Raw genomic sequence first — 144179 nt, forward strand, 5'->3', positions numbered from 1 at the left:
GCGTCCATTAAGTTATGTATTCACTCGGGTATCTACGATTACTACCAGAAAAAAATTCTTTCTTTCAATCAGGCTTTTTGAGGTTTGATCTAGATCTTATCTCTTTGAAGTGCTTGAATTAAAGATTAATTGACAGACATCGGGACTGTCTGTCGGACGCCAGTCTGAGACATTCATTACTATTTCTTAGCATTAATTCATTTTAAATGCATTTTCTTTTTCAAAAATTACTTGTTGAACCAAACCCCCGACATCCAGAATGAAATACGTGATATCCTATTCCTGGAAGGCGTCGGGAAGGTCTTCAAGATGCCATATATACTTGCAGCTCTAAAAGATGTGTGAATTGATATACGGTATATTTTGATAGTGGCTTTAATTAATACAATAACACAATAATTTTCTCCTGGAGCTACAAATAGTCAAATACCAAAATGCAGTGGCAAAAGAGGAATGGATATCTGTGAGAGCTGCAAATATGAAATATGTATGGAATCCGAAAGGACGTTCCGAAACCAGCCAATTAATTTTTAATACAGGCCTTTGCTAAAAAGCAACTGCTATTGAATCAGAAATCCAGGTGGAAAGATTTACTGCTGTAGTATCATGTACATGCGTATACAGCTCCGAGACCGTTTCGGCGCCCATTTGAAATAGACGCACATTTAAAAACAGAAAAGGCTGCCGTAAATCACATGAAAAGACTGACTGACGGACTGTATAATTCTGTTGGCAACGATTTCAAATGCTAGTGAGAACATGTGCCTTACCTCGTAAGAATATTCACATACACCTAACAGCTCACCTAGTGCTTCATATAATACAGGAGCGTTATCTTCTACTACTTACAGATCACCTTGATCCGTAATGGAATACAGGTGCTTTACCTCGAATACTCCTGTATCTTCCAAAACTAACAGCTGACCTACAGCTGTATTTTGGATTCTTGCGGGAATGTACGTGTTTTTTTTTGCAATACTAACAGTTCATCTGGAACCTTTATGTATATATAATGGAAAGATGCTTCATCTACCAACACAAACTGCCCATCTGGAGCCTTCATGGAATGCAGGTTCTTTACCAGCAGCTCGTCCAGATCCTTTATTGCGTTTTATGTACCAATATCAACAGCTCATCTTATCATTATGGAATACAGGAAGTTTATACCGGACATCACACAATCTACTAACAGCTCATGCTTGACCTCAAAACTTCATAATGTGATCTACCTATACTTGCAGCTCATTCTGAGCCCTTATGGAATTTTTGTTCAATTTAAGTCCGCAATGACACAATTATAGGTCATATGGAGACTTTCCTTTCGATGGTGGAGGAAGATCTAAGGTGACCCTCTGTGCATTATTTCATCACGGGCGGCCACCTAGGTTAAACCATACTTTCTGTTAGCTAATTGTATGGCTTCCTCACATGAAGTATACAATGCCCCGAATAGTGAGGATCGAACCCACATCAGTTAGGCTTAAAAATAATTTGTTTCCGGTATCCCGACCTACCCTAAATCTGGCCCGACCCTGAATGTTTTTATGGCCTTGAAGAAATTGTTTTCAACTGTTCATGCTTTAAACATGGTCAGTGATGTTAGTAATCGACTTACTGATGCTGTAAAGGCATAACCCCCTTATATGTATTCATTTTTGACATAGAAATATTTTCAAAAAAAGTCCCACTTAATAAAAACAAGACAGGCCATGATGGCCCGATATCGCTCACCAGTCCGGCCAACTGACCTAACTTTGGACCCCACATGACCCAGTTTCGAATTTGATCTAGTGATCATCAAAACAAACATTCTGACCAAGTTTCATAAAGATTGGGTAGCAACAAGCTTTTCCTTCGATTTGACCAGGTGACCTAGATTTTTACCCTATATGACCCAGTTTCAAATTTGACCTAGAAATCATCAAGAAAAACATTCTAATTAAGTTTCATAAAGACCGAGTCACAACTGTTGCCTTTAAAGTGTTCACATACTTTTCCTTTGATTTGACCATGTGACACAGTTTTTGACCCCACATGACCCAGATTCAAACTTGACCTAGAGATCAAGACAAACTTTCTGACCAAGTTTCATACAGATTAAGTCACAACTGTGGCCTTTAGAGTGTTCACAAGCTTTTCCTTTGATCTGGCCTACTGACCTAGTTTTTGACCCCACATGACCCAGTTTCGAACTGACCTAGACATCATCAAGACAAATATTTTGACCAAGTTTCTTACATATTGGGTCACAACAGTGGCCTACAGTGTTCACAAGCTTTTTATTTTATCTGGCCTACTGACCTAGTTTTTAAACCCACATGACCCAGTGTCAAAACTGACCTAGAAATTATCAAGGCAAACATTCTGACAAAGTTTCATATTGGTTCAAAACTGTGGCCTCTAGAATGTACACAAGCTTTTCCTTTGATTTGGCATACTGACCTAGTTTTTCACCCCACATGACCCAGATTCGAACTTGACCTAGAGATCATAAAGAAAAAATCATGACCAAGTTCCATAAAGACTGAGTCACAAATGTGGCCTCTTGAGTGTTCACAAGCTTTTACTTTGATCTGCCCTACTGACCTAGTTTTTGACATTCTAATTCTCATGAGTTTCAAACATAAATTGTGGTCTCTAGAGTGTTGACAGGATTTTCCTTTGATCTGGCCTAGTGACCTAGTTTTTGATCCTACAGAACCAAGTTTCAAACTTGACCTAGAAATCATCAACACAAACATTCTGACCAAGTTTCATAAAGAGTCACAACAGTGGCCTCTAAGGTGTTCACAAGCTTTTCCTTTGATTTGACCATGTGACATAGCTTTTGACCCCACATGACTAAGATTTAAACTTGACCTAGAAATCATCAAGACAAACATTCTGGCCAAGTTTCATAAATACTGGGTCACAACTGTGGCTTCTAGAGTGTTTAAAAGCTTTTCCTTTGATCTGGCCTACTGGCCTAGTTTTTGACCCCACATAACCCAGTTTTACTTGACCTAGAGATCATCAAGACTAACATTCTGACTAAGTTTCATAAAGATTGGGTCATAAATGTGACCTCTAGAGTGTTCACAAGGCAAATGTTGATGCACGCCGGACGAGGCACTCCAGACAATGACTGGTCACAACAGCTCACCTTGAGCACTTTCAACTTTGTGCTCTGGTGAACAAAAAAGAAGAAAAAAAATACTGACCTAAACACAATTTTTATGCATTAGGGACAAGAGATTTGAAGGCAGTGACCTTAACCATTTGGCCATGGAGGCCCCTGATCCATTACAGAACTTTGGTACTTGAACTCGAACAGTCAACAACTTGGAAAAACAAAGATATCATATATGCAGCAAGTAACACAATATTGTTGACATTTTATTTTGACAGATGACACTTTGGTACAATGTAAATTACTATGAGTAGAATAAAAATTCAAATTAAATCATACACATTTAAAAAAGCCAATAGGTTTGTTGATTAAAAAAAAAAAACTTTCGATTAAAATGTGCCATATTTATTTTTTTTACAGAAGTTAGTCTACCCATTCCTAGCAAAAGCAGAAGCACTTTAAAGTGAATATCTATTATAATAAACTTAATGAAAATGTAAGAAGAAATATCAAAGTCTTTACAAAAATACTATTCGTATCAGGAGCTGGAAGGAGTGGGATGCCAATAAAGTTGTCATTTCTCGTATTAAATGATTTTAGATAGTTTAAAAGAAATATGTCTTTTTCAAACCTCAAACCAAAAATATTTCAGTTTCAGAACTATATTTAACATTGTTTTAACATTGAAACTGCAGGTATAGGCTACTCTATCACCATGAAAAACAACTTTTTATCAAATTACTGCTAACGTTTGTTTCAGTTTTGAAAAACTTGAAATTCTAGTTAAAACATTGAAAAGGGAAAAATCTGAATCAATGCACTTTTTAGCCAAAGACAATTATTTCTTTTTTTTTTATTATATAGCCTGTCAATATCTAAACATCAAAACAGAACATCTAAACAAAATCACAATTTTACCAAAATATTAGCCACCCAATTCAAAGCTTAAAAACAAGAGCTGTCAGTGGACAGCGCGCTCGACTATTCTCAGTGTTTGATAGTATAATATAAGCAATGAGTAAAACTTTAACATTACAATAAGCATATTCTAAGTCAAAAAGGGGCCATAATTCAGTCAAAATGCTTGATAGAGTTGCCTCCTCCTTTTTACAGACTGGGGTCATGATGGTAAGCAAGTATGCAAAAAATGAATGCAATACCTCAATGGACTTTGAAAATATTTGGGGTGCTACGCAAACTTTAACATTTATTCTAAGTCAAAAAGGGGCCATAATTCAGTCAAAATGCTTGATAGAGTTGCCTCCTCTTTTTTACAGACTGGGGTCATGATGGTAAACAAGTACAAATGTATGCAAAATATGAATGCAATATCTCACTGGACTTTGAAAATATTTGGGGTGGTACGCAAACTTTAACATTTGTGTGATGCCCACGCTAACGCTAACGCCGGGACGAGTAGGATAGCTCCCCTATTCTTCGAATAGTCAAGCTAAAAATCAAAGTCAGACAAAGGCAATCAGTGAACATAAACTGTTCACCAACACTGGAGTGACAGTTTAGATTTAGATAAGGTATGCTTGGTAAATATTCATAAAAAATGAACGAGTTAACAGCATACAAAGTAAAAAAAGTCTTGCGCTCACAAGAAAACTTAAAACAGCTGCATCTACAAGCACTCTTGTAGAGAGCAATACTTCAGTACAGCAATATAGACAAGACAAGAAATGCTAAAATGCTAACTTAAAACATAAATGATATAATCCACAGGTGTCAGGGATAGGACAGCTATGAAATCTGCATTTCAAAGAAGATAAAAGAAACATTAAGATGAGAGGAAAAAATGTTACATAAACAAGTCAGTAGAATGTGTATTTACATACAACTGGCAATATACATATAAAATCAGTAAAGTACATACAGCATATTTGAGGTACACAGCAATCAAATATATTTTACTACACACGATTAAGGTGACTTCACACATACATATAATTTACAGGCATAACACATCCATACATATAATCATAAACAGTAAGAGGATTTCCTATACGCATTTAACACACACACTGATATGTATCTATTCTACACATATTAAATGTTTGTAAGTACTATGTTTTGTCATTCTCTGAACATTCTGTTCATATCGTCAGTTAGGAGACACAGGTAACTTAACTGTAGGTTAAAGTTTCAGCTTGTAACAGTTCAACTTGTAAAACTTCAGTTTCAGCATATCGAGCACAGTAAGCTCTTTATTTCAGTGAAATAAAACTTTCCAGTGTAAAACTTCAGTTTCAGCATGTCTAGCAGAGTAAGCTCTCCCTTTCAGTGAAATAAATCATTCCAGCGTAAAACTACAGTCTCAGCATGTGAGCACAGTAAGCTCTTTATTTCAGTGAAACAGAACTTTCCAGTGTAAAACTTCAGTTTCAGCATATCAGCAGAGTAAGCTCTTTATTTCAGTGAAGTAGAACTTTCCAGTGTAAAACTTCAGTTTCAGCATGTCAGCAGAGTAAGCTCTTTATTTCAGTGAAATAAAACTTTCCAGTGTGATGACTTACTTTCTGTTCACTGAAAAATTAAAAAAATCAGTTCATATTGCATTACTAAACACTACTTGTCATCCGTGAATTATATTATTTCATCTTATGATGTCAATACAATTCAAACACTGGATGCAAACAAGCAAATTCGATGAATTGGTATCCCCCGCTGAAAGCGGTTGTGGTGAGGAATGGCAAAAAATGTATTCGGCAAAAAGTTAAGGATGTTACTGAGAAGCAAATAATTTCATAAGTCAAAATTATTTTATCAGAAAAGAATGTTTATAGTGTACATAATAAATGTATGTTACGTGGATCCTGACTAAATATATGAATATTTTGAATGGAATATGTTTACTGTAATAAGCTTAGCTTTTAGAATTAAATGGAGTTATTTGAAATGTGAGCTTGAAGTGTAACTAGAACGAGTAGTTTGGCACCAAGTCTTGCTGTTTAACATGTACATTTGAACTTAAAAAGAACAGAATGTCCTTAAGACAGCACTATCAAGTAAGATACAGTGTTCATTCCAGGATTTTTTTAAGTGGGGTCAAAGGGCCCCATGATGGCAAAAAATTGGGGACATTTGAAAAAAATAGGGGCCATGAAAGAAAAACTGATTTACATGAAAGGAAAGGCTGTATTTTTAACACTTTTCCTTACATGGAGTTCAAGATATTATTTTCGCGGTTTGTAAAACATAATTACAAAGAGAAAAGTGGACACTTCACAGGTCGCTCAACACGACAAAAACGAAACAAGTCATAATATTTTGACCGTTACCGAAACTTAACCACGGAAAGTCCGACAGCCATGAATGCAGATTTACTACGGAATTAATGTTTGTCGCCTGATTTTGGCTAAGCGGTTAGGCTATTGAGTGGTCTAGCGGTCTCAAACATGTCATCTTTCTTTGGAAATTTGTTCTCCATCGTCTGCTTTGTTAGAGAAAAACGTAAAATTGGATTTCTTTTTTCTCCGAATCGCGACTGTTTTTTTTTTTGTCCGCCATTGCATAGCAACATTGAAAGCTGTATGTTGTTAGGCGACCGGAGACTGGCTACTATTTTAACATCGACCAATGAAAATGCGCGTTACGTCATCGGAAGAGTCGTATTCGATTCACAACTTCTGGAAGTCGGCTCATTGAAAACGGACTGTTTTCTGAAAAAGTGTGCGCCCAACGGGCGCTATAGGGCAAACTTTTATGCGCCAATACAGTAAAATACGCGCCTATGGCCCCATGGCGCAGCCTGGAATGAACAGTGAAGATATCTTGATCATGGCTGGCAGCAGGAAGGGTGTGGTTAATTCCGTGTGCCATATGATGTGGGTGATGATGAGGAACAACTATTTTAAGTTTGAAGTAAATCCATCAAGTAATAAGAAAGATATAGAGAAAGTGCATCAAAATTTAACCAAGGTGGGGACGCGGAAGGACGCCGACACCGGGTTGAGTAGGACAGCTCTCCATACTTAGTATAGTCGAGCTAAAAACAAAAAAAAAAAATGTTGGGGGAAGGTGGGGGAACGGTACAACTTTGCATGTTGATAAATTATACTCATGAAAATAAAGAATTTTCATTTTTTTTTTTCTTTTTTTTTCTCGGTTCGGGTGGGGGGGGGGGGGTGACCAAAACAAGGGGGTGACACAACTTCACATGTTTATAATAAATGTTCATGGAAAAGAAGAATCAAAGAAGTTTAATGAAATTCTACCAAATGGTAAGTTGTTACGTACAAATATGAGGATTTTTAAACAATAAAAGGGCAATAACTCTGAAGTTACTAAAGAAATACGATATTGTGTGTGCACAACCACATTATGGTGATCTAAAATCAGTTTAAGTTTCATAGTTCTAGGTCAAATATATAACAAGTTATGAAGCAGAAATTGCCATATTTATAGTACCCTGTATAGTTAACACTAGAAACTTCTAATGGTCATAACTCTGGTGTTACTAAAGGCAATCTCACTGAAACTTGACAGGCCCCATAACCTCGTAGTGGTAAACATGTATATGCAGTTTTATTTAAATATTCCAAACCACTTCTTAGATATGGCTCCGGACGGATGGAAAGATGGACAGACGAACGGAGGGGCAACTCCAAACTATATCCCTCTGACTTTATCGGGGGATAACAACTGGTTTTCTCCATCTGCAACAAGCTAACATGTCAACTTTATTTATAAATACTGAAGAACAGTTTCATTTATCCTTTCATAATAAATAAATGAACTGTAAAATATATTCAGTCACCACAATAAAAATTGTTTGTTATAATTAAAGTATTTCATAGAAACAAGGGTCAGGACGTGAAGTGGTTGCACACTTGGTTCAAGCGAGCAAAACGGTTGCAAACTTACAAAATGGCAGATATTTTCTGAAATCATCGTGCGTTTGCTTGTTTTTTTTATCAGGTAAGAGGGTTTCTATAGTCTTTTGAACTCTATGGATATGTGCATGCATCAGTTCTATGTCTATGCCACACTCGTTTTTGCGTTTCAGCGTCATAGATTTCGAATTCTCGAAGTTATTGAAGTTATAAAATGGCCATGTCCATGTTTTGATATTTGAAGGGCGTCGTTTCTTGCCTTTCTAACATTCTAATGATCAAACTAGCCTGTTCTGGGGCTCTCAAATGAGCCAAAACAACTAATTGTGAAGAATTCTATAAACATTTGTTTCTGCATGTTTTAGGGATAGTGCTGTACCCAAATAAATCTTGTTCAAGCTCTTTTTTTGTTGCAAACTTGTACTTCAAGCAATTTCTGACGCAAACATTTTCTGACAAAATAGTTTCCAACTCTCGGAGAATGTTTACTGTGCAATTTGTGGTACATTTTTTCCTGTTTAGGGTCATACATTTTTACAGCATCAAATGGCCCTTTGATATTTTAATATAACTGGTATGTGATTTTCAGCCATGATCACATTCAGACATGCAATCTTGACTGGTATGTAATTTTCAGCTGTGATCACATTCAGACATGCAATCCTGACTAGTATCTGATTTTCAAATGTGATCACATTCAGACAGGCGATCTTGACTGGTATGTAATTTTCAGCTGTGATCACATTCAGACAGGCAATGTGGCTGGTATGTAATGTCAATATGTGATCACAATCAGACAGGCAATCTTGACTGGTATGTGATGTCCAAATGTGATCACATTTTGAATGACACATTACAATACAGCATTAATCATTAAAATCTTACTTCAAGTTAAAGGACCTTGAAAGATTGACTGTAGTGGCATATAAGACCAATGTATCTATTGTCTAGAAAGTAGAATGTTCCCAGAAAGGGACATACCTTCTTTAAGTGGTGATTTTGTGCTTGTTGTATTAAGATTCTCCTTGGTGTGCTGAAATGCCCTGGAAGCATCAAATCTCTTTGGTGCAGACTTTTCCTCTAACTTCTGTATGTGACGTTTCTGCTTGGCTGTCTGCTCTTTCAACATCTGATTCTCCTGTCAATATAAAACCTTCACCAATTTACATTCATACATATGGTGAATTTCCAGCTTTCATGGTAGTGGAAGACCCTGGGCGGCCCTCTGTGCATTATTTCATCAAGGGCAGGCATCTAGGTAGAACCATCAACCTTCAGTAAGCCAGCTGGGTGACTTTCTTACATGAAGAATTCAATGCCCTGAGTGAGGTTCATCCCACATCAGTGAAGGGCAAGTGATCTGAAAGTCAGCAACCATAACCCTTCGGCCACAGAGGCCTGCAAGCAGCATCTTGTAATTAGGTGAGTATCTATTCCGCTACAAGAAGCCCTAATACTTTATATCTGGCTGTAATCTATCACTAAATAAACTGACATAGCTCAAGAAAGGACAGTGTATTGTACGAGTTTAGTTTCTCACATCTTTATAGTTAAAATTACCCATGAAGCCACTCTCTCTCATCTTTATGGCTAAAAATAAAGTCCTTTCAAAACTTGTTACAACTGATACTGTAAAACCATTAAAAACTGTAGAGGACTGATTTTCATAGAATTCATGAAATTTAATCCCAAGCTAGAAAAAATTCCTGTTCATTTTACGTTCAAAAGTTAAAATGTCCTGAAACAGCCATTTAAGCCAAAACCAGTCCACAAAATTAAATCATTTCTCAATAATAGCCTTTGTTATTAACCACTAAAAAATGATTGTTTTGAAAACTATCCTGGCAAGATAAACAAGGCAGTCTGAAAGACAGCTATATCCTCCACTGCTGTTATGTACAGTGGTTCAAACCTTTGACCTTGACCTTAATCCAACATGACTGACTCATGGGTTCTGCACATTGTCTTGATGAGGCGATTATTTGACCCAAGGTTCATGATTATACTTTAAGGGGTTTAAGAGATACAGAGGGGACACAAAATAGAAGGCTCAAACCTAGGTGGTCTAGTGGTAACACGCTTGACTGTCAATCCTGGAGGTCTGAGGTTTGAATCCCGGCCCAGGCACTGGAAATTTCTGAGATGCTCTTTAGTGTCTTCCACCTAACTTAGAGCCTGTACTGATTCCTCCAAGGAAAGATTACTTTGCGTGTATCGGTGCTATACATCGGGCACATTAAAGAACAAGACTGTCTATTCGCAAAGAGCTAGGCTAAAATAGCCGGACACGTCTGTATCTAAAAGGTATTTCTCTCTATCTGTTCTGGGGGCTTATGTCCCTCTTGTCAGATTGCTCTGTGTCTGTACTAGTAGAGGATGAATTTCGTGCTCTGTGTGGCTGCGTTTGCTATATGTAAAGCGCCTTTGAACGTGTTTATCATGAAAAGGGCGCTATATAAATCTGGTATAATAATAATAAAAACTTTTGACCTTGAGTTGTGACCTTGAACTTGAGCTGACATGATGCCTTCTCCATACTGTCTTGATGAGGTGATCATTTGACCAAAGTTTCATGATTATTCTTCAAGGGGTTTAGGAGATACAGATCAGCCACGAAATTGAAGGCTCAAACAGACATGGCTGACTCATGGGTTGTGGTCATTTGACCGAAGTTTCATGATCATCCTACAAGGGGTTTAGGAGATACATTGGAAGGTTCAAACCTCTGACCTTGAATTTTGACCTTGACCTTGTGCGCCCATTGCCGACTCATGGATTGTGCACATCATCTTGATGTCAAGGTAATCATTTGTCCCAAGTTTCACAAAATCCTTCAAGGGGTCTAGGAGATACAGATCAGACACAAAATGTTACGGGCAGACAGGACGGATGGAGACCATTCCTATATAACCCCCACCACTCGTGACGGGGGATTAAAAAACAACAAAAACATATATATTTTTTCAGTGGAGGTCTTTGGCTATAATAACTGACGCGTGAAAGTCATCATACACACAAAAACAAAATTATACACAACTGAATAAAATAGAAGCTATGCTCACCCTCTTCAATGAACTGTTTTCGTCTTTAATTTTCATTACATGTTTGATTTTTTGTTTCTGATTTTGATGTCCAAGTAGCTGGGCATAGTTACGCCCTAATCGCTCCATTTCTAATTGTGTATCCTTATTCATCCCTGTAAAACATGTAATAGTATTTTATATTGTGTAATGGTTTGGCTTGAATGAATACATACCATAATAGTCCATTCAGATTGTAAATTTAAACTTATGGTATTTTGAAGTCTTACACATTTTAAAGGGACTAACCAACACATTTAAGGTGAAAAATAATTTCTATTAAAATCCATAAAAAGTGAGTATTCTGAAAGTGACTAGAAGTAATTTTTATTTATTTTGTTGGGTTCAACGTCGCACCGACACAATTATTGGTCATACGGCGACTTTCCAGCTTTGATGGTAAAGGAAGACCCAAGGTGCCTCTCTGTGCATGAGCGGGCAACTGGGTAGAACCACCAACCTTCCGTAAGCCAGCCAGATGGCTTCCTCACATGAAAAATTCAACGTCCCGAGTGAGGCTCAAACCCACATCAGTGAGTGTGTGTGTGTGTGTGTGTTCGGGTTTAACGTCTTTTCAAACAATTTTTCAGTCATATAAACGACGGTGTCTACTTGTAGCAGTGAGCACAATGCCAAACTTTATAGTGCTGCCTCACTGGCATATCACGCCGCAGACACATGGCATGATACCCCACCCAGTCACATTATACTGACACCAGGCTGAACAGTCTTAGTACTATCCCCTAAATGCTGAGCGCCAAGCGAGGAAGCTACTAGTACCACATCAGTGAGTAGTGGTAACATACTGACATAAGATTTTTGCTGACATATTATAAACAACCAAAAATATTGTGTAGAAGGTAGTAAACTGTTGCAATTCTTTTGGAATAATACAGAAAATTTACATTCTTCTTGCATTTTTACAAATTTCTAACTTTTTTTCAATTCAGTGTCATTTATACATTCTATGCCAAACTTGGTGGAAATGAACATTTTGAGAAATTTCACCCAAACTGTGGGTAAGTAGCTTTAAAGAAACCTGTCATAAAATGATAATAAGAACCATTTACCAAGGAGAAGTTGTTTTTCTGTTTCAAATGCATCAATCTGTTCAATAAATGGCTCAACCTTGGCCTGGAGGTCCTCGTACAATGTCTTATACCTATATATAACAAAAAGCAGTACCATTGTATTTCAACATATTTCCAACCACCAATTAACAGACAGACAGAAATCCTTCTTGATTCAAATTTCATTACTGTTTTCGTATATATACATGAATTTCCAGATGTTTGTTGAAGAAGCAAACTATCTACTAGACCTCATAGTAACATTGTGAAAAGTGAGAGATTTGATCATATGTAATACAGCTGTAATCAGCTGTAACTAGATTAAATAGAAAAGTAACTTTTTACCACAAGGAATGTTAAAAGGGGAAACATGAGAAACCCATATTACAACATATAATATAATGTTATTATTAATCAAGTGATTTCATACCGGCCTTGTTATTTGTCTACAAGTGGTTGCATTAACCCAAGGCAGCTGCCAGAGAATAATGCCAGTTTGAAACCACTTGATTAACAACCATTTTATTTATATTCAACTATTTATCATTCAACTAAGCAATGCTGGGCACAATATTAAATAAATTATGCATACTGACCCGAGCCAAACTGCCAATACACAAAATCATCAGGGTCAAAATGAAAACTTTCAAGAGAAAAAAGGGCCAATACAGGATTCAAGCATTTTGATATGTTAAATTGAGGGGATCAATACAGAGTTAAATAATAAAATCACGAACCATGTGATTTCATATCTGCCCCATTTGTTCCACAGCAGTGAATCAAAACATTATTCTAAAATTTTATGTGAAAAGGCGGCATAATCAATGACACACTGGTGCCACAGTTATGCAGGGTTCACACCAGATTTTTTGTGCAGGGTTTTTTATACCCCCTGGGTATTCAAACTGGGGATGGAACTTCAAAAGTAGGCAGTTTTGACATTTCAAACTTTATTTTTACTTGTTTTGATAACAGCTTATCCCTTGCCAATGAAGTACATCGCAGTCAGACTCAGAGTGTTGTTTATCTAGATCTAAGACTATATTTGACAAGGCAGTCTGAAAGACAGGTAAATCCCCCGCCACTGCTATGGATAGTGAAAGAGTAAACCTTTGATTTTAGCTGTGACCTTGACCTTGAACTGACATGGCTGACTCATGAATTTTGCACAACGTCTTGATGAGGTGATCATTTGACCCAAGTTTCATGAAAATCCTTCAAGGGGTTTAGGAGATACAGAGCTGAAACCTTTGAGATTCAGTTGTGACCTTGACCTTGAGTTGACATGGCTGACTCATGAGTTCTTGATGAGGTGATCATTTGACCCAAGTTTGATGAAAATCCTTCAAGGGGTTTAGGAGATACAGAGTGGACACCAAATGGAAGGCTCAAACCTTCGACCCTTAGTTGTGACCTTGACCTTGAGCTGGCATGGTTGACTCATAATTTCTGCACATCATTCTGATGAGGTAATCATTTGACCGAAGTTTTATAAAATTTCTTCAAGGGGTTTAGGAGATATAGAGCAGACACGAAATGGAAGGCTCAAACCTTTGACCTTCAGTTGTGGCCTTGACCTTGAGCCGACATGGCTGACTCATAAGTTCTGCACATCGCCTTGATGAGGTGATCGTTTGACCCAAGTTTGATGAAAATCCTTCAAGGGGTTTAGGAGATATAGAGCGGACACAAAATGGAAGGCTCAAACCTTTGACCCTAAGTTGTGACCTTGACCTTGAGCCGGCATGACTGACTCATGGATTCTGCACATCGTCTTGATGAGGTGATCATTTGACCCAAGTTTTATAAAATTCCTTCAAGGGGTTTAAGAGATATAGAGCGGACACAAAATGGAAGGCTCAAACCTTTGACCTTGAGTTGTGACCTTGAACTTGAGCCGGCATGGCTGACTCATGGGTTCTGCACATCGTCTTGATGAGGTGATCATTTGACCCAAGTTTTATAAAATTCCTTCAAGGGGTTTAGGAGATACAGAGCGGACACAAAATGGCAGGCTCAAACCTTTGACCTTGAGTTGTGACCTTGACCTTGAACCGACAAGGCTGACTCATGGGTTCTGCACATCGTCTTGATGAGGTGATCATTTGACCCAAGTTTGATGAAAATCCTTCAAGGGGTTTAGGAGATATGGACCGGACACGATTTTGTTACGGACGGAAGGACGGACGTTCCTACATATGGATACTTATGTGGCTACTCTTTTGTTCTCTCTATTGTTCTTTTAGCCACGTAAGAGAAAAATAGCCACAAAAGCCTTACGGAATGAATGACATCAAAGAAAAAGTACAGTTACCTATTGTTCCTATAGCCACCTAATTATGCAAATGTGAGCTCGGAAGGATGGACGGAAGGACGGACGCAGACCATTCCTATAATCCCTCCGCCACGGCGGGAGATTAAAAATTCAAGGGCTTGGTGCAAAACTAGTTAGATCTAATTTGTCTATACTTACAACAATTTTGCACAAAGACCTCAAACTAAATGTTGACTTGTATTTATAAAATACAATAAAACTAATATCAGAAATATTTTCTTACTTTTATTTCGTGCTTTGATGCTGACTAAATCAGGCTTTGATAAGGATTTAGACGTAACCCTAACACCTTTCGGCCTAGTCCAATCATGAGATATGGAATATCAGAATGTAAAATCAGTCTACCCGAGGTCTCATTATTTATAGACTACTTTCGGTCCATCATCTAGTCCAAGTAACAGGACATTTTGGGACAGCGTGAAAACTTTTGAGGTATGACAACTATAAAATATCAGATCATACTATATGTCATCCCAATAACAAATGAGTAACCTGGATACCCATTGGACACTGCCTACCCTTGCTGTCTACTGAACAAGTCTGTCAGTTTTTGTTTTCTCATGCAGACAGCAATTACTACAAGGCAGTCTGAAAGACAGCTAAATCCTCCGCCACTGCTATGGATAGTGAAAGGGTATACCTTTGATTTTAGCTGTGACCTTGACCTTGAACTGACATGGCTGACTCATGAATTCTGCAAACGTCTTGATGAGGTGATCATTTGACCCAAGTTTCATGAAAATCCTTCAAGGGATTTAGGAGATACAGAGCTGAAACCTTTGACCTTCAGTTGTGACCTTGACCTTGAGTTGACATGGCTGACTCATGAGTTCTTGATGAGGTGATCATTTGACCCAAGTTTGATGAAAATCCTTCAAGGGGTTTAGGAGATACAGAGTGGACACCAAATGGAAGGCTCAAACTTTCGACCCTTAGTTGTGACCTTGACATTTAGCTGGCATGGTTGACTCATAATTTCTGCACATCGTTCTGATGAGGTAATCATTTGACCCAAGTTTTATAAAATTCCTTCAAGGGGTTTAGGAGATATAGAGCGGACACGAAATGGAAGGCTCAAACCTTTGACCTTCAGTTGTGACCTTGACCTTGAGCCGACATGGCTGACTCGTAAGTTCTGCACATCTCCTTGATGAGGTGATTGTTTGACCCAAGTTTGTTGAAAATCCTTCAAGGGGTTTAGGAGATATAGAGCGGACACAAAATGGAAGGCTCAAACCTTTGACCCTAAGTTGTGACCTTGACCTTGAGCCGGCATGACTGACTCATGGGTTCTGCACATCGTCTTGAGGTGATCATTTGACCCAAGTTTTATAAAATTCCTTCAAGGGGTTTAAGAGATATAGAGCGGACACAAAATGGAAGGCTCAAACCTTTGACCCTGAGTTGTGAACTTGACCTTGAGCTGGCATGGCCGACTCATGGGTTCTGCACATCGTCTTGATGAGGTGATCATTTGACCCAAGTTTTATCAAGTTCCTTCAAGGGGTTTAAGAGAAATAGAGCGGACACAAAATGGCAGGCTCAAACCTTTGACCTTGAGTTGTGACCTTGACCTTGAACCGACAAGGCTGACTCATGGGTTCTGCACATCGTCTTGATGAGGTGATCATTTGACCCAAGTTTGATGAAAATCCTTCAAGGGGTTTAGGAGATATGGAACGGACACGAAAGTGTTACGGACGGAAGCAGACCATTCCTATAATCCCTCCGCCACGGCGGGGGATTAAAAACCACTAAAACAAGAGGGCCAAGATGGCCCTAGGTCGCTCACCTAAGAAACACTCCATAACAGTGTAAAACATGTTTGACCTAGTGATTTCATGGAAACAAATATTCTGACCAATTTTCATTAAGATTGGACCAAAAAATTGGTCTCTTGCGATAAAACAAGCATTTTCTTAGATATGACCTAGTTTTTGACCCTAGATGACCCATGTTCAAACTCGACCTAGATTTTATCAAGGCAATCATTCTGACCAAAATTCATGAAGATCAACTGAAAAATACAGCCTCTATCACATACAGAAGTTTTTTCTTTGATTTGACCAAGTGACCTAGTTTTTGACCTCAGATGACCCATATTCAATTTCGACCTAGATTTCATTAAGGCAATCAACCTGACCAAATTTCATGAAGATCAATTGAAAAATACATCCTCTATTGCATACACAATGTTTTTCTTCGATTTGACCTAGTGACCTAGTTTTTGACCCGAGATGACCCATTTTCGAAATCAGCCTAGATTTTATCAAGGGAATCATTCTGGCTAAATTTCATGAAGATCAGTTGAAAAATACAGCCTCTATTGCATACACAAGGTTTTTCTTTGATTTGACCTAGTGACCTAGTTTTTGACCCCAGATGACCCATTTTCGAACTTGGTCTAAATTTCATCAAGGCAATCATTCTGACCAAAATTCATGAAGATCAATTGAAAAATACAGCCTCTATCGCATACACAAGGTTTTTACGTGATATGACCTAGTGACCTAGTTTTTGACCCCAGATGACCCATTTTTGAACTCGGCCTAGATTTCTTCAAGGTCATCATTCTGACTAAAATTCATGAAGATCAATTGAAAAATACCGCCTCTATCGCATACACAAGGTTTTTCTTTGATTTGACCTAGTGACCTAGTTTTTGATCCGAGATGACCCATTTTCGAACTCGGCCTAGATTTCATCAAGGCAATCATTCTGACCAAAATTCATAAAGATCAATTGAAAAATACAGCCTCTATCGCATACACAAGGTTTTTCTTTGATTTGACCTAGTGACCTAGTTTTTGACCCGAGATGACCCATTTTCAAACTCGGCCTAGATTTCATCAAGGTTATCATTCTGACCAATATTCATGAAGAAGAATTAAAAAATACAGCCTCTATCGCATACACAAGGTTTTTCTTTGATTTGACCTAGTGACCTAGTTTTTGACCCGAGATGACCCATTTTCGAACTCGGCTTAGATTTCATCAAGGTTATCATTCTGACCAATATTCATGAAGATTAAATGAAAAATACCACCTCTATCGCATACACAAGGTTTTTCTTTGATTTGACCTAGTGACCTAGTTTTTGACCCGAGATGACCCATTTTCGAACTCGGCCTAGATTTCATCAAAGTTATCATTCTGACCAATATTCATGAAGATTAAATGAAAAATACAGTCTCTATCGCATACACAAGGTTTTTCTTTGATTTGACCTAGTGACCTAGTTTTTGACCCGAGATGACCCATTTTCGAACTCGGCCTAGATTTCATCAAGGTTATCATTCTGACCAATATTCATGAAGATTAATTGAAAAATACAGCCTCTATCGCATACACAAGCTAAATGTTGACAGACGACGGACGACAGACGACGGACGCCGGACATCGAGCGATCAGAAAAACTCACCTGAGCATTGCTCAGGTGAGCTAAAAACCCACGTGTTAGACTGTGTCTATAATTTTCACATTAAATATTTAATCTGAACCAGTCAATCAACATCTGACACATCCAAAAATATACACTGGAATTCATCAAAACTGTTTATTTTTTTTTGGATTGATTGCACTGTCCGGTATGCTCGCAGTTAGTTTGATTTAAAACAATTTAGCAACTTCCTGGTCGGCAATTTTGTTGTGTGAAATTATGAACTGAGGATTTTTCTGTATGTTTCAGGTTGCTATTTATACGTGAAAAACGTATCTATTTACGTGAATGGGAACCCTGTTATAGACCGTGTGTCATATGATGTGGAACAACTACCTTAAGTTTATATCAAAGTGACTTAGTAATAACTGAAAAGCAGTCAAATTCTACATAAAAAGGGTGCATAATTCATAAAATAATTGTGCAGTAGTTATTAACCAAATGTCATATGATTTGGGTAATGATGAGGAACAATTATTTAAAGTCTGAAGCAAATCTATCAAGTAAGAACAAAAACAAGAGCACCGCAATGCAGAGCAATATAGGCTCAAATTATGACCTTGACCCCTAAGTGTGACCTTGAAGCGAGCCATCTGGAACATGAGCTCTGCATGTCGTCTCGATGTGGTGAACATTTGTGGCTTTTGTGCCAAGTTTCTTTTAAATCCTTCAAGCAGTTTGAGTTACACAGCAGACAGGAAACAAAGTCATATGACCTTTGACCCCTAAGTGTGACGACCTTAAAGCAAGCCATCCAAAAAATTCACTCTGCATGTTGTCTTGATGTGGTGAACATTTGTGTCAAGTTTCTTTGAAATCCTTCAAGGGATTAAAGAGTTAGTGTACACGAAATTGCTAACGGACAGACGGACATAGGCATCATAACATAATATGCTCCCTTCGGGTGTATAATAAAGTGATGGCACATCAAAACTAGTACTAAAGTTGTCGACACAGACATAAGAGTGATTATGACAGTTCTCTGCATACTTCATAGAGAAAATGTAGAAAGACAAATGGTAGTTCAAAAGTCCACGAAAAGACCTTTCTTAGGGTAAGCAGAAACGGTCTAGGTCACCACAATCGGACAGAAACCTAAAAGAAATGTTAGGTCATTTTCAAATATAACTCTGATATAGGTTGTATCTAACAGAAACTCTGTGATAACCTACTTCTCCAGTTCAGCTTGCAGCTCGTCATCGTTACTTGCACCTTCCAGCCGAGTTTTCAGTTCATGTATTTCCTCTTCATATTTCTTCACAAGTTCGGACCTTACACTGTCAGCTGCTTCAGCCTCTCTGTAAACAAGTCACAGACACAGATAATTACAAGATTTCTGTTCTGTTTTTTACCATGTTTCAATACTTTACACTGATGTATCCTTTAAGGTATCAACAAAGAATTGTTTACTACTTTCCGAATTACTTAATACCCCAATAAATAAATGGCAACATTTTAGGCTTAAAATAAAGTATAGTTGTTTTCTGAAATGGCAGCCATTTGAAATGTGATTGTGTAACTCTAATTATAGCTTCAACATGAATTCTAGAAAGTAACTGAACACTCAATTTCTTTAGCAGCAATGGCTTTGTCCAAAGCGGACATGGAGTGACTCTACCACATACAGGGTTCAAGATGCCGTCTTGATGCAGATGTAGGCAACAAACAAGCTGAAACTATCTCTGCACCAGCTAGCATCAAAACACAGTAAAAGAAAAAGCTGAAGGCATTTCTACCATCAATATTTTCTGTAAATATTTTTTACATCCTTAAATTGCTTTCATTTTCCTCCTTTAGCATGTTAAGTAAACTTTAATTAGAACAAGAGCTTGACTATCTTTGTTTTAATTGATAATAAACTAATCAAAAAATTTAAATGTAACAAGTCACAACCACTACTGTTGGCCAAGCTTGTTTCCCTAGCAACAAGAAGCAGATGTGTGCTAGAATTACAAAGGTACATAACTAAGGAAATTCTGGGAGATTAATATTGTTACAGTGAAAACAACATTTTAAAATGGGATGTTAGGTGTGCATGCAGCAGTACATTAGATGACAGGGTCCACTCTGGCAGTCTAATGTTAACTAGGTGATAGTAAATCATGCATGTAAGCTAGTCAAACAGTCAAATCATGGTCAGATTGTTTCCCAATGCATTACAGAATATAAAATATAAAAAAAATCAGACACTTTTCTATGGCATAACTTTCACATAAAACAATTTCTGTTTCAGAATTTAACAAAGCCTTTACTTTCAAATTGTTCATTTGTGGAACAAAGTACATGGGAAACATCCTTTATGAAAATATATCACCAAGCTACTATCTGGATTAGCAAAGCAAACAAAACAAAGATGCAATGCAGAATGGGAAACAAGCTAGGTACCAGGTGACATTCTCACCTATATGATGTAGGTTGTTGCTCTGCAATCTGGTACCCAGTGAAGGTTACACAGATCAACTTCTCATACAGATAGGTGTTATACCTGAGGTGCAGCCATTATGTTTATTGCATTATACAATATAATAATGTGTAATATAAATTACTCTTAACATTAACATGTGCATACATAGTGTGACACCAGAATATTCCAGGAATGAAATGCCAGTTTACATTAGGTATGTTACAAAAAGAGCTTTCAAAATATCTGCTATGGTAAACCTATAATTCATTCTCAAATCAAAATCACTGAATTGTAAGTTTACAAAATTTTTCATACAATCTCTATTTTCATTTTCTGTTCCGGTGATAAGTACCATTTCACTGGCCTCGGAAGGACAGCATATCACAGATTCTGATCTTGTTTTGATGCATCACAAGATCATGTTATAGCTATGCAGTTTAGGTAGTGTCCTGTTAAACATTTGCAATGTCATGTTGTTCTAGCATCCACTGTTTTTGGATGTTCACTTTAGTTAAGAGATTTTTTTTCTTGAAAAATATATCATACTAGCTTATGAATGAAAGATTAACAAAACTGGCACACAGACAAATGGGTGAGTGAAAATAGCTCAATCTTTCTTCGACATTCAAGCTAAATGTAAAATCTATTAACAAGTTGCTTACTTTCTAAGAGAGTCCACTCGTTCCTGAAGGTCAACAGTCTCTGTAGCTGACATGGACAGTTCAATATCATAGTCATCACACTTCTGTTGTAGTTCTTCACACTCTTCACACTTCCTGAAATATCAACACAGACTTTCCACTCCAAAAAATAGAAGGAATTCTATTTTTAACAAGCATACACTTCTGAACTCAGTAAAACCTGTTATTACATACACGTTTCTATTCCCTGTTAAGTTACACTGGTACCGGAAACTCCAATATTTTTCCATACACTGATGCCTGAATTTCATATCGGGTGCGTGACGTAATTCAGTGTTTGTTCTTGCACTATTTTTTTCTATTTAGTCCAGTATTGTCAATGCTGTTCAGGATATTGAACAAATTTATAATATTTACGTTATATTTATACGTGTAGATGTGTATGTAATAAAAAGGTTATCATCTTTGCATTGGGAAATATGCACTCGTTCTTCAGCGGAAGAATATTGCGCTCCTAAAGTCACGCAATATTTCCGCTGAGAACTCGTGCATATTTCCCGATACAAAGCTAATAATCTATAATTATTGTTATCCTGGCAGAATCATTAATATGCTGTAAAACTGATATTTTATGTCATGACTCAGTTCGTTTTAAGTTATACTTCAGAGCAATATTTCAGACACATCTGAGGTGTTTATATCAATTTAAATGAAAAATATCGTCTTAAATGAAACATTTTATTAAAAAAAAACACTGCAGCACCACCTGTATATAATCAGCATAAAATACCATCACTGTGATTAATTTAACATTTTAACCTCATATACAAAAGATAATAGGTAAGGGTAGATTTCTCAGAAGCACAGGGCACCAAAAACACAGCCTCAGAGCCACGCATTTGCAAAGTAGGCCCACAACAAAAAGAAGCTGAAAACTTATCTTTAGGTGTTTTCCTCTCACATGTTTCCGAAAATATTTAACAAGTGAGTACCATAATGTCCAGTAAAAGTTCCAATTTTGAACAAGGTGTTAAGACAATTATCATTGCAGGTTAACTCACAGTTGCAAGTGTTCCTTATAGTCCTCTATCTGTTGCTTATAATTAGACACCTGTTGTGAGGACAATGTCAGCTGTTTCTCATGCTCACTATACTTCTCTGCCATCTTGTCAAACTCTGTTGTTTTCCTGCATTAAATAAACACTGATAAATGTTGAGGTATAATATCTGCATTTTAACTTATAATCTGGCAATATTGGCTAACAGGCAAAAGTTCAGCACCAATATTTTGTATAATTTTATTTCACAGTTCTTAGATCCTTCTTCAATTATCAGGTTTAGAAGACAAGAAAACAAAATATGCTAAATACAAATCCAAATTTTCTAAAAGAAAATAAGAAGAAATTTACATAACAGTTCTAATATCATAATACACAAGTTCTGTTATTTTCTACAGATGTAAACTTACTTTTCAAGTGAGAGATTAACGTTTTCTAGTTGTTGTGTAAGTTGTGTAACTTGTTCAGACAACACTGCCAAACTCTTATCCTTCGCTTCATTCTTCTTTACAAGTTCATCTCTCTCATCACATCGCCTAAATACAACAAGCAAAACACTGAGCTATTACTGGCTGCAAAATGACTCACTGGTAATCTGTGTTCAGGGCTCTCACTAACAAGTGTCATTGACAAAACAGATGCTTAAGACCTTCAGACTCTGCTTCAAGCTAACCTCAAAAAGAAATTCAAATGGCTTAAAGTTTTTGCAACCAAACTCAATAATCACCACTAATCAGACTGCTGGCAATTTGTACAGTGTCAAAATGAACCTACTTCCACACAAATTTTATTTTTTAAATTGGCGTGTTAGATGACATGTCGGCTTGAATTTTTGAAAACATTTTTTTTTTTTTCAGAATTTTGACTTGAAACAGTAATTATTGCATAGGAAATGATGTAACTAAGAAAATGAATAGTCACACCAAATGTTCTTTAAGAAACAAAAAATTATAGCCATCGTTCAAATCACTTAACAAACTTGCTTACAGCTGTCCAGTGGATCAGATGTTCTTAGGATGAGGTAAAAAAAAATAAAAATCAATGCAGTCTCCCTTCTTTCCCTAAATCAGCTTGAGGGAGAAGTGATCTCTCACAAAAAATTGGACCTAGCCTGAGCCCTACAACATGAAGGAAAACTTACACAACATAGAGACCCTAACAAATGATTTTGTACTTCAATTTAATTTATGTACGACATTTCGAATCAATTAATTTGATAACAAGGCCATCGCATATGATATGCATAGGTTTCCATCAAATACAAACATTTTCATGACAATTTGTAAAATTATAAATACATTGTGCTTTCATTTTAATTCTTGTCGGTGAATTGAGCACTCAAGAATGAACATGCTTAAGGATGTTTCAGTGAGCGTACATACTTAAGAAAGTCTGCCCGTGTTTGCTGCAGTCTACAGTCTAAATCTTCATTATTATCTTTCTGTGCCCGTAACTCTTCTTCTAACAACTCCTTCTCATTCAACAAATCATCACACTCTTTACACTTCCTGCAAACATAAAATATTTTCTAGCCATCTATAAAGAGCTCATCATGGATTGTAACCTTGTATATGTGAAACTTAATGTCTGTATGTCAACAGGCCACTAAGAAACAGAATGTGCATCACAACAAGTGCATTTTTTTCTTGTTTAAAACAGGATGCTGAAAGATGAACAATACAATCATTTTAGGCAAGCAACACGTGTAAATCTGCAATAAATATTTGTAGGTAAAGCTTATGAACAGCCCCAATAGGCAATCCATTCTGGAAACTCTTTTGTAGACCTTCAAATCCAGAAGCTTCCCTTCTTCTTTAATGTGAAAATGGTGAAAAACACCCGTACACAGGACTCTTATCCTAACAATAGTAATTTTTAGTTGGAGTAGCCAAGACAGTTATGCCCAGACAACCATTTTCCCCTCATTTGCGAGAAATGTGTATGTCATTTGGTATTTAAAAAGGAAATTAAAATGATAATTACAGTTATGAAGCATATGTCATTAAGTTGGAGTTATCATGGGAAGGGCATGTTTGAAGTTTCATTCAGTTGTAATAATTGAGATACAATCTTGCTGGATTTTTTTTAACAAGGTTTCTACAGCTAATGCTGACACAACAGCTCAAGTGACTTTTATTTAGTATTTAGGTCTAATTTAGACTTTTACTTGGTGCAGAAAAGGTACAGTAGTTTCTGAAAACAAATGGGCCATTTCATACATAAATTTCCCGCTAGTTTGAATAAATAAATAAAGTAATCATCCTCTCTTGACAATTTCAAATATCTAAAGAAACAGATACATGGAACAACTAATACAAACCTATCATTTGTAAGCTGTAACTCTTCAAGTTGTGTTTGTTTTTCAGCCAGAACAACATCTTTCTGTCTGAGGTCCTCTTTTAAACTTGTGTTCTCTGTCTGTAACTTTTCACTGTCTACTGTTGCACTATAAGTAATTAAAAAAAACTCTGTATGATTGCACATGCAAAGCTATTACCAGTAAGCTAACAACTACAGTGAAATCTCTCTACAGCGGACCTCACTCACAGTACTAAAACAATTTTGTTGCCCATGGAAAGGTCAACAAGCTAGTAGACAAAAAAGATAAAAATTATCAGTCTTTCTGCAATAGACTGTAGAGAGGTTTCTGCTTGTCAGAAGTGTTGTTAACAGGAGGTTATACTGTACATTCTGGAGAGGTTCCTGCCAAACTTGATGTCTGAAAACTAAGTTGTCCCTCAATACAACATCTAGACACAAGAATGTAAATCTCAAGTTATATCTTAAACAAGTAGCTGCGTTTAATAAATGCTTGATGCCCCCAGCGGCATCCTTGTCGATAGATTTTGCACCAAAGTCCAAAACGAGGTCAAGGTCAAGGTCAAACTGAGGTCAGGTGATGTTTGAAGATGAGGAATGGTCACAGTTTACACCTGTATTAGTATCAATTCATTCTTGTAAGGGGTATTGATGCTAGACGAAACGGTCCCATTTGGTTAACCAAGAGATGGCCCATATAAAGCATCCCAAGTTCAAAATGAGGTCAAGGTCAAGGTCAAACTGAGGTCAGGTGATGTCTGAAGATGAGGAATGGTCACAGGTTACATCTGCATTAGTACCAAGTCATTCTAGTAAGGGGTATTGATGCTAGACAAACGGTCCCATTTGGTTAACCTCGGATGGACGGACGGACAAACGAACGGACAGGACAATCACTATATGCCTCCCGCATCAATAGATGCTGGGGGCATAAAAATTAAAACTTGAACATCTGACAATCCACACAAGTGTATACACAGTTCTTGCCATGTGTATCAATACTAAAGCTTCTTTGTCACACGTACCTATCTAACTTGGACTGTATTGACTGCAGCTGTGCTGCATTACTCAGCAGATCTATACCATACTGTTCCATGTCTTTCTCTATTTGTTGTTTCTCTTTCCTCACTCTCTCTATCTCTCCTTTACAGTCCTCAACTTCCTTCTGTGATTCTTGTTTCACCTGATCATTCTCCATTTCTAAAACTGAATATAAACTGAGTACATAAAATCTCTCCAAAACTTTTAAATTCCACAAGGCACAAAGAAAGGATACAGAAAACAAGAGGACCATGATGGTCCTGAATTGCTCACCTGTCCCCATATGACCCAGTTTTAAACAGTATGATGTCGTTTTTTTCTATTATTTGACATTGTGACCTAGTTTTTGAGCTCATGTGACCCAGTGTTGAATATGACCTACATATCATCAAGATAAAAATTCTAACCAATTTTCATGAAGATCCACTGAAAAATATGGCCTCTAGAGAGGTCACAAGATTTTTTATTATTTGACCTACTGACCTAGTTTTTGACTGCAGTTGACCCAGTTTCAAATCTGACCTAGATATCATCAAGATGAACATTCAGACCAATTTTCATATAGATCCCATGAAAAAAATGGCCTCTAGAGAGGTCACAAGGCTTTTTTGTTATTTGACCTATGACCTAGTTATTAAAAACACGTGACCAAGTTTCGAATGACCTAGATATCATCAAGATGAACATTCTGACTTATTTTCATGAAGATCCATTGAAAAGTATGGCCTCTAGAGAGGTCACAAGGTTTTTCTATTTTTAGACCTACTGACCTAGTTTTTGACCGCAGTTGACCCAGTTTCAAACATGACCTAGATATCATCAAGATGAATATTTTGACCAACTTTCATACAGATCCCATGAAAAATATGGCCTCTAGAGAGGTCACAAGGTTTTTTTTATTATTTGACCTACTGACCTAGTTTTTGACGGCACGTGACCCATTTTCGAATTTGACCTAGATATCATCAAGGTGAAAATTCTGAATAACTTTCATGAAGATCCATTGAAAAGTATGACCTCTAGAGGGGTCACAAGGTTTTTCTATTTTTAGACCTACTGACCTAGTTTTTGATCGTAGTTGACCCAGTTTCAAACTTGACCTATATATCATCAAGATAAACATTCTGACCAACCTTCATAAAGATCCCATGAAAAATGTGACCTCTAGAGTGGTCACAAGCAAAAATTTATGCACGCACAGACGCACGTACGGACGACGGACGCTGCCAGATCACAAAAGCTCACATTGTCACTTTGTGACATGTGAGCTAAAAAGCAGTGTTTTTAGGCAACAGTTCAGTTTCAATTTATCCAAAACAGCTAATAGAAATGTCTTTAAAAGAATAGTATACCTCTGAAAAAAGCTGGTTATATTTTGTGTGCCATTCACCTTTAAAGTACAGAAGAAAACTCTTGTTGACACATTTCAAATTCTTGAAAGAGTATTACATAATGACTGTTATAGAAAAATATTTTGTTTACTGCTACATGTTATACAAACAGCCATGAGCTGTGACTTTTGACTTTTTCTGAATACACAATGCACATAATGGCCAAAACTTCTTCAATGTAGTTTATAAGTTTTACCTTTAATTCTGCACTGCAGTTTAGCAATTTCTATATCAAGTTCCGATTTGTCTGTAAGCCAGTCATCTAACTCACTTGCCATCTGATCTTTCTGTTCACGAAGACCTTCAATCTCTTCAGTCAGTGCAACAATCTTTGCCTGTGTTCCTTTTCTTTCCACATCTATTTTCTTACAATGTTCATCAAAATCAGCCTGAAATTTTTCCAAAGTAGTTTGCAGTGTTTCATTTTGTTCTGACAATTCACTTGCTCTTTTTTCAACTTCAGCCTTTTCGATGTCAAGAGTTTCAATTCTTTTTTTCAATTCTGGAACAACTTCCATTGCTTTATTTGCTTCCATAACTGTTTCCTCTGACTCACTTGTCACAAGTTTCAACTGTGCCTCTAAGTGTCCTACCTCCATATGCAGCTGAGATTTCTCATATACTAAATCGCCCAGTTTATTCTGCAGCTGTACCAATTCTGCTTTCTCAGCATCTAGCTGGTTAGTCAAGGATTCTATCTGATTATCTGACTCAGATTTCTGATCTAACATGTCAGTTTCAAGTTTTTTCACTTTAATCTCTACATCACCTAACTCAGTTTCGGCACGTGACTTTTCAAACACTAATTCCTCCACTTGAATCAGTAACTGTTTTTTCTCAGTTTCCCAGTTTGCTTCAGCTTGCCTCAACATTTCTTCAAGCTTATCATTCTCCTCTTTAGTTCTACTTAATAATTCTCCAGTTTCCTTTAAAGTTGCAGCCAAATCTTCATTCTGTGCTTGAAGTTCAACAATTCTTTCATGTAAATTAGCAGTTGTTTCATTAACTATTGTTTCCCTATCTTCAAGAGATCGCAGTTTATCAGCAGTTTCTCTACATGTGGTTTCATGTATAGTTTGCAAGTCTGCAAGTTGCTGCTGAAGAATGAGGGTACCAGCTTGTAACTCCTCTGTATTTGATGATAACAACCTGCAGTTATATATACAATTACATTGTATTATTAAATCATCATGATACATTTCACTAAAATGGAATCAATTTAGTTTTATACTTGCATACAGAATTAGTCTTCAAACTGCATGTGTTTTGAACTCTCAACCCTTTTTGTTTTTGTTGGGTTTAACATCACACCAACACAATTATAGGCTATATGGCAACTTTCTAGCTTTTGATACATGTGCATTGTTTCATCATAGACTGGCAACTGGGTAGAACCACAAACCTTCCATAAGCCAGTTTGATGGCTTCCTCACATGAAAAGCCTCAAACCGTATCAGTGAGAGGTAAGTGATTTGGTCAAGACTGTAACCAATCAGCCTAAGAGGTCCCATCTGAATTTTAAATGTAACTCAACAAGTTATATATTGAATGAAACGTCCACAAGAAATATTCATATCCGTGGACCTACTTCTCATAAGTTCTTAAGCATGTGTTTAAAAGATGTACATTGCAATCATTTTATTTATTTCATCTTCAGAATTTCATGGATTCAGTCAAGTCAACAATACACTTTTTCAAAACTTAGGGTTAAATTTTATGTATTATTTGAGACTAGTTTGTCATATAAGTGCAGCCCTCAGCTGCCCACAAATATGAAAGGTTTAGCAGCATCAGTATATCATACCTTAATTTTTCTGTTGTATTAGCTTGTTCAGCTGACATCTGTTTCACTTGATCCTTCAAACAACCATTGCTGTCCAACAAATTATCCCTAAACAGTAAAATTATCTTAAAAATATTGTAAACAATGCAGAATCATTATCCGTGGTATTTTTTAAATTACTGCCAGTATTCTGATGTACAACTTGCTGAAAACACCTTTCAACAACTACATGCAGTCTACAACTGAAACAAATATTTTTTTTCATTTCAAAGACCAACAATATACCTTATACAAAACCTGATAAAAAAGAACTGTAGAAATTGCCAATAAGAAATATATTCAGTTTTAAATTTCTTCTATAAAACCAACATGTCCCAAAACAAAAGTGTGAGTTATATGACATAGGAGAACTAGAAATGATCAGTTATTTACCTCTGCTCCTCCAGAGATGTTCTAGTGTTGATTACGTCCTGTAATTCAGTACGAGCGGCTGAAATCTGTTGTTGAAGCTTGTTATTTTCTTCAATAACAGATGTAAACTTGTTTTTCAATGCCTTTGTAGAGCTGTTAAAATCTTCCAATGCACGTGAAAATCTTTGATGAAGGCCCTAAAGTGAGCAGACTAAGTTACATTTTCTGAAAAACCTTCTACCATAGGAGAGGATAATGCATACATAAGCTGTAAGAACACAACATCTGTTATAACAAGCTATTACAGATTTGTGATAAACTTTATATATTAAACTACATTTATTTTGTTACAATCAAATAAATATACAGTGTTCATTCCAGGCCGCGCCATGGGGCCATTGGAGCGTATTTTACTGTATTGGCGCATAAAAGTTTGCCCTATAGCGCCCGTCTGGCGCACACTTTTTCATAACAGTCCGTTTACAATGAGCCGACTTCCAGAAGTTGTGAATCGAATATGACTCTTCTGATGACGTAACGCACATTTGCATTGGTCGATGTTAAAATAGTAGCCAGTCTCCGGTCGCCTAACAACATACAGCTTTCAATGTTGCTATGCAATGGCGGACAAAAAAAAAGTCGCGATTCGGAGAAAAAAGAAATCCAATTTTACGTTTTTCTCTAAACGTCGAAAAAAAGCAGACGACGGAGAACAAATTTCCAAAGAAAGATGCCATGTTCGAGACCGCTAGAGTAGTAACCACTTAGCCAGAATCAGGCGACAAACATTCATTCCGTAGTAAATCCTGATTCATTCATGGCTTTCGGACTTTCCTTGGTTAAGTTTCGGTAACGGTCAAAATATTATGACTTGTTTCGTTTTTGTCATGTTGAGCGACCTGTGAAGTGTCAACTTTTCTCTTTGTAATTATGTTTTACGAACCGCGAAAATAATACCTCCGTGTAAGAAAACTGTTAAAAATACAGTCTTTCTTTCATGTAAATCAGTTTTTCTTTCACGTGCCCCTGTTTTTTTCAAATGTCCCCAGTTTTTTGCCATCATGGGACCATTTGACCCCACTTAAAAGAATCCTGGAATGAACACTGCTCATATCTGTTGGAGTCTAATTTACAAAGTTTTCAGGTTGACACGTCATGATGTTAAATCTTAATGAACAAAAAAAAAGTTCCAGTTTATTTTTTTCTTGGAAAGTTGTAATAAACAAAAAGCAGATCCTAACAAAATAACTGCTATTGCCAAAACCACAAATCTCCATACCCACAAATGATTTCACAGTAAACCACATATTTAGTACCAACTTTTCAAGCATACTTCATGTTAATAACTCATTTTCATTTTGTTGTAGTTGCAACTGCTTTTTTGCTATTTCATAAACTAATATAACACACTTAGTGACAGTGTATCGTAAAAAGTTTGAGGTATTGGTACCAAATAAGTGTCACAATGAACAAACCTCTGACTTCTTCCTCATCAGTTTCAGCTTGTTGTCAACTGTTAATTTTTCATCCTTCAGCTTTTGTGACAGTTCTATAATAAACAGACACATATAAAATAAGTTCACATTCCCACAAACAAATATTCTGTAAAACAAGGTGTTTTCTTCAACAGTTGAGGCTGTTCATAGGACTCTTCCCTATAGGAAATCCTTGATATTATCAGCATTTTATTGCCCTTTGCCCAAATACTGAGATATTTCCCCCTTCGGTTAAAATTACTGAAACAACCCCCTTCCCTTCTTAGTTGGAAAAAACCTGTAAATTTTTTTTTTAAATGTTATTAGACATGTCTAATCATGTCTTTGTAGCCTGCCCTTACAAGTTGGCATGGTAGAAAACAAGACTACAATCAAGGAGCAATATGTATAATCCCTGTACAAAGCTCATTTTCTCCCTGATAATTCCACAAATATGACACTGTTTTACTGTAACAGTTTTGGTTTAACGCCAGTATTTCAGTTATGTAACAGAGGGCATTTAACCATACCAATTTTCCTGGATTCTGCACCAGTACAAACCTATTCTCCGCAAGTAAATGCCAACTTCCTATATCAATCTGAGGTGGTGGAAAAAGGATTTCATATACAACGTCTTTTATCAAATCCTCACATAGAAAATATGCCCTGCCCAGGGATTGAATCTACTATGATCTGAGGATCTGCTAGTGGGTGGGTACATATGGCACTATGTCTGAAGTCATTTTTCACCTCTACAACCTCAGAGATTACCAATTACTTGCAGAAAAGTCAGTACAGAATATAGAAACACTGGTCAGTTAAATGACCGCCTTTGCACAAATGAAATTCTGGCTGCTGAAAAATAGCATATTAACATAAGCAAACAGAACATGTCTTCCTTTGCATACATTTTTTGTTTCAAAGTTGTTATTCATCTTGCTAAATAAATTTAAGTAATGCTTCATTCAGGGAGACATCATAATTAAACAAGAGGACCATGATGGTCCTGAATCGCTCACCTGTCCCCACATGACCCAGTTTTAAACCGAGTATGATGTCGTTTTTTTCTATTATTTGACATTGTGACCTAGTTTTTGAGCTCATGTGACCCAGTGTTGAATCTGACCTAGATATCATCAAGATAAAAATTCTAACCAATTCTCATGAAGATCCACTGAAAAATATGGCCTCCAGAGAGGTCACAAGATTTTTTATTATTTGACCTACTGACCTAGTTATTGAAGGCACGTGACCCAGTTTCGAAATTGATCTAGATATCATCAAGGTGAACATTCTGACCAATTTTCATGAAGATCCATTCAAAAGTATGGCCTCTAGAGAGGTCACAAGGTTTTTCTATTTTTAGACCTACTGACCTAGTTTTTGACCGCAGTTGATCCAGTTTCAAACCTGACCTAGATATCATCAAGATGAACATTCAGACCAATTTTCATATAGTTCCCGTGAAAAATATGGCCTATAGAGAGGTCACAAGGCTTTTTTGTTATTTGACCTACTGACCTAGTTATTAAAAACACGTGACCAAGTTTCGAACAAGACCTAGATATCATCAAGGTGAACATTCTGACTTAATTTCATGAAGATCCCTTGAAAAGTATGGCCTCTAGAGAGGTCACAAGGTTTTTCTATTTTTAGACCTACTGACCTAGTTTTTGACCGCAGTTGAACCAGTTTCGAACTTGACCTAGATATCATCAAGATAAAAATTCTGACCAATTTTCATACAGATCCCATGAAAAATATGGCCTCTAGAGAGGTCACAAGGTTTTTTTGTTATCTGACCTACTGACCTAGTTATTGATGGCATGTGACCCAGTTTCGAACTTGACCTAAATATCATCAAGGTGAACATTCTGACCAATTTTCATGAAGATCCATTCACAAGTATGGCCTTACAGAGGTCACAAGGTTTTTCTATTTTAGACCTACTGACCTAGTTTTTGACCGCAGTTGACCCAGTTTCGAACTTGACCTAGATATCATCAAGATGAACATTCAAACCAATTTTCATACAGACCCCATGAAAAATATGGCCTCTAGAGAGGTCACAAGGTTTTTTTATTATTTGACCTACTGACCTACTTTTTGACCGCAGTTGACCCAGTTTCGAACTTGACCTAGATATCATCAAGATGAACATTCTGACCAACTTTCATACAGATCCCATGAAAAATATGGCCTCCAGAGAGGTCACAAGGTTTTATTATTATTTGACCTACTGACCTAGTTTTTGATGGCACCAGACCCAGTTTCGAACTTGACCTAGATATCATCAAGGTGAACATTCTGAATAACTTTCATGAAGATCCATTGAAAAATATGGCCTCTAGAGAGGTCACAAGGTTTTTTTATTATTTGACCTACTGACCTAGTTTTTGACCACAGTTGACCCAGTTTCGAACTTGACCTAGATATCATCAAGATGAACATTCAAACCAATTTTCATACAGATCCCATGAAAAATATGGCCTCTAGAGAGGTCACAAGGTTTTTTTATTATTTGACCTACTGACCTAGTTTTTGATCGCAGTTGACCCAGTTTCGAACTTGACCTAGATATCATCAAGATAAACATTCTGACCAACTTTCATAAAGATCCCATGAAAAATGTGACCTCTAGAGTGGTCACAAGCAAAAGTTTACGCACGCACGGACGCACGACGGACGACGGACGCTGCATGATCACAAAAGCTCACATTGTCACTTTGTGACATGTGAGCTAAAAAGCTATTGCACTCTTTGATATAAACAAGCTAAATAGTCAAAACACATAATACCATAGTTGCATACTAAATAGATTCTGCCAGACATGTTATATGCTCATAGTAGTCAGTAATTTTTCAAGTTACCTTCCACTGCAATGCCCTCATCCTTTCTTTTTGGAACAGCAGTTTTCTCATTTCCCCGATTACCAATGACAAGTTTGTGTAGCTCATCTTGAAAAGAATGTCAAACAGCATATTTACAAAAGAATTCCTGATATATAATGTAATGGTAATACAAAACTGTATGTGCAAATTTACTTTTATGGCCATCTATCAGGGCTCTAGTTGCTTCTCCCTCAAGCTGATTTAGGAAAAGGTGAGGAGACTTTAGGGATGTGTGGGAACTGGGAAGACTGCATTGATTTTTTATTTCTATCACAATGCTGTGAAGTGATCCGAAAGGTGGCTATAATTTTCTTGTTTCTAGATATAAAATCATTGATGAGACCATTCATTTTCTTAGTTACATCATTTCCCATACAGTGATTATTGCTTTATTACAAAATTCTGAAAAAGTTGTTTTCAAAAATTCAAGCCGATGCTGTAAATCTAACTCACAAAAATTTTGTCACTTTAAGGACATTTTTTTATCCTATGTAAGGACTTTTTTTAAGTGTAAGGAATAAATTGAAGTACTTTCAAGAACTTTTTAAGAACAGGTATAAAATTTATGCACCCTCTAAATTGCGAACCCTCACTGTTGTCAGACAGATAATACAACAAAACAAGAGGACCATGATGGCCCTATACTGCTCACCTGATTAAATGGTTGCTATGAAGATTTGCATTTCAGCTTGACCCTGGGGTCATGATTTAAACAAACTTGGTAGAGATTCACTAGGCAATGCTACACACCAAATATCTAAGCTCTAGGCCTTCTAGTTTATTTCTAGACATTTTTTGGAAGATTTTCCTATGTACAATCAAATAACCCCGGGGATGGGGCCAATTTGACGCCGGGGGTCAAGATTTGAACAAATTTTGTAGAGGTCCACTAGGCAATGCTACATGTCAAATATCTAAGCTCTAGGCCTTCTGCTTTATTTTTAGAAAATTTTGAAGATTTTTCTATGTACAATCAAGTAACCCCATGGGGCGGGGTCAATTTGACCCCGGGGGTCATGATCTGAACAAATTTTGTATAAGTCTACTAGGCAGTGCTACATGTCAAATATCTAAGATCTAGGCCTTCTGGTTTATCTTTAGAAAATTTTTGAAGATTTTCCTCTGTAAAATCAAGTGACCCCTGGGGCGGGGTCATGATTTGAACAAATTTTGTAGAGGTCCACTAGGCAATGCTACATGTAAAATATCTAAGCTCTAGGCCTTCTGGTTTATTTTTAGAAAATTTTAGAAGATTTTCCTATGTAAAATAAAGTGACCCCTGGGGTCATGATTTGAACAAATTTTGCAGAGGTCCACTATGCAATGCTTCATGTTAAATATCTAAGCTCTAGGCCTTCTGGTTTATTTTTAGAAAATTTTAGAAGATTTTCCTATGTAAAATAAAGTGACCCCTGGGGTCATGATTTGAACAAATTTTGCAGAGGTCCACGAGGCAATGCTTCATGTCAAATATCTAAGCTCTAGGTCTTCTGGTTTATTTTTTTCAAAAATTTGAAGATTTTCCTATAGAAATCTATGTAAAATCAAGTGTCCCCTGGGGCGGGGTCAATTTTGACCCCGGGGTCATGATTTGAATAACTTTAGTAGAGGTCCACTAGGCAATGCTACATGTCAAATATCTAAGCTCTAGGGCTTGTGGTTTTTGAGAAGAAGAAGTTTTAAGATTTTCCTAAGTAAAATCAATTTTGACCCTAGGGTCATGATTTGAACAAATTTGGTAGAGGTCCACTAGGAAATGCTTCACACCATATATCTAAGCTCTAGGGCTTCTGGTTTTTAAGAAGATTTTTAAAGTTTTTCCTTTCAGTTACCATGGCAACCAGAGTTCTGCATGGAATTTAATTCTTTGAACAATTTTTGTAGAGCTTCACCCAAGGAACATTCCTGTGAAGTTTGGATGAAATTGGCCTAGCGGTTTATGAGATGTTGTTTAAAGTAAAAGTTTACGGACGGACAACAGACGATGGACGCCCGACGGTGAGTGATCACAATAGCTCACCCTGAGCCTTTGGCTCAGGTGAGCTAAAAAGTCACATCTGAAACCTTAAGACTTTCCAATAGTTCTAAATATGTGTACTTACTGTATGAAGAGACATTGTTCTCCAAAGTAACTACAAACACATCAAGCCTCTGAAGATCAGCCAACATATGTGACAAGGCCTGATGAACTTCATCTTTGAGATGTGAAACCTCCTTGAAAGCCAAGCCCTCATGTTTTCTGAAGTCAGCCTCTTTCTGAGACAACTGTCTGTCTTTATCTCCATGCTCCTTCAACAAACGTCGAATCTAAACAAGCAAAAGAAAGTGATCATATTATTAACAAAGCAAAGCATAAAAATATTACAGCCCAAAAATGTATAAATTAGGGATGGGAACGAATATTCGAAAATCGGTCGAATATTCGAATATGAAAATCAAATTCGAATATTCGTAAATTGTTGTATTTTTTTTTCAAAATAAGTATCATTGATTTTGGGCAATATGAGCATGCTAATACTACAGAATAAAACCATGTCATGTTTGTTTATCGCTTATCAAAAGATGTCCAATTAACAAGAAAATAGCAATGCTTAATTGGCAGGGGCCATCGCTACGGATTAACAGTTTGCAACAGGCGTCAATGTGTCAGATGCATGTCAAAAGATGTCCAATTAACAAGAAAATTGCAATGCATAATTACCTGGGGTCATCGCTACGGATTAACAGTCTGTATTAGGCGTAAATGTGATATCTTTTTATCTTTTGTTCATTTTTATTGGCGCCTGTTTTATTAACAAGTTGTAGATTTTTTTCTTTCTAAAAACAATACCAAACTTGTAAATATTGTCAATCTTTTCACAATATTTTGTACGATGTTTCAGACCATCCGCAGAATCGGTTTTCATCCGCCATCGGCCGTATTCGAATTTAATTTTGAAGTACTTATTAATAAAATCAAGAAATAACATATGATTGATGCATAAGTTCATGCTGAAGGAGGTTTAAGTCTGCCTACTTGCTTATAAATTAATTTAGAGAGAAATGACGCAAACATGAAAAACAGTGCATTTCATTCAAAATGACATTGCTGACAATATAATTCTGTAGTAGTTTTATATACATTTCATACTGAAATAGTGTTAGCGCATGTTCATTTCCAGTTAAAACATCTTCAGACTCACTTGGTAATCATTGGTACCCTCACCCTACCTGACTTGGGCACCAACCAATCCCTCAGATTCTGCACATGTTTGTAACACGGAAATCTATATTAAAAATTCACAATACTTGAGTCTTACCTCTTTCTCTAGCTCCCTAACCTTCAAACTCTCTCCAGATGCAGGCACCCCCTTTTTGCCAGCACTCTAAATATGAACCAAACAGCAGATTTTATACCATTTACAACATATCATTTTAGCTTCCAATGAAGTTTAAATATTTCTCTTCAAAATATTTTAGGCAGTCAAGTGATTAATTTATCCTATTACACATTTCAAACTGGTTAGTAAATTATTTAATAGTGTTTAAACATTTCATTAGAATAAATATTGACTCGATATTAACTCTAGGACCCATAAAGGAATCTGGCCAGTTCAAGAAAGGAACCAAGATCTTGTGGTGATACAAGTTGTGTGCAAGTTTGGTTAAAATCAAATCATAAATTAAGCTGCTATTGTGCAGACAAGGTCAAAATAGCTAATTCTGGTCCTTTCAGGAGCCATAACTCTGGAACCCATAAAGGAATCTGGCTAGTTCAAGAAAGAACCAAGATCTTATGGTGATACAAGTTGTGTGCAAGTTTGGTATAAATCAAATCATAAATGAAGCTGCTACTGTGTAGACAAGGTCAAAATAGCTAATTTTGGCCCTTTCAGGGGCCATAACTCTGGAAAGCATAGTAGGATCTGGCCAGTTCAAGAAAGGAACTAAGATCTTATGGTGATACAAGTTGTGTGCAAGTTTGGTTAAAATAAAATCATAAATGAAACCACTATCGTGCAGACAGGAAATTGTTGACGCACAAAAATAGCAACTTCTGGCCCTTTAAGGGGCAATAACTCTACAACTCATGTTGGGATCTGGCCAGTTTTCAAAAGGAACCGAGATATCATGCCAATACAAGTTTTGTACAAGTCTGATCAAAATTGCTTGCAAAATGTGGTCTCTATTGTGCTCACATGAAATTGTTGACGGACAATGGACGAAGGGCGATAACAAAAGCTCACCCTGTTACTATGTGACAGATGAGCTAAAAAAGAAGCAGTATAGCCATAATCATGTGTCAGCTACATTCTTGAAATGTGCAAGTGCCAGGGACAGTAACTACCGAAAAGAAGCTTAACAGTCAGGGGTGTAACTGTTTTAAGTCATGTAACCTATTTCATTTACTTTTTCAAGCATTTTGTAACCTGTATTAGTTATAAAAATATAGTTAAATTTTGCGTAAAACTTTATTAGCCTTGCATAAAAATTTTTTACTGCATAGCTGGAAAGATAAAAGTTCAAGGATTCAGGAAATAATTGCATTAGTCTCATTGAAAAAGAACTGGCACAGGAGAAATTGTAATATTTTATGATAACTGCAACAAGTTATGAAAGTATAAAGTATAAGCAGTAACTCAAATGGGTTATAAACTGCGATAACTTGAAGCAGTTACACCCCTGACTGCTTAAATACTGAAAAGGACCAAATTACTGAAAATGTGATTAGTAAGAGCGGGCCCCTGGGACGCACGCCAGTTCACAAATGCGAGTCCTTGACCTAAAATACGAGTCAGGGATGCAAAAAAATATGTGTCCGGTAAATCCCTGGGTATTATACAAACACTCACTGTGCTAACATTTCTACAAATTTCCTGCCAGGCAGCAAAGAGCTCTTGACCTGTAGGTGTTTAACAACAACTTACAAGCTGTGCTTATATTTCTAGAAATTAGGGTGCAGCACACTGTTTGATAGCTGTTACAACACAACTCGATGTGCTTTCTCTCTAGAACTACTTGTGGAGCAGCAAAGAACTGTTTGACAGGTGTTTTGCCACAACAAACATAACATTTCTACAAACTACCTGTGGGGCAGCAAAGAGCTGTTTGACAGGGGTTTTGCCACAACAAACATAACATTTCTACAAATTACCTGTGGGGCAGCAAAGAGCTGTTTGACAGGGGTTTTGCCACAACAAACATAACATTTCTACAAATTACCTGTGGGGCAGCAAAGAGCTGTTTGACAGGGGTTTTGCCACAACAAACATAACATTTCTACAAATTACCTGTGGGGCAGCAAAGAGCTGTTTGACAGGGGTTTTGCCACAACAAACATAACATTTCTACAAATTACCTGTGGGGCAGCAAAGAGCTGTTTGACAGGGTTTTGCCACAACAAACATAACATTTCTACAAATTACCTGTGGGGCAGCAAAGAGCTGTTTGACAGGGGTTTTGCCACAACAAACATAACATTTCTACAAATTACCTGTGGGGCAGCAAAGAGCTGTTTGACAGGGGTTTTGCCACAACAAACATAACATTTCTACAAATTACCTGTGGAGCAGCAAAGAGCTGTTTGACAGGGGTTTTGCCACAACAAACATAACATTTCTACAAATTACCTGTGGGGCAGCAAAGAGCTGTTTGACAGGGGTTTTGCCACCACTTGCTGTGCTGATGTTACCTCCTGCAGACACACCATCTACAAAACAAAATAATCATCAAAAGTAAGTAAAACATGGGTCATTGTAAGTAAATAAAGAAACTACATGTTGGACTAACCATTTAGCAGCATAATATAATCCATAGTTTTATCATGTCTGCAAACTCAAAATTTTGTGACAGCTTAAATCTACTTTCAAAGTGATTGTACTTCTATTTAAACTGAATACCAAAGAAATGCAACTTCAACCCTCTCTTAACATTTAGAAACTACGCAGTTCCTTAACATTCTTTCCCTTTAATTTCTTTTAAAAGACATTATACACAAAGCAAAATTTGCAAAATGTATACTATAGATCTGTTTGAAGTCACTATGCAACATTCTATCTCTGCACCTTTCGGAGTTTTAAACCTCTCTGACTTGTCCACTACACCACCATGAGCCTTTTCCTTCTGCTTTGGGTCATATGCTCCTGGAGGTGGGGCGCATCCTGAAACATTCATAAAGTATCAATTTTACCAGATCGTAAATAATTCAAAAACGTTGTACTAACGCTGGACTGTCAAAGACGCTATTTAAACAAGTAATATTTCATACATCTTATGAAGTATTTTTAATTCAAATGCAGAACTAATTGCAAGGTAATTCTTGAATAGTAATATTAATTGATTTTGACTGGCATTATACATATAGATTTAACTCTTATTTGAATTGAATTAGGTAACTTTTCTTTTGATTTACACTCATTGACACTGATCTACCGGTACAAATGTAACATCAAAAATAATTGAGGAAAATGAGCTGTTGATTATCCCAAAACAGGAGATCAACTTCTGTAGTGGAAGTGTATGGACTAAAGTAAAGAACAAAAGAGCATCAAGAATATTTATAAGATAGGCCAGGAAAGACATTTGAAAGTTCCTAAACTTTACTTTTTAGTTTTTAGCTAAGAAAATAATGTTATTTATAAATCCAGTGCTTTTATTCTAGTTAAACATGAATATTTATAAGCGGGCATGTATAAAGAAGCAGAAAATTGTGTCATAAGAACTTAAAACCGCATCATAAATGAAAATAAATTTTGTAAAAAAAAAAAAAAACAAGCTGCTTTCAATGAACGCTTGATGTCCCTGGTGGCATCCTTGTCCATACAAAGCAACCTAAGTCCAAAACGAGGTCAAGGTCAAACTGAGGTCAGGTGATGTCTGAAGATGAGGAATGGTCACAGGTTACATCTGCATTAGTATCAAGTCATTCTAGTAAGAGGTATTGATGTCAGATGAAACGGTCCCATTTGGTTAACCTTGTATGGACGGACGGACAAACGAATGAACGGACAGGACAATCACTATATGCCTCTAGATATAAAAAACATGCAACACAACACACAAAAATGATTTAAATTCACTCTGTGTTATGTTTTAAATGATACAGTCCTGCTGCTTTTTTTGTTGATTTAATAAAATCTGTAAGTCATCAAAATTAACAAAATCATTTAATTGGCCTATTCTACTGTTCAAATCACCTAGAACAATGAGTTTACAACATTCATTTGTCAAGTTACTTATTTCTGCCATATTGTTTAAAATCCTGTCATACATACACCTCTCAAGTGAGGGTTCTCGTGAACTACCTTCCGGTACTACATAACCAAGTCAGATCTATGGCCTTTTTGAACCAGGCTGGTTCGTTTGAACCAGGCTAGTTCAACTGACCCATAAAAAGACATGTATACATAGGCCTAATGAACCATACATCATGAGACACACGTTTTTCTGGTTTTAGAAGAGGACTAACAATCATTGTGTGAATATTCGCATCATGGTATGGACATTTTATGATTTATTGGACTTTTACTCATAAATGCAATGCAACTAAATTTCGATGAATTTGACACAACAATCTGCAAATCGCTTAATTTGCAAACAGGTACGTTATTTTGTACACTTGGGTCACCATAGATTTTATAAAATTCTTAAAATAAAATAATGTAGCTGTTAGAAAATCTTTATTTCGGCCATTTGTAAAATCCAAGAGATAAAGGAGGAAGAAAATACACTGACTTCCACTGATTTGAGATGTAACCCGACCCGTATATTCGTACCCCCCTGCATCCATAACTAAAATATGGCAACATTTATCTCCCTTTATACTATTTTCAGTTTCGCCAACATCAAATGGCTACTTTCAGTCGCATGATCATAATACAGCTGGGAAAATTGCAAAATAACAGCAAACTGATGAAACACAGCAAAATAATGTATAAAAGTTGAAAAATACTGTTAATTCGAAGCAAATAAGTCCTGCTTTACTGGCAGTTCTCAATCTGTTCCATATTACCTTCGTTCTGTGGCAATAATCTAGTCAAGACAACTTATATAGCTTGTCTGAGCATGATGTGCATGCTCAGAAGTAAGCGCACACGTCAAAACTAGATTGCGAATGTGTTTCTAAGCGCATATTTTTACAAGTTTTTCATCACAATTTGATATTTATGACAAATATGGTTCATTAGGCCCATGTGTACATGTCTTGTTATGGGTCAAATGGACCAGTCTGGTTCAAATGAACCAGCTGATGCAAACAGGCCATCTCTCTAACCTGATAACATAATCACAAGAACAGGTCACTCTCAATATCAAACAGTATTCCATCGATTTAATGCCATAAAATATCTTCACTCTCCGTACTGAATAGAGATATAAAATTCAATAGATGACTTTTCATACAACATGCAAGTCCTCCAGAATCACTTTTGCTTGTAAAACAAGAGCTGTCTCCATAGGATGACACATGCCCCCAATGGCACTTTGAATGAATAGTTATGGCCAATGTTAGATTTTAGGACCTTTGACCTACGGACTTGGGTCTTGCGCGCGACACGTCGTCTTACTGTGGTACACATTCATGCCCAATAATTTTAAAATCCATGCATGAATGACAAAGATATGGACCGGACACGCCCATCAATGCACTATCATGAAATATGACATTTAACGTCTAAGTGTGACCTTGACCTTTGAGCTACGGACCTTTGTCTTGCGCGCGACACGTCGTCTTACTGTGGTACACATTCATGCCAAGTGATTTGAAAATCCATCCATGGATGACAAAGATATGGACCGGACACGAATGCACTATCATGAAAAATGACCTTTAACTTCTAAGTGTGACCTTGACCTTTGAGCTACGGACCTGGGTCTTGCGCACGACATGTTGTCTTACTGTGGTACACATTCATGCCAAGTTATTTGAAAATCCATCCATCGATGACAAAGATATGGACCGGACACGAAAATTGCGGACAGACTGACAGACGGGTTCAAAAACTATATGCCTCCCTTCGGGGGCATAAAAAAAGACAAATATCAGACAGGGAATGCCACGTACCAAAAACGCAGCCTCCACAAAATGAAACCTACAGCACGCAACATTATTATCTGTTCTATGTATACAAACAATTCAAAACCATCGACACCTATATCCTTATAACTATTTGACAAAGTTTTGACGAGATCACGTAAAATGTCAGAATATTAAATGTTGAACATCTAATTATTTGGACTTGGGTCAGGGGGTAATTTATGGATAATTTACAGATAATACAAGGGGAGGAGAGTTATTTAGCAGGACCTGATGTAGTCGAACTAGATCCGACATAGACAATTTGTTTGCGACGGTCAAACTGTAATGTCGCGGTGGCTGCAGAAATTAAATAGCAGCCACTCAGCGACAGCAAAGAAGTATACAATACATTTTGTTTTTTGGCAGTGGCTAGTGAACCGTCACCGGTGCAGCAGACCCGAGGTCTAGTGCACCGTCACCGTTGCAGCAGACCTGAGGTCTAGTGCACCGTCATTTTTGTTATATATAAAATATAGCCTTTCTTTGAACTATAATTATAACATCTTGTCAACAGTTATATGTATGACCATTAACAAAAGAATGAAGATAATTCTAATTTAGATAAACCTTGACTTACCTTTTAATTTACCGATTTCCCTCAATGCGCTAATTTCATTCTTCGACAACAGTATTATCCACCATTTACTAAGATATTTCCGAATAAAAACATTGTGCCGCTATCAGATACGGCCTATCAATAGAAAGTTTATTATGGCGGAAAGATTTTTAAGAATTAAACGCGTTCAGTTATGACAGAAAGAATTATTAACTTTTAATTCCTTCATAAATACCATACTAGTATATTTATGTCAATTTTTAATTAGTTATTATCTGTATTCGGATTCATCAAATTGAAATCCGAACTTAATTTCAGATTCACTCTCTCATGATCAGAGCTGCCAACACAAAAGACAAACACACCCAATCCAATTATTAAATAATTTTAACAAGCAACCAAACAAAGCCTACATTTGTAGACCTCCATTTATTGTCTTTATCTAATTATCTACTATTGATCTTAATCTTTATTGTTTTTCACAGTTTTTATCATAGATTTCGTAAGATGTTGCTTTTATAGTTAATAATATAACAGATATTGAAATTATAACAGTTTTCACCGTACATGTACATTATTAAATATTTGCTTGCAATATGTCAATATTTTTGAATTTTCTGTTCCATGAAGAGTTTTAAAATTGTCAATTGTCACTGACATAATAAATCTGAAATTAAGATCGAATTTCAGTTTTAATATACGTACATATATATCCAAATACAGACAATAATTAATCTTATATATTCAACTTAAATTGACAAAAATAATGATAAATGGTATTCCCGAAAATTAAAAAAAAAATCAAATTCATTGTCATTCGGAAATAGCTTAAGTAAATGATGGGGATACCACTGTTGGCAAAGAACGGAGATCAGCGCTTCGAGGTAAAACGGTGAATTAACAGGTAAGTCAAAGTTTATCTTATATAAATTACTTCGTTCTTTTATTATGTTCTTGCATATTACTGGTGAAAATATCTTTTAATTAAAATTTACGTAAAGGCTGTATTTTATACATAACAAAAATGACGGTGCACTTGACCTCTGGTCTGCTGCACTGGTGACGGTGCACTAGACCTTGGGTCTGCTGCACCGGCGACGGTTCACTAGCCACTGCCTTTATTTTTATAGCTCTTTGGCGACAGTAAGCTTGTCTAGACCTGATGCGAGGGGAGAGTAATTTTTAGGTATCCGGGTGTGGAAGAGGGAGCGGGAGTAAAATGTCTTCGAGAGAATAATTTTCTTAAAAGAAACTGCTTCCAAAGAGTGGGGGGTGGGTATTTTCTGGAATAGGTCATTTTGAACTGGCACCAGAAACACCGACAAATATTTATGGCGACATGGATTATTTGCGTTATAAATTAAACTAACAAATTAGTAAGTCACATCTACCGATCGGCCGGCTCTATTTGTTTCTCTTACCATGGGCTTCGTTGAACCTCTTTATGTTGGCTTTTGGAAATGACATGTTTTTGTGTTATGATTTCTAATTTTCATACATTTTACACCGCCAATGAATTTGAACTTTTTTCTAAATATCCAATCAAAAATCATTTCCTTTCGGGTACGACTAAATTATCTATATAGAATATCGTTATCGTATTCAGCTTGCCGGGATAGTCTATTACGCATTCTTAGCGGATACATTACAGAATATAGTATAAACGCGTGTAAGAGTCTTCTTGCCGAGAGAGGACGTTTATTTGTATATGGACCATAAAAAACGACACTATCTTCTCTGGGTAGCTTTACAATACAATACAATACAATACAATAAGTTTTATTTCAAGTCGGCAAGACACAAACATATGAAACATAAGCTCTGATAAGCTTTTAAACCGACCATTAACAAATATATATGAGGTCAACAAGAATATATACCAGTTTATTTATTTCCTGGTTAAAGTGGTTACATAAGTTTCAGCTATTGTTACTATGGAGGTTCACGAAGGCCCTGGATTCGAGTCCCGATACTCGCATTGCGGTATTTTCCCAGTAAAATATGTTGGTCAGTAGCTATAGGCCTACATAGCTAATGCTGTCTTTTTGTGTAATACCGACTTTAAATAAAACTTGTAGCAAAGAGTTAGGCATAATTGGTTGTAGCTCTAGAGAGCAGAACAGCTTAGTTAATTCATCGTTTAGTTATGTTTATCGTTTCACAAAAAAAACGGTAAAACCGTTTTCAACAGTATTTCAGTTATTGAACGACGGGCAGTTACAGACCCACCACAATCTAGTGACCTACTTTTATCTCCCGCATGAACTTCGTGAAAATCGTTCTGGTACAGTCCATGTACTATGCCCCAACGATAACTTGATATTTACAAACATTGCTATAAATAGATTAAAATGGAACATAGGGAATTCAACATTTTCCTAACATGTTACAATCTAAATATTTCTAAATTTTATACCAGTTACGAATTAGCTCAGTGGTAAAGCATACAGTCCATGTTCAACAGATCCTTTGCCGTGTGGGTTCGAAACTCAGCATCGACATTTATTTATTTTTCAAATTTTTATTTCACTTTTGCATAAAAATTAAGATTCCTTCATGAGCTCTGTGACAACACGACAGAGAGGTATCTAAAGGCGACATGACAGATCAGAATAGTTTATTATATAACAAAGATGATATTGATTAATGCAAATAATGAACAGACTATTGTGTTATATAAAGACATATATACAAATACAAGTATGCCCACGGGCAGAATGTCGAGCCCACCAGCATCTTTGACCTCTAAGTGTGACCTTGACCTTGGACCTAGGGACCTGCTTCTTACGCATGACACTCCGTCTTATAATGGTGAACATTCATGCCAAGTTACATCAAAATCCTATGTATGAAGGAGAAATGCTCCGGACAGACTTCAATTTGACCTTTGAGATAGGAACATGGGTTTGCACATGACACGCCTTCTCATTGAGTTTAACATTAATGCGAAATATAAACAAGATTGGTCTATGCATGTCCAAGTTATGATCCGGACAAAATCGGACGGACGCACGCACGCACATATACCGAAAGTGGCGACCGTATCAGCTCACCGCAAGCGTGCTCGACAACAAACCATCAAAGAAAGAAACAAAAATACGGAAGCAAAAATGAAAACGAATACGAAAACGAATAGGAAAAACAACAAAAAATTCTGGAAAAAAAAACCCCTCAGGATTCGAACCCACAAAACGATCTGCTTACACCCAATTATTGTCTGCATTTTACCCAACTGAGCTATGTTGCCATATACTTAGTCACGGGTACTAAACAGTGCCTGCGGCACTGCCTGTGCCGACGAGGATTGAAGGCACTTCGCTTCCTGTACCGCAGGTACTTCGTCAATGTTTACAAAACGAGCGAGATCGGTGAGTGATTTTTGTCATTTTTATCATTTTGTAACTGCATGAAGCATTTTTTCAAAAATCGGGGAATGAAGCGGGGTGTAGATGTATCTTATCTACATATCCGTGCTAAAATTTGTGGCAAAAGATCAATTTCCTAGAAACGTAAGGACAAATAAGTGTGGAATGAAACCTGATTTTTTCACATCAGTGACTGTTTAGACTCGATTTCTTTTCGCTGACCAAAACGATGTCGTCTCTGCTGTCGTAAATTATATTTATAAATGACATGTGATCTGCTAAAACATAAAATGTGTCCAGAAAATTCCGAATTTGAACGTTATGCCAATTTTGAAAAAGTGCCGCAGGCATTTCGACGATGCCGCAGCCCCTTCGAGGTGCCGCAGGCACTTTCAAAAAGTATCGGGACATAAATTTGGCCGAAACTAGACAAATGGAAGACTGTGACAGAGAAACAGAAGGGCAAAAACTAAATGCACCCATGATACTGTAGTAAATTGACTTTATAGTTGTAAAATAAAAGGGACCAAACCTTTGTAACGCTTTAAATATCAATCCATTTTGGTGGTATAGGCTATATACCAATAAAAAATTTCAGATAAAATTCAGCTACTTCAGAACAATTTTGTTACAGTTTTTAGATTTTCACTCCGTCGTAGACCTATTTTCCACAAGATACCCGTACATTTCCTTCAAGTAAACGAAAAGAAAAAGGGATGTTTAATAGTATGCAGTGAAATGCAAGTCAACTGAAGTCAGGTACCCTCATATTGCCGCATTTCAGAAAGCGATCAGCAGAATAAAAACCCTACTTTGTTTTCACGTGAAACAACTCGAAAACATGCGAGTATTAGCATGAAAAGTGTCCTATTTTATTTAAAATTCATTCCACGAGTGAAATAATGCTCATTTGGCTCCCGATTTACGCGCAATTGCGCGAAAAATGGAAAAATTAGGATCTATTTACTAGAGACTTCTTTCGACTACACCACGGAAGCACATTTTTGACCGAATTACTGCATTATAACCTCTGCCATGAGCTAGGCAGGTAGCTGTCGCGATACTTCAAGAAATTACCGTGATAAAGCAAAGTTTTCTAATAAGAGTCTCAATAGTCAGAATTTTCCTGTAAATATTATTGCGATGATTCACATTATAATCTCGATACCATTTGTGTAGGAGCCCACAATTACTAGCTAGACAGTTATTTCGGTATAAAATCCGAAACTATATTGATGTTGAAATTTTCTGTAGTTATTTTAATAGCCTAACGTTTCCTGGAAATGTTAAGTATATCTACAAATATATATATATATATTGTAAAAATGTTTTCAGAAAAATGGAGAAGTTCTATAAGTATAGCTCATAAACGATCAAACTGGAGAATTTTTACATGTACGTAAAAACCTATTCGTTTCCTGCAAACAAAACTTTGAAAAAAAGAATAACATATCGGGCAGCATAGGACGGACAGAGAAGGCAATTTTCAAAAAGCATAATGTTTGGGAAATTAACTGACCGGAACAATCGCGTACTAGAGTTTAAGATTACCCGCGAAGATAAACCGATTGCTATACTTTTTTATATTTGTGAATATAAAATATAATCGTACGAATGCGATTTATTTGAGATTTGGTTAGTTATGGGCCAAATTTATGAAACTTTTAGAAGTGGCTGCGGCATCGTCGAAATGCCTGCGGCACTTTTTCAAAATTGGCATAACGTTCAAATTCGGAATTTTCTGGACACAATTTATGTTTTAGCAGATCACATGTCATTTATATACATGATTTACGACGGCAGAGACGGCATCGTTTTGGTCAGCGAAAAGAAATGAGTCTAAACAGTCACTGATGTGAAAACATCACGTTTCATTCCAAACTTATTTGTCCTTACGTTTCTAGGAAATTGATCTTTTGCCACAAATTTAAGCATGGATATGTAGAAAATATACATTTACACCCCGCTACATTCCCCGATTTTTGAAAAAATGCTTCATGCAGTTACAAAATGCTAAAAATGACAAAAATCACTCACCGATCTCGCTCGTTTTGTAAACATTGACGAAGTACCTGCGGTACAGGAAGCAAGGTGCCTTCAATCCTCGTCGCACAGGCAGTGCCGCAGGCACTGTTTAGTACCCGTGTAATGATAATTATCGATTACCCTCCTGACTTGGACTTGTCCAAATAGTCACTCCGAAGTTATCAGACACGGACTGTAATACTGGTATAATACAGCTATATAAATTTATGCATGATGACACGGCGGACAAATTAGCCCCCGCCCCCATTGAATTAACGTGGTTTCACATCTTCATTTGCAAATTTTTTCAGTCAATCTCTTTTGAATAAAAGTTTAAAACATAGATAAATAACTATCTTACCCTGTAGACACAGAGTGTGGTCTAAACTCAGCTTAATAATCAAATATTGTGGATAATCCTACATTCATTTAATAAAGAGTGATTTTTAACAAGAAACATTTGATAAAATATTTGGACTTTAAACACATTCAACGGTCTTAGCCTAATAGATATCACTGTCAATTTGTTAGTAGATACTTGCATTTCTCACTTTTCATGCACATCATGTATAATTACCATCGTGGAAATACAATAGAATACAGTGGCTCTGTGGTGCGTCTTTAACCTTGCTCGAGTTCCTAGATTCTGTACCAGTACCACAAGTGATCACCAACTTCCCCACATGAATCAAAAGTGGAGGACGAATGATTTCAGACACAGTGTCTTTTATCAAATCGTCAGGGAGAACATATGCCCCACCCGGGGATCGAACTCACAACCTCGCGATCCATAGATCTGTGCTCTTCCTGTGCGGACGGGCGAAATATAGCAACCATAACATATTGCAAACTGCACAGAAAACATTACATATTAAGAGTTTAAAGATGATTCGCGATTCAAGGCAATACCTTATCAGTCAATATCTCATTGAATCTTACGTAGTTTGTTACAACTTACGAAAAATACTATTCAGTACCCTGAAGGCAGTATCAGGAGCATATACTTCTTGGGCAAAATACAGCTTAAATTCAGACATTCAATGTAAAGGTTTCTTGTTCAGCGTGGGTACTTATTTCAAGCTGAGTCCACGGCAGGTGTCAAATTTACCGCACTAATCAGGCCGATATTGCCACTATATGTTAGGATATCAGCCACCCGGATCGCTAACGTATAGTAGCTGAACCCGTTAACCACCGTGCATTGACTCACTTAAATGATTACTCCCACTTCTCATGACTCCGAATACGATTTTCTTAAATAGACTTCATCCTCTCTCGATTTCAATATAATGCGGACGCAGACGTCCAGTGGTAACACTGGCTACGGAAGCAGGGGTTATCAGTTCGAGCCCCTGCTCCTCCTAGGCTAAATATTACTAACATTGGGATGTAAATAAGTCCCGTGTAGGCCTATGGATGCTTTACACCTGGCACGCTATAAGACCAGAGAAGCTTCTGGAATCTAGCACTATCCTGCCATTAACATTCTAGCAGCCTTCTGGAGGTGTCGCCCATATAATGAGTCACGGGTGGCGACTATGTGCTTACATACAACAACACATTGATATCAGTTATTGCGCACTGAAATCATTTGAACATCTCTGTATAAATGATATGACTCAATGCATGCATCAATGATCAACTCAATGACAGAGAGGTTCAAATAATTGAGTTTCTGTTAATTTGGCGTTCCATATTAAACGCAGGTCCATGTGTGAAATACTTTGTTTTTACCTCTCTCCAGACTTACCTTGAAAGAACCACATATACCAAATAACAACCAATGTTAATAAAATACTATAAACTTTATGAAAGAAACATAATCATTAAAAAATCTTTAGCCCGGCCGCAGTAGGAGTACTCCTCTTGAAATCCTGAAAACGAGAACATCCACACGAATAAGGGCGGTTCTGATTCAATGGGTTAAGTGTGATTATTGTTAGATGCAAGACGATTTTTTGAGACAATCTTCCATCTGGTCATACGTACAAAAAGCTCCCGCCGTACTCTCAAGACGCATGCACACAAGACGCAGTCCTGTCTGTAAACCTCTAGGAACGTGTAAAGTAGAACAAGACTTTTCTAATCCATAGTTTCCCTTTCTTCGCGGTTACTGATGTCTCAATTTACATCTGCAGAACATTAAGGCCTATAGTAGCGTAACTTCACAGGTTCACGATCATTCTATCAGGAGAACATTAAGGCTTATAGTAGCCTAACTTCACAGGTTCATGATCATACTACCTGGAGAACATCAATGCCTATAGTAGCATAGCTTCACAGGTTCACGATTATACCGTTTTAGAGGTCAATATGTCCAATTATCAAGGTCACAATGATTATGCGACTAAATAGCTTTTCTGATCATTAACTGCAAAATGTCTTTGCTGACAGCAATCAAACGTCACAGGCTGGTTGTCCTTGGTCAATAGATTATCTCCATTATCTAATGGGTCAGTTGGTCAAAGCAATAGTGACATTGACGATGAAACAGCTTCCAATAAATAGCACAATGCTTGGGCTTTGAACCTTTAAGACTGACTTTATAAGACGACGGCCGTGGTTAGAAAGTCAAGGTCAAAGTGAAATCTATACTATAAAAGTTTTCAATCAACAGCTGGCTATGGCAATGTCTTATGATCGGTGGCCCCTTTTGCAGAATGCAGGCTGAAGGAGGGTCAGATGAGCAAGTCAAGGTCACAGTTTCCAGACAATGGAGAATGCACAAATGAACATATAGACTTTGATGAAATGTACTAGCTATCCATAACGAAACCCACAAATTTTAAATGTCGCAAGTTTTTTTCCTATTGCACGAGAAAAATACAAATGTTAAGTTAAACAAACATAAATACCTTTTCATACCAAACTTTCAAATATGATACAAAATGATCCCTCAAAACTGAACAATTCTAAAGGAAATCTCCTCTGAGAAACGTTTTAAAGTCTATTATGACCGTTGTTGGGTTTAGAGGAGTTCTTAACTTTCAAAGATACACATGTATAGCCTAATTTTGAAATCCTTCTGCATAAAGAAACTCGTCATTCACCATCAATAAGATTTCTTGCAGACTCACTCTAATGATGAGAAGATGCACATAATAAAATGAATCTTGACTGGGCAATGTTTTCCAGATTGGCCCTTTGATAGTTTTTATGATTCTGTGCAAGGCCCAGCAAGTAGATTATTCAAATGTCAACAATGACTAACAATGACCTAGTATGAGAAATAAACAAATAGATCCTTCACTTATTACCACATCTAATAGTTATGGTCTTTTGATGTTTTCATAATAATATATACTTCATGGACTGCTTGATCCAAGATTTCGTAACATGTTTATGGAACATGCATCATATTAAATAAGGGTATAAGATGGTGATTTGTCTATGCTGAACGAAGTGTGACAACCTCCTATAAGCTCATTTTCGGACCATTTCCATTGCGATATATAGATTCAGTTGTCATCTTCGGAAAAAATATCAAATATCTGCTTTATCTTTACACAGTTAAAAGGTGATGTTGACCCAACTTAAAACTTCCACATGGTGGTGTCAGATGTTTAACTTGCAAGGTGCAACTGGTCTGCTGGAATTTCAGTGACTCTCTCATATTGATATAACTGGATGATGTTAATATTGTTGCTCTATAGGGATTTCTGTAAAAGATATGAGATATGCCTGCTTTGAGAACAAGTGGGCCATGGTAATGAGAACAAGAGGGCCATGATGGCCCTATATTGCTCACCTATCTCAAATGTGTACATAATTTCTTTGTAGAGGATTTCAACATTATGCTATATGCCAAATATCTAGGGTTAAGGTCTTGATGTTTTAGACAGGAAGACAAGTGACCCCATGGGGGATCCTAGGATCATGCTTTGAACAAACTTAGTAGAGGACCACTATACAATGCTTCATGCTAAATATCTAAGCTCCAGGGCTTGAGGTTTTAGACAAGAACACTTTTAAAAGTTTTTCCTATGCAAGTCTGTGTAAAACAAGCAAACACCTGGACAGGACCAATTTTTTACCCTAGGGGCATGATTTGACCAGTTTATTCATTTATTTGGGTTTTACGGCGCACCAACACAGTATAGGTTATATGGCGCCAAACACGACTACAAATTTTGGTTTCACATCTCATTTACATCGAAATAAAAATGATTTGACCAAACATGGCTGAAGACCATTTCACAATACTACATGCTAAATACTTAAGATCTTGGCCTTATAATTTTAGATAAGAAGATATTTTAAATTCTTCTGAAATAAGTCTGTGTAAAACAAGTGAACCCTTGGGTGGAACCAGTTTTAATCCCAGAGGCATGAAATTTGTACAAACTTGGTGAAGGACCATCAGACAATGCTACAAGCCAAATATTTAAGTCTTATGATTTTAGAGAAGAAGATTTTTAAAGTTTTTCATATGAAAGTCTATGCAAAACAAGTGAACCCCAGGCAGGGACAATTTTGACCCCTGGGCATGATTTGTACAAATTTTGTAGAGGCCAACTAGACAATGCTACAACTCAAATATCTTAACCTTTTGGCCTACCAGCTTTGGTGGAGAAGGCTGTATAAATTTTTCTTATACAAGTCCATGCAAAACAAGCCAAGCCATGGGCAGTGCTGATTTTGACCCCAGACACAAGATTTGAATAACTTCATAGAAGACCACTAGACAATGCTACAAATCAAATATCTAAGCTCTGGGCCTTGTAGTTCTGGAGAAGAAGATTGATTCAGTTTTTCTTACAAAAGTCTATGTAAAACAAGTGAACTCAAGGGTGGGTTAATTTTAGGAGTATGATTTGAACAGTTTTGGTTGAGGACCACTGGACAAAGATAAAAGCAAATTATTTAAGGTCCGGGCCTTGCTACCACGGAGAAGAGTGTTAAAATGTTTTCCTTCTGGTTGCCATGACAACCAGAATTTTCTATATGGAATAGAATTTGAACATCTTTTGTACAGGGCCACACAAGGAACATCCAGGTCAAATTTCATCAACTTTTACCAAAGAGTTTCAGAGCAGATGTTGTTTGAAGAAAAGTGTGGCTCACCCCAAGCACTCTGAGGAAATACTGATTTTAATTATTTGTCCTTTAATCTAATAAAAGTTACATATTAAAAAAGTTGTTCATGTGTTTGTAATTAATATCAACATGTATTAACACTTAACTTTTGTAAATGCATGCAGTGGCTTCTTTACAACACAAGTTACAGCACAACTACAAATGTACAAGTGATGATTGCCATGCTTCAAGTATCAGAAAAAGAAATCTCAATATTGGATCAGATTTTATGAATAAGTAAATATAAGAATACTTGTATAACAAGAGCTGTCGTAAGGTGAACAAAAAAAGAGAACATCTTGATGTGGCAAGATTCCCAAAGTAATGAGCAACTTTCATTTTTCATATACTACCGGTATATATTGAAATATTTGTACACTGGTCCTAGCTGCATTGATTCAAACTTCTACTGGTGATCAATGTACAGATGTACATACAGAATGGAACATTTGAAGGGACCACAATCAGTGCTACCCTTTTTTACAACAATAAGAGGTGAGATCGGTTAATGTCCTTTATTGCTTCCATGTGTACATTTCAAAATGAGTAATAAGACAGTTTACATCTTGAAAACCAAAAATAAATGCCAACTGATAACCTAAAGATGTTCACTAATTATTAACTTATTATCACCATCTTTTAAGTTTTCAAATGAACTGCTTTCCTGTAGGAACATGCCTACCAAAAATGAAACAAGCCTGTTTTAGTACACATTAAGGCACTAACTGGCAATACAATTAGTTATCCAGCCTCAGCACTAACAAAGAATTCAGTGGTAAATGTATATTTGAGTTACATGTAGTAGTAGTTGTGGTATTATTGATCAACAACATGAAGTAGAAACTCTGGTATTAACAAAGGACTTCAGAAAATTTTGAGTGCTTTTATGTAGGTGCTCTAAAACGTCAGCATTCTTTCATAACATTGCTCCTGTAGCAACCATTGTAGCAGAAGACTCAAGATATACAGTTTTCACTATAGCTGCATCAATGGGAATTTCATTGGGAAGTGTTCATGGAATTCTGACTTAGCACCTGAAATTAGTGGTGGCTTGTGCAAGGTGGGTAACCAATCTTTCCAGCAAAGAGCAAAAAGCATAAAGGTGTAATGTTACAAAAAAACTTCTTAAAATCTATAATGACTTCTAACCGAGAATGAGACGTGGTATATCATTTCGAACCTTAAATGCGGAAAAACAACAAACAGTGAAACAGAAATGGCAAGAATAACCAGTGATCAAATAAGAGCTGTCACCAATAGTGGGAAATGCCCCTGAAGCGTGCCTAAGAATGCTACAGTTGTCTGTGCAAAAATGCCAGAATAATTTAGATATGAATCCTTTTGTGACCTTGACCTTGACCTGAAAGATCAGGGTCATAAGCGCGACACACCTTAATATTTGTGTCAAAGTATTTTCAAATCCCTTGATAAATGGCAGAGTTATAGACCAGACAAGAAACAGACCCTGTTAACCTTTGACTTCTATGTGTGACCTTGACATTGGAGATAGGGCTCTGGGTCTTGGGCATGACATGTCATCTCATTATCAGGAACATTATACCAAGTAATTTTAAAAATCCCTTCATCAAAGGCAGAGTTTTGGACTGGACAAGAAACAGACCATGTTAACATTGAACCTCTATGTGTGACCTTAGAACTAGGGGTCTGAATCTTGCACATGACATATCATCTCATTATGGGGAACACTTATGCCAAGTTATTTCAAAATCCCTTGATGAATGGCAGAGTTATGAACCAGACACTAAACAGACCCTGTTAACCTTTGACTTCTAATTGTGACCTTGACATTGGAGCTAGGAGTTGCGCAAGACACATCGTCTCATTATGGCAAACATTTACGCCAAATTATTTCAAAATCCCTTCATGGATGGCAGAGTTATGGACCGGACACAAGAGACCCTGTTAACCTTTGACCTCTAAGTGTGACCTTGACCTTGGAGCCATGACAAGTCGTCTTATTATTGTAAACATTTATGCCAAGTTATTTCAAAATCCCTTTATGGATGGCAGAGTTACAGCCCAGACAAGAATTTACACGGACGGACGGACAGTGCGATTTCAATATGCCCACCTTCTGGGGGCATATAAAAAGGGTTCTTCAATTCAAAAGGCCTTGTTGTGCAAATACCCAGTGCACCTGGAAGATATATTACTGAAAAGTTTTACATGGACAAGGTTCAGTTCTAAAATCAGAAACATTACCAGTTTGTCCACCAAATTTGTTTATGCCTTATGGGACATCTCCCTTATTCGTAACAACGCATCTACACACAAGAGCAATATTGTACTGAAGTATTTAAGGACCAGCAGGTCAAGCAATAATTGCTGCACCCTCCATATTCACCCTACCTAAGTCCCTTTGATTTTTTTCTCTTTCCTTTGCAGGGAAAATGCTGGCTGAGCTTCATTACTGACTACTCTGCAGCTTTCGGTATGCTTAGATACTGGTTTTTCATTATTTCATAAGGACAGTCTCAAAAATTTCTGAATTCCGCTCATATTGATCAAGTATATGCAGTAGATACTGAGAAATTATTGGTCAATGACCAAGTAGAAGAAACATGTAGCAGAAACAAGTATTATCGGTCAATTACATGTAGCAGAAACTGTGGTATTATTGATCAATTACATGTTGTAGAAACTATGATATTATCGGTCAAAACTTCGGAATTATTGGTCAATTACATGCAGTAGATACTGTAGTATTATCAATCAAAAATATGTCATAGGAATTGCAGAATTACTGATCAATTACATGAAGCAGAAACTCTAGTATTATTGGTCAATTACATATTGTAGGAACTGTAGTATTACTGATCAATTACATGAAGTAGAAACTATGGTATTACTGTTCAATTCACTCTTTGAACTAGATTCTGTATCATCAGGACAACACTCTAATAAAGTCCCTGAACACACACTGTCCATCGCCAGCTCAACGTGGCAATGATCTGTACTTGAAACATTCATTTCATCATTTAGATCTAGTTCACAACTTTTCTGTGCACTATAACCGTCACTTTTGCCTGTATCTTCAATACTTTTGTCTTTATCCAGTTCACCAATTCTATTCACTTTAAGTTCACCACTTTTGCTCATACCTGGTTCACTAATTGCACTTTTATCAGTATTCAGTTGGCCACTTTTCACTTTATGTATTGCTGACTGAAGAATGGAGTCCATCATTTCCTCGTGCTGTACATACTCTTCCCTTACACCATCTGCTGTACTGTGTAAATTCGCCTTTTTACTTTTGTCTGTATGTAAATGAGAAAGGTCAGGCAAGTCAATACTATCTTCTCTGTTGGGTGAGTAAAATGTCACATGATCTTGACCCCTTGATTCTGTTTCCATGCTTACACCCAGAAGCTTCTCTGCTTTTGATTTCTTCTTTTTAGCTTTCTGAAAACACAAACTGCAAGATATCACACATGTATGCAAAATAATTTCTTTCCATATTTCAATTTTCAAAATATCTTGAACACTGTTTAAAACAAGAGGGACATGATGGCCCTATATTGCTCACCAGAGTTGATCTGGCCTACAGACCTAGTTTTTGACCCACATGACCCAGTTTCAAACTTGACCTAGAGATCATAAAGACAAACCTTCTGACCAAGTTTCATGAAGATAGGATCATAAATCTGGCCTCAAGAGTGTTAACAAGCTTTTCATATGATTTGAGCACGTGATCTAGTTTTTGATCCCACATGATCAAGATAGGAACTTGACCTAATGTTCATCAGGACAAACATTCTGACCAAGTCTTATGAAGATAGGGTCATAAATGTGGCCTCTAAAGTGTTAACAAGCTTTTCCTTTGATTTGACTAGGTGACCTAGTTTTTGACCACACATGACCCAGATTTGAACTTGACCTAGAGGTCATCAAGACAAACATTCTGACCAATTTTCATGAGTTTCAAACTTAAACTGTGGACTCTTAGAGTGTTAACAAGATTTTCCTTTGATCTGGCCTAGTGACCTAGATTTTAACCCCACATGACCCAGTTTCGAAACTGACCTAGAGATCATTAAGACAAACATTCTGTCAAAGTTTCACGAAGACAGGGTCATAATTGTGGCCTCTAAAGTGTTAACAAGCATTTTCTTTTGTTTGACCAGGTGACCTAGTTTTTGACCCCACATAACCCAGATTCGAACTTGCTAGAGGTCATCAAGACAAACATTCTGACCAATTCTCAGGAGTTTCAAACTTATACTGCAGACTCTAGAGTGTTAACAAGATTTTCCTCTGATCTGGCCTAGTGACCTAGTTTTTGATCTCACATGACCCAGTTTCGAACTTGACCTAGAAATCATCAAGACAAACATTCTGTCCAAGTTTCATAAAGATTGGGTCACATATGTTTTTGTTTGTTTTGGGTTTAACACTGTTTTTCAACAGTATTTCAGTCATGTAATGGTGGGGGGTCACATATGTGGCCTCTAGAGTGTTAACAAGGCAAATGTTGACGAACATTAGACGATGCACACTGCATGACGCTGGACAATGACCAGTCACAATAGCTCACCTTGAGCACTTCATGCTCTGGTGAGCTAAAAATCAAATGTCTGCTTCTTAATAAAGGCCTGTATCTGCAATATTTGAAAACAGGCACTGAAAAGTATACAGCATAAAAATCAACTTAAATCTATTTAAAGTTTATCAACAAGTTAAAAGGCTTCAACAAGAGTTTGGCTTAACATTATAGGGTATAAAAATTAAAAAATATGGCATCTTGTTATTTTACACAGACTTTCAATGTGCTTACAACTGCCTTACTCAACATATCGATCATAAACTTGCATTATTGTACAATAACACTATTCAAAGCAACATTAAGTCAGTACTTGTTGTTTAAAGACTAAGACAATTTTGACTGAAACAAAATGATGCTAACTGTTTAATCGTAAACATATTCTTATCAAAACAAGTGCTATTTGCTAATCATGTAAGCCACCATGATGGCCTGTCCCATGATTTTCAGTCCCGAGATCACTATGACTTTGCCTTCTGACCAACTGATACCTAACACATTAACTGTTATCCATTAACAACAGGAAATTATCCTATTAAGTTTGTAGACTGTTGGTCAAAGCATTCTTTTGTTACAGAACTGAAACTGTTTTTAGTGTCAAGGTCATTGTGACCTAGACCTTTTACCTACTGACTCCTAAAACAGGGGTCAGACACTGACCACAGACAATCATCCTACTAAGTTGGACAACTTATGCCATAGGGTTCTCAAGTTAATGAGCAGAACCACTTTCAGTCTAGAACTTTGACCAACTGACCCCAAAAACAGGAGGGGTTATTTACTAACCACAGGCAATCATTCTATAAAATCTGATGGTTGTAGGCAAAGATGTTCTTTCAGTACTGTGTGGAAACAGTTTTCAGTATCAAGGTCATTGTGACTTTGTCCTTTGATGTATTAACCCCTCAAAAACTTGGGGCCACCTACAGGCAATCATCATATGAAGACCTGCAACTGTAAGCCAGACATTCTTAAGGTATTTAGCAGAAACTGTTAAGTCTCATGATTATTGTGACATTGAACTTTGACCTACTGACCCTCAAAACATTACAGGTTATCTACTGACCACAGGAAACCATCCTATGATGTTTGATGATTTTTGGCCAAGGTTACTGTGACCTTGACCTCTGACTCCTATTGCAATATGGGTAATTTACTGGCCAAAGGCAATCACCTGATAAAGTTTGACAACTTCAGGCCAAACGTTTCTTCATTTATTGCTCAGAAACTGGTTTTCAGCTCATGGTCATAGTAACCTTGACCTTTGAGCAACCGATCAGCTCATGGTCATAGCAACCTTGACCTTTGTGCAACCAATCAGCTCAGGGTCACAACAACCTTGACCTTTGAGCAACCAATCAGCTCATGGCAATAGCAACCTTGACCTCTGAGCAACCAATCAGCTCATGGTCATAGCAACCTTGACCTTTGAGCAACCAATCAGCTCATGGTAATAGCAACCTTGACCTTTGGGCAACCAATCAGCTCATGGTCATAGCAACCTTGACCTTTGAGCAACCAATCTGAAGTTCCTGTGCTTCAGTCATCAACTGTAAACTAAGTGGATGGAAGGCCAGCTAAATTATTACATTCTACCCTTTGAGGGGCATAATTATAAATTATAACTCAAATATCAACATTATTATGAGGCTATTTTAAGACTTCCATAAATAATGAACTCTAACAAATTTTAATATCATTTATTCTTATATTCATTACGACACAGAAACTGAATTTAGGCAGTGACCTGTATTTAGACTTAAGACATAAACACTTACATTCAGCATTGGCCTTACTTAGACACAGAAACTTACCTTAGGTAGTGGTCTGTTTGGATCATGCAGTTTCTGGTGATTCTGTAGCTTTTGCTGAAATACAGTAGAAAATATATTATACTGTTCATGCAAATTGAGAGCTGTCATAACTAGATATATTTGAAAAGCTTAACTTTGAACAGATATATTCATGATCTACTTTTAAGGACGAGCTACATTTGGTAAAAAAAGCTGATTTTCAATCACTTTGCTCTGTGTGTTTGAGCATTGCTTGGATTACTATGTGAGGAAGTCATCCAGCTAACCTGTGAAAGGTTTATGGTTCTGCCTAAGTGCCAGAGGAGTGCCCCAAACGTGTTTTCAACCATCAAAAGCTGCAAAGTCACCATATGGCATGAACTGTGTTAGTGTGACTTGAAACCAAAAGAAACAAAGTGTCACCAAGGGCGAGCCGATGTTAAATATTGCCCTCAGTGGTGAGCAGAAACCATGGGATGATGCAATTAAAACATGTCTTATTAATGTGATGAAATTCCACCAAAGTTCCATAAATATCCTTCCAAGAGTTTAGAAAATACACATCAGACAAACCTAAAGCTTGAACATTTAGTTTTTGAGTAGTGCCCTTGACAATTAATCAGCTTGATTGGTACATGTGTTTTCCACATAATCTTGAAGCTAGGGACATTCTAACATAGCAGCATAATTATCCTTCAATAAGTTTAGAAAATACAGACTGATCATGTAATTCAAGGCTCAAACATCTGAACCTTAGTTGTGTTCCTGACCTTGAACCAGCACGATTAAAACATAGGTTAAACTTATCGTCTTCATTTCACATTCCAACAGTATAATAAATATCCTTCCAGTGGTTAAGAAGGTATGTACCTATACAGTCAACTATGGCACAAACATATTTATTCAAAGCACACTGTAATTTGTACACTATCATGAACTTGTGGACTCACTCAATATAAACCATTTACATAATCTTAAAGTTTATTGTCATTTTTAGGATTTTATAAAACTGTTAAGGTTTTTAATTAATTTGTAAGTCATCAACTGCAACCTGAACAAATATTATTTCAACTACAAAATGATCTAAGATTATCTTACTTGTCACAAACTGATTCCATGACCTTCTATAAAAAAAGCACAATTCTCCTAAAATGTCAAAACAAAGCTCAGAAAAAAAGTTATTTTTCTATTTCCCATTTTTGGGTCCTTACACCTTAAATGTTCTGGGAAAGAAAAAGTGTATCTTCAACATACTTTGGTTGTGAATGTCTGGCTGCATCCTTCATGCTCACAATGGAATCTCTTGCCATCATGGTAACTACGTATATGAGCATTGAGATTACGCTGATCAAGGTATGCACGTCCACAGTTGTCATGGTAACAGGTGAATAATATACGTTTGTCTGCATGTGTTAACATATGCTGCTTTAACCACTGTTTCTGACTGAAGGTCTTCTTGCATTCTGAACACTCATGTACTGAACAAATAAATCAAAAAATCATAATACTTCTCTTTATTACTAATTAAACTAGAGCTATCACTAAAGGTGATGAATGTACCCCCCGCATGCTCTGACACAGTACATTGCAATTTGATGCACACAAGATTGCATAATTATGTGGACTGTATGTATATAGACTGTATGTATACAGTATAGTAACAAAAAACTAAGTTCCATAACTATGCAGAATATTTATCTAAAAGAATGTAACATGCACCATGCACAACTAGGGTTGGTACTGATCACTTGTGTGAAGTTTCATTAAATTGTGTTTAAGGGTTTGGTAGATTAGGCACGCACAAGATTGCATATGCAGACTGTATGTACATAGTATGTTAACAAGAAACAAAGTCCAACTCTGCAATTTTTGTCGCTGAAAGAACCTAACATGCCCCATGCACAACTACTGTTGTTACTGATCACTTGTGTGAAGTTTCATTAAATTGTGTCAAGGGGATGAGGAGAGATGGTGCGCACAAGATTGTGTCTATGTATATAGTATAGTAACAAAAAAACAAAGTCCCATAACTCTGCAAATTTTTTTTCTAAAAGAACCTAACATGCCCCATGCACAACTACTGTTGGTACTGATCACTTGTGTGAAGTTTCATTAAATTCTGTCAAGGGGATAAGGAGAGATGGTGCGCACAAGATTGCGTCTACGGCCAGACGGACAGACAGACAGACAACCTGAAACCAGTATACCTCCCCTTACAACTTTGTTGTCGGGGGGTACAACTATCTGTTATTAAGAATTCTAACACGATCCGATTCATTTTCCTATTAAACAAAGAAAGCAGAAAACAGTGAATTATTATACAACAAATCACTGTTCTGACGTCACAGTTATTACGTCATGGCGTCAAACGGCATAGCGGCGCGCTAGAAAAGTAACCAATTGAAAACGGGCAAATATTTAATTAATGTCCTCAAGGATGTACTTAAAAATCCTTGGCAACATGTTAGAATCGAAATAATATATCTCATTTAGTGATCTGCTCCTGAATACGCCCTCGTGATATAATTCCTTGGCATCTGAACTCCAAACAATGATTTATTCAACGACAAATCACTGGATGAGATATACTATTTCTTAAACATAATAATAATTATTATAAATAAATGTTTTATCCATAAAATTTCTATTCATTCAGTCAACTTAATATCAGTAAGTCAATAAGAAACTGTATCACACTTGTGAAGCTACAATAAAATTTTATTTTCATATACCCACATATTAAGAAGTCAAAAGTGTGATCTGTTTGTTTTGTGCCAAAAACAGTTTCCCTGTGTATGTAGACATTATACAAAGAAATAAAGAGGACCTGAATACATTAAAACATTGCTACTTTAGGTATTACAGCATGTTTGGATCAATATTTTGCTACCATGAAGAACTTCATTAAACCCTGATTTTTCAAACCTTCCAGATATACTAATACAATACTTACAAAAAAAATTGTAAAATAAAAACATCTGGCAAGCTGGGTTGTGTGTGTGTTTTCCTAGTCTGAAGTATATGCAGGAAGATTTTCCTTACTTGTTCTGGGTCTAGGCTTTATTCTACATTATGCAGATAAATGAGGTTTCAAGTTCAACATTACTTCCAGTTTATCAAATATGCAGAACTACCTTAAGCTGTTTCTAAATATGCACTTATCTGGGATCTTCAGCAAATAATGTACCTGTTGTGACATGACTGCTGAAGAAAATGTAACATCTAATGTGTCAAGGAGGTGAAATGTTACAATCTGACTTGTTCAAGAGCAATAGCTAAGTGTTACTGAAGCAGTCTTGCAAATTATCTGATCTGTTTGAGATATTATCACCATATACATTATGTATGAGTTTCATGAAGACTGCTCAGTACGCTTACATTTATTTTTCTCTTCTCTGAATCAACAGCTGTAACCCCAGTGGCAATAATGCCTATTACTGTTTCCTTGTCGGACTTCACAAATATTGCTCATAAAAAGGGACTTGTTAAAGGTCCAATAATAAGGAAAGTGAACATTTTAATTTCTTTTAAAAAGCACAGAAACTATTTCATTTTATTGGAAAATGAAAGTTGGTATGTAGAAATTTGAAATAAATCGCAGTATATGTACAATTATTTTTCTATGAAGTATGAAGAAAGTTAAAAAGACCTGGGGGGTCATTCTGTCGATTCACTGAAATTTCAACATATTAAATACACATACGTTTCTTTGAGTTCCAAAGACCTTCTGTAAATTTTGACCTGCCAATCTTCATTATTTAGTGTCTTGCAGAAGTCTATGCACTGGCTATGAAAAAAATTGCCAACTCACTTTCCCTTAGTAATGGACCTTTAAAGAAATGAAATAGAGCAAAACAAACACCTCTGGCTTTAATGAAGTAATTTTGTCTTTCACTAAACTTGCCCTACAGCATGTGACTATATACATTCTGTGTCAGTTTCATGAAGACTGATGAATTGAGGTAGGTATGGGCTGCATGTTATTTTTCAAATGGTCTAGCTAAAAAGTTGTGAGTTGGTAAGTTATGTACTCTTGTCTACACAAGATAACAACGTGAATATAAGAAGTGTTTAATGGTCTACAGTTAACAATGATGGAAAGCAAGAGTTTGAAGTTTCAAAGCCACATATCAAACAGTCTAGACAAAATATGGAATAATACACATAAAACTTAACTAATTTCTACGTCAAAAAAGGGCCATAACTAAGCCAAAATCCTTTACCTAGTTATGCAGTCTTGCCTGCATATAGAGATTATGATGGTAAACAAGTGGTTAAAGTTTCAAAGACATAATTATGTCAAACAGTTTAGACAAAATATGGACTGGTACGAAAAAACTGATTTCCATGTCCAAAAAGGGCCAAAATTCAGCCAAATATCTTTGCTCTAGTTACATACCCTTGACTACTGATGGAGATCATGACAATGAAAAAGTGTTCAAAGCCATCAAACATGGACTTTTACGAAAACTGAACCAATTTCCAAGTACAAAAAGGGCAATAATTCAGCCAAAATACTTGTCCTAGTTTAATATGTAGTCTTGCCTACATATGGAGACTATGGTGGTAAATAATTCAGCCAAAATACTTGTCCTAGTTTAATATGTAGTCTTGCCTACATATGGAGACTATGGTGGTAAACATGTCAAGTGGTTAAAGTTTTAAAGCCACATGTCAAACACAAAATATGGACTGGTATGAAAAAAACTGAACCAATTTTCAAGTCAAAAAAGGGCCATAATTCAGCCAAAATACTTGATAAGAGTTATGTACTCTTGCCTACAGATAAAGATTAATACAATAAACAAGTGTTCAAGTTTCAAAACCACATGTCATATAGTTTTGACAAAACATGGACTTGTACAAAAACTGAACCAATTTCCAAGTCCAGAAAGGGACATAATTCAGCTAAGATACGAGTTATGTACTCCTGCCTACAGATAGAGACTGTTATAGTTTACAAGTGATAAAAGTTTCAAAGCCACATGTCAAACAGTTAACACAAAATAACAACTGGTATGAAAAACTTAACCAAGATTTAAAGTTAAAAGGGGCCATAGTATAGTCAAAATCCTTGACAGAGTTACGTAATCTTGCTTAAAACTGGACATGGTGATAGTACACAAGTGTTGAAAGTTTCAAAGCTTTATGTCAAAAGGTTCTGTCAAAATGTGGACTGGTACCAAAAACTTAACCAAGGTGTGGCGCCAATGCTGACTTGAGAAGGATAGCTCTCCTTATTCTTCAAATAGTCGAGCTAAAAATGAAATTTGGGCTAATTTGCCAATTATCAATCTTGTATGAGATTTGATGAAATTAAAGAATACAATTAAGGTTTCATAGAGACTGCTCAAATAGTGTTTAGAACATAAAATTTGACAATATTGAAAACTTCACGGGCTACAACTATGGTGCTACACTAGCAATCATTCCTATTCAAATATTTTTTTCGGACACATTCTGAGTAAGTTTCATAAACATTGCTCAGGCCCTGTGTTCACAAAATATTTTTTGGTCTCCGCTGATTTTGAGTTTGAAATTTTAATATCAATTTTATTAAATCGTCAAGGTTAAATTCCAACTGAGACTGACCATCAATACTGAATAGCCACTTAAAAATAGTTATTATAATAAAATTTAGTTTTAAACATGCTATTTAGATACAAATGACAAATAAAGTTTCATTATCAAACTCAACTGAGGCTGAAAACGTTTTGTGAACATGGGGCCAGGAGAAGTTATCAATGTGCTTGCATTAAAATTGTTCTAGGATGATGAACGGATGAAGTGTGATCAACCTTCTGCACATGAATGCACTTCATGCGTCTTAAAGTCAGCACATGCATAATGCATTTCTCAGATATCTTACCTGTTGCATGCTCAACTTTTTTATGTTTGACCAACAACGACCACTTATCAAACTTCTTGCCACAATCTGTCTCCATACACGAGTAACCTGCAATATACAGATTAGTAAAAATGTAGCAAATAAACAGTCTTTGTTTCAGTTTCATTGAAAAAAAAAACCAAAAATCAAGAGCTGTCTCCATAGGACGACACATGCCCCCGATGGCACTTTGAATGAATAGTTATGGCTGATGTTAGAGTTTAGGACCTTTGACCTATGGAGCTGGGTCTTGCGCGCGACACGTCGTCTTACTGTGTCACACATTCATGCATAGTTATTTTAAAATCCATGCATGAATGACAAAGATATGGACCGGACATGCCCATCAATGCACTATCATAAAAAATGACCTTTAACATCTAAGTGTGACCTTGACCTTTGAGCTACGGACCTGGGTCTTGCGTGTGACATGTCGTCTTACTGTGGTACACATTCATGCCAAGTTATTTGAAAATCCATCCATCGATGACAAAGATATGGACCGGACACGCCCATCAATGCACTATCCTTTAACGTCTAAGTGTGACCTTGACCTTTGAGCTACGAACCTGGGTCTTGCGCATGACACGTCGTCTTACTGTGGTACACATTCATGCCAAGTTATTTGAAAATCCATTCATCGATGACAAAGTAATGGGCCGGACACGCCCATCAATGCACTATCCTTTAACGTCTAAGTGTGACCTTGACCTTTGAGCTACTGACCTGGGTCTTGCGTGCAACATGTCGTGTTACTGTGGTACACATTTATGCTTAGTTATTTGAAAATCCATTCATCAATGACAAAGATATGGACTGGACACGCCCATCAATGCACTATCCTTTAATGTCTGTGACCTTGACCTATGAGCTACGGAACTGGGTCTTGCGCGCGACATGTCGTCTTACTGTGGTACACATTCATGCCAAGTTATTTGAAAATCCATCCATCGATGACAAAGATATGGACCGGACACGAAAATTGCGGACAGACCGACAGACAGTTCAAAAACTATATGCCTCCCTTTGGGGGCATAAAAACACCCAAAAACGCACAATATTCAGTAAGAAATGTGAATATAAGTGGTATTTAATGGTCTACAGTTAAGAATGATTCAGTACAATACATTTTTTCTAAGAAATGAATTCGATCTTACTTCCAAACAAACAAACTTTACATAGTGTTTTGCCCCATTTCCTTTCATATATAATACAGGAATAATTGACTTGCTGAAATTACCTTCATGTATTTTCATATGTCTCTTCAGCTTGTTTTGTGTTGGGAATGATTTGCCACATCCAGGTGTTGTACAACTGTAAAATGTTATTAACTGTGCATTTTAGGAAAGAAATATGCCAATTATATTATTGTACAATACATTTTATATAAATGTGAATTGAAATATAGTACCGGTACTTTGCATACAGAAATTAACTAGAACTGTCACAGGAGTGACTCATACCCCCACCATACGGTCTTGTCACAGAAGAATGGCAACCATAAGGAATCTTAAAAATACTTTGGAGTACTTCATCCTGGGCTTCCACATATAAGTAATACTAGTATAATACTAGTATAGTAATACTAGTAAATATATTAAATCTCTAATATTAGAGATACACTAAAAGTGAATACAAAAAAGTGTCTTACCGACCCATGTTACCACGGAAAAATGTTTTTATTTTTACATAGGACTTATAATAAAAAAGTTAGAAAAATACCTAAAATATTGAAAATCTAAAAATAGGATTTCTAAAAATAGACTAATTCCTGGAATTTAAGGGGAAGAAACTCAGTACAAAGGTTAAAAAAAGGTTACTTCCCTTTGGCTCTAAGCCAATCAGAATGAGATATAGTGAAAATACATCAAAATTAACCTTAAATTCTAGGTAAAAGGGGACACAATTCAAGAAAAATAGTGTCAGAGTTATGGACCTTGCGTCACATGATGTGGGTGATGAGGTGAAACATCTATTTTAAGTCTAAATCAAATCCATTCAGTAGTAATTGAGATATAGTGAAAATACATCAAAATTAACCTTAAATTCTAAGTAAAAAAGGGCATAATTCATGAAAAATTGGTGTCAGAGTTATGCACCTTGTGTCACATGATGTGGGTGATGAGGTGGAACATCTATTTTAAGTTTGAATCAAATCCATTTTGTAATAATTGAGATATAGTGAAAATACATCAAAATCAACCTTAAATTTAAAGTAAAAGGGGACATAATTCATAAAAAATTTATGTCAGAGTTAAGCACCTTATGTCACATCATCTGGGTGATGAGGTGAACAACTATTTTAAGTTTGAATCAAATCCATTTAGTAATAACTGAGATATAGTGAAAATACAACAAAATTAACCTTAAATTCTAAGTAAAAGGGGACATAATTCATGAAAACTTGGTGTAAGAGTTATGCACCTTGTGTCACATGACGTGGGCACATGATGTGGGTGATGAGGTGGAACATCTATTTTAAGTTTGAATCAAATCCATTCAGTAGTAACTGAGATAAAGTGAAAATGCATCAAAATCAACCTTTAATTCTAAGTAAAAAGGGGCATAATTCATAAAAAAAAATGGTGTCAGAGTTATGCACCTTATGTCACATGATGTGGGTGATGAGGTGGAACATCTATTTTAAGTTTGAATCAAATCCATTTAGTAATAACTGAGATATAGTGAAAATACAACAAAATTAACCTTAAATTCTAAGTAAAAGGGGACATAATTCATGAAAACTTGGTGTCAAGAGTTATGCACCTTGTGTCACATGATGTGGGTGATAAGGTGGAACATGTATTTTAAGTTTGAATCAAATCCATTTGGTAATAACTGAGATAATAGATTTCGGGACGCGACGGGACGGGACGGGACGCGACAAAACTGACTCCTATATACCCCCCTCAAACATGTTTGGTGGGGGTATAATGAAGGGACATACAAAATATAAAGCTAAAAATGTACAATTACCAGTAGGCCAAGAATTTGAAATGTTTTGATTAAGCTGAATGCAAACTGGATGTCTTTTCTTTTAAATTATTTTAAAAAAAGACACAATATTGCCTTTCTCTGAAAACGATTTTTAGAAAAACAAGAGCTGTCAGTGGACAGCGTGCTCGACTATTCTCAGTGCTTGATAGTATAATATAAGCAATGAGTAAAACTTTAACATTACAATAAGCATATTCTAAGTCGAAAAGGGTCCATAATTCAGTCAAAATGCTTGATAGAGTTGCCTCCTCCTTTTTACAGACTGGGGTCATGATGGTAAACAAGTATGCAAAATATGAAAGCAATATCTCAATGGACTTTGAAAATATTTGGGGTGGTACGCAAACTTTTAACATTTATTCTAAGTAGAAAAGGGGCCATAATTCAGTCAAAATGCTTGATAGAGTTGCCTCCTCCTTTTTACAGACTGGGGTCATGATGGTAAACAAGTGTGCAAAATATGAAAGCAAGATCTCAATGGACTTTGAAAAGATTTGGGGTGGTACGCAAACTTTAACATTTATTCTAAGTCGAAAAGTGGCCATAATTCAGTCAAAATGCTTGATAGAGTTGCCTCCTCCTTTTAACAGACTGGAGTCATGATGGTGAACAAGTATGCAAAATATCAAAGCAATATCTCAATGGACTTTGAAAATATTTGGGGTGGTACGCAAACTTTAACATTTGTGTGACGCTCACGCCGACGCCGGAGCGAGTAGGATAGCTCCCCTATTCTTCGAATAGTCGAGCTAAAAAGGATAACACTAATGTATTCCCTGAAGAAGTGTTTAGAAAGCCTTTTATTCTAATAATATTTCATCATTACAATACCTATCAAGCACAACAATATACTACTAAACCTAATGAGGCTCTACAAAGTATTTCAAGCACTACACTACCAATAACTATTCAACACAGAGTCTCAACGTAAGCTTTGACCGGTGGCATAATTACGTGCGAGCAGGGCGCTTTCTGCGGTAGTTTTCACCAGGCAAGGTAATGTTTTCCTTCGCAGTTTGTTCATTATTAAGCTTTGTTATTGGGAATTGGCCGAGGATGACCTACAATGAACACGCTTTTATGGGGATGTATTGAAATTTTCGTATCATTTGCATTTTTTTTCTAACATTCAGGAAATATTCACTGAAAAACACATATTTGCCTACCGCCCCTTTCTTTTCTCGTTGTAAATGGATAAATTAGTGTTAAAATGTCTTGTAATTTCGTCATACAGATCGGACACCGTTGTATGCAGTTTCAAAATACTTAGTCCGGCAAAACCCGGCCGTCGGCGAAGGTTTTGTCTTACGTCCAAGTCGGTGGTTCACAAAAATAACAAGAGCTGTCACTAATGGTGACAAATGCCCCCGCAGTGCCTTGACCTTTGACCTGGTGACCTTGACCTTTCACCTGGTGACCCCAAAGTCAGTAGGGGTCGTGTTCTCAGTAAGTACTATCAGCATGTGAAGTTTGAAGGTCCTGGGTGCAGTGATCAGTAAGTACTATCAGCATGTGAAGTTTGAAGGTCCTGGGTGCAGTGGTTCGCGAGTAAAGTGCCTTCATGCAAAAAGTTAACGTTGTGACGAACTAATTAATTAATTGTATGCTTTTATGTATACATTATGACATTAATATATTGTCACACTATGATACGTCATTTTGATAATGACGCCAACATCTTAAAGCAATATTACGGATAGAGATATCTGAATTAAATTTATCTATATTTGAATTTCAGTCATTTCCCATCTATCTAAGTACAACCATCAAACTGAACGAGACTGTGTCGTCAATAATGGTCGACATGGAAGGCGTATTCGGCACAAGATGTAAAACATTTAGATTGCAATTATATCTACCCAAGAGTGGGGAGGTGGCAGGGGCCCCATCCACTAGGATGTCCAAATTACAGAATTACAGGGGTTTTTTTTAATGTCTCATAAGCAGCGAACATTCGTACAAGCATGGACACCGCCCACTGGAATCTGACAGACTAGGTTCCCTCTAGAAAATTATTCTGGGTATTTAGAGTAGGCCCTAGATGTTCATATACTAGTAACTGTTTGATTCTAAACTGTTTGGTTCTCAAAGTCTGTAGATAAGACTACATATGTATATACTTAAACTGCACACACTTCTCAGATGCAGGACTTCAGTATATTTATTTAATTTTGGGTCGTATATAGTACTTCATTTACTTTTCTCCCAAACGTATTCTTTTCAATCCTAGACTTGGGGCGTCATATTATTTTAGACATCAGAGATCAGATATCAGATTCAATAAAACTGAGTCTTCGAACAAGCTGTTGGTGAGAACGTTACTTGATTCTCTGTAATGTAAATCCTCCACTGAAGATAATTAGTTTATTGTCATTTATTTCAAAATATCTACATTACACTTCTTATACACAAACATTTCATATAATTCTATCCAAAGGAAATAATTAGACGAGCTCTTATAAAAGATTTGAATAGTATAGGCTTCAAGTATGAAACCTAAATATTTTAAAATGACTGTGCACAATGAAGAAACATGAAATGTTAGTCTATATATTGATTAAAATGACTTTTGTCCACTGTCGGATCATGAAAAGTCGTGAAAATACCGTTTTTCATAAATTCCACCTGCTTGTACTAACGCATTTTTATTTCTGTGCACCACCGACTCGGACGTAAGACAAAACCTTCGCTGACGGCCAGGTTTTGCCGGGCTAAGTATTTCTGAAACTGCATACAACGGTGACCTATCTGTTAAAGAGAATATATCATACCTGTATGACGAAAATACAAGACATTTTAACACTAATTTATCCATTTACAACAAGAAAATTAAGGGGCAGTAGTCAAATACGTGTTTTTTAGTGAATATTTCCTGAATGTTTGAAAAAACTACAATAGATATGAAAATTTCTATACATCCCCATAAAAGCGTGTTCATTGTAGGTCATCCTCGGCCAATTCCCAATAACAAAGCTTTAGTAATGAACAAACTGCGAAGGAAAACATTACCTTGACTGGAGACCGCAAAAAGCGCCCTGCTCGCACGTAATTATGCCACTGGTCAACGCTTACGTTGATACTCGGTGATTCAAGGCATATCATACAGCACTACAATTACTTGTATCAAGATCAGATAATACCATAAAGCTCTGCCTTGTGCATGTTCTTCCAGTTTATGTGTCTTCAACTGATGATGCTTGTTAAACACTGCCCCACAGCCCACCAAATGACACTGAAATATAATTATAGTATATAAACACAGCCGCACAACACATCACAAAGTTTGACAGCTGTTGTCTCAATAAGGCATGAAGCAAAAACCAGTTTAAGTCTCAGGATCACACTGAACTTTACCTTCGAACAGTATGGGTCATTGACTGACTACAGGCAACCATTCTATGAACTTTAATGGTTTAAGACCCCTTACAAGTTATTTCTGTATACTGTCTCTTCTGGCCTAAGAATGTTGTGGTGTTTAGAAGTACATGTATATAGGTTGCTTCAGCATTACATTAAAGCACGTACATGCGCTATGGTTATGACATTTGCACGTCCGGATCTAAATTTTTTCTACAATGTAGAATTTGATTAAACTGTGATTTTTCAAAACTTCACAATATACTTAGAAAATTCAGCAAATAAACAAGAGCATGGCCTTGTGGGTGCAGACGCTCATCTGATTTTTTTGTCTCTGTATAACATAAATATTGTATTACCCATGATTTTGTAAGTCCAAAAGGGGCCATAATTCTTGCAAAAAGCAATATAGAGTTACAGTACTTGCTGTGCAGTCAGCTTTTAATGGCGAACAACTGCTCCAAGTTTTAAAGCTATAGCTTTGACCGTTAAGGAGAAAAGTTGACCTAAACGCAAAACTTAACCAAGAAATCCGGTATTTTCTAAGTCCGAAAGGGGTCATAATTCTTGCAAAAAAAACAGGATGGAGTTATGTTTCTTGCTGTACAGAGTCAGCTATTGATGGTGACTAAGTGTTGCAAGTTTTATAGCAATAGCTTTGATAGTTTAGGAGAAAAGTTGACCTAAACATAAAAATTAACCAAGAAATCTGATATTTTCTAAATCCAAAAGGGGCCATAATTCTTGCAAAAAGCAAGATGGAGTTATGTTTCTTGCTGTACAGAGTCAACTATCGATGGTGAACAAGTGTTGCAAGTTTTAAAGCAATAGCTTTGATAGTTTTGGAGAAAAGCTGACCTAAACATAAAACTTAACCAGGCAACGCCGACGCCGATCAAGTGATGACAATAACTCATCTTTCTTTTTTTCCAAAAAATCAGATGAGCTAAAAAGATTGGGTTGTGTGCTTGATTTTTTGCTAGACTGATTTGAAAAATTTGGTCCTCAAAGAATCTAAGAAGTTCCTATTACCACGCTCAAAGTTCTTTAAAATGATAAATAAAGTCTCTAGTACTATCTTATATTTCAAGTGAAATCAAGGAAAAGGTGGATCAAATACTAGGCTCAAAATCTGCCATGTGTTCTCCGTAATGACTTCCGTATAAAATTACACTTTTTTGTTTGTTAATTTTCTTCCTAAAGAAACTGCTGTCTCTTGCTAGTTTTTGTATCACAATGCTTTCATAGTATGATTAATACAGTTTGCTGCCCGATATGGATATCTCTTACTCAGTCTTCTAGACAATGAAGTTATTACCTTATATGTATCTTTCTCATGATGCTGACTGACATGTTTCTTCAGGGCATACACAGAACTGAAGGATGCTTCACAATCACTCTCCTCACATTCCCAACTGTAAGTAGAAAAGTCAAATACAATTTCATTTACAATAACAAACAAGAACCATTTCAACAGATGCACATTGTTGTTGGAAATTTGATTGGCTCTAAGATTTTGATATATGTAGACCATGACAGATCTTGTGTCTGCACAAAGGGCTGTGTAAAAATTTCAAGGAATTAATCTGCAATTTAGTAAAACTGGTGCTTTACGAGAAATCCATCTGACCACATGTCACTGGACTATCACTTCCTATATGGTAATCTAACAGTGAAAACCATAAATGGTTGCAAGGCATATTCTAGCTGAAGTAATGCTGAGGTCACTGACATTGAACTTGTTTTTATTAAACGAATAAATCAAATATAACTTTCAGTTTGATAGCAAGCAAAATATCCACTAAGCCTACCTTAGATCTTGTTCATCATCCGATACATGGGAAAGTTGCTGATGACGACTCAAGTGGTCAACTCGTTTGTAGCTTTTGTTGCAACCCTCATATTTACATACATGTGGACGCTTCAAATATAGAAAATATGAACATCAGCATCTGCAAAACTTACAAAAATTGATGAGCTGTCAGAAGGGCAGATAGCTTGACTTTTTGAAAATCATTTTGCAAATGAACGGTGAAAAGAACAGAAAACAGCGAATGTACTAGAAAAATTCTACAGATGTTTCTGTTTGGGTTTGTGTTGATGAAACACAGGAGTAGGGGTTTACAGGTCCAAGAAAAGTCCTAATTGAGCTATATAGCTAAATCTAGCTATATAAAGCTAGAAATAGAAATAGCTATGAAGCAAATAATAATTAGGTAAAATACATCAAAATCGAACAGTCATTATGTCCAACCCAAATTGTTTATGAGACACAAGACAACCAAAAAGAACAAAGATCTACATGTATCCACAGTATGCAGTCACATGCAAATTTATGGGACATCAATTCTATTAAATCATTCAACTGAAATAAGCAAGTATAATTACTGTACACTTAGAACTGGGGCTACATCAGTGGTATGCCCATTACCGTATGTGCAGCCATACTTAAACACTGACTGCATATAATAATGACAATTATCTGTTTTCCAAGAAAGTCCTATGCTGCAACTTTCATCTTATATAAATACTGTCATTTATCACAGCGGCTGGATTTTGATACTTCACATTTAATTTATAAAATAACTCTACAACTCTGGAAATTACACACACCAGAACCTTTATATAGGCGCAGCCATAAGACGTTTATGTAAATTATATAATGTGTCGAGAATGCTGACTGAGTGAAGTATATATATCGGTACTTTTAACTTATATACCTATATCTAGTCTATATAAATGAATATAAGTTCAAACATGTTTTTAAATACCGACGCATGCTGCTAACTGCTACCTTATAATCAAGAAGTGTTGACAACTTCGTCTCACACAGCAGTCTTTGAATTGCCGACTGCAGTTTGTCACAGGAAACCGCGAGTCTTTGATACAGTACAAATTACCCAAAATGAGTATTAACACCCCTAAATTGAACCTTCTTTATGTTCTGTTATTGTAAGTTAAAATGTGTAGTACAGAATAAAATATATGAACTTGACATATTTAAAAATAAAGGAACTGAAATTGCACGTGCCCATGTTCAAATTAAACATTAACCTTTACTGAAATAAATAAATATATGAAATAAATAAATAAAGAAATAAATGAAACAACAAATAACAAAACATTTTCATAATAACCCTTTCAATAATATTTGAGGAGTTGGACACACACAGTTTTTCTCTATATTCTATCTAGCAAAACTATCAAGGGTCATAACTGATGTAAAATAGTCACAACAAAAGTTCCTCCCTTAAAGGTCATCTGCACATCAAGTTTGTTCATCTGTGAAAGTTTGAAGCAAATCAGGCAAATAGAATGGGAGTTGGACACACAAGATTTCGGGACGTACATCGTATCTATAGACAGCTCCAACTCTATATGCCCCCTAAATAAATGTGTCACCTAGCCAGCCAGTCGATTAAATAATAACAACACAAGTCTGGGGTCGATATAGTGTGTATTACCTGACAGATACGAACCTGCTATTATAAATTCAACCATAGGAAAACAATAATTAAGAGTACTGGATCAATCTAGGAATGCACAATATTGATAATTACAATACATGTTTAGAAATTCAAACATACAAATTACAATTACGATTATTACCTGTATATATATGAATGTATATAAACAACAGATGGAAATATTTGAGCACAAAATGGCTACGAGTATGACTTTATGAGTTATGTCGATCAATGCTGTTTTTCTGAATATTTGTTGAGCCTTCATTCGCCCAGATAAAACTAACATTTTGTTAAATGTATACACTACAACTGCCAATTAATGGATCAAATATTTTATTATGTTTTTGCAGAAACACCCGCATGGTTCTTCAGCTTGTTAACAGTAACGCATAATATGCCATAGATCATTCCGACAGGCATCGTCCGACTCATCTGTTGTCCCATACTTAAATACACTTGAAGAACATGGCATTTCTTTACGGTCTCATCCATGTTATAGAGGACAGTATGCAGCGAGTACACCTTTGGACACACAGTAAATGCAGATTAATGCAAGGGCATGGTAAGATTAATTAAGATAATAATATGCATGATACTTACCAAACGAAACAAAGTGAATTTTGGAAGCTTTTTGCATAGAAATAAAATGCAAGGTACTTTGGCTAGAGAACCTGTTCCAGACGAATAAGTCTGCTGTCTACCGGTTCTCTAGCCACTGCCAAAAAATTATTTAGAACTTTGTAACACTGATAAGAAATTTGAAACATAAACAAATGTGCTAAATACAACACTCTAACATGAGCATAATGATAAAAAGTCAGGCTAAAAAATCCACAGAAAGGCTCGAACACACAAATCGCTATTTGCAAATGCGGCCTACCATCCTCGCTAACCGACTCTAGGCAGATAATTTAACCACTTAAAATTATCCGAGCACTATACCAGTTTTCCGTTTATGTTCCTCTAACCCTTTGTTGTCGTGAAACTTTAGATATCAATATTGACGCTTACCTCTCCTGTATGTGACAGAAAATGACTCTGTAATCTACTTTGTTTCTTAAACTTCTTATTACAGCCTGAAAAAGAGCAAACATGTGTTCCACTGCTTTCAGCCATGATTATCAATAATCCGTAACGACTGCCAAAACATTGAATGTTGTTATCGTCTGCTACGTGTTCATCCATCGATGAGAGTAGAAAATAAAAAAAAAAGCCTTCATTTTCTGTTTCCTTCCGTCTATCATTTTAATAAATCTCTTGCCTAACTTATAAGTTATACATGTATAATAAACTCAAGATGTGTTAACATATGGTATTACTATCTTACTTATTGCCAGTCATGTTTGTTTAACCATGTTTTAAATGTATCTTAACTTAACATCTTTTAGTTACAGGTCGTTTGTTTTTTAAATGGAAGTGGCTATTCCTACGGTCCCGTAAGAATAGCCTCACAGGCTATTCCTACGGCTCTCCCGTAAGAATAGTGAAATAGCCAGCAGGTGGCTATTCCTACGGCTCTAAGGACAGTTTTGTATGTCCATCTTGAATTGCATTGTACTGAATTAATTCATATGGCATAATTTCGAACAAATTGTTTGCTTTTCAGTATCACACCGAGAGAACAGGAAGTGATTTCGAATAATGGAAAAGGCTTATTTATGTCTATGTGTAATATTGTTGTCATCGAATGATAGATCTAGATTCTATATATGTATAGATATATGCAACAAATCAATCAATTCAATGAATGTAATGATAATATTGTGAGTAATAAATATGTCATTATTCTAAGTTTACATCATGTTTTTTAATATCATGTTACAGGTTGTATGTCCCCTTCATGTCTCTGTGATAAAAAAATAGAGAAGAGAAATAAAGATTGACAAAGGTAAACAATTTATTCGAAAATATACCAGCTGAATTAATTCAGTGCAATGCAATACAAGATGGCCATACAAAATGTCTTTAGAGCCGTAGGAATAGCCACCTGCGGGCTATTTCACAATTCTTACGGGAGAGCCGTAGGAATAGCCTGTGAGGCTATTCTTACGGGACCGTAGGAATAGTCACTTCCTTTTTAAATACTTAATGGTCTTTTGTTTAATAGTCGGAAAATAGAAAATGCTAATGTTATATGTTTAAAAAACTGACTCAAAATAAAGATTCTTGTATCTTGTTATAATTAAGCTTTGGTCACAAGTGTTTCTAGAAAAACTTTAATCATAACTGGTTCATTATAGGTCAGAAAACTTGGTTTTACTGCATCACTGTCACTTCAGCAACTGTTAGCAACATGAACAAACATAACTATAACCCCTGTTTTTCACCCATTTTATTTTTTAATCACTAACAGTCATTTTTCTTTCCCTTTTTATTAGGCCCAGTTTTCTTTTCTTTCTGCTAAAAATCTTTGTGGCTTCACACACACACACACACGCACACACACACGAGTCTAGGTCCCTGTAAAGGGTTAGACAGTACAGGCAGACAGTTAAAACTTTTGGTTTTGTATTTCATTTTTTCATTCCAATGTAAATGTGAAATAAAACAAATAGTTCCATTTGGTAACACATAACTTGTACTGGGTACTGTAATACTCAAATCAACTTATTAGCTGTGTTCAGGTATGTTTCCAATTAACCCTTATCTAAATTCCATGCCATCATAAACTGGAAAGAAAAAGCCTGTTAGAGAATTTGCAAATATTGGGAAATCATATCCAAATTTTCATTCCAATATGTTTATATCATTATATGTTATAATCATCTTAAAAATAGAATTTTTTAATTTCTGTAATTTTTGTTTTAATTTTAGGGTTTTCAAAAGAAGGATTTTGTCCACCTTAGTCTAATTGAGCAGGTAGGGGTGTGGGTAGATTTTGTTCGTATTCCTTTCTTTGCACATCTTAAGATATGTATCAAAATTCACATGTTGGGGAAGATCACTCCAAATATCTAGATGCGAAGTATTAAACTAGTAATAAAATGTTTTTTTTCTGAATATTCCATCTTCTTGGAATGGTCAGTAACTTCAGAAAAGGGAACTGGAACATGTTTATGGCTAGTCACTGTGATAAATTCAACTTGTTAGACAAGATAGGGTTTATTTACCAGCTGAGCTCTCTTAACACTAAAACAGACTTCCATTAAAAGTTGTATTTTTTCTACCTTACTATCACTGTAAACTGCAATGAAAGTGGGAGTGCATGGCAATTTGGGATAAATTACATAGGTAAGAAAAAATCAGAAACTTTGTTTCTATCTAGTTTATTGTCACATAATATATATAAATTTCAGTAGATATCACAGTTCTTTTAAGACAATATCAAATTACATCAAAACAATAAATGTATGAAACTACATGTATATGCAAAGTTAATGAGAACAGGATGCTCTCCTGCACAAGAAGGTAAATAAGGTCACATGTAATTAATGTGGTGAACAACATATAATAGAACACATTTACCAGTTAATCAAAGTTGTGACTGAGATCAGCTTCTCAATGTTAAAATGATTCAATTATTATAAGAAATATACTTTATGATTATTGTACAATTACAACACTATATAGACTTGATATTTAGTTATTCATTAACAGATTCTGCAAATACGGTTTGATAGACGTTAACCAATTTAACACATCATTTTTGAGTTTACACATTCATCAATAAACATTCCTGTCTTCCATGTTATTCCTGTCCTGACTTCAATTATACCTTAACATTAAGATTTGTAATGTACATAAATCATCATCTGGTAGTAAGAGCTAACATTCAAGCTTTAAATTATGACAGTTACGCAAATCATCAACTGGTTATATCAGTCAAGTTGGGCATGTCCTTCACCTGGAAATCTAGCAAAATCTGTCCATATGCTTTACCCTGAAATGTAAATGGGAGCATTCAAACTTGATTCAATGTTTGAGGAGAATTTGTGCTTGTACAGGCACAGACTGACAATCCAAAATAACAATCTAAGCCAGAGTATTCTAACCTCATGATATTATAGACACAAAGAATGCCATTTTAATTTTATATATATATACCCATGATATATTTCAATTAATATTTTAAGACACATCTACATATTATTACACTTAGCATTTTCTTCATATACCCGAGTTCCACAACAGATATTTTTTGCATTTTACAACTTTACTTTCAAGCTCACAAACAAGTGACTGGAACCAAGTTCTTAAAAACACATTTGAATGACTTCCTTCAAAGAGTTGTGAAACATCATTAAAATTAACTCTCATTCTGTTTTTTATTACCCACTACCAAGGCTGCATTTAATAAGTTGCCATTATTCTGTATTTACTAGTCAGTCATATTTAAGTTCAATCTGAATTTAAATGTTACTTTTTTAATTCCTCAAAGGAAATTGTGACCTGTGAAAGTTCTGCATGAAATAAATAATTGAAACAGCCCTGTCAAAAAGAATTTTCAGCAATGTCCAGCACTGTGAAATAAAGTAAACACCAACCTGTGGATCACTCCTCAGTGAAGCTATACCTCCACCTCCTAGACAGTTAAGTAATACAAAATTGAAACCATTTATTCCTGGCACATCATACCTGAAAAATAATCCACAAGTTTATATATTTAAATTGAACCTGGGACACACAACACATAGACAAAGGAAATCTTCAACATTTGAACAGTCTGAACTCTTGTGCATCATACATCAATACTTAACACCTTTCTTACTCCACACTTGGTTTTTTGTTGTTATCTCTGCCCAATTTTAACAAATTTCAACGAAAATTGGACACACTGTGAAACTTTCATTTTATACTGATAAAACATAATGCTAATAACAGTCAGTTGTAAATTCATTGAAATGAATCAAATTTTGCACAATAAGTAAATCCCTTATGACTGCAGTACACATTTAACTTGTGGAACTGATGTAATTCGTATTATATCATTCTAGTTGTTCAATTCCATTAAGTTACAATGGAACATCCGGCAATATTTTCCATAGTGACATGAATATTTCTTATCTGATGTGTAACATTAATGGCAAAGTATTAATAAATTTATGGTGTCATACATCAACATCATATATTTTAAAATAAATTCAACCAAAAGAAGAAAATGTGTATCATTTAAAAGTAGAAGTGAAAATGTAACAAATGCTTACTTCTGGATACAAATCTGATAGCCTATAAAGACAGACTTGCAGAATAGTTCAGATGTGTGAATAAGGGTGTCTTCTAGCTCTTGACAAATGTGAGGTGGGCCATAAAATTGTTTAATCCTGCAGACAACTCTAGTTTCAACATAGCGGCCAGTTCCCAGTTGCACTAATTATGCGCCTTTTCATTTTAGGGTTACCTCTCAGTAACTGACACACCTCAATGAATTTAAGTTTGATTGCTATTACTGTTAGGTTTTATTTAAACAAAATGATCATCAAATAGTGTGTCCAACTTTCATCGAAATATGTAAATATTTCGCTGAGATAACAAAAACCAAGTGCGGAGTTGTTAAATAATTATTGAACATCATTCATACGACATAAGACAGATACTATTGCTGTATTCTTTGTGTTTACTAGAACTGAGATAATTTGTTTTCAGATCCATGAGAATTTTGCTGACAAGTGTTTTTTTTTCCTGGAACATTAGAAAGAACAGTATGGCAAACTGCAAAGATTAAGCGGAATGAAGGCTGACATCTCCTCCAAAACCACTGAATGACAACTTGCATAACATGAAGTTAATATATGCATGTATAATAATTACGTATTATGCAGACCATTCAAAAGCAAGAAATAAAAGAACTGACATCTGTCGAAAGATATGCTTATATATTCAGTTATTTGTGGCATTCAGTTAGCCGTACCAGTGTTCCCGGATTCCTTTTTCTCAGCAAGTCCACATGAGGTGGAGGACAAAAAACCTTTGATGCAATGTCTTCAGTTAATCATCAAGGAGAACAGACATCAGGCTTAGGATTTGACTCTTTGATGGAAATCTTGTGTTCTACTTGTTAACCCTTACCATGCTGGACACGACTGATATGCCTTTGCGACCAGTGTAGATCATGATCAGCCTGCACATCCGTGCAGTCTGATCATGATCTGCACTGTTCGCTATTCAGCCAGTATCTTTTCGGCGAGCACCTCTTTTAACAGTTAATGGTACTGTCCAAATTGGAAAATGGACAAGTTCATTATAGAAATTTAGCAGAGTAAGGGTTAAGCTAATTGGGCACACTACAGAAGACCTATTTGGGCGGATTGCTGCTGACCTAAATCAGCAGGCTGATATTGCTGCTGAACAAAAGCTTTTGATGTAAAATTACCTCCGTACACGTTTTTGGTCTGGATTATCAAACATGTGACCAAAGTAGTCAGCCACTGCTGCCTCAGTTAGAGCCTCTTTCAGGTAAGGTACCAGTGATGGATGACGAGCAACTACACCTGTTATGAGAAAATTCTATCTTGAAATGGGTTCAACTTTGATTACCGGTATGCAACTAAATAACATGTCATCTTTGATAGTTCATAATTTCATGAGCAAATAAAAAAGTCGGATTAATTCTGTGTGTAGTATGATAAATTGAAACAGGTCATAAATTAAACTGAGACAAAACTAGAACTATGTGACATTTATCATCGATATCCTCTTTCAACAATAACTGACTCTTACAGATCTGTTCTTATTACAGTGTGCAGAAATGTGACATAAAGGCAGAAATGAGAAAATGTATTCAGTGCTTTTTCACAAGAGTGGACAGAAAAGAAGTCATTTTAAGCAGCTGAAAGATATGAAGTACCATTTTAACTACTAAATTAACAAACTTTTGAATAATTATCACATTATATTACTACTACTTTTACAATAGCATGTAAGCAAGATTTGAAATTATCTACAGATCTTATATAACACTTTTTATGCACATGTACACATTCAAAAGTGCTTTACAACATATTGCAAAAAAACAACAAGTGACAGAGTATTGTAGTGGCAATACAGAAGTCCCTTACTGGTGGAAACCTTTGTTCGTGTTTGTCCCTTGTGGTTGTAAGCAACAGCATTAGTCAACCACACTGGAATCGTATGCAGGGAAACTGGAGCATTTGTGGACTGACCTACCAAATCTGCACTAAAAGTTTATGGCTTTAAAAGTCCATCACTGAGTCAAGTTAGGTAGCAGATAGCTTTATACTTGACCTTCAATGGTAACTTTGACCTCTGATTGATAGGCATGGGTCATGCAAGCAACACCAACAACACATCATCTGGTTAAGGGGAACATGAGTGTATATCAAAATGCTTTAAAGCGTTTAGAAGCTATTAAAGGAACAAAAACTATTTTTACTATAATTTCAATAGTGACCTTGACCTTTGATCACAAAGCATGGGTAATGTATGCAATATATTGTCTGGTCACAAGGAACATTTGCTTGTATTGGTAAGAAAATCCTTAAATGCAATAAATAGTTATGGACTGAAAACTAATTTTTACTTCCTTCAGTGGTGATCTCGACCTATGACCTACAAGCACGAGTCATGTATGCATAATCTACATATTGCCCTCTATTTACATACCAAATTTTATGAACCTAGCTTGAATACGTTTTGTGTAATTGCAGGATCCAGATTTGCAGATGGACAGACGGATGGACAGTGGGCATCCCTACAGTCCCCTCGGTGTTCCATCAGTAGGGGACTAAAAAAACAATTACAAATTTAACACAAATAAATGCCATTTTACATCAATGTAAAACATATAGATAAATCAAAACAAGACAAGCATAATATAAAATACTTTTTACTGTGATATGAAACGAAAACATGTATCAGTCAGTGTGTGAAATGTTGTACAAGGAAGTGGGATTTTATCAGGCTTTTGATGTGGATCACAAGCATTATGTGACAGCTGATTACCTATATTGCAGTTATTTCCCTTGTCTCCGCTCCTGGTGTAAGCCAGATCCTCCAGCCTGTATGTATTGGTCCCGCGGGGTAGAGCTGAACCAGTATCACCTGAACTGGGTGACCAGGTATCTGCATGGGTTGTTGTAGGAACACTAGTCGGGTTAAATGTCTCAACATGCTCTCCATTCATCTTAATATCTATCTGTAATAACAGTAAGAACAAATTTTGTCTTGTTAACTAGAAAATGCTTTTGTTAAAAAGCGCATGTCTCCCCCAATGCAAAGTCCTATAGGCAAGAAGTCAAAAGGGGTCAGGAGCAAAAGTCAAAGAGACACTGATGGTTGGCTGCAATAGGGATTATCTACTTGGCATGTCCAGTCATCCCGCTAAATTTCAACACTCTTGGCCTAGTGGTTCTCAAGTCACTGTTCAGGCTTCTGTGACCTTGACCTTTGATCAAGTGACCTCAAAATAAATAGGGGTCATCTACTCTGCATGTCCAATCATCCTATTAAGTTTCAACATTGTAGGTCAAGTGGTTCTCAAGTTATTTCCAAAAAATGATTTTACATGAACAGGCCACTGTGACCTTGACCTTTAATAGACTGACCCCAAAATCAACAGGGGTCATCTACTCTGCATGTTCAATCATCCTATGAAGTTTCAACATTCTGGGTCAAGTGGTTCTCAAGTTATTGATCGGAACTGGTTATCAATGTTCAGGCCCCTGTGACCTTGACCTTTAATGGAGTGACCCCAAAAACAACAGGGGTCATCTACTCTGCATGACCAATCATCCTATGAAGTTTCATCATTCTGGGTCAAGTGGTTCTCAAGTTACTGACCAGAAATGGTTTTCAATGTTCAGACCCCTGTGACCTTGACCTTCCACAGATTGACCCCAAAATCGTTAGGGGTCATCTACTCTGCATGACCAATCATCCTATTAAGTTTCAACATTCTTGGTCAAGTGGTTCTCAAGTTACTGACCGGAAATGGTTTTCAATGGTCAGGTCCCTGTGACCTTGACCTTTAATGGAGTGAACCCAAAATCGATAGGGGTCATCTACTTTGCAAGTACAATCATCCTATGAAGTTTCAACATTCTGGGTCAAGTGGTTCTCTAGCTATTGATCGGAAATGGTTTTCAATGTTCAGGCCCCTGTGACCTTGACCTTTGACGGAGTGACCCCAAAAACAATAGGGGTCGTCTACTCCAGCAGCCCTACAATCCTATGAAGTTTGAAGGTTCTAGGTCAAATGGTTCTCCAGTTATTGCTCGGAAATGAAGTGTGACGTACGGACGGACGGACGGACGGAAGGACGGACGGACGGAAAGACGGACGGACGGACGGGGCAAAAACAATATGTCTCCTGGAGGAGACATAATTAATAAATTGAGGAAAATCGACTGTCAACATTCTAAACATTTTTAGAATACCTATTTGATTTTATGAACATTGTAAAATTGCACATGACATATCTTATGGAATAGAAAGTATTATTTTTTTAAGATTTTCAAAAAACAAAATTTTGTAACAGTTCCAGCTGATTACCTACTAGTAGTAATACGATGACTCACATGCAAGTTATACATCAAATACAACTACTGGGTATAACCAGGAGGTAAACTAGCCAAAGAAACAACTTCTTACTCTTTTTAACATTTTTAGATCCATATTAAGAATTTCAAATCACCAGAACACTGCCTCTTTAACTATTAAGGTTGGACATTACATGTGACAGGTAATTACCAAATCATTACACAGATACTTTATAGTACAGAGTTTATCCTTCAGCACTTGGATCTTGCTCTTTCTAGTTCTTTCTTTCAAAGCAGACAACTGACAAATATATTTTCAAAGGGCAAAACTGTTCTTACCTTGTAATTTTGTTTATCATGTAGAAAAGAGAAAAGTTTCAGCACTGGTGACCTGAAATATAAACAGGTAACAATTATGTGTATAATGTAGTATTCCTGTTTATTTTGTATGTGTTGTAAAATTACTTGTTAAAAGGTAGTAATTTCTGACTGAAAGCTGAAATTAAGTAAAAATGAACACAGCAGCTGCAACGCACACTGTATGCTGTTTGCACATGAACATAGCAGCTGCAATGCGCACCGTATGCTGTTTGCACCTGAACACAGCAGCTGCAATGCACTACGTATGCTGTTTGCACCTGAACATAGCAGCTGCAATGTGCACCGTATGCTGTTTGCTCCTGAACGCAGCAGCTGCAATGCGCACCGTATGCTGTTTGCACCTGAAAGCAGCAGCTGCAATGCGCACCGTATGCTGTTTGCACCTGAACGCAGCAGCTGCAATGCGCACCGTATGCTGTTTGCACATGAACGCAGCAGCTGCAATGCGCACCGTATGCTGTTTGCACCTGAACGCAGCAGCTGCAATGCGCACCGTATGCTGTTTGCACATGAACGCAGCAGCTGCAATGCGCACCATATGCTGTTTGCACCTGAACACAGCAGCTGCAATGCGCACCATATGCTGTTTGCACAAGTACACAGCAGCTGCAATGCGCACCGTATGCTGTTTGCACAAGTACACAGCAGCTGCAATGCGTACCATTGTACTGTTTGTACATGAACACAGAAGCTGCAATGCCCACCGTATGCTGTTTGCACATGAACGCAGCAGCTGCAATGCGCACTATATGCTGTTTGCATCTGAACACAGCAGCTGCAATGTGCACCATATGCTGTTTGCACAAGTATACAGCAGCTGCAATGCGCACCGTATGCTGTTTGCACAAGTACACAGCAGCTGCAATGCGTACCATATGCTGTTTGCACCTGAACACAGCAGCGGCAATGCATACCATATGCTGTTTGCACCTGAACACAGCAGCTGCAATGCGCACCGTATGCTGTTTGCACCTGAATGCAGATGCTGCAATGCGCACCGTATGCTGTTTGCACAAGTACACAGCAGCTGCAATGCGTACCATATGCTGTTTGCACCTGAACACAGCAGCTGCAATGCGCACCATATGCTGTTTGCACAAGTACACAGCAGCTGCAATGCGCACCATATGCTGTTTGCACAAGTACACAGCAGCTGCAATGCGCACCATATGCTGTTTGCACAAGTACACAGCAGCTGCAATGCGTACCATATGCTGTTTGCACCTGAACACAGCAGCTGCAATGCGTACCATATGCTGTTTGCACATGATTTGTTTGATTTGGGTTTAACGCCGTTTTTCAACAGTATTTCAGTCATATAACAGCGGGCAGTTAACCTAAACAGTGTTCCTGGATTCTGTACCAGTACAAACCTGTTCTCAGCAAGTTTGTTTGTTGTTGTTGGATTTAACGTCACACCGACACATGATAGGTCATATGGCGACTTTCCAGCTTTAATGGTGGAGGAAGACCCCAGGTGCCCCTCCGTGCATCATTTCATCACGAGCGGGCACCTGGGTAGAACCACCGACCTTCCGTAAGCCAGCTGGATGGCTTCCTCACATGAAGAATTCAACGCCCCGAGTGAGGCTCGAACCCACATCGATGAGGGGCAAGTGATTTGAAGTCAGCGACCTTAACCACTCGGCCACGGAGGCCCCGTTCTCAGCAAGTAACTGCCAACTTCCCCACATGAATCAGAGGTGGAGGACTAATGATTTCAGACACAATGTCCTTTATCAAATAGTCACGGAGAACATACGCCCCACCTGAGGATCGAACTCGCGTCCCCGCGATCCGTAGACCAATGCTCTACCTACTGAGCTAATCGGGCGGGCTGTTTGCACATGAACACAGCAGCTGCAATACTCACCATATACTGTTTGCACATGAACACAGAAGCTGCAATGCGCACCGTATGCTGTTTGCACATGAACACAGCAGCTGCAATACTCACCATATGCTGTTTGCACATGAACACAGAAGCTGCAATGCGCACCGTATGCTGTTTGCACATGAACACAGCAGCTGCAATGAACACTGTATGCTGTCTGCACATGAACACAGCAGCTGCAATGAACACTGTATGCTGTCTGCACATGAACACAGCAGCTGCAATGAACACTGTATGCTTTCTGCACATGAACACAGCTGCTGCAATGCACACTTTATGCTTCATATATTGATGGGTCTAAAGATCACTGCCACCCTAACCTTTAGCATACTGGTGCCCAAAACTATTTGGGTCATACTCTTGCTCAGACATCAAATAGGCTAGTGACAGACAAAATTGGGCAGACCTCATACTTTATATAACATGTACTGCTTGTCTTTATTTAATTATGGCATGTATCTTAATGTATACTTACACTTTAGGTCTGCCTCCAACAATTCCAGTTAATCCTGGGGCTGAAAGAAAAATGCAGAACAAGTTCAATAAATGGCTATCGTGAAATCTGAAGTAAAGACACATAAAATAAGCTGAAAAACAAAGTGTCAAGTTAATTCAGTTTTACTTATTCTTCAGTGATAATGGTCCTGTCAGGTTAAGACTTAAGACAACCAAAGACATTATGTCTAATTATTTTTCAGTTTACATTTGTTTAATCAGTTACTGTAAAAATTTTCAGATGTATAGTACTTGTGAAGAATACAGGTTAATCATTAATCAGTTCAAACTGGTGCTATTTCCTGTGCCAATATCTCAATAAGTACCGAGTAAGCTTCCCTGTGCCAGTTCCAGCTCTTGCTATTTCCTGTGTCATTATCTTCCTAGGCCAATATCTCTATAAATACTGAGTAAACTGACCAATACCAGTTCCAACTGGTGCTATTTCCTGTGCCAGTATCTCCATAAATAATTAGTAATCTTTCCCATACCAGTTTCAGCTGAAGCTATTTCCTATGCCAGTATCCTCATAAAATACTGGGTAAACTGACCCAAGCAAGTTCTAGCTGGTGCTATTTCCTTGTCAGTTATATTAAATAAACTTGTCCGTGCCAGTTCCAGCTGGTGCTTTTTCTTTTGTCAGTACCTCCATTAAGATTGAATACCTGTTCCAGTTGACACCATTTCCTGTGCCAGTACCTCCACAAATATTGAGTAAACTTATCCATGCTGATTCAAACTGGTGCTTCTTCCTGTGCCATTGTCTCTATAAATAAACTTATCCACACCTGTTCAAGCTGATGCTATATTCTGTGCCAGCACCTCCATAAATAAGACTTACCCATGCCAGTTCCTGCTGGTGCTATTTCCTGTGTCAGCACCTCCATAAATAAGACTTACCCATGCCAGTTCCAGCTGGTGCTATTTCCTGTGTCAGCACCTCCATAAATAAGACTTACCCATGCCAGTTCCAGCTGGTGCTATTTCCTGTGTCAGCACCTCCATAAATAAGACTTACCCATGCCAGTTCCTGCTGGTGCTATTTCCTGTGTCAGCATCTCCATAAATAAGACTTACCCATGCCAGTTCCTGCTGGTTCTATTTCCTGTGTCAGCACCTCCATAAATAAGACTTACCCATGCCAGTTCCTGCTGGTGCTATTTCCTGTGCCAGCACCTCCATAAATAAGACTTACCCATGCCAGTTCCTGCTGGTGCTATTTCCTGTGCCAGCACCTCCATAAATAAGACTTACCCATGCCAGTTCCTGCTGGTGCTATTTCCTGTGCCAGCACCTCCATAAATAAGACTTACCCATGCCAGTTCCAGCTGGTGCTCTTTCCTGTGCCAGCACCTCCATAAATAAGACTTACCCATGCCAGTTCCAGCTGGAGCTATTTCCTGTGCCAGCACCTCCATAAATAAGACTTACCTATGCCAGTTCCAGCTGGTTTTTTTTTCCTGTGCCAGCACCTCCATAAATAAGACTTACCCATGCCAGTTCCTGCTGGTGCTATTTCCTGTGCCAGCACCTCCATAAATAAGACTTACCCATGCCAGTTCCAGCTGGTGCTATTTCCTGTGTCAGCATCTCCATAAATAAGACTTACCCATGCCAGTTCCAGCTGGTGCTATTTCCTGTGCCAGCACCTCCATAAATAAGACTTACCCATGCCAGTTCCTGCTGGTGCTATTTCCTGTGTCAGCATCTCCATAAATAAGACTTACCCATGCCAGTTCCTGCTGGTGCTATTTCCTGTGCCAGCACCTCCATAAATAAGACTTACCCATGCCAGTTCCTGCTGGTGCTATTTCCTGTGCCAGCATCTCCATAAATAAGACTTACCCATGCCAGTTCCAGCTGGTGCTATTTCCTGTGTCAGCACCTCCATAAATAAGACTTACCCATGCCAGTTCCAGCTGGTGCTATTTCCCTTGCAAGTATCTCTAAAGCTTTTTTGTCCTTGTGGTGCACAGCAAGCCAGAGGACAGACTCTCGAGAACCCTGAAGTCACAATAGATATAAAGTAATAAACTGGTGCATGGAATATTAAATTTTCTGGTAGTTTTTGTAGACAATTCTAATTTATATATTTAAGTATCATATGTACATTCATGGGCAAGATGATACAATATAAATTCAGATGCAAAACATCACCAAAAATCAGTAATAATGAAGAAAATGATTTTTTCAAAATCTCACATAAATGATACCTATGCATTCTAGGTCTACCTAGCAATCTAATGATGTATATATTTTGGCAGCTAACAAAGGACAACAACCCTATGGCTAGCTAACAATCCCAAAGTACACCTCATTGAGAATATCTAAGACCTTCTCAAGAGGAATGCACAACAGCAACCAACCAAAAAAAAACAACGTCTGGTAAAACTAGAGCAATATGTTCTTGAAGCATGGATACACATTCTGTAGCAGCTGCTTCTCAATTACAAGAGCTGTCTGAGGAGACAGCATGTTCAACTATTTTGATGTTCAACAGTCCAAAAAGGGCATATCTGAGGGAACACAAGCTACAACTGGAACCATTAATACCCTTAATGCAGACCGTGGTGTTGAGCAACAGTTTGGTTCAAACCCATTTAGTAATGAAGGAGATAGAATGAAAGTGAATAAAAAATACAACAACTTCTATTTCTAAAGTATAAAGGGACATAATTCATGGAATATTTGTCACAGTAATGAACCTTGTGTTATATGATGCGGAACAACTATTTTAAGTCTGAATAGGTGACGTCACACATTAACATCTGTTTATCTGGTGGTGGGCAAAACAAATGTTTTTACATCGTTTGTGAACGGGGTTGGCATTTTTAATTTTTTATAACTTTTTCGCTCATTTATGGATTTTAAATATTCAAAAAGATTTGAAATACTTACAATTTTCATATTTTCATATTCTCGTATTCAAATATCATTTTAAAATGAATAACCATTTTGAATGACATATAATTTTAATGGCGCACGTAGTGATGTTCAGAGTTTTAGAAAATCACTTTAAGTTAAGCGTTCATAATTAATCCATTTTATTTTGAAATAATAATTGAAAGTTATTAATAAATTGCTTGTTTTATAACCTTTCCAATGATCAAAAACTTATTGATATAATTTGTGATTTTAAGAAAGTTTTTGCCGTTAGAAAAACATCACTGTTTACAAAAAACATGGACGTTTGGCGAATGCCCACCTGATCACTGTCTTATCAGTTCTAAAAACAGACAATGCAACAGATTTGTATACAAACACGATCTCTCCTATTAAATCCATTTACTTATAAAAATACCAAGATAGAATGAAAGTGCACCAAAACTTTAACCAGACATTTTAAGTATAAAGGGGGCAAAATTAATTAAAAAATGGCGGCAGAGTTATGGCTCTAGTGTCATATGATGTGGATGATTATGTGGAACAATGGTTCAAAGTTTGAATCATTTGGTAAGAACAGAAAATGAGTGAAAGTGCATCAAAACTTTAAGCTGAAATTTTAAGTAAAAATGGGGCATAATTCATACACTACAGGAGCTAGTTTTATGGACCTTGTGTCTGGATGATGAAGAACTAGAGCTGTCACAAGAGTGACAAATTATACCACCACAATGCGGCTTTGTCACAGAAGTAAGCCAATGTCAAAGTTGAACTTGTCCTATATTTACTGACCTCAAAATCAATAGGGGTCATCTGCTGGTCATGATCAACCTCCCTATCAACTTTCATGATCCTAGGCTGAGGCGTTCTACTGACCTCAAAGTCAAATTTGACCTGTATTTTATGATGTTACACCTGTGTACCAAAATTTATGATCCTAGGCTCAAGCATTCTCAAGTTATCATCCAGAAACCGTTTAACTGTTCCAGGTCATTGTGACCTTAAGCTTTGACCTACTGACCTCAAAGTTAAACTTGACCTGTATTTAAATCTGTCAAGCCTTTCATGAGTTATTGTCCGGAAACCATGAAAACCAACAGACCGACTGACCGGCAGACAAGCTCACTCCTAAATACCCCCCAACCCCTAAAACTTCGTTTGTTGGGGTATAATAACTTTCTTATGACTGAAGCAAATCCATCAAGTTTTTAAAGAGATATAGTGAATGTGCATTAAAACTTGAACCTGGAATCCTGACAAGGACTCTGACTAAAGGGTGAGTAGGACAGCTCTCTATATACTTTGTCCAGTCAAACTAAGGTCAAAGTGGCCAGAAAAGACTTTGTTAAGTGTATGTAAGAATTTCTAATAGCATTTAATCTAACAAAACTGAATACAATACCATACTAATATACAGCTCTCACAATGATCATTTTATACATTGTAGAAAGAATATCTGTACCTGAGGTAGATTTGTCATAGGACCATAGTTATGTTCCGAGCCGAGAATCTCTGTATGAACTTTTGTGAAATCATCCAGCTTTAACTGCTTAAATATCCTCCTACATCTACAAGTTTAACAGTAGATATAAATGCTATATAGTATATTATATATTAATACCCTCATACAACTACTTCATACATATTTCCAGCTTTAAATGCTTTTATATGTAAATGTCCGTCTACATCTGCAAAATAACAAAATGTGTGTTTGTAAAACATGCATGACCATTATGATGGCCTCCCGAGATCACTTTTACCAACTGACTGCAAAAGTAATAGGCGTTATCTACTGACCACAGGTAATCATCCAACGATGTCTGACACCTGTAGGCCAAAGCATTTTTCAGTTAGGAATAGGAAATCCATAGTGGACAGACAGACGGACAGACAGGCTTTGACACAAGAGCTGATAAAAAAATAAAATCTGTAAAAATCAAATATAAACAAACAGTTTTCAAGGTTTAGGCCCATGTGACCTTGACATTTGACCTACTGATGCACAAAACAATAGGGGTAATTTACTTCGTAAGTCCAATTATGCTACAAAGTTTGATTGTTCTTGGTCAAGTGGTTCTCAAGTTATTGAGCGGAAACTGTTGAGTGTTCGCCCTACTGACTGACAAGACATACTGACCAACCGACATGAGCAAAGCAAGACCCCCCGCAGCTTTCTTCGAAGTTTGAATGTTTTGGGTCAAGTGGTTCTCAAGTTACTGAGCAGAAATCATTCGCTCTATCGACAATATCCACCTACATCTATAAATTAAATACTGGTACTTCATTAACCCAATTTACAAAGAACATCAACAGTAAAGCAAGGATGAAATTAGAGTGTTATTGAAATAGCAGTATATATGTTTTGCTAGACATTAACATGTACATTCCTTTGAAATATTTTTTGTAATAATTCTCTATGTACTGAAAAACAAATACAGAAAGTAGGACCAATGCTGCAACCAACAGAATGTGAATGTCTTATTACAGTAGACTCTTCTCCCAAATCAATGTCAGTGTCAGATTTGTATCTTTAGTTACATATGATGAAGAAACTCTCTTTTTTCACATTTTTCCATATGACATTTGTAATCAGTTAACTCAACTTGCTGTCTTTGTAAAAACTACTTCCACTGCCTCCAATAAATACTTTCCAAAGCATGTAGACAGCATTTACCTTTTCAATATTTCTTCAGCTGTTTTCAGAGCTTTGTCCTTTGACCTTGGACCACCAACCCCACAGACAGCTGTCAACCTGAAACCTTCCGCATATGTAGCACTCACCTGTAATAGTAATTAATTTTGGCATATATGCAGTTTTTTATCGTTTATCACCTAGAAAATAATTACGCTGTAATATCCTTTATTTCCATGAAAATATCTACAAGTTACCCTGTGATTTATACAATGAATATCTTATCTTGTATACAATAATAAACTGACATAATATTAAATTTCATATTATTTTAATACACTGCATTAAGAACTGTGTAACATATAATTTTTGACTGCACTTATACATGCTTTGCATTGATACACTTAAAGATATCCAATGGCCATCATTCACTAAAATATTTTATCTTTATGTTTTTATTTCAAATGTAGAAAATCCTCATCAAGTATGTTTTACTTTACTAAATATATATATTAATTGTTTGAACTTTCATAATTAAATGTCATGCAGTAACAGATGATTGTTAAAAAAAACTTCCAGTTTTAAATGGCTGTACACTTTTATACTGTTTAGCTATATGTGTATACAGTGTGTACTATTTCAAAACACATAAACTTGTTAATTTTACATTTACATACACTATATGTAGTAAATGCTCATGTTTTCAGATACAAAATTTGGGTCTGATATACCTTAAAATGCATGTTTTTTCTTCTCATATTAGAATTTTATTACACTGATATATGAGAAATTCTGCATCACTTACTTTGATCCATATTACATAATATTACCTGTATTTTCTTTGATGTTACAATTATGTATAAGCTTTGCTTCAAACATAATGCGTTACATGACAAAGCTACTTTTCTGAATTCAGCTTAACACTACAGTGAAACACCGCTCGCTCTAGCATCGATGACTCGAGCACCCGGGCTCGCTCGAGCAATTCTTGTGGTCCCGGCTGATTTCCTTCTACTTTCTATGTGAAATTACCATGGCTGGGTCGAGCATCGATAACTCGATCGCTCGAGCATGACACCTGATCCCTGTGTATTAATTTACTCTGTTGCTTCTGGCTAACTCGAGCAGAGGTGTCAAAATTTTTCGCACCTTCGTCGAATCAGAATGTGGTTATTTAAAATTTTCGCACGCCGTGAGAATTGCGTGGTCTATTCCCTTACTATCTTTAATGTTTGTTTGTCAGTGTATTTGATCTGATAATGAGATTAATTATTGATAGAAGGTTAAAGAAAAGTTTTATTGATCAAATATGGATCAATTACTGTTTACTTTAGATCAAAGCAAGTATGTTATTACTTCTTACATCATAGATAACATTTTTTTTAAAATGTCACGCGTATGTTATTATTACGCATCACAGTTTCCTCTGCAAATGGTCCTGATGAGAATCAGTAAAATAAAACTTCAATTTTCTTCGTATGTTGGTCAATGTTTAGGTTACTCGAAACCATGGATAACTCGAGCATTTTGCTCATCTCCTTGCGACCTTGAGCGAGCGGTGTTTCACTGTATTTTTAAACAGGCATTATATCATGTGAAATACTAGAGATGCTTTTGAGAAAAGCACATGTCTCCCACAACTGCCCCTATGAAAAATGTCTAGTTTCTCTAGATGGTTTAGACGAGTGGACTCAATTAGATGGCTTGGACAAGTGGACCCAATCAGTAATTCAAGGGCCATAATTCAAAAGTGCCTGGGCGGATTTGGCTAGTTATCGAACTTGGCCGAGGTCTTATGGTCAAACACATTCTGTTCAAGTTTTGTGAAGATCGGATGAGAAATGTTCGACTTAGAGTGCGGACAAGCTTTGTGACAGACAGACACACAGACAGACAGACACATACACAGACTGGAGTAAATCAATATGTCTCCCACACCACATAATTACTAGTACAGTCGAACTTCGATGGCTCCAACTGGAGGGTCCTGTGGAAATTAGTTGGAGTTTTCCGTTGTTCGAGCCATCCAAATGGCGGCCATTTTGAATTTGGAAATTCGAGGGCATGATGTGTTACAAACCTTACATCGTAATATATTGTCATAGTGTACCTAAATCAGGGGTGTAAAATTCCACTCGCCCGCTCGCATTGGCGAGTTTAAGTCTGGATAGGACGAGTGGATCTCGCTGTATACTCGACCGATCGGGCGAGTGTTTTTTACGTCGTAGCTTTAATGAATCTTGAAAAACGTTAACAAACCTTGCGAATCGTAAAGATATCAAAACGTCATGCCGGTAATTTTCCATTCTGAGAGCACGTGCGACCTATCGTAATATCAAATTTACATCTCCGTTACTTTTGTTTATCGACACGTACACAAAAAACGCGCATAGTGCATTCATTTTTTTTAAATTATCGCTACAGTTTTTAAACATCGCTTGAGAAGTAATACAATTTGAATTCTACTAAGATTTCAATAAAATATCGACGGAAATGTAAGCATATTTGTATGAAAACGGTCGAATTTTCATATAATCATCTGTTAAATTTCAAACAGCGCGATCTTAATTACTGATTTCTTTCTAAGAGAAAATAAGTGATACATACTATGGGCATAAAGTTCGGACTTTTGACCAGAAAGAACAAAAAACAGAATTAAAAAATCTTAAATAATGAAAAAGCGGCAGTAATTTAAATACATTGAGTAAAACGATTTTTTTGGTAAAAAGGTTTCTGTTAGTGCGGCGGAATAGGTTACGTGACCTCGTGGACGTAAATAGAAATGTGTTTTTAAAATAAAACAAAATGATGTTGTTGCGGTTTTTAATAAATTATAAGTTTTAAATGAATCGTTGTACATGTCTTTTTTTTTTATAAAATATTCTTCTCAAACGATAGTGTAAATTCCTTGAGGACAAATAGGTCACATGGCGCGAAAACTGTAATATGACGTAATGCCATGACAATCTCGTGCAACAATACCGCTTTGATCTCCACTTCAGATGTCATGATACCGACACACTTCTTTTAGCTTTTTGAGGGGATGTTAATTGATGATGAAAACAGGCCAATTACTTAGTTTATCAACAGAATAATTACCGATGATCGTCAACATTTTTTTTTCGTTTCCAAGACGGGTAGGTGGATGATGATTATTGTGTCCATATTTTTAGGACACTTTTCAAAATTATTATTTTTTGGGAAATAAGTCTTGAGAAAATGAAAATAACTGATGTTTGATACTTTCCCGACACTTTGGGAAACTAAGGTAGGGGTTAGACTGTGATTATTTTTACTATTGATGCAGTTATTATGGAGAGCAACTTGATGGTGGAGATGACAAAATTAGTGAAAGAAAAATGTCTGGTGTGAAAAGGAAATTTAAGAGTAACAAAAATGAATAATCAAAAAGGAAACGTAGTGTACGAGCTATGTGTTATGTTTGAAATTTGCTTGTTGTACATAATACTCCTTCCATAAAACGTGACAGTATTAAAAATGCCAATTATTAGGGCGAGTGACTGTCCACTAAGGGCGAGTAGAGTTTACTAGCTACTAGTCCTGCAGGGCGAGTGGTGCGAAAAGGAATTTTACACCCCTGTAAATATGAGTATGATATGATGATAAATAAAAAACGAACGCTGAAATATGCTTTATTATTTATTTTCAAACATGACATGATACGGAAAAAACACAAATAAAACACTAATATAATCATAAGAATTTGGTGAAGACAGCATCAAATAGAAAGACATGAATAACAAACCTTTTTGAATCATAGTCCAGTACAAATATTATCAAATTTATTGCTTTCCAGTAGCCAACTTAGCTATCCCCACGTATCCGGGTCCTTTACTAAGTTGTTCAGCCATGCTAAAGCAGTATGAAAGTTTACGTCGGATCTCCCATTTTTATGCAGAAAAAATAAAGACAGACGTAGTATGTACATTGCTCAATCATTTTAAATAATTTTATTCGTATAAATCAAAGCCCATTAAAGCATTGCAGTGAACGAAAGTCACTCTGTTTAATTTGTTTGTCGTATACCGACGCTAATTACGTAAGCGTGTGAAAATTACGCATGCGCCTGTTAAAGGGGAAGCTTGGCGAATGTCAGGCAGAAGTGTGAAAAACTTTGTAAACACAAGCCATCTCGGCAAAAATTGTCTGTTCGACTGAACAGGTGTAATTATCGCTGTAATTTAGCCGAGGGGACCACCAAATGAGTTCGAGAGTTCGAATTATCGAAGTTCAAGCGATCCGAGGTAGAACTATATAGAATAAAGAAGGAATAAATTCGGGACCGGGCGAAGAGTTCGAGCGATCCCGGGTGTTCGAAAGATCCGAGTTCGAGCCATTGAAGTTCAACTGTATTTATAAAGAAGACTTAATATACTGAAAGCTGAACAAAGTCTTTGTTTTCTTTTAAAAAGCTATTAATAATCTGCATAATTTTTCAAATGATACTAGTCTTGTTCCTGCATAAAAGCCATGGAGGAACTAAAGATTTTATTTTCGTGCATTTTTTAGGAATTATTTTGTGCTTACCTTATAATTAGGAGATGGCTGTAGTCCTTTTGCCCCTGACACAAATACTGCTTCACCTTCTTGACCTTAAACCATAAATTAATTATCTGTCAATAAACAGTTAATCACATGTCAACTATCAAAAAGGTGACTCACTTTCATTTACAAAATATCTATGTTACAGTAATTATGTCAAGACTTCAGTTTTACAAACAAAAATATTGTAGAAAAGAGAACTACTTCTTGTTATACAGATACATGTTTTACTTTTCGACAGTAAAAGGACTTCTCATCTGCCATAAATACCTTATACATTTTGTAAATGCTGTTCATCATTTCTGTATCCATGAAAAATGCCAAAAACTATCAATGTTGAAAACTGACTTAAAAGCCATTCTTTACTTGGCATGTTTATATGTAAAATATAATTTTGTTGTATCACTGAATGATCATTTAAGAAATTTGTACTGTCTGTTACTAAATCATCGTTATCGTGTACATAAATCACTGCCCTGTATCAACATCTATTTAAAAACAATGTTACCTTGTACTTCCTCAAGTCTGACATCAGTGAAATCACAGACTACATCTGGCAGCTGGTATCTGGAAGGGTCACCAAGTTCATACAGTAGTTGCTCGGCAACTGTTGCCTTGGAGACGAGACCACCTGTTTTAGGAGGTTTGGTTACCACAAAATCCCCATCAGAGGCACATTCAACTATGGGAAACCCAATGTTAGACCTGTAATTGTGATTCACTAATTCTTAAACTTTATATAAGAGTTATGTTTTATTAAAATACGTTTTATATTTCTCAAAATCAAGACATCTGAGCTTACTTTCTTTTTCTCTTTAACCCTTCCACTTCAATGATTTGTTTCTTCCTTGCAAAATTATTTGGACGAATAATAAAAACTGCACACAAAAGTGGCACGATTTTCTACTTATATTGTTCAGCTCACTCATGCTCATGGAGACGTGAAATTTCATTGTAGTGTTATTTAATAGAAGTATAAACTAGTGGAGCATTCTAATATATACGTGTATATTATGCAATGAAACAAAACAAGTCTTTTCATAACAACACAGCTTTTTGGAAAGTTTACCTACCAGTCTTTGATTGTATGCCAGTCTGTAAATATACCTCCAGTAACCTGGGCTCCACATTCTACAAGATGTCCTGCCAGGCTGCAATTATGTAGCAAAAATACAATACAACAGTCTTCATGTCATAATGATTTAATATATATAAAAAAGAAAAATTACTATGCCCTCTAGTGGCCATGTTTTTGACAAATCTTAATTTTTCAAACACTTCATAGACGGTCACTCAGGGAACATTTATGTAAAGTATTGTAAAATTGGGTCACCAGTTTCTCATAAAAGAATTTTTGAATTATTCTTTATACACGCCTTGTGCTTATGTGCCCTGTGCGATCTGACCTGACAATATCCACTCAAGCCAAATAGAGCATCCCAGATCTAGCTACTATCATAATAATCCTATTTTATGTCTGAACCTTTTGCCATGAGAGTAATTCTAATAAGCTTCGAGCTTCTGGAAACACAATTTTAAACTCGACAGACACGCCAAGTTCATTTTGTCACACTTTTTACCAGTACTTAGAGAAAACATCTTATATATCCAAATCCAAAACTAACCTTGCTTTTGCAAGAGCATCAAAGTCCTCCATACTCCACTGAAACTGTAACAGAATGTAATTACACCTCTCTCATTAAATTTGTCTGCTCTTGAAATATCACCAGTAACTATAGAGCTAACAATTATCTTTTTAAAACTGACAATTTGTGACCAGAATTATTTGAAGATCAATTATAAACAGACATAAATTTTACCTTTCATTGAAAGCTGGTAATTTCTTTTGGATCATAATTTCTTACAATATTTTATTCGACTTGTTACAAAAATACACACTTTATGAAGAAGTGGTGCTAGCACCAAGGCACTGTCCACACATCGTCCTGTCACTACTATGTCTGCACCCAGATCCAAAGCTCGAGAAATGGGACCTGCCCTAAACAACAGAAATAAGAAATGTATATATTATATTTACAATAATGAAAAAAAAAAACTCTTGAAAGATACAGTTAAAAATGATAATAGTTCATCATATCAGAAGAATATGACAAACTTAGTTGTACAGTTATGTGCTAAATTGTTCCAAAAGTTCACACTACCATATTCCCAACAGACTTTACATATATTTCTAACATTTCTCTTGTCGCTACCTGAATTTCTTGTAACTCACCATAACAACCCCATATTAAGGAAGATAATGCAATTTTCTATGTTTATATTTCAGTTATATAAACTGTTTATCAAAATAAAGACAAGAGGACCATGATGGTCCTGAATCGCTCCCCTGTCTCCACATGACCCAGTTTTGAACTGAGTATGACATGGTTTTTTCTATTATTTGACATAGTGACCTAGTTTTTGAGCTCATGTGACCTAGCTTTGAACCTGACCTAGATATCATCAAGATAAAAATTCTGGCCAATTCTCATGAAGATCCATTGAAAAATATGGCCTCTAGAGAGGTCACAAGGTTTTTATTGTTTGACCTACTGACCTAGTTATTGATGGCACGTGACCCACTTTCGTACTTGACCTAGATATCATCAAGGTGAACATTCTGACCAATTTTCATGAAGATCCATTCAAAAGTATGGCCTCTAGAGAGGTCACAAGGTTTTTCTATTTTTAGACCTACTGACCTAGTTTTTGATCGCAGTTGACCCAGTTTCGAACTTGACCTAGATATCATCAAGATGAACATTCAGACCAACTTTCATACAGATCCCATGAAAAATATGGCCTCTAGAGAGGTCACAAGGTTTTTATATTATTTGACCTACTGACCTAGTTATTGACGGCACGTAATCCACTTTTGAATTTGACCTAGATATCATCAAGATGAACATTCTGACCAACTTTTAAGAAGATCCATTTACAAGTATGGCCTCTAGAGAGGTCACAAGGTTTTTCTATTTTTAGACCTACTGACCTAGTTTTTGACCGCACGTGACCCTGTTTCAAAACTGACCTAGATATCATCAAGATGAATATTCTGACCAACTTTCATACAAATCCCATGAAAAATATGGTCTCTAGAGAGGTCACAATGTTTTTCTATTATCTGACCTTATGACCTAGTTTTTGTAGGCACGTGACCCAGTTTCGAACTTGACCTAGATATCATCAAGGTGAACATTCTGACCAATTTTCATAAAGACCCCATGAAAAATGTGACCTCTAGAGAGGTCACAAGGTTTTTCTATTTTTAAACCTACTGACCTAGTTTTTGACCGCACGTGACCCAGTTTCGAACTTGACCTTGATATCATCAAGGTGAACATTCAGACCAATTTTCAAAAAGACCCCATGAAAAATGTGACCTCTAGAGTGGTCATAAGCAAAAGTTTACGCACGGACGACGGACGCTGCGCGATCACAAAAGCTCACCTTGTCACTTTGTGACAGGTGAGCTAAAACAAGAGGACCATGATGGTCCTGAATCGCTCACCTCTTCCCACATGACCCAGTTTTGAGTATGACGTCAATTTTTCTATTATTTGAGATAGTGACCTAGTTTTTGAGCTCATGTGACCCAGTTTTGAACTTGACCTAGATATTATCAAGATAAAAATTCTGACCAATTTTCATGAAGATCCATTGAAAAATATGGTCTCTAGAGAGGTCACAAGGTTTTTCTATTATTTGACCTATTGACCTAGTTTTCGAAGGTACTTGACCCTGTTTTGAACTTTACCTAGATATCATCAAGGTGAACATTCTCACTAATTTTCATGAAGATCTCATGAAAAATATGGCCTCTAGAGAGGTCACAAGGTTTTTCTATTTTTATACCTACTGGCCTAGTTTTTGACCGCACGTGACCCAGTTTCGAAACTGACCTAGATATTATCAAGGTGAACATTCAGATCAATTTTCATGAAGATCCACTGAAAAATATGGCCTTTAGAGAGGTGAAAATATTTTAATAATTTTAGACCTACTGACCTAGTTTTTGACCGCAGTTGACCCAGTTTCAAACTTGACCTAGATATCATCAAGATGAACATTCAGACCAACTTTCATACAGATCCCATGAAAAGTATGGCCTCTAGAGAGGTCACAAGGTTTTTTTATTATTTGCATATTGAAAAATATGGCCTCTAGAGAGGTCACAAGGTTTTTCTATTTTTATACCTACTGGCCTAGTTTTTGACCGCACGTGACCAAGTTTCAAACTTGACCTAGATATCATCAAGGTGAACATTCAGACCAACTTTCATACAGATCCCATGAAAAATATGGCCTTTAGAGAGGTAACAAGGTTTTTCTATTTTTAGACCTACTGACCTAGTTTTTGACCGCGCATGACCCTGTTTCGAACTTGACCTAGATATCATCAAGATGAACATTCAGACCAACTTTCATACAGATCCCATGAAAAATATGGCCTTTAGAGAGGTCACAAGGTTTTTCTATTATTTGACCTACTGACCTAGTTTTTGATAGCACGTGACCCACTTTCGAACTTGACCTAGATATCATCAAGTTGAACATTCAGACCAACTTTCATACAGATCCCATGAAAAATATGGCCTCTAGAGAGGTCACAAGTTTTTTTTATTATTTGACCTACTGACCTAGTTTTTGACAGCATGTGACCCACTTTCAAACTTGACCTAGATATCATCAAGGTAAACATTCAGACCAATTTTCATGAAGATCTCATGAAATATATGGCCTCTAGAGAGGTCACAAGGTTTTTCTATTTTTAGACCTACTGACCTAGTTTTTGACCGCACGTGACCCAGTTTCGAACTTGACCTAGATATCATCAAGATGAACATTCAGACCAACTTTCATACAGATCCCATGAAAAATATGGCCTCTAGAGAGGTCACAAGGTTTTTCTATTTTTAGACCTACTGACCTAGTTTTTGAGGCACGTGACCCAGTTTCGTACTTGACCTAGATATCATCAAGGTGAACATTCTGACCAATTTTCATGAAGATCTTTTGAAATATATGGCCTCTAGAGAGGTCACAAGGTTTTTCTATTTTTAGACCTACTGACCTAGGTTTTGACGGCACGTGACTCAGTTTCGAACTTGACCTAGATATCATCAAAAAGAACATTCTGACCAACTTTCATAAAGATCCCATGAAAAATGTGACCTCTAGAGTGGTCACAAGCAAAAGTTTACGGACGGACGGACGACGGACACCGTGCGATCACAAAAGCTCACCTTGTCACTTTGTGACAGGTGAGCTAAAAACAACAACAAACATATGTTGGTCAGAGAAATCGAAATGTATCAAAACGTATGAATAGCCACTGCTTTGATATCAGAAACTTCTCATATCCAAGTTACTCTTCTTATGTTGCAGCCCATTTCAATGGCCCATCACAGTAAATTGACGATTTTTCATTTGCACCATTTGACCACGTTAATAAGGAATTTGGTTCTCAAATCATTCATTTTATTAGTATCGTTTGTTCCTATTCGTCTTTTTCTTAATTTTCATAGGAACTTTTGTATCATTTTGATCCGATGCTTCTTTACATTATACGTCACGTTACTGCTGATTTATGTTTTGATATTTAAATCTTGCTTATTCAAATGTACTAAATGCATATATCTGCTTTAACGTTGTGTCTATTCTACTGCTGTCTGTTTCCCGCAATTTTCAAGTGACGTACTATGACGTTATATCCGTTATTATTATTATTCCTTGAAGAAGGCATGCAGCCGAATTGTTGGAATATAAGTAAATTGTAAATTGACTGCGTGTTTGGTTTTTTATACACTACATTATCAAAATAATACACATCTGTAAAGAACAAATGTTTGAAATTTTTGATGTTCCGTTAATGTCAATGATATAAAGAAGAAAAAAATAATGAAAAAAAAACAAACACACGTGTTAGATTCTTAACATGGTTTATAACACTTGATGAACTTTTTTCTGCTTAAATCTTTAAATTTTGCATTTTATGCATTATCCCTTGTTTGAGGGAACTGTCTTCAAATTAATTTTATGACCTACAGTAAAACTTTTGGATGGAGGGGTTTACCTCAAGCTATAAGCCTTGGTACAAAAACTGATGACAAATAAGATATGTTCTTTCTAATAACATATATCTTTTGGTAGCCAGAAGATCTATAATTAGTTCTGTGCTGTTTACAGATTTAAAAGAACTTTCTTAACACGACTAGGCCTATACCCTCTCTAAATATGATTTAACAAAATGCAAACTAAATGCCACCTAAAGCTGCCATTTAGTTGAGAATATTTACCCAAGGTAGGCATTCATACTGGTTATACTGGTAGGCATGGAAATACCACTGTTCATTTCTGTGATTCCTGAACTCTGCAACTCTGGTATCTAGGGGGAAAATAAACACACTGATGTATATTTAAAGTGTCCATTGGCTTGAATAAATTTCATTGGTTACTTTAAAGAATGAACAACACAAAACAATTATCAAAACAAGAGCTGTCACTAATGGTGACAAATGCCCATGCGGGGCCTTGACCTTTGACCTGGTGACCTTGACCCGGTGACCCCAAAGTCAGTAGGGGTCGTGTACTCAATAAGTACTATCAGCATGTGAAGTTTGAAGGTCCTGGGTGCAGTGGTTCTCGAGTAAAGTGCCTTCATGCAAAAAGTTAACATTGGCCCCTGTGACCTTGACCTTTGAACTGGTGACCCCAAAGTCAGTAAGGTCATGTACTCAATAAGTACTATCAGCATGTGAAGTTTGGAGGTCCTGGGTGAAGTGGTTCGCGAGTTAAGCGCCTTCATGCAAAAAGTTAACATCGGCCTCTGTGACCATGACCTTTAACCTGGTGACCCCAAAGTCAGTACGGGTCCTGTACTCAATAAGCACTATCAGCATGTAATGTTTGAAGGTCCTGGGTGCAGTGGTTCTCAAGTAAAGTGCCTTCATGCAAAAAGTTGACATTGGCCTCTGTGACATTGACCTTTGACTTGGTGACCCCCAAAGTCAGTAGGGGTCGTGTACTCAATAAGTACTATCAGCAAGTGAAGTTTGAAGGTCCTGGGTGTAGTGGTTTGCGAGTAAAGTGCCTTCATGCAAAAAGTTAACGCTGTGACAAACGGACATGCAAAAAGTTAACATTGGCCCCTGTGACCTTGACCTTTGACCTGGTGACCCCAAAGTCAGTAGGGGTCGTGTACTCAATAAGTACTATCAGCATGTGAAGTTTTAAGGTCCTGGGTGCAGTGGTTCGCGAGTAAAGTGCCTTCATGCAAAAAGTTCACGTTGTGACGAACGGACGGACAGTTGAAAACTAATATGCCTCCCTGCGGGGGCATAATAAAAAGCTTGGACACACACCAGAATGTACTTTGGTAGCATCATCAATGAGAGTTTAGTCTACTTTACTGCCACAAAACCTTGTAATTCAACCACCAGTATGTCCCTAAATTACAAGAAAGTGCAAATAAAATTATTCTGCAAACCTTATTATAATAACACTGTTTTATACAGAACACAAGATGTCACTCTACCACCCCCTAGAATGCTGTGGGCTAGAGTTTATAATCAGGACCTTGTTTGTGACACTGAACTTGGAAGTACAGACACTTCACCCTTGTTTGGGACCTTGAATTTGCAGGTACAGACCCTTCACTTGTGTGTGTGACCTTGAACTTGGAAGAACAGACCCTTCGCCCTTGTTTATGACCTTGAACTTCCAAATACAGACACTTCACCTTTGTGTGTGACCTTGGAACTTGCAAGTACAGACCCTTAACCCGTGCGTGTGACATTGAACCCTTCGTCCTTGTGTGTGACCTTAAACTTGAAGCACAGACCCTTCATCCTTGTGTGTAACCTTTAACTTGAGGTACAGATCCTTCACCCTTATGTGACCTGGAAGTACAGATCCTTCACCCCTGTTTGTGACTTAGAGCTTTGAAGAACAGCCCCTTCATCCTGGTTTGTGACTTTAAACTTGGGTGTACAGACCCTTGTTTACGACAGAGCAGCTTCTCATTATGATAAATGTTTGTGTAAAGTTTTGTTGGAATCCCTTGAATTGTTTAAAAGGTTTAGCTGAGATACAAAATATGCTGGTGGAAGGACTAACTTTTAGCCTGCTGGCGGCAAGTGATTCTGCCTTTGCGACCAGTGCAGATAAAGATCAGCCTGCACATCCATGCAGGCCTCGGTCCGCACTGTTCGTTATTCTGTCAGTAAATTTTCATTCTTGGAATAATAAATCGTATTGCCCAAATTGAATGATTGATCAATCCATTTTAGAAATTTAGCAGACTAAATAAAATACAAGGACCAGTGCCTCCATTTATGAGCATTAGGTGGGAAAGGTAAAATGGCAATTAAGTTTTTCATTTCAAACTGTCATGATTAGCGTGCTGTCCTTTCATAAAAACTGGCACATGGCTTGAACAGGTAAGATAAAAACTTTTATGATGATTTTATCTTCAGCATGAAATCACCCCCAATAATTAACACAATACATATAGGTTTGACTGCTCAACCATACATTCTAATGACTGATTACCTGTGACATAAGATCATCCCCAGTCACCACAGCAATGCTGAGATCAACATTTGCAGCCTCACATACAGTTTTAAGAGCTGCGGCACAAGCTTCAGGGTTAACCCCTCCTGCATTACTGATCACTTTTACTCCTGAAATGAAAAAAGCACAGTAAATAATGTCTTACAGCAAGACTGGTTTGAAACTGAGTAGGTGAATATTAGTTAAATGTTAATCACTGGCAAATCAGTCAAATTCAGATACAGTACACATTGTCAGCCAATCCAGTCCTAGTCATACACTGTCTAAACGCAGTCCATGTCAGACAAATATCAGCCTAGTCGTACACCATTTATTAAATGCAGTCAAATTTGTATAAACAGTTCACATCATCAGTCGATCCAGTCATACACCATCCCACTGCATCCAGCCCAGTCATACCCATCGTCAGCCAGCCTAGTCATACATGTCTACATAAATGCAGCCTGCCTAGTCATACATGTCTACACAAATGCAGCCAGCTTAGTTATACACATATAATAAATGCAGTCTGCCTAGTCATACATGTCTACACAAATGCAGCCAGCTTAGTTATACACATATAATAAATGCAGCCAGCCTGGTCATACATGTCTCATAAATGCAGCCAGCCTATACGTACATATAAATGCAGTCAGTCAAGTCATACATACCTAAATGCAGTCAGTCCAGTCATATACATCTAAAAGCAGCAAGTACAGACTACATGTCTAAATGTAGTCAGTCAATTCAAACTTGCCCTAACAGCAGCCAGTTCAGTTATACACAATCAAAATGCAGCCAATTGAGACACACATTTTCCAAATGCAGTCAAACTAAATAAAGTACTTTACCTTTGCTCTTGATATCTTTGATGTGTGGTGCCATGGCAACTTGGACAAAATCAGGAGTGAATCCCCCAGCTCCCTACAATAAATATTTGTACATCAAAATTAGCAGTGGCTTGAGTAATATGTATGCTACACTGGTGAACTCAGTGGCTGAAGTAAACATGTACGTACACTGCTTAAGTATAACAATCATTAAAATACTTGTGCTACCAGTGTTTCATTTTGTGCTGACATAAGAAATCAGCATATTAACTTCACAGAGATATACTGCATGATTTTTCACTGTAACTAGTTTTCTGTAAATGACAAGACAGATTTACCATTTAGATGGCAGACAAAATACTAACTCAATGTTTAAGGTGAGATCATATAACAAACAGGCTTCCAACTAGTCATTCCTTTAAATTGACTACAAAGAGTAAAAATGCAACTGAATCAAAGATCTTTACATGTCCTAGTAAAGGTCTACTTGAACTAATCAACAAGCAAAAGTGATTGTTGTATAGTTACGTTAGTTTTCTTCTTTACAGCAGCAAGAAGTGACATGGTGATTTCTGAGAGGTAGTCAAACACCAGGTAGTCCAACTTCCCCATGTGGATCAGTTGTGGAGCTGAAATTATACGATAAAGACGTTTATAATTTTTTGATGCATCCAAATGAAAGAGGACTTATTTGTTATCATACTTTGCAGGACAATATACATCCTTCAAAAGACTGAACCTATTTATTTACCACAACCTGCTGGAACTAGGCCAGTTCATGTACAGTAGCAATGTTACTGGGAAGATTTCTGCTTAATCTGAAAGGTGTTTGTATACAAGATGGGGCATTGCTTAAGGATTGCTGTACCTGCTTACTAGTAGTCTGACAGGTGATTAGACCCACTGCTACGAGTCTGAAATCATATCTCTGTTGTAATTTACTCAAATATTTCAGACTTGTAGATGTTATATTCAAGATACTGTTGAGATGTTTTTGGATGTTACAGTTTAGATACTGTTGAGATGTGTGTGTAACAGTTAAGATACTGTTGAGATGTGAGTGTTACAGTTGAGATACTGTTGATGTGTTCGTGTCACAGTTAAGCTACATTTTGTAACATGGAGATGTGGGTAGTACAGTTAAGATACCATTGAGATTTTAGTATTACAGTTAAGATAACATTGACATGTGTGTCACAAATTGACATACGGGCCTTATTTTATCTGTATTGTAAATGCAGGTATTGCATCATCTTTTTGTAAATTTTTGAGTTATTGAGGTAAATGTCAGATTTCACGCATGAAATACCTCTCATGTTTTTCTGTATTTCATAACTTAAATTTCCATGTAAATTTCATTCAATTCTGTTCAGTAATAAGAAAGTTGATATTTTATAAACTTCAGTAATTTATGTTTTTATCCCCAAAACCACTATAATGGGCCTCAAATTGTCAATTTAAATTCGCGCCAAAGTAGTCAGATTTCCCGGCTATATCGTGAATCCCGTGAAAATGACAATAGTCGGAGCTCACGGCTTAACCGTGAATCCCATGAAATTTAGTATTTGGCAGGACATTACCCTTTAAATAGACTGGACTAGATATGCCTTGCGCACACCACCTTCCGACTTTATAGACGAATCTATGTCTGAATTATTTTCTTGCTAGAAATTTATGCTCGATCGAGGTAAGAAATTTATTTGTTAGATTTTTGTATGATTTTTGCATTACGATTTTTATTTGGTAAATTTTTGTTCATTCTACAGAATTCTGTAACATTTACTTTTCGGCATATAATTTTAGCTAGTTTCGGTATGTCAGGATGATTTATTAAATTTTTCAGACTTTTGTAAATTATTTCGAAAGAGGAATCTAAAATGTTTCATTTATATAAGATGTAAAATTTGGACTGAAATTTGTAACATGATATTTATAAAGTACTTTGTTTCAAAAACTTATGTCAAACATTTCGTTATTATGGAACGCCATTACTGCATTGTATTGTTATGTATAAATCTATATGGCAAGTCTAGTGCCATGTTTGTAATATATTATTGTAATTTGTAATTGTGTGCCAGTCTATAGCACATCTAATTAATGTCCGTTGTAGTGTATGGCATTAGATATTATATGGATGCCAACTCTCATATAACGTTTGATTTACATTGAATTTTGTTAATTTGTAGTTGTAAATAATGGCTGCAGTTTATCATGTCCGTATCTATAATGTTTCATCATATACTTTTCATATCATTTCATACTTTAACTTTAGTCTTTTAAGTAAGTAATCTTTGTAATATGGAAGTAATAAGTGACGTATTTTAATCATGTGACGTTTGAACTTAGTAGCACATATGTTTTGTATAAGTAGCACGTATTATTTATGGGAGCCTACGGAGGTATGGTGTACCCAAAGGAGCAGTTTTATGCCCTGACTTATTTGTTTTGCTATGGTGCTTACCATATGTTATATATTTTAGCTTCTTCCGCCAGACGATTTTACCTGGTGATGTCATAACCCGGAAGTACAATGCCCGAGGTTCACTTGTCTTCACTCGCCTGGATGTGATATTCCCAGCGCAGAGCTTACGTCCCATGGTTGTGCCGTAAACCGCAAAGACGATGATTTTTGTTATCCTCTGAAGTCAGCTCAGGGATGCAATCACCTACCACCATAGGGAGCCAACACGGAATCAACGTATTCACGGTTTAAAGGGACTGGATTTTGAGATATGTTTTGTTTGTGCTACTTAAAGTTCACAATTACATTAAAGACCTGTGTCACGTCAGATTAGAATGGACTATAAGAACTTTTGTATCTAGAGATACTGAATTTTTTTTTTCTTTCTGATAATCAGTTTTTTTTTCTTTTCATATCTATTCATTGTTAATAATCATCTTTTGTAAATAAATTTGTAAATATTGTAAAGGGTGTTGATTTGTTCTGATGGTTACTGTCGCCGGTACGGCCTTTCCTGTCACAATGTGGATGTTAGAGTTAAGATAAGGGGATTAGAGTTATGATACCACTGACATGTGGGTGTTACAGTAAGATACTGTTGAGATGTGGGTGTTACAGTTACGATACCACTGAGACGAGGGTATAACAGTTAAGATACTGCTGAGATGTGAGTGTTACAATTAAGATACTATAACTGTTAAGCTAACATGGAGATGTTACAGTTAAGATACCATTGAGATGTGGGTGTTACTGTGAAGATACCACTGACATGCGGATGTTACAGTTAAGATACTTTTGAGATGTGGGCATTACAGTTAAGATACCATTGACATGTGGATATTACAGTTGTAGATACCATTGACATGTGCATGTTACAGTTAAGATACCACTATGATGTGGGTATTACAATTAAGATATGATTATAATCAAGGTATGAGGACAGATCTAGTCCAAGATATTTTGCATGAGGGATAGATTCTAAAACTTACCAAGATAGTTATAAAATGTTTAATGATATTCTTATTTTTGGTGATGTCAGGAGAGATGTTGTGTATTAGTTTGAAATGGTTTTCCTTGTCAAATGCCTTACAGATTTCTCAAAGACTTAGGTCAGTTTGTTAACCAGAATTGATGTTGTTTACAAGGCAGTCTATAACTTCAACCTCAGGAATATCTGATGTAAATCATAAAGAAAGGAAGTGGCTAGGGGTCCGGTAATAAATATACATGTACTATAATGTACCGGTACTGTTTAATACCAGTGTATAAGGTAATTGCTAGAAAAAGTTATGATAAGTTGTCATAACGTTGCCGTTATTACTTTGTTTTTTGTTGTTGTAAATATTTCATTTATGATTAGATCTCACTCGGGTTCGAGGCATATTGAATATGAAATTTTAACCTATTTCCGTTGGTCACCATTATTTACTTACTCAAGCAGTACAAAAAATTCAACAATTCACAAGCACAATCCATGTTTTAAATACTAAAGAAAATATAAGTTTATTACTTTAATTCATCAGTCCCGAGAAAAACAAGAATTTGATAAAAGCTTCCGATTATGGTGATTACGGCATACAAATTGCTATTTATTATCGAATTTGCAATCTTTTTTCTCCCAAGACTCCGGGATTAAAGAATTATAGATACTTCAGTTTCCTGTCACTTACAATGTATTTAAAACGGCGAGAAAAATACAAGAGCAAATTTTTGAAATCATCTGTTGTTTTAAAACAATAAAATACAGTCTTCTCTATATAAATATCGTTCTCAGTATTCATATTGATTACCGAAATCTAGACAGCCCTGTATGGGTCGTACCTCTAGACTCCGGGTCTAGAGGTCTGGTTACCGGACACCTAGGCACTGTGAGGCCTAAAATAACTTTTTTTTGTTTGACCCTTCAGCCCAACTCACTGGAATTGTACCAGTCAGAATTTTTTTCTACTCAAAATGTATGATCATTTTTTTATATTTCCATTTTTGTCTTTTATCTTCATGTTGAATTTTCAGCGGTCCAGTTACCAAACCTCTGAATTACCTTGTTTTAAAATCAATAGTCCAGGCATTTAATGACTGACTTCTGTAGAAATCAGTATTGCTTAAGTATTATACAAGAGTGAATTATATATTATGGTGTATATGCTGTAACGATAGTCTATGTTACGTTCAAATCCAACAGTGATGCCCAAGCTCTACAGGAAGACCTTTTAAGCCTCGAACCCTGGGAGTCTGATTGGTCCATGGAATTCAATCCAGACAAGTGTGAAGTCCTCAGAATCAGTCACAAAAGAAACCCTGTAATCTTCCCTTATAAGCTGCATGACATCGAGTTAAAATCGGCTGATTCTGCCAAGTATCTAGGTGTAACCATCAGCAAACACCTATCATGGGCCAATAATATCAACAACATAACATCCAAAACAAATAATTCCCTAAGATTCCTCAAACGAAATGTAAAAACACCAAATAAAAGAGTCAAAGAGGTTGCATATAAAACTTACGTTAGACCCCAGTTAGAGTATTGTTCCACCATATGGCATCCATGGCAAAAATACCTAACCCTCAAAATAGAGTTCAAAGACCTGCAGCAAGATATGTTTATAATGACTACCGTTACACCAGTAGTGTTTCCAAAATGGTAAATGAATTAAACTGGCAAACCCTAGAACAATGCCATAAGATCAGTGCAGTTACTATGTTGTATAAAATCCAACAACACCTTGTTTTTGTTGACCACAGTCATCTTACAAGAACTAGAAACCTGAACTATTTGATACCGTATTCAAAGACACACTATCATGCAAACTCCTTCTTTCATAGAAGTATACATCTGTGGAACAGTCTCCCTGTGTCTTTGCAAGCTAGTCCCAGCTTAGAAACATTTGCTGGGAAGCTGCCACCTTTCTATCAGTTCTAATTCAACTTCCTGCTTTTACTTTTAAGCTGGCCTGTAAAATAGTTCTTTTACTTGATCTTTGTGATGCACATAACTTCTCTGTTTTTACTATTTTTAACAGCTATCCCTGACTATCGATCTATCTGCCGTTGCCGTCAAACCCCTTGCGGGAACGTAGACGTTTTGCGTGTCAAAATCAGGAAGAGAAAGAATATAGTGGAAGAAACTATAAATAAATTTGGTGATATAAAAAAGGTTAAAACTTGAGTTTGCAGGATAACTAGGGCAAGACATGCAGCACTGAACAGCTCTAGGGTAGGGAGATGTGGCGACACTGAGGGAAAGTTGGTTCCAATGGTACACTGTTCTTGGAAAATAAGAAAACTTGCAATAGTCAGTGGTTGCAGTAATTAACCTATAACTTAGGGAATGGCCATAGCGAACATCATCAGCGGGTCATTGGGGTCAGGTAATCTTCGATTGGGATGGCAAACAGATCATGATGAATCTTAAAGAAGAGTGATAACCTATAATCAATACGCCTTAAATCCAGTCCACGAAGGTTTAGGGTGTTCCTTTATTTGTTTGTTTTGTCCTTGTGTGTTTGCTTTGTATGCGAGTGCGGGTGTGTGTGTGTGTGTTTGTAGTGTGCACGTCTGCATGCTGTGGGTTTCATTTTGGGGAGGCTGCGTTTTTGGAACATGGCATTCCCTGTTTGATATTTTCTTTGTTTTTTTTTTAGGGAGTGTAGCATATCTGTTTACACTGAAAGTACGGCCATATTCGGTCTTGGTCTCCTTTGAACGCTTTCATTTGGTCATTGGTTGAGTTGGGTGACCATACTCGAGGCATATTCAAGCTGGGGTCGGAGTAGAGTCTGATAAGCAATGTCCTATGGTTCGGATTTGACCTTATGTTTCTTCGAGAAACCCTAAGGTTTGGTTAGCTTTCTTGTTGACCTGTTTATGTGATGTCCAAGATAGATCATTTGAGATATCCACCCCAAAGGTATTTTAGCTGAGCTGACCAATTCAAGCTGGACTCCATGTAGTAATACTGGGTAGGATAGATGTTTCTTTCTAGTGGCATGGATAACTTGACATTTGGAGGGTGAACTCATATCCACTCCAATCCCACTTTCTAGAAGTTTGAGTCATTTTGGAGAGTGAAGATTGGTCTGCAGATGTCAGAGTTAAGATATATTGCCGTGTCATCGCAAAACAGACGGACTTTGAGCTGACGTTTTGTGGAGGTCATTTATGTAGCTAGAAGAGCAGGGACCAAGTACAGACCCTGTGGGCACTGATGATACTGTGATGGCATCAGAGGTTGGCCTTTTAGGAGTGTAGTGTAGTAGTTTATAGGCACTTCAACAGCCTTGCTGTTGGGTTAATCTTAGCGTCATGGTTGAGTGTCTGCCTACAGATCTCGAGGTCCGGGGTTCGAGCCCCAGTAGGGACCTTGGTATTTTCTCTCTCAGGGTTTACTTTAGAACTACTGATTGGATCCTATTATCTAAGAAGCTTTTGACCCATCTTAGTGGGTTACCTCTGACTCCGTTTTCGTGCATTTTTAGAAGAACTTTCTCATGGCGCTGACAACGCACAGGTCTGCTTGTCATAATCGTTAACGATTGTTAAGCAGTACAACACAGACATAACCTACCTTGTACCCATTTTGGGGTCAGTACCCTCCTCCCTCCCAATCTGCCCCTGCCAATCTTCAGTCAATATATTTTCGCCATTTAAGACAAACTGAGCTGCAACACCCTGAACAAGTTGTTCCCCTTTCCATAATTTAAATTATATTACAATGCTTGCAAAGTTACCTCCCTTTGCAATGTAAACAAACCTGCAACCATAGAATCTCCCCAGAATCCGGAAGCGCAACCTATGCGCACTGTGTCACCCTTCAAAACATTCCCATAACTATTTGATCTCTTTGAAATAACAGCGTACAACTCTGGTCTTTGCAAAAGAAACGACTTTTTTGAGGAAATTATTCTGCCGACAACTTTCTGTGCAATGGAGGCCACCATTTTGCCCGTTTGTCAGTCACGTGAGGGTTAGAGCCGTTCCGTATTACCGGATCCTATCGCATGATTAAAATTACGGCTTAGTCCTTTGTGAAGGTGTTGATTTTCAAATTCAATGTATAAATGTTTTGCAATTATTATTTTATTATTTGAAAAATGTTCGATCATTTTTATGAAAAATAAAACAAGTAATTTCATCAATAACTTAACACTTTTAACACATATGAAGGATTTTAGACATACTATCACGAGACATTTTGAACCTTGAGGTGAATAAACCATTTAATTAAATGTAAAGTATCGTGTCTTCGGGAGACTTCTTCATACAGACAACGAAATCAGTTTTCCGGTTCCGGTTATGGACATATATGGCAGGTTTTTGAATTTTTCTACAGCAACTACTATTTTTGTGACCAGTAACAAACCGTCATTATTGAATAATCAGAAAGTCACAAAAACTGCTTTTTGAAAACTATCTGAAATTCATAGAATTATGACAAAACCTCTGATTTTATTCTTTTGTTAACATAGGTAACAAATGGTAACATCCCTATATAACTCTAGTAACAAAAAAGTTACAGACAGTCACATATTGAAATTTATTGATTTTTGACAGAACATGTGATTTTATTTTCTTAGTAACATTGGTAACAAAAGGTAACATCCCTATATAACTCTAGTAAGAACAAAGTCACATACAGTCACATACTGAAGTTTATTGATTTTTGACAAAACCTCTGATTCTATTTTCTTAGTAACATAGGTAACAAAAGGTAACATCCCTATAGAACGTACTCTAGTAACAAAAAAGTCACACACAGCCACATACTGAAATTTATTGATTTTTGACAAAACCTCTGATTCTATTTCCTTAGTAACATAGGTAACAAAAGGTAACATCCCTATAAATCTCTAGTAACAAAAAAGTCACACACAGTCACATACTGAAATTTATTGATTTTTGACATGTGATTTTATTTTCTTAGTAACATAGGTAACAAAAAGTAACATCCCTATATAACTCTAGTAACAAAAAGTCACACACAGTCACATACTGAAATTTTTTGATTTTTGACAAAACCTCTGATTCTATTTTCTTAGTAGCATAGGTAACAAAAGATAACATCCCTATATAACTCTAGTAACAAAAAAGTCACAGACAGTCACAAACTGAAATTCACTGATTTTTGACAAAACCTCTGATCTACGTAATTTAGAAAGAAATAATAGTAATTATTATTATTTTTTACACAAGTCACTGGCTCTTACCCCAGTACCAACAAGTATTAATAGCTACATATTGTATGGATTTCCTAGAAATCAAGAAGCTCGAACAGTATTAAAGGAAAAATCCTGGGGAAGATAAAGCTCCGGCTTACGAGAGAGTAGTAATACTAAGTGATAGTAAAGGCAGATATCTGCGGTGTGAGAAGGATAACATTAAATTAAAGTTACCTAATATCGAGTGGTGGTGCGTGTCGGGACGTGATTCAAAAGCAGGGCTAGACTATCTGAAAAATCATATTTCTGAAATAAGAGACGACAAAAAGACAATTGTGTTATTTTGGCATATAACTTGTGACCTCACATACAAAATCGGTCCATTTATATATCAAAAATACCGCAACTCATCAGAACTATTTCATGCTTTAAATCTCGCACTTGAAGCTCTAGAAGTGATACACAAAAGTGAAAAGCATATTGACATTGGTATTCTAGAATGTCCACCAATTTTCACCAGGGAATGGAATAAAGCTAGGGATTCCTTAGACTGGGAAGCTATTGATGACACATGTCTGCATGAACAAGTTAAGGAAATTAACTGCAAAATTAGACGTGTACATGAGTATCTAGGATACAACTCGCCTAGGTTCGAATGTGATTTTACACACACAAGAAAGAAAAAAAGGCGAGGGTCTCAAAATCAGAATACAAGATATACTTGGAACTGGGCATTACTTAAAGATGGCGTGCACTCAGTGGATTTATCGTAGCAAGGAAATGGCTCAATAGAATTATCAATACAATATCTAAATAAATTATCTGTACTAAAGTAATAGTGAAATACATAAAATAATTAAAATTCTGAAATGCATCAAAATAAATGTCAGTACCAATGTGCTAAATTGTAATTCGAGTGAAGGACTGCCTTACCAATTACTGTTTAGCACGTAATATGATAAATAAACTTTAAGAAGGAAAATATAACAAAAATTAAAAATGATTAATTATTTAATAACAATACAACAATATAAACATACTTAAACACGACTTCTCTGAGCAGTAAAATCTATGAGAACTACATTACCACACTGTACAGTCTCGTGAACTTCATGGATAACATAGTATGACAATTACAAATGTATATACCAAAAAATATCGAGAATACTAGTACTGTCATCCGGTAACTGTAATCTACAGATTGAACATCTAGTGACAATGGCTGCATATGAAGGTCATAGTACACCAAAGCGTCCGTTGCTGTCTCATCTGGGAAGAAATAAAGACAATAAAAGACGGCATGTGAGCAGCCCAGAGCTCAAACTGAAGTATTGCGCAAAATGTGAAGATGAGTTGCTTGAAGATAAAATGAACTGTGAAGGCTGTAAATTAAACTTCTGTATTAGATGTTCAGGTCTGACAAAAAATGCATATAGTCTTATAGTAAGTGGGGAGTTACAGAATTACAAATGGAATTGTAGAAGTTGTGAGGCGACGGTACCTACCCTAATCAGCATTAAGGAAACACTTAATAAAATTAGCGATAGACAAGAGGATAGAATGGCCATGTTAGAACAAAGAAAGGACAAACTTGAATTTAGCAATAATATACAAATAGAAGAAAAAGTAAGGGTGGCAAAATCAGAAATAGTTGAAGACCTATATAAAGATGTCAATAAAATGGTTGATATCAAAATGCAGGAATATGAAGACAGAAAAAGAAGAGAACTGAACCTTGTGATAATCAACCTACCAGACGGTAAACATGAAAAAGGAATTGATAACAAAAAAGAAGATGAAAAAATGATAAAGGAAATCACAGAAATGTTGGGGATCCCTGACTTTGAAATTGAGACTCTTCATAGACTAGGTAAAAAGGGTAACACAAATAGAGTACTAAAAATTGTGTGTAAAGATAGGAAACAAAGGAAAATGTTGATTGAAAGGTTGTTTAAAATGAAAGAAAATGTAGGTGTAAAATACGAGGATGTTGTAATTTTTCGGGACTTTACAGTAAAACAAAGGGAAGAAAGAAAGATAAAAAGACAGACAAGAATCCCATCTAACAGTGATAAACAACAACAACCCATGGATGTTACTGGTGAAGCAAATGCCCTAAGTCAGGAAATTATAGATCCCTTCTTTTCAGAAACAATTCTAGATATATCACACAATGGTGATGAAACCATACTTGGTGGAATACATCCATCTCAACACATCAGCTACACAGACGGTAGTAGACTCCAAAAGCAACAACGTCTCGTTGAGGCATCGGTACAGTCTGTACCTAGTCTTCAAAATCATCCTGCTGGCAATGGAACTATCTTGAGAGGTATAAATCCTACTCAACCTCAAACCACAAACAACAGTACGGGAAGTACACAACAACAACAACAACAACAACAACGTCGTGCTGAGGCATCGGTACATTTATTACCTAATGCTCAAAATCTACCTCAGCGGCTGGTAACGAAACTATACTGGGAGGTATAGATCTTTCTCAACACCACAATCTCCATACAGAAGGTACACAACAACAACTACAACATATATATCTTCATGATATACCAGTTGGACTGAACGATCAACCAACTTCTCAGGTGATGGAGCGTGACCAATAAGTGTTCTAACCCTGCATGTAAGGGAAACTGTTCTAAATGCACAGCAAATTTTAATGGTAGGAGCCAAAACCCAGTAAATGGGGATGTTAGCTGCATAACTGAATATAACTACAACAAATTATTAGTAATGTATACTAATGTTGACTGTCTTAGCAAAGTAAAAATAATGGAATTGAAATCTCATATCTTAACATCAAAGCCACATATAGTTGCTATAACAGAAGTGTTGCGAAATCTACAAGCTACGACAAAAAATACAAGAATTATATCAAATAGAAGGATATGATAGTTACCATGAGTTAAATGGCCGTGGAATAATAATTTATTATAAAAAGGAATTAAAAATTACCAATATAAATATTATATCTAGCTTTAACGAACCGCTATGGTGTGAAATGCAATTATTGAATAATGACAGATTATTATTCGGTTGTGTATATAGACGTCCGAATAGCGGTGCAGATAATACATTTGAACTCTTAACATTACTCAATGAAACTGTACAAAGACATCACTCCCATTTACTGGTAGTTGGAGACTTTAATTTTAACAGTTTTGACTGGGAGGAGGAAACGTCTTCAAGGAGTGAAAATCATATTGACAATATTTTCCTTGAAGGTATCAAGGACTTGTTTTTATTCAAACACGTTATAAAGCCAGCAAGATACAGAGACGGCAATGAACCATCAGTATTAGATCTCATATTCACAAATGAAGAAAATATGGTTGAAAATTTAGATTATTTGCCTGGTCTAGGCAAAAGCGATCACGTGCTACTGTCCTTCAACTTTGTATGTTATTACCAAACCAAAGTAAATAATTTACCAAGATATCACAAAGGGGATTATATCGCAATGAATGAAGATTTAAAGAATATTGACTGGACTGCAACTGGAGACACGGGGGTTGAGATGTTGTGGGGAGGATTTGCTGAAAACATATCCCAAATAATTGAAAAACATATACCAAGACGCATTTCAAACTCAGATCATCGCAACACGTATGTAGATAGAAGTGCAGCTGAAGCAATAAAAGTAAAGACAGAAATGGACAAAATATATGAACTGTAAAAACCAAAATAGATATAATGAATATAAACTAGCAAGATATAAAGTGGTGTATGAGTTAAGGAGGTCTAAGTACGAATATGTGAAAACCATAGCACAGAACGTTGGCAATAACACTAAGATGTTCTGGAAATATGTTAGAACCAATACCAAAACCAGCGCCCAAGTAAATAGTATCATAAAGGAAGATAATAACTTATCAACAAACGACCAAGAAATAGCAAATACATTAAATAACCACTTTATTAGTGTCTTTACCACTGAAAATATAAATGATATGCCAGTTATGGAAGAAAAAAATTATTGAAAATACACTATCTGATATATTTATAACAGAAGATATGGTGCTCAAGTCCTTAAAGAAAATAAATCCAACAAAAGCCCAGGGGCCTGATGGAATTCACCCCAAAATATTAAATGAATGTATGATGACTGTAATTAAACCACTTAAAATGATATTTAATTCATCACTACAGGAAGGTAAATTACAAACTTCGTGGAAGACAGCCAATGTATCTGCCATATTCAAATCTGGGTCAAAAACCAAACCAGAAAATTATCGTCCTATTAGCGTCACTTCTATCTGCTGTCGGGCTATGGAAAGGATAATCCGAAACGCTGTTGTGGAGCACTTGGAAAACAATGGGATCCTTACCAAACAACAACATGGTTTTAGAAAAAATCATTCATGTACCACACAACTCTTGGAGTGCATTGAAGATTGGAGTAGAGCCATCGATGAAAAAAGGAATGTAAATATAATTTATACTTAGATTTTAAAGCTGCGTTTGATAAAGTGCCTCACAAAAGACTTCTTTTAAAAGTTTGGAACTGTGGTATCAGAGGTAAAATCTACAAATGGATTGACAATTTCTTATGTGGTCGACAACAGAGAGTGATAGTGAATGGTAAAAGTTCGCCGTGGAAACCAGTACATAGTGGGGTACCACAAGGTAGTGTGCTTGGTCCTGTCCTTTTTCTAATCCACATCAATGATCTTCCTGAGGCAATGACTTGTACGGTGAAGCTGTTTGCTGATGATACAAAACTATACTCAGTTAATGATGGTCTTGAAGATGAGAACGTGCTGCAAGATAACATTTTTAATGCATGTGAGTGGGCAAAGAAATGGCAGATGGTCTTCAATACCAAAAAAATGCAAGGTCTTAACAATTGGAAACGAACAGAGAACAGAATTCTTTATGAAAGATAGTCAAGGTACAGTTATGAAAATCCAGCCAGTCTGTACAGAGAAAGATCTTGGTGTAACATTTGACAAAAATCTGAAATTTGATCATCACATCCATAACAAAGTGAAAATAGCTAACAGAAATTTAGGTTTGATCATGAAATCCTTTACATACATGTCTCGAGTAATGTTTATGAACTTGTATAAAGCACTCATACGGCCACATCTAGACTATGCTTCCTCAGTCTGGTCCCCAAGACTAAAAAAGGATATCATCAGCATGGAGAATGTACAACGCAGGGCAACTAGAATGGTGAAATCATTAGTGGGCCAAACTTACACCGAAAGATTACGTACCTTAGCTCTACCCACACTAGAGTACAGAAGGGTAAGAGCCGATATGGTACAATTATACAAAATCTTAAATAAAATAGATCATGTTGAAATAATGAAATGTTTATTCAAGTCGTCTCCAGGAATACTAGAGGTCATAATAAGAAATTATACAAAAAAGGGCTCGTACAGAAACTCGGTTAAAATGTTTCAGTCTAAGGGTGGTTTATACATGGAACAACTTACCAGACCAAGTGGTAAATGCACCCACTCTAAATTCCTTAAAGTCTAGACTTAACAAGTTTTGGGTTGTGGCCAATAAATTTCCGCCTAACTGTTATAGTTAATTGTTTGTTTGTTTTGGGTTTAGCCCCATGTGGTTCTGGGACGATCTATTTATGAGAAGAATTGGAACCACCGCCTTACCCTTGCATGATCGTAAGAGGCGACTAATCGGGTCTTAACACTTGGTTTTGCTGTAACTCTGTGATTCCAGCAGGTATGCAAATTTTGATTCCATACCTCATGTTTTTATTTCGATGTAAATGAGATGTAAAACCAAAATTTGTAGTCCTGTTTGGCGCCATATAACTTATACTGTGTTGGGGTGTGCCGTCAAACCCAAATAAATAAATTGTTTTGGGTTTAACGCCGTTTTTCAACGGTATAGTTAAAGGGGTTAACTGGGTACTATAAGCCTCAATATAAGACAGTGTAACCGTGTAAATAGTTTTAAACTATTATGAACAGTGTTGTTTTAAGAAATATAGACAGTTAGTATGAAGCAGTGTACATACTTTTAAACAGTTGAGAATTGTGTTGATATAATAACTATAATTATAATATAAATGAAAAAGATACATAATAGTATGACGTGATCCACGTGTAATAAAAATAAAGAAACTATAATATAAATGGAAAATAACAAAATATTATGTTGTAAACTACAAGAAGAAATATATATATATATACACATATATATATTATGAACTGGAAGTGCCAAATACCATTTCGGGAAAACAGATGTCAAAAGGACCTAAGAAACAACATTGCTTATACAGCTCTCGCTGTACGGTTTCTAGACATGCTAACTCCTGTATACATGGTTAAACAATCAGTGAAATCATATAAAACAATGCAACACATATAAAAACAGAAAGGATATTATGAGGACATGCAATAAGTTACCATGCATAAACTAACTCAAGTTTTAACCTTTTATTTCACCAAAGTTATTTTTTTTTTAGTTTCTTCCACTCTAAATTTTTATCACTATATTCTTTCTCTTTATGATTTTGACGTGCAAAACGTCTACGTCCCCGCAAGGGGTTCGACGGTTATGGAAGATAGATAGATAGATAGATAGATAGATAGACATTTACAAATAACGTAAGCTCTGAAGAGCTTTTTTAACCGACTATATAACAAGTGTATGTTAATTTAATTAACAAAAGTAAATAAGCTACAAGTAAGAAGGATAATTTACAATATAAAATCTATGAGAAACATGCTAATCCTACAAAATTTGGTTTAAAACTGCTTTTAAAGATGAAATTAGTTACAGTACAAGTTGACTAAAAATATGGGGCAAAGGTGCCATAGTTAAGAAATATCATGGTCAGCTTTTAACGAGATTTTGCAAGAATTCTCTCCCTTAATTAATGACTGTGTTAAAGCAATTCCCTTCCAATTGGACTGCCTCCCTTACATTAGCTAAAGTCGTGTCATTCATGACCTAAGTCAATAATTCTTTGTCATGGATTTTGCATTGATCTAATATTTTGCTTTAGGTAATACACGGAAATTAAGCTTGCAAATTACTCCATAGAACGCAACAAAACATGTAGCCAGTTGTTTTTTTTTATATATATAAATCATGTTGTTTTACAGATTCATATAGAATTATTATTCATGTAAAGATATAAAACATTTCTGTAAAAAAAACAACATTATGTTAGCTTATGATATTGCGAAATTCGTGTTGACATGTAACAGAAAATGAAAACAATTAAATCAATTTCTTTTCTTTTGAAACTTTGAATCCCGCCAAACATTATAATCGAAAAATTATTTCATAAACGAGCTTTCCCACAAACACATGTATACTAATAGTTTTCCTCGAGAAAAACGAAACTTGTGTGAAGATACATGTATTCCCATTTTGACTGATTGTTCTTGTCCATATAACGGTACTTTTGTTTAACTTTCATGCCTAGAAGTTTACTCTTTAAAACCTAATAAAATAAAGTAATAAACTAAGCAATACTGTATTTGACAGGCAATGGCAAAGAAAAAGCCGAGCAATTTAACAAACTTAAAAAACATACATGTTACTAAAACATGCACACACATGTTTTATTAACTGGTCTTGATCCAAGGTTTTCCATAGAAATCAAAGAAAGAAATAATCTATTGAATTATGAATCAAGTTTCTGATTTTTTTCTGATCAGCAGTTGTGTATGTGTATCATAGAGATCCTATCTCATTTTTTAAACAACTAGCTCTGATTCATCCTGTCTACTTATCTATAGTGTCTAAGTTACTTGGTTATACATAAATCAAATATGCCATTCAGATATGTGTTTGTACATACTATACAATTCAATCATGAAATCAAATTTATCGTGTAAACTACAGCTGTAAAGGTGGCTGTTTTTCATGCTTTCCACGAACAAACCCGTGTCAAAAAATGTAGGTCGTACTAAAGAGATAATCCTACCGTGCAAACTCATGGAAAGCATGCCAATTATTTTTTCAAGCTTGGATTTCATTTCTAAAATAGACATGATATTGCGCGTCTGTTAATTTCACCCCTTCTTTGCACATCGTGGAAACCATGCTGTGTCTTTTGTTTGAATAAATGTACACATGCTCTCTTTCCTCTCTCTCCCCCACCCATTCACCCCCCCCCCCCTCCCCCCACACACACTTTCACCTCACCAGCTTTCAATGAGCGCCTAACTTGCAAATTACACTATTTCATTAGAAAATTATTATTTGAAGTAGTTTTTCTCCTGTCGTCGAATGTTTCAATGTTCCAAAGATATTTAGCTTTCAGTCGGAAATCATGTAATTTATGTTGATTCGTATTGTTCTCATAAACAGTTTGGTGAAAAATCAAAGCTCTGTTCTATTCTGTTCTTTTCATTATTTTTTTTTTAGACTAATTAGACAATTATGAACGTTATTATTTCAAAAGACTATATTGAATCGTACGTCAGTTGTTGGTATATGCAGTTACGTAAATTACCACGGTTTAAGTTACATCAGAACTTTAAGAAATCCACAAGTTTTTTATTTCTTGAAACACTTCGAAGTAAAATGGAAGCAAGAAGCCTTTACTCTATTACACTTAAATTTATATTATTGTATTCTTTATAAAGTCAAAAATACCTACATATGTGATAATAAATTGTCATGCTTTGGAAAATATGATTTATTTGCCTCTAAAGTAAAAGAAATTGAAAAGTTTACAGTTTTTCACTATATGTTCAATATAAGCGACGGTGATACTTTTAAAACAAGGTTGGAAGCAAGAAGATGTTCAGTTAGAATAAAAATTTTCACATTAAAATGAAAAGAAGAAATTGAAGTTTACTCATACCTGGTAAAATATTCACAAACCAAAAGACATATTTGAAATTAATCATTAAAAATAAATTTCCTATATAATCTATTGCTCAAAGTAATATCAATAGGGAAACCAATATTGATTATCGGATAATTTTCAAAGGGGACAACATACTATGATAAGCCAGTCAAATATAATAAAAGCTGGGGATGCTTAAAAAATCAGAATATCACTCAATTCAGATTTGAAAGTGACCTGATTAGCATCTTTTTCATAGGGTAAATCAATAATCATTAAAATGAACATGATTGAATAACATAGGAATATAGATTTGTATTATGGTTAAAGATTAACTTTGTTTAATTAAGAATTTGCATACAGACATGACATTAAGGTTGCTGACTTCAAATCACTTGCCCCTCATCGATGTTGGTTCGAGCCTCATTCGGGGCGTTGAATTCTTCATATGAGGAAGCCATCCAGCTGGCTTATGGAAGGTCAGTGGTTCTACCCAGGTGCCCGCTCGTGATGAAATAATGTGCGGAGGGGCACCTGGGGTATTCCTCAACCATTAAAGCTTGAAACTATCATGTGTCGGTGCGACGTTACATCCAACCAACCAACCAACCAACCAACTAACATATAATCGAATTAAAAGACATGGTTGGTCAAGGTCATGCGCAGCATTTTTTTCAACTATGGAAGGCCGTTTCCGTCAAACTACAAACTAAAAACAATTAATTACTACTATCGGTTATAACTGACGTTAGAGAACTTTTTTCATTGAACGTAACAATTAATTTTAATTCTTTGTTTATAGATATAATAAATCCCCAGAGCAGTTTGTAGAGAAAGAAAACAAGAAAGGAATGGCGAGTTTCAAATAATAAAAAAATTTAACATAGGTAATTAGGTACTTTAATATTATTCATGATTAAAAATAAAAATTTAACTGCTTAAAGTCAAAGATGAAGTTTCTGATTTGGTGACAGTTTCTGCTTTTATTTTTGAAAGACAAATAATTCTTCAAAATAGGTGTGACCTTTGAAAATTGGTGGTCTGTGACCTTAGAAAATTGGTGGTCTGTAACCTTAGAAAATTGGTGGTCTATGACCTTAAAAATTTGGTGGTCTGTGACCTCTGAAAATTGGTGGTCTGTGACCTTAAAAAATTGGTGGTCTGTTACCTTAGAAAATTGGTGGTCTATGACCTTTGAAAATTGGTGGTCTGTCACCTTTGAAAATTGGTGGTCTGTAAACTTAGAAAATTGGTGGTCTGTTAACCTTTAAAAAATTGGTGGTCTGTTTGTAGCAGTTGACTGCGCAACATCAAGCTAGCATCTATGTTCGTATTCTTTGGACAAGCTATTTGTGTTGAAAATGCTTTGTTGTCTTTAGTTTTTCTGAGCATTGGTAGAATATGGGAGTTTTTTAAACATGTTGAAATGGTAACAGAAGTTGTTTGATCAAGACAGTTCGTTTTAAAAGACAAAAAGATATTGGGCGTAAGAAAAAAACAAGAGCTGTCCATAAGACAGCCAAGCTCGATTATTCGAAATATTGTCCCAGAAACAGGAAAATATTACCCAAAATGTTAAATATCAAAAGAGTTTTAAGTTCAAAAGGGGACATAATTTGACCAAAATGCATATCAGAGTTATGCGACTTGATGCTATCAACTAGTTTTATAACCCCGAAGGCACATGTTAAGTTTCAATTCAATATCTGCATAAGTTTCGGAGATAGTAACTTATATATAAAACTTTAACCAGAATATTTTAAGTCCAAAAGGGGGCATTATTTGCCAAAAATGCATGTCAGAGTTAACAGACTTGACTCAGTGAGGTTGGTAATTGATCTAGAAAATGAAAAAAATAAGTTTCAAATCTATATGCCTCTAAGTAATAGCTGTATGTACTTGCGCACAGCACTTGATGCTATGAACTAGTTTTATAACCCCAAAAACACATGTGAAGTTTCAATTCAATATCTGCATAAGCTTTGGAGATAGTAACTTGCATGTAAAACTTTAACCAGGATTATCTTAGTCTAAAAGGGGACATAACATGCCCAAAATACATGTCAGAGTTATGGGACTTGACCCTGTGAGGTTGGTAATTCATCTAGAAAAAGAAAAATTAAGTTTCAGATCTATTCTTTATGCCTTTTGGTAATAGCTGTATGTACTTGCATGCAAAACTTTAACCTGGATTTTTTAAGTCCAAAAGGGGGCATCATTTAGCTAAAATTTAGGTCGGAGTTATGGGACTTGATGCTATCAACTAGTTTTATAACCCCAAAGACACATGTGAAGTTTCAATTCAATACTTGGAGATAGTTACTTGCATGTTAAACTTTAACCAGGATTTTCTAAGTCCAAAATGGGGCATAATTTGCCCAAAATACATGTCAGAGTTATGGAACTTGACCCAGTGAGGTTGGTAATTGATCTAGAAAAAGAAAAATTAAGTTTCAAATCTATACTTTTTATGCCTTTTGGTAATAGCTGTATGTACTTGCATGCAAAACTTTAACCAGGATTTTTAAAGTCCAAAAGGGGGCATAATTTGGCCAAAATGAAGGTCAGATTTATGGGACTTGGTGCTATCAACTAGTTTTATAACCCCGAAGACACGTGAAGTTTCAATGCAATATCTGCATTAGTTTTGGATATAGTTACTTGCATGTAAAACATTAACCAGAATTTTCTAAGTCCAAAAGTGGGCATAATTTGCTCAAAATACATGTCAGAGTTATGGAACTTGACCCAGTGAGGTTGGTAATTGACCTAGAAAAAGAAAAAATAAGTTTCAAAGCTATATGCCTACGGTGAGTAGAATAGTTGAGCTAAAAATTGTTTGTTTCCGGTATCCCGACCTTCCCTAAATTTTTGGCCCGACCCTTGGCCAAACTGCACTTTTTCAGCATGGTCAGTGATGTTAGATATCAACTTTCTGATGCTCTAAAGGCATAACCCCCTTATTTGTATTCATTTTTTGAAACAAAAATAATTTCCTAAGTCTCCCTTAATAAAAATAATTCCGACCTACATACCCTAATTTTTCTTAGCATGTTACCGGAAACAAAGAATTTTTTTAGGCCTTGGCTGAAGGTTGGCAGGGACGGATTGGGTGGAGCAGGGGTGCTGACCCCGAGTGTCTGTGGACAGATTGGCATTTGTTTAGATTCCTCATTGTTAAATGTTCTGCAAAAATTCAGCACACACTACTTCAACTGGCCATACTGCCAAGTTGCTAGAAATAAATGGCCTGGAAATGATTCCAACTTGTCCATACAAGCAATACATCAAACTCCTCATTGTTTTACAAGCATTAGTTTTGACTATTAGTCTCAATGAGTGAAAAAAATGTTATCTTGGATTTGCATTGAAACCGCTGAGTTGAAATGTTTTCTTTTTTCTTTATGTTATGACTCATATACTCCCTACTTCTATCAGTCTCACAATATTTACTTGTTGTTTTTTTTTTTACACATTGATACCTTATTTGCCAAATATTTGTCTATAATTATAGCTCGATTTATTTCTTTTTTAGATATATTTTTTAGAACAAAATTTGTTTTTGTACCATTTTTTTAGATGAACTGTCTTCTTGCCTGCATGAATAACCGATATTTCAGAGCTTATGTAAAAGGTTTTTACTTCATTTATTATGTCTTCTGACAAAAGGTAATAGATAAGGATAGATTTCTCGGAAGCACAGAGAACCACTAACACAGCCTCAGAGTCACACATTTGCAAAGTAGGCCCACAACAAAAACAAGCTGTAACAGAAAAATATTACGGAAGGGCTGCTTCAAAAATCCAATTACAATTTAATTTTTATGCAAAATATAGAGGGGGAGGAATGGGTACGGGGTAGAAAGGGGTGGGGGAGGGGTTTGAAGGGGAAAGTAGAACAAGGATGAATATACATTTTAAGGGAATGCTACATTCCTTAATCACAGTTACACTACAAGGTAAACCACAGTAACACAGACATTCACATCCTTTGGGCTCTGTGGTTACAACCAAAAGGAGTGTCAATTTTAACCAATTTCATTGATAATTTGAACCACACCATGAGAAAACCAACATATATAGTGCATTTGCGGTCAGCATGGATTCAAACCAGCCTGCGCATCTGCTAACGGTTTCTCTAACTGCGATAGGCTTTGAAAGCGAATAGCATGGATCCTGACTGCGCTGTCTGGTTTGGATCCATGCTGGTTGCAAATGCATTATGTTGGTTTTCTCATGGTGTGGCTCTATTTCTATCTTACAACTATTTCAACTGAACTATATTTCAGCAACCTAAATTTTTTTCAACATTGCCATTTAAGATCCCAGAATTTATTTTCTCTTCTCTATATATTATTCAGTTGCTTTTTAACTTTTTGAGAGGTTTAGTGTAACTCTATACTGTGTTGGTGCGCCGTAAAACCCAAATAAATAAATAAATTAGTGTAAAAATTCCTTAAATTCACCAATTGTGCTTTCTAAAAAGGCTTTTCTCTTTTTTTCACTTGGAGTAAAGATATCTACAGTGAAAGTGCATCAAATTTTACACAAGAATTTCTAAGTATAAAAGGGATATATATAATTATGTCTCCCACCACACATAGTGGTGTGGGAGACATATTGATTTTCTCCAGTCTGTGTGTCTGTCACAAAGCTTGTCCGCACTCTTAAGTCGAATATTTCTCATCTGATCTTCACCAAATTGGAACAAAATGTGTTTGACCATAAGTCCTCGGCCAAGTTCGATAACTAGCCAAACCAGCGAAGGCACTTCGGAATTATGGCCTTTGAATTACAGAAAAGCTCTCAGATTTTGTGACCTAAAATGACCAGGCACACTACTAATCATTAGTTGTGTATGAGTTCTTTTAGGGCACTTTATGTGTGCTCTAAGTGCAAACTTCATCAACTTGAACAAAATGTGTTTGTTAAGTCTTTGGCCAAGTTTGATAACTAGCCAAATCAGTCCAGGCATATTGGATTACCAAATTACCAAAAACCGGCCAATTTTTACTCTTGTCTGCACTAAGTTGAACATTTCTCATCCGATCTTCACCAAACTTGAACAAAATGTGTTTGACCATAAGACCTCGTCCAAGTTTGATAACCAGCCAAATCGATCCAGGCATTTTGGAGTTACGGCCTTTGCATTTCAGAAAAGTTTACCCTTGTTCGCACTCTAATCCGAACATATCTCAACTGATCTTTACCAAACTTGAAGATAAAACAGAAGCATAAGTTTAAAAGATGTTAGTTACTTAATGAAAAATACAGAAATACGCATTCGAAAAAACAACAGAAAACACGCACGATTTGAAAAACAAGAGAAAACTGCATTAGTTTTAAAGATGAAACATACGTAATGAAAATATCGGAAAAACAACAAGATAAAACAACAACATTAGTTTTAAAGACGATACTTATCTAATGACAAATACAGAAAAACGTGAAGTAAATAAGCAACAGAAAACAACACGCAATCTGAAAAACAATAGAAAACAACAGCATTGGTTTTAAAAATGAACAAGCTAAAAAATTGTATCTTGCCCGATGAACATACAGATACATATGTATCAAATGAAAAATACTGAAAACCGTGATCTAATAAAACAGATAACAACACGTGATCAGAAAAACAACAGAAAACTGCATTAGTTTTAAAGATGAAACATACATAATGAAAATATCGCAAAAACTACAAAGTAAAACAACAGCATTAGTTTTAAATATGATAGTTACTAAATGAAAAATACAGAAATACATGATAAAAAAACAACAGAAAACAACACACGACTTGAAAAACAACAGAAAACTGCAAAAGTTTTAAAGATGAAACATACATAATGAAGATATCGGAAAAAACAACAAGATAAAACAACAACATTAGTTTTAAAGACGATACTTATCTAATGACAAAAACAGAAAAACGTGAACTAAATAGGCAACAGAAAACAACACGCGATCTGAAAAACAACAGAAAAGAAAAGCACTGGTTTTAAAAATGAACAAGCTAAAAAAATTGTTTCTTGCCCGATAATAAAAAAAGCTCAAGAGGCAAGGGGCGCAAATCCCTTTAAGTTTCTTCTGGATTTTTTCTCCTTTTTTGAGAAATAAAACTTGCAATATATAATGTTGATATCGATATTAAGTACTTTGAAATTCAAACTCAACACAATCATTGTTTCACATTGCCAAATTCGAAGAAACTGCTTTAGCCTTGGAAACAAGTCATAAGTACGATGAACATACAGATACATATGTATCAAATGAAAAATACTGAAAACCGCGATCTAAATAAACAACAGAAAACAACACGCGATCTGAAAAACAACAGAAAACTGCATTAGTTTTAAAGATGATACATACATAATAAAAATATAGGAAAAACAACAAAGTAAAACAACAGCTTTAGTTTTAAATATGATAGTTACTAAATGAAAAATACAGAAATACATAATAAAAAAAAACAACGGAAAACAACACGTGCTCTGAAAAACAACAGAAAACAGCATTAGTTTTAAAGATGATACATACATAATGAAAATATCGGAAAAACAACAAGATAAAACAACAGCATTAGTTTAAAAGATGATAGGTACTTAATGAAAAATACAGAAATACGCATTTGAAAAAACAACAGAAAACAACACACGATTTGAAAAACAACAGAAAACTGCATTAGTTTTAAAGATGAAACATACATAATGAAAATATTGGAAAAACAACAAAGTAAAACAACAGCATTAGTTTTAAATATGATAGTTACTAAATGAAAAATACAGAAATACATGATAAAAAACAACAGAAAACAACACGCGATCTGAAAATAACAGAAAACAGCATTAGTTTTAAAGGTGATACATAGATAATGAAAATATCGCAAAAACAACAAGATAAAACAACAGCATTAGTTTAAAAGATGATAGTTACTTAATGAAAAATACAGAAATACGCATTCGAAAAAAACATGATAAAAAACAACAGGAAACAACACACGATCTGAAAAACAACAGTCAAAACTGCTTGTTTTTAAGATGATACATACATAATGTAAATATATCGGTAAAATAAGAACAAGATAAAACATGCAGCATATAGTTTTCAGAGTATGATAGTTTTACTTATATGGAAAAATACAGATAATAGATTTGAAAAAAACATAACACAGTCAAGCACACACATTTGCAAAACAACAAAAAATCTGCATTAGATTTTAAGGGAATGTTAAAATATACAATTTATATGAAAATGGAATTGGGAAAAAGCAACGAAAGTAAAACAAGGATATATACTTTTAAATGAAATGTTACTTACTTAAATACAGATTAATACAGTAAAACAAAACAACAGAACATCACACTGGGCTTTGAAACCAAAAGTGCAAAACTCAATTATGTATTGAAAAATGAGAAAACCAATAATAGATGAAAATTCAAGGCATACTGAACCCTAATGCATAGACAACAAACATTAGGGTTTATGTTGGACATTTTCAAATGATAGCATGTGTCAGAAAAAACGTGAACTATATCAGCAACTAAATACAACACGCGATCTGACAGAAATACTAATCATATCAGATTGTTTTTAAATTTTGAGAGTTAGTGTAAAAACTTGTTTGCTGCCGAAAAAATAAAAATAGTAAAAAGGCCAAATCCCTTTGTTTCTAAGGTTTTTTCTCTTTTTTTGAGAAAATAAAAAAGTGCAATAATTAAGTGATTTCAAATATTAAGTATTTAAAATTAGTTCAAACATAACACAATATTGTTTCTCAGTCATGTGCCACAAATTCGAAGAATAGTTTTAGTCCCTTGGAAACAAAGGTCATAAGTCGATTGATACTACCAGATACAAGGACTTCAATATGCTGAATACTGAAAATCTCGATTTTGACTAAAAACAACAAAAACGGAACTAGGCACTATTGTGCTCAAAAATCACAATGAAAAAGCTGTTAAGTTTTGAAGTGAAACTACCAATCAGTCAGAATATTGGATTAAACCAAATACAAAAACGGGCAATTAGTCTTTATAAGTTGATAATTTCTCATCCGAAAAATACACAATACTTGAAAAAAACACAAAAACACGCAGTATTGAAAAACAACAGAAACACGCATTTTGGGTTTTATTAAAAAGTTACATTTCGTTAAGGAAATATAACTGATTACAAACTGAAGATAAAACAAAGCATTAGTTTAAAAGATGTTAGTTACTCTATGAAAAATACAGAAATACGCATTCGAAAAAACAACAGAAAACACACACGATTTGAAAAACAAGAGAAAACTGCATTAGTTTTAAAGATGAAACATACTAATGAAAATATGGAAAAACAACAGATAAAACAACAAGCATTAGTTTTAAATACGATACTTATCTAATGAAAATACAGAAAAACGTAAATAAAAAGCAACAGAAAACAACATCGATCTGAAAAACAACAGAAAAACGCATTGTTTTAAAGATGATACATAGCTAAAAAATATCTGGAAAACAAAATTAAGCATTTTTTAAATATGTATTCTAAATGAAAAATACTGAAACGTACATTAATAAAACAAGAAAAAACACGTGATCGAAAAACAACAGAAAACTGCATTAGTTTTAAAGATGAAACATACATAATGAAAATATCGGAAAAACAACAAGATAAAACAACAGCATTAGTTTTAAATATGATAGTTACTAAATGAAAAATACAGAAATACATGATAAAAAAACAACAGAAAACAACACACGATTTGAAAAACAACAGAAAACTGCATTAGTTTTAAAGATGAAACATACATAATGAAAATATCGGAAAAAACAACAAGATAAAACAACAAGATAAAACAACAACATTAGTTTTAATGACGACATTTATCTAAAGACAAGTACAGAAAAACGTGAACTAAATAAGCAACAGAAAACAACACGCGATCTGAAAAACAACAGAAAACAACAGCATTGGTTTTAAAAATGAACAAGCTAAAAAAATTGTTTCTTGCCCGATAATAAAAAAGCTCAAGAGGCAAGGGGCGCAAATCCCTTTCAGTTTCTTCTGGATTTTTTCTCCTTTTTTGAGAAATAAAACTTGCAATATATAATGTTGATATCGATATTAAGTACTTTGAAATTCAAACTCAACACAATCATTGTTTCACATTGCCAAATTCGAAGAAACTGTTTTAGCCTTGGAAACAAGTCATAAGTAGGTTGAACATACAGATACATATGTATCAAATGAAAAATACTGAAAACTGCGATCTAATAAAACAACAGAAAACAACACGCGATCTGAAAAACAACAGAAAACTGCATTAGTTTTAAAGATGAAACATACATAATGAAAATATTGGAAAAACAACAAAGTAAAACAACAGCATTAGTTTTAAATATGATAGTTACTAAATGAAAAATACAGAAATACATGATAAAAAAACAACAGAAAACAACACGTGATCTGAAAAACAACAGAAAACAGCATTAGTTTTAAAAATGATACATACATAATGAAAATATCGGAAAAACAACAAGATAAAACAACAGCATTAGTTTAAAAGATGATAGTTACTTAATGAAAAATACAGAAATACGCATTTGAAAAAACAACAGAAAACAACACACGATTTGAAAAACAACAGAAAACTGCATTAGTTTTAAAGATGAAACATACATAATGAAAATATTGGAAAAACAACAAAGTAAAACAACAGCATTAGTTTTAAATATGATAGTTATTAAATGAAAAATACAGAAATACATGATAAAAAACAACAGAAAACAACACGCGATCTGAAAAAAACCAGAAAACTGCATTAGTTTTAAAGATGATACATAGATAATGAAAATATCGGCAAAAACAACAAGATAAAACAGAAGCATTAGTTTTAAATATGATAGTTACTAAATGAAAAATACAAAATACAGATACAAAAAACAACAGAAAACAACACGGATTGTAAAACAACAGAAAACTGGCATTAGTTTTAAAATGAATACATACATAATGAAAATATTGGAAAAACAACAAGATAACACAACAGCATTAGTTTAAATATGATATTTACTAAATGAAAAATACAGAAATACTGATCAAAAAGAAACAGAAAAGCAACACACGCTCTGAAAATACAAAGAAAACTGCATTAGTTATTAAAGCATGATACATACATATGAAAAATATTGGAAAAACCAACAATTTTAAAAGATACAGACTAATGAAAAATCCAAAATCGTATCTTAAAGAACGATATAACAATGATCTGAAATACAGAAAACTGCAATTAGTAATACAGAAACAACATATTGAAAAAACAATAAGATAAACAACAGCTTTGGGTTTTAAATATGAACAATGCAAAAATACGATATCGCCCGAAAAAAAAACTAGACAAGGGGCAAATCCGTTTAAAACAACGTTCATTGTTAAGATGAACTACATATTATGAGATAAAACTTGCATATTTAAATTGATATTATTAATGTAATCTTAATTCAAAAACAACAAAAGATCACATCTGCCAAATCAAGAAACTGCTTTTAGCTTTGAAAAACAAGTCATAAGTTCGATAAAACAACAATAAAACAACATATTTTAAGTATCGTTAAATGAAAAATACTGAAATACGTTTTCGAAAAAAACAGAAAACAACACACGATCTGAAAACAACAGAAAACTGCATTAGTTTTAAAGATGAAACATACATAATGAAAATATCGGAAAAACAACAAAGTAAAACAACAGAATTAGTTTTAAATATGATAGTTACTAATGAAAAATACAGAAATACATGATAAAAAAACAACAGAAAAGAAACGCGATTGAAAATTCAACAGAAAACTGCATTAGTTTTAAAGATGAGACATACATATGAAAATATTCGGGAAAACACAAGATAAAACTAGATATGTACAGAGATGACATCTTATACCCAAATACGGTCTAAGACAGAAAAGAACACAGGATCTAAAATAAAAAACTGCATTAGTTTTAAACATGAACTTCCACATAATGAAAATATCAGAAACATCTAGATATAACAACAGTATTTTTTAAATCTTAATTTATTAGAATACAGAAATACGTGAAACAAAACAGGAATAACCACCCAGTTTACAACACAGAAAATGTTTTTTAAATACTTTGTTACATAGGAACAAATAAAATAAAAAAGTTAGAAATATAAAGTATTGAAATTAAAAAAAAGGATATCTAAAAAAAACAGACAACTACCGATCTGAAGACAGGAAAACTGCATTAAAGGTTTTAAAAAAGTACATATTTTGGCACATCAAGCATATTAAAATGTAGTTATTATGAAAATACCATCAAAATAACACAAATCTAAGTTTGAAAAAGGGCGCATAATTAAAATGAAACATATGATATGACAGAGTTATCAACACTTAGTTTAATCACATGAAAATGTACGGTGATGAAAAAAGGTTGGGAACAACGAACTGATTAGTTTTAAGAGACAAATCAATAATTGTAAAACAAAGATATAACAGTGAAAACAACAAAATTTAAACATTATATTTGAAAATGAAAAGGAAGGCAACACGCAATTCATAAAAAAATGCATTGTTTTTAAGAACCAGTTAAAATTTTTCTCATATCTCAGGTGAGAGGGGACAATAGTTTTATTTTTTTTTTGAATAAAAATCATATATATAACTGAATATAGTTTGAAATTACCAACAAATCATTAACCTTAAAAATCTAAGTAAAACAGGGACATGAATACATGAAACTATGTATCATGAAAGTATGCAACCTTGTGCATCATGAATTGGGCCACAGATGATGGTTTAGAGATGGAAACATCATAATAAAATTCGAAACAAATCCAATCACATTAGTTTAAACTGAGATAAAGTGAAAATACACAAAATCAACCTTAAATACAAGAAAACATAATTCATTAAAAAAAGAAAAGAGCATGAGTTTATGCACCTTATGTCATGCTGATAATAATGTGATGAGGGGAACATCCTTTAAGTTTTTGAATCATCCATTTAGTAAATTCAATTTGAGATATAAAGTGAAATAAATCAACAAAATTACACCAATTAAAAATGCTTTAGTAAAAAGAAAGGTGAACATAAGATAATTGATCAAATGAAAACTTGTGCCGATTAAATGCAACCTCTGGAAAAACATGATTAGGTATAAGTGAACATAATAATATTAAGTATGAAAATACAAATCCATTGGGTTTTAAATATGATGTATAATAATATACGGAAATACGACGACGTGACAAAAAAAACGAACGGAAACAAACTGACTCTGAAACCACCCGACAAACATTGTTTGTGATAGGGGTATAAACACACATTAGTTTAAAGACGATAGTTATCTAATGAAAATACAGAAAAACGTTTGAACAAATAACAACAGAAAACAACACCGATTTGAAAAACAACAGAAACAACAGCATGTTTTAAAAAAAAATGAAACAAAGCAGTAAAAAAAAATTAGTTTTATTAAACCGATAATAAAAATACAGCTCATGATAAAAACAAGGGTCGAAAATAACAAAACCTTTAGTTTTAAGTGATCATTTTTATCCAAAAAAAAAAATAAAAACTAGCATATATAAAGTTGATATTATATAAATAAGATACATTGAAAAATATTCAAACGAAACAATCATTTAAACATATGCTAAATGAAAGAAACTGCATTAGCTTTGGAAACAACATAAGTTTTGGGAAAACAGTAACAGATTACTATATGATAGTTCTAAATGAAAAATACGAAAACTGATAAAAAACAACAGAAAAAAGCACGCGATCTGAAAAACAACAGAAAACAGCATTAGTTTTAAAAATGATAACATACATAATGAAAATATCGGAAAAACAACAAGTAAAACAACAGCATTAGTTTTAAAATGATAGTTACTTAATGAAAAATACATAAATACCATGAAAAAACAACAGAAAAGAACACGCGATTTGAAAAACAACAGAAACTGCATTAGTTTTAAAGATGATACATACATACATAATGAAAATATGTGAAAAACAAGATAAAACAACAGCATTAGTTTTAAATATGATAGTTACTAATGAAAAATACAGAAATACGATGAAAAAAACAACAGAAAACAACACCGATCTGAAAAACAACAGAAAACTGCATTAGTTTTAAAGATGATACATACATAATGAAAATATCGGAAAAACAACAAGATAAAACAACAGCATTAGTTTTAAATATGATAGTTACTAAATGAAAAATACAGAAATACATGATAAAAAAACAACAGAAAACAACACGTGATCTGAAAAACAACAGAAAACTGCATTAGTTTTAAACATGATACATACATAATGAAAATATTGGAAAAACAACAAGATAACACAACAGCATTAGTTTAAATGATGATATTTACTTAATGAAAAATACAGAAATACGCGATCGAAAAGAGAACAGAAAACAACACACGCTCTGAAAAATAAAAGAAAACTGCATTAGTTTTAAACATGAAACATACATAATAAAAATATTGGAAAACCAACAATTTAAAACAACAAGATAAAACTCCAACATTAGTTTTAAAGACGATACTTATCTAATGACAAATACAGAAATACGTGAACTAAGTAAGTAACAGAAAACAACACGCAATTTGAAAAACAATAGAAGACAACAGCATTGGTTTTAGAAATGAACAAGCTAAAAAATTGTTTCTTGCCCGATAATAAAAAAGCTCTAGAGGCAAGGGGCGCAAATCCGTTTCAGTTTCTTCTGGATATTTTCTCCTTTTTTGAGATATAAAACTTGCAATATATAATGTTGATATATTAAGTACTTTGAAATTCAAACTCAACACAATCATTGTTTCACATTGCCAAATTCGAAGAAACTGCTTTAGCCTTGGAAACAAGTCATAAGTTCGATAAACATACAGATACGTATGTATCAAATGAAAAATACTGAAAACCGTGATCTAATAAAACAGAAAACAACACGCGATCTGAAAAACAACAGAAAACTGCATTAGTTTTAAAGATGAAACATACATAATGAAAATATCGGAAAAACAACAAAGTAAAACAACAGAATTAGTTTTAAATATGATAGTTACTAAATGAAAAATACAGAAATACATGATAAAATAACAACAGAAAACAACACACGATTTGAAAAACAACAGAAAACTGCATTAGTTTTAAAGATGAAACATACATAATGAAAATATCGGGAAAACAACAAGATAAAACTAGAACTGTCACAGGAGTGACTCATACCCCCACCATACGGTCTTGTCACAGAAGAATGGCAACCATAAGGAATCTTAAAAATACTTTGGAGTACTTCATCCTGGGCTTCCACATATAAGTAATACTAGTATAATACTAGTATAGTAATACTAGTAAATATTTTAAATCTCTAATATTAGAGATACAGTAAAAGTGAATACAAAAAAGTGTCTTACCGACCCATGTTACCACGGAAAAATGTTTTTACTTTTTACATAGGACTTATAATAAAAAAGTTAGAAAAATAACTAAAATATTGAAAATCTAAAAATAGGATTTCTAAAAATAGACTAATTCCTGGGATTTAAGGGGAAGAAACTCAGTACAAAGGTTAAAAAAGGTTACTTCCTTTTGGCTCTAAGCCAATCAGAATGAGATATAGTGAAAATACATCAAAATTAACCTTAAATTCTAAGTAAAAAGGGGCATAATTCATGAAACATTGGTGTCAGAGTTATGCACCTTATGTCACATGATGTGGGTGATGAGGTGGAACATCTATTTTAAGTTTGAATCAAATCCATTTTGTAATAATTGAGATATAGTGAAAATACATCAAAATCAACCTTAAATTTAAAGTAAAAGGGGACATAATTCATAAAAATATTATGTCAGAGTTAAGGACCTTATGTCACATCATCTGGGTGATGAGGTGGAACAACTATTTTAAGTTTGAATCAAATCCATTTAGTAATAACTGAGATATAGTGAAAATACAACAAAATTAACCTTAAATTTTAAGTAAAAGGGGACATAATTCATGAAAACTTGGTGTCAGAGTTATGCACCTTGTGTCACATGATGTGGGCACATGATGTGGGTGATGAGGTGGAACATCTATTTTAAGTTTGAATCAAATCCATTCAGTAGTAACTGAGATAAAGTAAAAATACATCAAAATCAACCTTAAATTCTAAGTAAAAAGGGGCATAATTCATTAAAAAAATGGTGTCAGAGTTATGCACCTTATGTCACATGATGTGGGTGATGAGGTGGAACATCTATTTTAAGTTTGAATCAAATCCATTTAGTAATAACTGAGATATAGTGAAAATACAACAAAATTAACCTTAAATTCTAAGTAAAAGGGGACATAATTGATGAAAACTTGGTGTCAAGAGTTATGCACCTTGTGTCACATGATGAGGGTGATAAGGTGGAACATGTATTTTAAGTTTGAATCAAATCCATTTGGTAATAACTGAGATAATAGATTTCGGGACACGACGGGACGGGACGGGACGCAACGCGACGCGACAAAACTGACTCCTATATACCCCCCTCAAACATGTTTGGTGGGGGTATAACTAACATTAGTTTTAAAGACGATACTTATCTAATGACAAATACAGAAAAACGTGAACTAAATAAGCAACAGAAAACAACACGCGATCTGAAAAACAACAGAAAACAATAGCATTGGTTTTAAAAATGAACGAGCTGAAAAAAATGTTTCTTGACCGATAATAAAAAAGCTCAAGAGGCAAGGGGCGCAAATCCCTTTCAGTTTCTTCTGGATTTTTTTCTCCTTTTTTGTTGAAATAAATACTTGCAATAAATTTTTACATGTTGATATTTTATATAAGTGATACTTTGTAAAATTCAAACTCAAACACAAAAAATCTTGCGAAAGACAACAAAGTATAAAACAACAGCATTAGTTTTAAATATGATAGTTACTAAATGAAAAATACAGAAATACATGATAAAAAACAACAGAAAAGAACACGCGATCTGAAAAACAACAGAAAACAGCATTAGTTTTAAAGATGATACATACATAATGAAAATATCGGAAAAACAACAAGATAAAACAACAGCATTAGTTTAAAAGATGATAGTTACTTAATGAAAAATACAGAAATACGCATTCGAAAAAACAACAGAAAACAACACACGATTTGAAAAACAACAGAAAACTGCATTAGTTTTAAAGATGAAACATACATAATGAAAATATTGGAAAAACAACAAAGTAAAACAACAGCATTAGTTTTAAATATGATAGTTACTAAATGAAAAATACAGAAATACATGATAAAAAACAACAGAAAAGAACACGCGATCTGAAAAACAACAGAAAACTGCATTAGTTTTAAAGATGAAACATACATAATGAAAATATTGGAAAAACAACAAGATAAAACAACAGAATTAGTTTAAAAGATGATAGTTACTTAATGAAAATTACAGAAATACATGATCGAAAAGAGAACAGAAAAGAACACAGGATCTGAAAAATAACAGAAAACTGCATTAGTTTTAAACATGAAACATACATAATGAAAATATCGGAAAACAACAAAATAAAACAACAGCATTAGTTTTAAATATGATAGTTACTTAATGAAAAATGCAGAAGTACCCGATTGAAAAAACAACAGAAAACAACACACGATTTGAAAAACAACAGAAAACTGCATTAGTTTTAAAGATGAAACATACATAATGAAAATATCGGAAAAACAACAAAGTAAAAGAACAGCATTAGTTTGAAATATGATAGTTACTAAATGAAAAATACAGAAATACATGATAAAAAACAACAGAAAACAACACGCGATCTGAAAAACAACAGAAAACTGCATTAGTTTTAAAGATGATACATAGATAATGAAAATATCCGAAAAACAAGCAAACTGCATTCCATTAATATACCTTTTAAGCCATTTCTATATGTTTTCTGTATTTCTTCCGGCCCGCTTCGCTCGCCAATTTGCATATACTTACTTAAATTACTTTGTAAGTTGTCGCATATGCAAATTGGATGCATGCAAACAGTTAAATAATTACTTTATTAAGATTGCAAATTGTGTGCTCCTCCTTCAATATGGCGAGCATACACGTTTGATAGACTAAAACTGAGATTTTAGACATTTTAGTCAAACTTTTCGTCCGCTCGCAAAACTTTATTTCAGTAGTATTTATAAATACTGACGGGGTTTCAGACCAAAAGCACTACCTCCATCGCAATACCTGCCACCGGCGAAACAGAGGAGGCCCATTAAATTCAGGAATTTCACAGACTATGATACGACAAACGTTCTTGAAAATCAAGTGGTTAATAATTCACGTGGTTCATTCATAAGAAACTGTAAAACTAAGCAGTTAAGAAACTCTTTCTTTGTGAAAACGCCATCTGGAAGATTATATAATGTGCGCAAAGACAGTTCAGGGCTTTTTAAAAGCCGGCCCTAGTCTAACGTATGTTGCCTAACGTGTAAGAAACGACACTGTAATGATTTTTGACCAGTTTAATACATTTTCATGCTTGTATCATGACATAAATTATCGTATTATTTAGCTATCTCGTTTTTAGCAACACTAAATTTTAGCAGCACTGTTTTCAAAACCATTGCCTACACTGTGCCCTAAACTGCCGTTTGGAGTGTTTGCGACATATCTTCATCAGCAAGACGGATGTGCACGACTGTTTAGTAGCAGTATACAATTTATGAACAAAATAAATGTATTTTAAACAAAAGATATTAAAAAAAGGGACAGTTCCGATCCTACACGAGCCACGCCATGAGAAAACTAACATAGCGCGTTTGCGACCAGCATGGATCCAGACCAGCCTCTGCATCAATGCAGTCTGGTCAGGATCCATGTTGTTCGCTTTCAAAGCCTTAAATTAGCGACCTGACCAGACTGTCCGGATGTGCAGGCTCTTCTGGATCCATGCTAGTCACAAACGCACTATGTTGGTTTTCTCATGGCGCGGCTCAATTCTCTTCAACAATCAAAGTATAACAAAAACGGTAACTAGTTCAATATTTACAATATATATTATTTTTATTGTAATATGTCTTTATTGTTACAAACAATTCAACGAACACCTTTAGAAATAAGCACCAACTTAAAAAAATATATAATTCTCATAATCATGTATTTGTTTAATCATTTATTACATTGGTTGATTTCGCTGCTTGCCTGACCTGCATAAATATCAAATCGCGGAAAAAAATATCAATAGGATAATAGGAATATCGTCTTCATTACAAGAATATATATTGACATTAGCACAGAATCGACTTCTTTAGTGGAAAGGAAATAGAATATGATATTATAATTTGTTATTGCAATATGCTTTTTTTGCAAGCAATAATATCAAGAAATAACTTAAGAAATCCTCACCAAACTTTTAATAGCATGCATCTCGTATATATTTATCTAATTACGCTGGTTATTTCCAATTATTACCTGGTGTGCGCTAAAAGCAAAATTACGCTGATATTTTAGGTATTTCTCTTCAATATTTATGAATTCACACGATATCCCCCCCCCCATATCTTTAAACAATAACAAAATATAATACTTGTCAATTTTGGCTAACAGTTTATACATATAAGTACAATACAATTTAATATCAAATAAGTAAAATACGACTTAAATATCTTTTTTTGTGGCATGGTTTTATACTTACCTAAAATAGAAAGATTGATTGTTTAACTAAATGTAGAGGTATTACAAATCTGCTACTAATTTTGTATTATAAAAGCATAAAAAATAATAATTAGATTTGTAAGAAATGACATATATTTGAAATATCGTTGTCATTTCAGGAATTGCAATTAGTGTAGGACCGTCATCCCGCAGTAACTTTACTTTCTAGCTACAATTTTAGTCTGTAATGGTATAACAAAATTAAAGTTGACGTATAACGTATGAAATTATCGGAGTAATGTTAAAATTTTGTATTAGCGCAGGACATACATCTTGCACAGATAAAACATATAATATTTCGTTCTTGTTATGACGGAAGTCACCTTTTGTTCTATTTATTTTCTACTACATTTTTAAAAGGTACATAAATGATATGTTTTATAAATAAAATATATTTGAATTCAGGATTTGCTATTAGCGCAGAGCTGACATCCCGTGCGGGTCAGAGTGAGGTTAGGTGCACTATAAACCGGTTTAAACTCCCCAGTGTTGGCTTTGCCACTGACCGTTCCAAGGCGGTGCCCCACTGTGTTCCTGTATGTGTTTGTTTTGTCCTTTTGTGTTTTTCATTTTTGTGTGTGGCGTGCGAGAGTTGTTCGTGTGTCTTTGGGGAGGCTGCGTTTTTTGAACGTGGCTTTCCCTGTTGGATATTCTTCCTTGTATTTTTTTACAGATTTAACATTACATTCTTCTTTGCAAAAGCAACAACTGTAGTCAGTAACCATAAAACAAAGTTAAAGTTAGCATAGTTTATGAAAGATATTCAAGTAATAAAGATTATTTCCAGAATTTTTTATTAGCGCAGGACACACATCTTGCGCAGATAACAAAATTTTACAACAACAACAACAACAATTACTTTTATTTAAGTCAGGTCACATAGTGTAACAGTATGACTGAATAAAGTAAATAAAGTGTGGGTTTTTGTTAGCAATAATACAATAAGATAATTTTCTGTAATGAACAT

At 35.6% G+C, this 144179-nt stretch overlaps 3 protein-coding genes and 1 long non-coding RNA gene across 6 annotated transcripts; 1 reads left to right on the forward strand and 3 right to left on the reverse strand.

Moving 5' to 3' along the window:
* Positions 1 to 3536: 3536 nt before the first annotated feature.
* Positions 3537 to 44444, reverse strand: LOC123556742 (hyaluronan mediated motility receptor-like). Of its 2 annotated transcripts, XM_053543043.1 has the most exons (22): positions 44318 to 44444; positions 39330 to 39425; positions 38895 to 38974; positions 36585 to 36650; positions 35388 to 35592; positions 33265 to 33351; positions 30395 to 30468; positions 28941 to 29116; positions 28530 to 28616; positions 26922 to 27874; positions 25319 to 25499; positions 24295 to 24420; positions 23357 to 23482; positions 22385 to 22510; positions 21978 to 22103; positions 20938 to 21051; positions 20273 to 20356; positions 19044 to 19169; positions 12098 to 12189; positions 11010 to 11143; positions 8929 to 9085; positions 3537 to 5638 (listed from the first exon to the last, which is right to left on the reverse strand). In XM_053543043.1, exons 1-22 carry the CDS (start codon positions 44361 to 44363, stop codon positions 5625 to 5627), a joined length of 3276 nt encoding a protein of 1091 aa, XP_053399018.1. In that variant the 5' UTR covers positions 44364 to 44444; the 3' UTR covers positions 3537 to 5624. The 2 variants fall into 2 exon arrangements, with proteins under 2 accessions (XP_053399018.1, XP_053399019.1); XM_053543044.1 differs by lacking the exon at positions 20273 to 20356.
* Positions 44445 to 53863: 9419 nt separating this feature from the next.
* Positions 53864 to 76690, reverse strand: LOC123556746 (transcription factor IIIA-like). The gene is made up of 9 exons (XM_045347690.2): positions 76436 to 76690; positions 73769 to 73878; positions 73276 to 73372; positions 71741 to 71832; positions 66844 to 66917; positions 65586 to 65672; positions 60971 to 61194; positions 59738 to 59791; positions 53864 to 56785 (listed from the first exon to the last, which is right to left on the reverse strand). Exons 1-9 carry the CDS (start codon positions 76607 to 76609, stop codon positions 56201 to 56203), a joined length of 1497 nt encoding a protein of 498 aa, XP_045203625.2. The 5' UTR covers positions 76610 to 76690; the 3' UTR covers positions 53864 to 56200.
* A 1983-nt stretch (positions 76691 to 78673) lies between these two features.
* On the reverse strand, positions 78674 to 114515 carry LOC123556747 (uncharacterized). Of its 2 annotated transcripts, none has more exons than XM_045347691.2 (19): positions 114301 to 114515; positions 107618 to 107718; positions 107111 to 107183; positions 106260 to 106390; positions 104006 to 104094; positions 99606 to 99705; positions 99332 to 99375; positions 98780 to 98857; positions 98215 to 98411; positions 97692 to 97756; positions 93186 to 93292; positions 91974 to 92079; positions 89533 to 89632; positions 87609 to 87648; positions 85198 to 85249; positions 83324 to 83516; positions 81735 to 81852; positions 79909 to 79999; positions 78674 to 79304 (listed from the first exon to the last, which is right to left on the reverse strand). In XM_045347691.2, the coding sequence occupies exons 1-19, from the start codon at positions 114485 to 114487 to the stop codon at positions 79230 to 79232; spliced, it is 1947 nt and encodes a 648-aa protein (XP_045203626.2). In that variant the 5' UTR covers positions 114488 to 114515; the 3' UTR covers positions 78674 to 79229. The 2 variants fall into 2 exon arrangements, with proteins under 2 accessions (XP_045203626.2, XP_045203627.2); XM_045347692.2 differs by having other exon boundaries at positions 114435 to 114467.
* On the forward strand, positions 107756 to 110018 carry LOC128556951 (uncharacterized). The gene is made up of 2 exons (XR_008370936.1): positions 107756 to 108776; positions 109570 to 110018. It is a non-coding gene; the product is annotated as an uncharacterized LOC128556951 (long non-coding RNA).
* Positions 114516 to 144179: the final 29664 nt, after the last annotated feature.

Source organism: Mercenaria mercenaria, chromosome 5 (genome assembly GCF_021730395.1).
Source record: "Mercenaria mercenaria strain notata chromosome 5, MADL_Memer_1, whole genome shotgun sequence".
Classification (NCBI taxonomy): Eukaryota; Metazoa; Mollusca; class Bivalvia; order Venerida; family Veneridae; genus Mercenaria; species Mercenaria mercenaria.

Bases quoted from the DNA above. Each gene is read 5' to 3' on its own strand.
- LOC123556747 (XM_045347691.2), bottom strand. From the start codon at position 114,487: ATGGTGGCCTCCATTGCACAGAAAGTTGTCGGCAGAATAATTTCCTCA. The intron at 107,719-114,300 runs GTTTGTTTACAT...GTATAATTTCAG, and splicing joins GGGAGATTCTATGGTTGCAG to CTCCACAACTGATCCACATG. The intron at 104,095-106,259 runs GTAATCAGTCAT...TTTTCCCCCTAG, and splicing joins GGGATGATCTTATGTCACAG to ATACCAGAGTTGCAGAGTTC.
- LOC123556742 (XM_053543043.1), bottom strand. From the start codon at position 44,363: ATGTCATTTCCAAAAGCCAACATAAAGAGGTTCAACGAAGCCCATG. The intron at 27,875-28,529 runs GTATGATATACT...ATATAACTGCAG, and splicing joins AATACAACAGAAAAATTAAG to GTTGTTATCATCAAATACAG. The intron at 11,144-12,097 runs GTAAATGGTTCT...CATGTTTTACAG, and splicing joins AGAAAAACAACTTCTCCTTG to GGATGAATAAGGATACACAA.
- LOC123556746 (XM_045347690.2), bottom strand. From the start codon at position 76,609: ATGGATGAACACGTAGCAGACGATAACAACATTCAATGTTTTGGCAGT. The intron at 65,673-66,843 runs GTAATTTCAGCA...TGTATATTGCAG, and splicing joins ACATATGAAAATACATGAAG to GTTACTCGTGTATGGAGACA. The intron at 61,195-65,585 runs GTAAGATATCTG...TTATTTGTTCAG, and splicing joins AAAAGTTGAGCATGCAACAG to TACATGAGTGTTCAGAATGC.